This window comes from Dreissena polymorpha, chromosome 4, assembly GCF_020536995.1.
Source record: "Dreissena polymorpha isolate Duluth1 chromosome 4, UMN_Dpol_1.0, whole genome shotgun sequence".
Lineage (NCBI taxonomy): Eukaryota > Metazoa > Mollusca > Bivalvia > Myida > Dreissenidae > Dreissena > Dreissena polymorpha.
Window position 1 is genome coordinate 68,180,493 of NC_068358.1, and position 121,896 is coordinate 68,302,388.

Genomic DNA, 121,896 nt, shown 5'->3' on the forward strand with positions numbered 1-121,896 from the left:
CAAAATCAATAGGGGTCATCTGCAAGTCATGATCAATCTACCTATGAAGTTTCATGATCCTAGGCGTATGTGTTCTTGAGTTATCATCCGAAAACCATTTTACTATTTCGGGTCACCGTGACCTTGACCTTTGACCTAGTGACCTCAAAATCAATAGGGGTCATCTGCAAGTCATGATCAATCTACCCATGAAGTTTCATGATCCTAGGCGTTTGCGTTCTTGAATTATCATTCAAAAACCATTTTACTATTTCTGGTCACCGTGACCTTGACCTTTGACCTAGTGACCTCAAAATCAATAGGGGTCATCTGCGAGTCATGATCAATGTACCTATGAAGTTTCATGATCCTAGGCCCAAGCGTTCATGAGTTATCGTCTGACAACCACCTGGTGGACGGACCGACCGACTGACAGACCGACATGAGCAAAGCAATATACCCCCTCTTCTTCGAAGGGGGGCATAATAAATATCTGCCAATGCTTTTTTTGTATTTTATAAATGAATTATGGAAACATAACTATGTACACTTAGTATTCTTAAAATCTTTTACAGGTTATGAGCCCAGGCCATCTACCTCAAGATCTAGCCCAGCTGTTATAACGGCCAAAAACTTGACAAAGAAGTACAAAAATAGGAGTTCACCAAGCAAGACCAAGGATAAGGCAATAAGGGCAAGGCCCGCACTTTACGAAGTAACAGTAAATAAGGTATCTGTCCGAAAAGCAGCGGAAAAGTTTAAATTGTCAATATGGTTTTGTTCAACAAAGAGTTTCAAGAACTGTAGAAATTGATGCATGTCATGGCACTGGGACTGTGTTTAATGCCAATGAAGAGCGGGCATTTGCAGAATACTGCAAATAAATAAAAGAGTTTGAATTATGTTTTTCTCCCTCTGTATGGTGAATTATAGTGTTAAAACTTGATTTTGTACTGTTACTAGCTAAGCATAGAAATTTCCCCCTTTTCCCCTTTTAAGCGCGAATTTTCCCCCTCTCAGGGGACTTGACTCCCTTCCCCCAAAACTGAAAAAAAACACTGCATAACGGATTGGGCAATATTTCTCGAGCAGCGTTCAGAGGCTTGACTCAACTAAAAGAACTGTGAGTTAAACTAGACGCATGATTTGTACATACATATATATATATATATATATATATAGTATATCTGAGTTAAATATTTAAATCTTATTTAATAGCTGTAATACAATGCAATCCAATACTTATTAAACAACTATCATTTCTTAGAAGTATTTAGGAACAGGCACGATCCTGTTACAACGTCTTTATTAAAATGATAATGCTGGCAATTGATAAAAAACTATATATAAAAAACAAGTATTCGAATACAGTTTGTGCGGTAAATTTAACGCGACCGTTTAACACATACATATGTCAACATCATAGTTTGTATAGCAACATTTTATTTTATGATCTTAAGTTTGAAAACATTATGTGCTCTAAGAAAATTTGAAATTAATCTTCTAATATATTACACACATTACACTTTAATTTTCCTATATGAACGGGAGAGGGTTTGGTTCATCTTCCACTTTCTACAGAAAATGCAGATAACATCATAATTTAGAAAAACATGTACAAACTATTTTAATAGCGCACATATCAAAATAACGCTGAAATTTAAAAGTGGCATAATAGTGCATATACGATATATCTAAATAACGCTGCTTGCCAGCAACGGACAAGTTAAATTTCCTAAATGGTTGTCTGTGGACAGTTTTTTTTTTAGATTTCGCCACCCCTGCTTTTGGGGCCCTTCTTGTGTCCACTCAATTTTCATTTTGATTGAACAATTTATGAAGGAGTTATGACCCTTTGTTACCAGGTGCAGTGTGAAATAGGTGAGCGACTCCAGGACCATCATGGTCCTCTTGTTTACAGTATATGAACTACACTAAAGTATAGTTTGTGATATATACAGTTGTTTTTTTATTTTAAAAAATCTGGTATCGCATGATGATTTATAATTGTATTTCATTGTTTGACACAAAGACTTACATGATTCTATTCTTGTTTCTAACATTTTAAAATCATTTTGTAGAACTAGATTATTAGTTAATAGTTCATTATGCCAAGTTATATTAAGCTTTGATGTTCAAAACAATAACATTCTATGTTCTACAGGTTGCTGATACATTGTGTTCATTAAATTGATCTCAGCACTAAGTACTTGTTCATTTAATACAATGATATTGGTAACTATGCCCTATCTTCATTTAGGTTGATCTCGATACCATTGTTCAATAATTCATTATCATAAGCACTTTGCTTTCGCAATGCCATCATTGTCATTAAATTGACTATGAAAATAGTCTATCACACATAACTTTCTAATTATCTCCCTTTTTAGCTCCACCTTTCGGAGAAAACAAGAGCTATTGTCATAGCCAGGTTGTCGGCGTCCACGTTGGTTAAGTTTTCTGTTAAGGTCCATTTTCTCAAAGACTATCAAAGGTATCTACTTGAAACTTAAAATAGTTACTATCACAAGGGGAGTCCATACTGACAAGGCTTGTAACCATGTGACCTATATTTATGGAGTTATCTGCCCTTGTTTCGACTATGTACATAGACATATTGGCACATTCTCAACTTAAACTGAATTTTCTCAAACACTATCAAAGCTTTCAACTTGAAAGTTAGCACACTTGTAGAATATGATGACATACATCTTCTGACAAGATCACATAAGTTTATCCTTCATTTTGTAATATTTATTACCCTTTTCTGACTTAATTAGATTTTTTCCAAAAATTGTCTTTTCTCAAACACTAAGAGCTTTCAACTTAAAATTCAACACTCTTTGAAAATGATTATGTGATGACCTACTTCTATTGACATCAGGAGACAACTCCCCTTTTCCCCTTTTTGGACTTCAAACTTAGTCTGTGTCAAGCACTTGAAGTCTGTGGGAAGTAGAGGGCATAAATGTTCTTCTGACCTCTTGTTTACTCGTATTGAAACTAGATAGGCATAAGTAGCATGAGCAAAAGATTAGACCTTCAACTTAATAAGGTCAGCATACATGTACACTGTATTTGGCAGTAAAAGCGTGGATCCGTTTACATTGACTAAACTTCTTTCTAAGCACACTCAATCTAGCCCCAGCCCTTCAGCGCCTAAAGCACTTTGATTCAAATTAGCATTGTTATGAAAATGGTGTAAACTATGCTAGATCTAGTCAACAAGAAGAAAATAAAGCAATATAAAATTAAGAGCTTGCTTATTAATCATTGTTACTAACTAAGTCCTGCTGCCATCCTGTAACAAGGGCTGTTTGTAAAACATGCATGCCCCCCATATGGGCTGTTCGTTGTAGTGGCAGCCATTGTGTGAATACGATTTTTGTCACTGTGACCTTGACCTTTGGCCTAGTGACCTGAAAATCAATAGGGGTCATCTGCGGGTCACGATCAATGTACCTATGAAGTGTCATGATCCTAGGCAAAAGCGTTCTTGAGTTATCATCCGAAAATCATTTTACTATTTCGGGTCACCGTGACCTTGACCTTGTGACCTCAAAATCAATAGGGGTCATCTGCAAGTCATGATCAATCTACCTATGAAGTTTCATGATCCTAGGCGTATGTGTTCTTGAGTTATCATCCGAAAACCATTTTACTATTTCGGGTCACCGTGACCTTGACCTTTGACCTAGTGACCTCAAAATCAATAGGGGTCATCTGCAAGTCATGATCAATCTACCCATGAAGTTTCATGATCCTAGGCGTTTGCGTTCTTGAATTATCATTCAAAAACCATTTTACTATTTCTGGTCACCGTGACCTTGACCTTTGACCTAGTGACCTCAAAATCAATAGGGGTCATCTGCGAGTCATGATCAATGTACCTATGAAGTTTCATGATCCTAGGCCCAAGCGTTCATGAGTTATCGTCTGACAACCACCTGGTGGACGGACCGACCGACTGACAGACCGACATGAGCAAAGCAATATACCCCCTCTTCTTCGAAGGGGGGCATAATAAATATCTGCCAATGCTTTTTTTGTATTTTATAAATGAATTATGGAAACATAACTATGTACACTTAGTATTCTTAAAATCTTTTACAGGTTATGAGCCCAGGCCATCTACCTCAAGATCTAGCCCAGCTGTTATAACGGCCAAAAACTTGACAAAGAAGTACAAAAATAGGAGTTCACCAAGCAAGACCAAGGATAAGGCAATAAGGGCAAGGCCCGCACTTTACGAAGTAACAGTAAATAAGGTATCTGTCCGAAAAGCAGCGGAAAAGTTTAAATTGTCAATATGGTTTTGTTCAACAAAGAGTTTCAAGAACTGTAGAAATTGATGCATGTCATGGCACTGGGACTGTGTTTAATGCCAATGAAGAGCGGGCATTTGCAGAATACTTAAGCAAGATGGCAAAAAGGGGTATGGGGCTAAGACCCAGAGAAATTATGGACATGGATCAAGGTATAGTATTGAAAGAAGGAAGGACGACGACCTTTAAAAATGGTAGGCCATTGTACGATTGGTATAGGCGCTTTATAGTAGGGCTGATTCTCTCCCTTTTTGGATTAATTATTTCCATTTTGTTGTTAAAACTATTATATGATGTTGTTTAAGGTGTTTGTGCATTTCGTGGTGTTGGGTGGGTGTATCTTAGACTTACCTTCTAGTTGAGGCTGGGGGTGGGGTTGTTAATGTATTGTTATGTTTGTCATACATACATTGTTTGTACACATTTCTCTGGAAAGTTACCTTCCACTACAGGAATTATTGAGGGTGGGGGTGGGGTTGTTAATGTATTGTTATGTTTGTCATACATACATTGTTTGTACACATTTCTCTGGAAAGTTACCTTCCACTACAGGAATTATTGAGGGTGGGGGTGGGGTTGTTAATGTATTGTTATGTTTGTCATACATACATTGTTTGTACACATTTCTCTGGAAAGTTACCTTCCACTACAGGAATTATTGAGGGTGGGGGTGGGGTTGTTAATGTATTGTTATGTTTGTCATACATACATTGTTTGTACACATTTCTCTGGAAAGTTACCTTCCACTACAGGAATTATTGAGGGTGGGGGTGGGGTTGTTAATGTATTGTTATGTTTGTCATACATACATTGTTTGTACACATTTCTCTGGAAAGTTACCTTCCACTACAGGAATTATTGAGGGTGGGGGTGGGGTTGTTAATGTATTGTTATGTTTGTCATACATACATTGTTTGTACACATTTCTCTGGAAAGTTACCTTCCACTACAGGAATTATTGAGGGTGGGGGTGGGGTTGTTAATGTATTGTTATGTTTGTCATACATACATTGTTTGTACACATTTCTCTGGAAAGTTACCTTCCACTACAGGAATTATTGAGGGTGGGGGTGGGGTTGTTAATGTATTGTTATGTTTGTCATACATACATTGTTTGTACACATTTCTCTGGAAAGTTACCTTCCACTACAGGAATTATTGAGGGTGGGGGTGGGGTTGTTAATGTATTGTTATGTTTGTCATACATACATTGTTTGTACACATTTCTCTGGAAAGTTACCTTCCACTACAGGAATTATTGAGGGTGGGAGTGGGGTTGTTAATGTATTGTTATGTTTGTCATACATACATTGTTTGTACACATTTCTCTGGAAAGTTACCTTCCACTACAGGAATTATTGAGGGTGGGAGTGGGGTTGTTAATGTATTGTTGTATGTTTGTCATACATACATTGTTTGTACACATTTCTCTGGAAAGTTACCTTCCACTACAGGAATTATTGCTCCAATATAAGACGACAGCTTACAAATAAGGTACGATTGGAATCTAGATTTCCACTTTCATTGATATATTTTCAAGTATTGTACAGTGAAAATAAAGGGTTTAATTATTCTATATTTTTCGCGTTCACTGACTCTCAAAAGCCTTTTTAGGTTTTAGGTTCTAGTTAAAAAGAACCCAAGACTATTACAATATACTTTTTCTTTTGATGATTCTTCTTTTTTGTTAATGTATTGAACAAACTATTGATGAGAGCTCATATATGCATACTAGTTATGATAATTAAATCACCAGTGCTTGCACAACTAAGCGAGTTAATAGTAACACATTTATATTATCAATATACCTATCTATTGTTGTATTACTTGTTCTCCAGCTGCAGCATATAATGATCCTGTCAGACCCCACCCTGTTCATGTGCCAGTAAACTATGAACACCAAATATGCATCCTACGAAATCGACAGAGCTGTATCAAGCCAACAGTAGGATATCACACCTTGATTCAAGTTACACTTGGTTGTGGAATTATGTCCAGCAGGTAATTTAATGAGCTAATGTAATCGAGAGCTTTTTAAAAGTTCTAGGCATATTAAATAGCTGTACAATTTTTGTGTAAAACAATCCAGTCATGTCTGTGAAGTTTTGTGTTAAAAACACGGAACTTCATGCAAACAAGTATGTACAGATCAAAATGATTTTTAATACAGACTAAAAGTTTTAATAAAACAAAATTCACCCCAGGAAACCCAATACCTTGTGAGCAATGTAATACCATTGGAGCAGTGCTCGTTATTTTAGCATGAACTCTCATAGGGTCGGTAAATTGGAAAAATTAAAATTTTCAAAGTACAATTTGAAACAATTGTGTATTAAGGCCAACATTTTTTTATAAATTGGTTTACGGGAGCGCCGACCGTATTTTATGTCAAAATGTAATAAAAATAAAAGTATCTTTCTCCAATTTTATTTTCATAACGTCTGCCGACAGTGTTTTAGTCCCGCGTGAAAAATAAAACTTTCGAAGACAACAATCAAAATTTATATTCGCAAGCGTTTTATCAAATCCAATTTGATATAATATGAATATCGGTACATTTCATTGGCTGTTTAAAATAGAATAAACCAATCGTAATAGTGTTTATGTAAAAGCTTCGTTTACGCATGCAAAATGGCGTGCTCTAAAGTGTTCGTTGACGACAATAACAATGACCAGCATCAATGGAATTATTTCAAGATTGATATTATTGAGAATAATACGGTTAAGTCACACATTATGAATATTTCATTATCCATGTCGGTGGCGGATGTTGTGGCTGAGATGCTTGTCAACGGAGATGAGATAGTTCTCGTCAAAAATGCATTTGTAGAAAATCGGACAAAACTGATTGATAAAATCACGTTCGGTGTCTTAAAGGATTTCGGGTTCATCTTTTTTCGTACATTTTTCTCTGGTATTAATAATAAAATGAATGCAGTATGTCTATGGTTTTGTCTTTTTTTGAAAAATATTTCTTTACACCTGTCAATTATTTAGTCTTTAATACTCGGTCAATATTAAAAGAACTGTTTATACAAAGAAAAATATGTGCTTCCAAGGGATCAATTTTTGATATTATGTAATGGATTTGTCTGTCAGTCTTTTAAGTAAACAAGGGCTGTTTGTAAAACATGCATGCCCCCCATATGGGCTCTCCATTGTAGTGACAGCCATTGTGTGAATATGTTTTATGTCACTGTGACCTTGACCTTTGACCTAGTGACCTGAAAATCAATAGGGGTCATCTGCTAGTCATGTGGCCGGTCTTTGTACCTGAGGTGTCACTTGTGCATTTTCCCCAGCTACACCGTTTGGTTACCATATTAAAATGGATAAGTCAGCGATTTGAAAAAGTTAAGTGTATAAAACACTCAAATATTCGCGCCTCGCGTAGGTTTGTTTGTACCGGGATCACGTGACCTTAATATTGGAAAAACCCAAATGCGGATTTCCGGGACTGACGTATTATCAACCCTCTGACGAGCAATGAAATGTAAAAGTGATGTTAGCACTTAAACTACGTCATGATAGTTTAAACTTTTATGATGTCATTGATGACGTTATTTACAACTTGTTTTACTATAATAACGTTTTACTATAATATATTTACTACGCTTCGTTTACAACTGACAGCTTCTCGCATCGATTTTTGCGCGATTATTAAACAACGGTTTAAAGGTAGGTACCACACGTTTGATCGGCTTCAACAATTCGTTTGGCCCCAAAATCCCGCTTGCCTCCGCCGACTCCCCATATTGAGAACTAAAATTACGTCTATAGATTGATTGATAAATTTTATAACTTACCTTTACTATACAGAGGTGAAATTACAAAATTACTAATGATTTTCTTTTGTATGTTCGATTACCTCTTCTATCTTTATCAGGAAATGTGTAAATCGCTAGGCAATATGTCTTGTTCTGAGAAAATTGGGCATAATGCTTGTGCGTAATTGTCATCCAAGATTAGCCTGTGCAGTCCGCACGGGCTAATTAGGGACTACAATTTCCGCGTTTATTGTATTTTTCGTTTAAATGATGTCTATTCTTAGCGAAAATCCAGTTTGGGCGGAAAGTGTCGTCCCGGATAAGCCTGTGCGGACTGCGCAGGCAAATCTGGGACGACACTTTACACACATTCATTTTGCCCAGTTTTCTCAGAACACGACACATATTATTATCAATGATGTATGAAGAATAGAGTCGGGTTTATGCATCATGTGCAGAAAATTAAGCATATTGTCTCTAAAACTTCTAAGTCTTCTAGAAACGGTCACCGGTGTTGTAGTAAGATCCATTAAGTGTAGGGTGTTCAAGCTTCATGTGAGATTGTTTCCTACCATATAGTGTTATGCACCTTCACATTCTTAATTATTTGGAGTTTTTGTATATATTGTTCATAAATCAAATTGTTGAGATCGTCATCAGTTGTTTGTTGTGCATCTCCTTATCTTGGATTGCCCCCCCCCCCCCCCACACACACACACATTGTTAAACTTGACTTGAAGCTATTGCCAGGCATATGATAATTATATTGCACAATGTTTGGTCTGTATAACTCAATATCCCAAATGCATGTAATCTTTAAACTTTAAAATTAAGTTTCTCATCGTGAGTTGTTAGCATCTTCATATATTCAACCCTCTGTCTCCTGACAAATGCAGTTATCACATCTTAACCAATTAAGCCCGTTGAAGCGTTGGGTCATCTTTTGCAAATAAAGTATTGCTTGCTCAGAAAGCTCCTACAGTATACTTGTTTTACTTATGCATTACCAATGGCCCATAAATAAAAGTTGCACGACTTACGTAAAATTATTAATTTTTTTCGTGATTTATTACATCATGTTATCTCTGAAGACATCTTTACTCAGATTTGTCTTATGAATGGTAAGGGCTGAATGAACTAAAAGTTGAAACCCAACACAATCTGTTACATTATTTGCCACACGGAGGAGACATTTGTTTGTTTTTGAGTACACAACAGAAACTTTCAGTTAACGCACCGACTGTATTTATCTTCAGAACTGAACGTGCAATGGAGGAGTTCTGGGCATACGAATTTCTTTCATTGAGGAATGTCCGTCCAGCGGTAGTACAGAGTATGCAAGATGTAAAGGTACTTGGTCCAAAAACTGTTTTTACGACACAGTCCTCTTTCTAAGTCGAGGTGTTCATGATCCATTTTAAGAAAAGACGAAATATAATCAAATACTTGTTATGACCTACTATTTGAACTTTATATCATTTATTCTAATGTAAAAATCAAAAGACAATTGTTAAATTCATTTAATGCATCTATAAGTACATCTTATCTGTTTTACTCATTCATCAAAGACCATCTTGTGTAACGAATTTAGGATAACCTAAATGGTGTCAGGCCTGTAGTCGAATGAATTTGGTTGTTCTTTTGGTTAAGTTGCTATTTTTCTGGACATTTAAATTGATTCACTTGAACTAGGATTTAATCATATTAAGCGGAATCCAAATCAGCAATGCTTTAAACAATTCCCGTTAAAAAAAAAAGCAAAAAAAAATCTACACCATTAAACCACTGAACTCCCATAACTTTTAACCATTATCTCATGTTAAGTTTTTGTTAACACCTGTTGAAGATTTGGTCCCAAAAGCCTTTGGTTAAAAATCGTAGAAAAAATAGCTTCTTTACAAAGTCTCTCCTTATATATGTGTCCGTTATATTTCTATTTTTGAATCATTCAATATGTGTAAACTAGAAGTGCATCGTATCACATTAGTATCTACTCGAGTGAATAGTAAGATGTCTACTTCGATGCCTTAAATGTTAAAACCCACAAGCAAATGATCGAGATTACTTTAATAAACCTTTTCACTACAGATTGATTGTGAAGCGGTGGTGGTCATGACCGATGACCATCTGAAAAGGTACTTGCCGGCATACGGGGACCGAGTAGCTTTGATGGCCTTTGCCGGGGTGACCTCTAGGAACCAAAACCTAAACCCTGGTAACTTTTTATGAGTTAGTAATAAGATTATTTAGCTAAATACATGACGTATTTGCTTCCATATATTGAAAAACACACTCTTTGAATTTATTTATGCTATTTTGAAAAACAATATATATATATATATATATATATATATATATATATATATATATATATCAGGGATCATATTTTCCCACAACATCAATCGGTCCGGATATAAATTGGGAAAAAGTATCCGAAAAATTTATGTCCGAAATCCTGACAAATTACGTTAAAATATATACCATTGATTTTGCCATTCATGAAGGTGGGATAATAAATGTACAAGTAAAATTCCCTCAGGCATTTTTTTAAACGGAACGAGTTTACTCAACTGGTTTTATCATTTGCTATTTCATTGTTGTTTCGTGTGCTGTTTTATCAGACATTTTCATCGATGTCAATATTTAGTCTGTGTTTGTCTATAGCTACCGATGTTTTAAATTGTTGTCGACTCCATAAGAGCTTACAAACATGCACTGAACCAAACAAATGTCTGAACGTAGGTTGGCTGCTGACAATAACAAACCAAATAATAAAGAAATAATTTGTGTACATTATAGTTTGTTGTCAAATAACCCACGGCTGATAGTTTAGATGCGTAGGGATTTAATCGCAATAGCGAAACATTTGAAACCACGCATTGAATTTTCCGGTCGTGAGTTATTCAACAACAAAGTATAAAGTACACGAATTATTATCGATTCTTACAAGGTTTTACTAAAGATAAATACAATGCATAATATTTTTCTTGTGAACTATTTTATGTGAAGTTCCGCCCATAAAAATAACTTTCGGCTGTTCTGTCGATCAGATCCGCGACTTTCATTCATAATTATATGACCGGATTATTACGCTGGTGGAAAATGTATCGGCATGTTTTGTTTAGTTACAGCGCTAGCTTTCAGACGCGTCTTTTCCGATGCGTCTTAAATCTGCTGTTCACAAGTTTTTGATTCTTGTCTCACGTGCAATAAACCAGTCCTGACCGGTTTAGAGACTGCAGCGAATGGTTTATCACAAATAATCGAGATAAGAATGTCATAAGGGTATGTAAGCATGTACACGGTGTAATCGATTTCATGACATGGGAATTTTAGCAAACAGAATCGAACCGACTGTTTGGGATTTTCAATCGGTCTTTCATGACCCCAATCGGTCTAGGACCGACAAAACGGAAAAAAATATGATCCCTGATATATAATATATATATATATATAAGAAGAAATGTATAAATCAAATTGTACTGACATGGCTTAACAAAGTGCTTAGGGTCTGAGTAATGTCGCATACTCCGCTGCTACTCATGGACAGATCATATTGTGAGGCACTTAGGAGACAAGCCCTCCTCTTACACAATGGTTTATATAGTACCATACTACAACACCAGCACCTAATGCACCCAACTTCTCTGACTTTTTGAAACATCATTTTCAAATAAAAGGAAAGTTTCTGATCAGAAAATACCTGATTTGACAAAATCTGACCCACGAATTGTGTTTAAAATTTAATACTGCTTAAGCCAGTGCTAGCAGGTGTAAGTAATATTGCATGTTCCACCGCTTGTCAGGAACAGACCCAATTAAACCGAGTCCGCAAATATCTTTATTGGATTAGTAGTGTTGCATTATTTGGATAAAATTTATGCATAAGATGATTAATGTTATATTTCATTGAGGCTATTCGTAAAAACCGAAGAAGTTTTGTCAGCAAGTTGTCCCAAATTATCGAAGCTTGTTTAGGATTTGTTTGCGTATTTAATTTTTTTATTTGAAGTATTAACTTGTATATAACCTGAGCAGTGTTCTAATATATTTTCTCGCATTTTTCCCTTTCCACAGCGACATCTGCCACGCCGCCCAGAAGAGAGGGTGAGTCACCAAAATGAACAAAATTTTAAGAGACGTAATGTCTAGTCTAAATGTGTTGACTGTGCATGGTCCTGACCTTAACAATTGACCTGTATTTGTTTAAATACCTAATAATATGTAAACTAAAACAACAGGCACTCTTAAAAAGTACCGAGGGCTTATTTCTTTTTGAGTCAAATAACTTGAATGGTCGAATGTCAAATTCAACGTCAGCCTTAAAAAATAACGAAAAAAAAACGAAGCCGGTCCTTAGGTCTAAACTAAATATATGGTTTGTATTATTCAGGAGCAGGGCCACTTCATGGCAGACACATGCTGGGTAATAAACGAGCCGTACGGGTCTCCGGAAGAGTTGAGCTTGGGTGGTTCACAAATATAGAATCACCCAGCTATACAAGCAAGTGCGTCTAGTCAATGGTGGAGGGACACGGCACCTGTCTGTCCCAAAGAGTTTTACCCTCCAAGAGTGTAAAGCGATGGCCTTGTCGTTGTTTTTTCCTGATAATAGGAGCAAGTTTGGGAGGCCAACAGAGTTCAGCATGTCCATACGTGACTTTAAGGGGGACATGCTTGAACAACACCTGACTGTAGAGGATGTGTATCAGCATCAGCACACTAAAACTCTACATCTTTCTCTGTACACGAGCCACAAGGCCTTCACTCCTGAGGTATAACTTTCACATGCAGCACAAAATATATTTTTAATTTCCCTCTAGTGACACCTAAGAAGTTTTTTGACAGCGTTGTCTATCAATTACTAAGACCTATGGTCTTAAAACTTCACAAGAATGTTACCAGTTTGAATTGCAACCCTTGATTAATTGACTAATTGAGTAAAGCCTGGTATGTGTATGCTATCAAGCAGCTATATTGGGCTTTAATTCATTAATGGATATGTTGTCGACGAAGCCAAAACATACATACAAAAATTGGCCAGTGGCAAAGTTAATCTATAATGAGTTTGAAAAGAACTTTTGGGGATATTCGCTTTCAATGTAATTTATCAAAATTTCCTCTGTAAAACAAGAAAAAATTTCAAAGTAAATGAATTAAACAGCAATTGGTTTGATGTATGCAAAATTTGCAGTAAATCATATAAAACATGTCTTTTTACCTAAAACCTATCAGGTGCGTTTTCTGGAGGGTCAATAAAAGATTTGGTTCAAGGGGTCAAAAGTAGGGCCTGTCGTTTACAAGCAACAAAATCGTTATTTGGCTTATATTTACATATTTTTCTTCATTTCAGTCTACCACTTCTGCTGTTCCCTTAACCCCAAGCCACGCCTCGGCAACTTCATCGAGTGTAAGAACATCTTTTAATAAAGTTGATGCAGTATTGTAATGTATGATAAAAAATTTCGAACAAATAGACAAAATGCAAGATGTCTGTAGTATTTTTATGTTAAACAGTTTCCAGGTTACCTTTTATAGGGTATACGCTCCTAGAAATCCATATTATACAACTTGTTAACACGCTGCACGTGCAAGTTTGTACGAGAAAGCGCCTTATCTGTGTTTTATTGTAGAATTAAACACAAAACCGCTCCTTCTTTGTATATATGCGCGCATGCCGGAGTTGTGTTAGAATAAACTTTACTGCATCAAGCATGTATGCCTCATGCTTGTAATTAGGGGAGTGAGAGCGCGTTCGTTTGGACACATGCTCGATGGATAGATCCAGGTTATAAACCGGAATGTGTAGGCTTTGATCTCGATACGAGGAATACGAAAATGGAATTTATAGTAACGTCGATAAAGTGTTCCTCACCTACTCCATTACATTGTATTAACTGTAAACTTAAAAAAAAATGTGTGAGATTTATGCTTTGGCGATGGTTATTACTCCCCTATTGCCAATATCCCTTATTTTTATTGCCATTTTAATAAGGAAAGATTAATGAACAGAAGACTACAGGATACCCAAACAAAGTGAGCAGCTGGAATATTGGGCTATCTTTCTGCAAATAATGTTATAAATAATTCAAGCATATTTAAGAAAAATGCATCTGTAGAGACATGTACTGTGATGCTCTTGGCTATGGGCCGAACATCAGACAGGCACGGAAAAAAGCCTACAGGAAGAATGGTAGGCTGTTGACTGCACAGCATACTACATAGATGGGCTGATCAACACTGCCATTTACTTCAACCAAATGTTGTCCAAAAGAGCCTTTGTTACTCCGGTAGGATTTAAAGGGTGTGAATCAAACCCCAGTAGGATTTAAAGGAAGTGAATACAGGCATATTGAGTGGAGTATTTGCATCAATACGGGAAAAAATGACCTAATGAGCAATCTTTATAACAACCATTGTGATTGAGAAAGTGGAGCGTGCGTACAGGGAAATAACCACTACTTGTAGGGTCATCAGTCTAGTTTTAAAAAAAGATCCTAAAGAAGGATACATTTAAACCATCAAAAAAATAATTTGTATAATACATTGTGAAAAACATTGTCTCATGGCTTGCGGAGAACAATCCACAAAGATTGTTCAATGAAAAGACTTTGATATGTGAAGGACTTGGAGATCCGCTATATGTAAGGATAAACTGCCCTATTATATGGTTCCAGAGCGAAACCAAAGGACAGCATGTAGACTGGATGAGTAAGGACAGTCCACTTGCGTGTCTTCAATCATGGATATGATGAAGGAAGGTCTGAATGTACTACTTAGATAACCAAAGCTACATTAAACCTCTAGGCCTCAAGGTGGTCAGAGGTGCCAAAGTGGCAAAGATTGCGCAACACTACAAGCACATCACTGGCTGTTGAGGCACCTATCCTCCAGTCAACAGTATCATTGTTTGAAATGCTGTTTCTTCTCATACAATTCAGTCCCAAGCAAGATGAAATGGACGGCAACAGATAATACTCATAACACAAGAATATTTTAAATTTAAGATATTCAAATGATTTTAAAATATGGTGAAACAAAGTAGCAACATTCCAGCCATGGGCAGTTTCAAAAATGTGTTAAGCAATGGACAAAACGTGATCACAAAAGCTCAACATTAACATGTTGGGCATATGTTAGGAAAATCACAGAATGAACCTTCACACCCCTGGGATTATTTGTTACAAAAAAGCCCTTAAGATATTGACTCACAAAATTCCTTTAGTATCATTCATAGATCTTCAAATAAGCAAATATGGTTTGTTGATAAAAAATTGTAATATGTGTAACCATCTTCCGATAAAAAACATAAACATTTAGAATTCTGTTTATGCTTATGAACATAACATATTTCTTATGTCTCAACAAATACTTTTAAAACAAAATTAATATATAGGTGACAATGCCAATTTAAAATCTAAATAAATAAATTATCAAAAATATTGTATGACCAATTGATGTATTAAAACATAAGATCAAAATAACAAATAACAATCAAATTTAGATAGTGACTTTAATTTGTATCCATAAAAATATCAACCCTTAACTCAGTGCTGGAAATTGTGAAACAAATCATAAGGATATTTGGTCAACTTGATGATTGTGAAGAAGGCATGGCCTGGTAACTATCCATTTCTGTGACACAGAGACCATTCAATACACTGAGGCACACACTGACACAATATCAAGGAGATGCAGAAACAGCAATCAAACATCAAGTTGCCAGTTTTGTTGGAGTGTTTTTCTTGTACAAAGAGCTTTGTGAAGTAGAACCACCGCAAATATTGTCCATCAATATTGTCTGCATCAGATGAATATGGGTATTTTATGTTTATTACCAGTGCCCCAGATAAGCTGCGTATCTGCGTCTTTCACCCTATTAAAATGTTTAAAAACTCAAAGAAATACAATATCATGCGTATTGAAAACGCAACCAATTTGACTTTTACGCAAATTCGTCAAATTTGATGCGTACAATAGCTTCGATCAAAAATGCTTTGCTCATTTTCGGTATTTTCTCTTTGGAATTATTTTCGAAACGCGGCGACGCTTTTATTCAGAAAGCGCCTGGATGACGGAGCAGGAAATCAGTCAAAGTTATTTAAACGCTCTGTGGACTAGAGTTCATAACTTAATTACAGCGTTTACGACAACATACATGCGTTTTCAATCTGATTTAATCCGTCGCTCATTGTGCATGTATTTGTAAAGTGTCTGTTCTTTCAGTTTCTACTACAATGCGAAATAAAAATGTCTAAGAGAGGTCGAAAGACGTCCGCGATTGTTGCGCCAAAATATCAGTCGATCACAAACTTTTTGAACCAAGAAAGCAAGAGCCAATAAATGCCGAATCGTTCGTGTTAACATTCTTTTTAAGTTTAAAGTTTATATTATGGAATGTTTCAAGGGTTAAAGATGTTATGAAACATCTGTTTATTAAAGTTAATTATAATTGTTTACAGTTTTATTGAATCAATACAAGTATGCAGCTTCAACAGATGAAAAGCAGAAATGATTATAAGGTATGCAATTATATAACTAAGTTTACCCTATTTCAAGAATGAAATCACCCTATTTTTCAAAATCAATGGGTGAAAACCCTATTTCCCAAATAATTATCTGGGGCACTGATTACTTGTATTTATTGATTGCAAACGTGTGGGTAAACAATATGTAAGACTGCATGTATAATTGAGATAACAAATAAGTGCAATAAAGTAAAAATCATGCAAATCCATTCCATATGGCAGTTGTTCCTTCTCTAGAAATCGCCTAGCACATAGGAACTCCACAACCAACCCTCATTGTTTCTGAAGCTTCCCCATTGTCATGATAACTGAGTGGCTCACAGGACAAAACAGCTCCCAGTCTTCACTGGGCACTCACTGTCCAGCCACAAATAGGGGCACATTAATGATACCTAGTGTTAAAAGGGCTTCAAAACACTTCATTTTTAAGTGAATGTAAGGAGGACAGGATTCAAGCAGTGTCCAATCACGCTGGATAATTCATGCCCTCTCATACTCTACTTTAGTCAAAGCAATCTGTGTGCAGGTTTGTCCACAAGCGCCATTTATTGATATTTTTACATAAGACTTGAAACTCATTTAAGGTTTACAATGGAAAATATGACATTATTGGTTAAAAGAAACAATAGCTGTGCTTGTGAAGCACAATGCCCCCTACTGCTTGAAGCCATATATTTGACCTTTCACCACTCAAAATGTGCAGTTCCATGACATACACATGCATGACAAATATCAAGTTGCTATTTTCAATATTGCAAAAGTTATGACCAAAGTTAAAGTTTTGGGACACACACAATGACAGACAGACAGGCCACACACAATATACCCCCAATTATTCGATCCTGGGGCATGTAAATGAATAAAATCAGCAAGGAGAGCAGAAGATAATTTAGACAAGAGGTGTCTCAAGACAGTGCATCAACTATTTGTCCACTTTGATAGTATAATGTATATTTTCTCCAAGTCACATGATATAATAACCACAAAGATATATTAGAGGTTCAATATCTGTGGTAGTTATACAAAAGATGTAAATTTAAAGCTATGATATGCGTGAAGTTTCATTTGGGTATATGTAGAAGTCACAGAGATGTGTACTTGTTGCATGCAAACTTCAACCTGAATTTCAAACTGCATAAACAAAAGGGGCATAATTCTGCTAAATTGCATGCAAGAGCTATGGAACTTGATCATTGTCCTCATGCACACAATTACCCTGACCAACACAGCGATTAAGATTTAATACCTGTATTAGAAACTGTGATATAGAGAATTTGCAAGTATTACTTTACCAAAGCATAACACACAAGCATATGATGAAAAGTCAAGCTATGACAATGTAAAAAGAATGCTTTCTAAACAAATATTCAAAGTTTACTTTTGTATAAACAACACTTAATTGTCTTTATGGAGCTTTTTCACAAAAATATCTTGTGCAAGCAAAACATTCAAGTTTCCATATCATTGAAATACCATTTACAATGAAATATGTTCATATATTAAAATAACAGTTTATTATTGGAATTTTTTCAGTATCAGTGCACAACAAGAGATGTGTTCGTCAGAAACACAATGCCCCCTACTGCGCCGCTTTGAAATATTTTTTTTTTCATTTGACCTTGAAGGATAACCTTTACCTTGAACTTCCACCACTCAAAATGTGCAGCTTCATGAGATACACATGCATGCCAAAAATCAAGTTGCTATCTTCAATATTGCAAAAGTCATGGCCAATGTTAAAGTTTTTTTCGGACGGACAGACTGACATACTGACTGACTGACTGACGGACAGTTCAACTGCTATATGCCACCCTACGGGGGGCATAAAAATTACTATATGCTTTTACTGAGATTAACTACAATGTATGAAAGAAAAGAGAATGTATAATCATATATAAGTTATTTTCTTACAAAAAGTATTCAAAATATTACAAATATCCCATTTCTGAGAGTCACTTTCATATATGCAAACATCATTAACAAAACATTTATTTTTTTTTGTAACAAAATATCTTGAATACAAGTCGCTCACCTGAGACGTGAAGGAACAAACTTTGTCTCAGCAGGTAGGGCTCCCATTAATAATTTTTCGCTGTATTAAAATAAACTACATCATCCCTCAATGAATTTTGCAAGATAAAAAATGTTAATTTCCACCAGTTATTTTAGAAATGGCAATTTTATTCATGCAAATTATTTAATTTTCACTAACATTTCAATTTAAAGAATAGATTAATGATTGCCTGACAGGAATACACATGAAGATATTATTCTAACTTAAAAACTGAGGTGTGATTGAGGTGAAGTCTGAGGGGAGGAAAATTCTGTTGTATGATTTGACTACGTGAATCATGTGCATAACGCAATGACAAACCTTAAAACAGACATTTAAATAAACACTACATTAAACATATAAATAATATCATATTTGAAAACTTGGGTCGGGGATTTCTGGTATGCACTGACCATAGTAGTCAAACGTGGCTTCTAAACTTTAAGGGAGTCACAAGGACAAGCAGCCAGGGGGATTGAGGAGTAAGTACGACATGCAAATCATACACAGGCCTGGCAATGCATGGTAATGCGGACGCTCTGTCGCCACTGGGTGTTGATGTGGATAATCATTACGAGCATGGAGTGCGTTTGGTGGATCTACCTTTAGGGGGAATGTTCAAAGTGTAAGCAGGCTGAGGAAAGGTGGAGTAGGTTCATAGAGGAGGTAGATAATGTGGTCCCACTGGCACAAAAATGTGAACCAAGGGTTCAAGAAGTGACCGTGAGTGAGTCCACAGCCTTTCAGAACACGCCCAAGGTCGTAGGGAAAGGAGTGTGTGAAGGAGTTGCAGGCACAGGAGGTGGATTTCCAGTTCCTGCGGAAATGTTTTTGCCACAGCACCGAGCTGCCTAATTGTGAACTTTTTATTTACCCATGGAGTTAATGACTGATTGGGGGTCAAATTTCGAGGGTGAGCTGTTTTTCCAGGTGTGTAAACTGTTGCATATCCACAAGACTCGTACTACTGCATATCGGCCGAGTACTAATGGTCAAATGGAAAGGTACAACCGCCCACCTATGGATGCTGTTTGGTGCTATGTCGGAACTAGGCTGAACACCTGGGATATTGAGCTCACGCAGATCGCAGCAGCTATGCTGTCGTCAGTGCGTCGGAGTACAGGGTTCACGGCCAATTGCATGATGCTTGGTCGGGAGGTGTATTCCCCCCACAGAGTTAGTGTACCCAAGCTCTCTTTTAGGATTGCCTGTAAGTGATCATGTGCGGGTTTGGAGAGCAGTTTGGTCTCAACCCATGAGACAGCTTATAAGTGCCTGAAGAGGGATCATGATGTGCGGTTAAATCAGGTAGCAAATGAGGTTGGTGAAGTGGTTTACGTTTTGAATGTGGCCGGAAAAAAAGGACAAGAGGGCCTGAAAAGCCCAAAGTCCCTCACCTGAGATAACAATATATTATTGGGACAAATCTTCTGACCAAGTTTCACGAAAATCGGAAAATAAATGTGGCCTTTAGAGTGTTTACAAGGTTTTACTATAGCCATATAAGGAAAAATGCCCCGCCCCCTGGCAGCCATGTTTTTTTAACCAACCGGGATCATTTTTTATCTCGTCCAAGATATTATCGGGATGAATCTTCTGACCAAGTTTCATGAAGATCGGACAGTAAATGTGGCCTCTTAAGAGTGTTAACAAGATTTGACTATAGCCATATAAGGAAAAATGCCCCGCCCCTTGGAAACCATTTTTTTCAAGCAAACATAATTATTTTTGAAATCATCCAAGATACCATTGAGACCAATCTTCTGACCAAATTTCATGAAGATTGGACTATAAATGTGGCCTCTAGAGTGTTAACAAGGTTTTTTATATAGCCATATATAGCCATATAAGGAAAAATGCCCCGCCCCTGGTGGCCATGTTTTTAAAGCAACCAAAACCATTTTTGAAGTTATTCAAGATATCATTTGGACAAATCTTCTCACCAAGTTTCATGATGATCGGAAAATAAATGTGACCTTTAGAGTGTTAACAAGGTTTTACTATAGCCATATAAGGAAAATAGCCCCGCCCCCCGTGGTGGCAATGTTTTTCAACCAACCCGCATCATTTTTGAACTTGTCCAAGATATTATTGGGATGAATCTTCTGACCGAGTTTCGTTAAGATCGCACTATAAATGTGGCCTCTAGTGTTAACAAGATTTTACTATAGCCTTATAGCCATATAAGGAAAAATAACCCGCCCCTTGGCAGCCTTGTTTTTCAAGCAAACGTAACCATTTTCGAACTCATCCAAGATATCATAAAGACAAATCTTCTGACCATATTTCATCAAGATTGGACAATAAATGTGGCCTCTAGTCAGTGTTAACAAGTATTTACTATAGCCATATAAGAGAAAATGCCCCGCCCCCTAGCGGCCATGTTTTTCAACCAACAGGCATCATTCATGAACTCGTCCAAGATATTATTGGGATGAATCTTCTGACCAAGTTTCATAAAGATTGGACAATAAATGTGGCCTCTAGAGTGTTAATAAGATTTTACTATAGCCATATCTAGCAATATAAGGAAAAATGCCCCGCCCCTTGGCAGCAATGTTTTTCAAGCAAAGGTTACCATTTTTGAACTCATCCAAGATATCAGTGGGACAAATCTTCTGAGCAAGTTTCATGAAGATCGGAAAATAAATGTGGCCTCTAGAGTGTTAACAAGGTTTTACTATAGCCATATAAGGAAAAATGCCCCGCCCCCTGGCGGCCATGTTTTTCAACCAACCGGCATCATTTTCGAACTCATCCAAGATATTGGGATGTATCTTCTGACCAAGTTTTATGAAGATCGGACAATAAATGTGGCCTCTAGAGTGTTAACAAGATTTTACTATAGCCATTTATAGCCATATAAGGAAAAATGCCCCGCCCCTTGGCAGCCATGTTTTTCAAGCAAACGTAACCATTTTCTATCTCATCCAAGATATCATTGAGACCAATCTTCTGACCAAATTTCATGAAGATTGGACAATAAATGTGGCCTCTAGAGAGTTAACAAGTCAAATGTTGACACCGCACAACGCACGACGGACAAAAGGCGATCACAAAAGCTCACCATGAGCACGTTGTGCTCAGGTGAGATAAAAAGCAAAGAAATTGCTTTATTCGGCGAACTGAAAAAAAGCTGGATAATTATTGTGTTCTTTTTTTTTTTTTAGTGCATTGAAAAATGAATGCAGATAATGTTTTGATTATGGTCAGTACATGATATATATCGTTTCGGCTGTAAATGATATATTGTGATTTTGATATGGATAGTTAGAAGTAAAGTGGTATGAAGTATTATGTGTGTACTTTTTATGTGTAGTTACATACACATGTAGTTAAAAAGTCGAGACACCTTTTAGATTGTTAGTTTTGTTGCTAATGTTGGAAACTCGGGTTAATTTGCTATTTGATTTAATGTCGGTGTTGACTTGAAACCAAGCGCCATTTTTAAATCTTAGAATATTAATGTAAAACAGGCTGTCAAAATACTATTGATTGTATACACTTTTCACATGGTAACAAGATCATATTGTTACAGCAGTCACTGCACATAACAAGGCGAGAAAAGTTGTAAGGAGTGCGAACGAGTCAAGAGTTCCACATACTCTGTAAGTAATCAACTGTCGTTTTCATGTTCTATATTATTGTAAAAAAGGTATTTTAATATTTTTTATATGTGTTCCTTGACCTTTTTAAAAACCATTCTATTATGCTAAAATAATGGGTTTGGCATACAAGGTCATCTTGATGATTGAGGGTCATTATGATTGTTTTAATATATTGACATATGTGCTCTTCTTGAATATTTATATCAGGGATTTCAATAGATTTTAAAAACCAGGAGTCAATGACCCCTGGACTGAAATTTTGAGGAGTCAAATTGAAAAATGCTGGGGTCAATTTCGAAGCGCGTTTATTGTGTTTTTGTTTGTATTATTCATGTTTTTTGATAAACATATGCTCTAAGAGTAACACAATATCTTAAAAAGTTATACTGCTTTATTAAATAACAATACCATGATACATAACACAACATTTTTAATGGTACACAAAGATAATGACAAAACATAAATAATTTGTGATAAGTGATATTTATATTATTAGTAAAATGTATAATGTTTTGTTATTTTAGGCCGTGAGAAACCTGGAACCAGGAATATATTTTTGTATATGATATTGTGAAGAGCACTGGTTTCATAATGATTAAATAACAAGAGCACCGCATAACGGGTGCCACGCTTGGCTACGGGTGCAGTTTTTAATAAATGAAAGCTTGTCAGAATATTTATTTTTTTTAGAGGTCACAGTGACCTTGACCTTTGACCTAGTGACCCCAAAATGGGTGTGGCATGAAGAACTTATCAAGGTGCATCTACATATGAAGTTTTTAAGTTGTAGGTGGAAGCACTTTGATTTTTGAGCCAATGTTAAGGTTTTAGCACGACACGGACGGCGGACCACAGAACACGACGAGCTAGCTATGACAATACCTCGGGTTTTCTCCGAAAACACCTTGGGTTTTCTCCGAAAACACCTTGGGTTTTCTCCGAAAACACCAAGCTAAAAATGAAAATAGAACTCATGACTTGATTATCAATTATCTTGATAAATTCGGAACACCCCAAGAGTTACACGTTGTTGGCTGGGATATCTTCTCAGAGGTAGAAGAGGCCAACATGAATGGAGTGATGCAGGGTGTCTGGTAGAGATTTGGTGGTGGAGCTAGGGACAATGTGGCCATTAGATCATGGTCACGTCCAGGCTGCGCTGAAGGGCCAGGTTGGGCTTGCCCGTAGGAAGGGTAAGCATAGCTATAAGGCGGCGGTGAGGCAGTATGGTCCACAGATCCTCAGTATAGAGCTCATCGCGAGGTTTTTGAGTGCGCCAAAGACGCAGAGAACTCCTGGAGGGTCACTCTCTGCTTGGTCAAGGCAGGGATAGTGGTGCCCGAGGCAGCCAAAGTGCCGGCTCAGATACCAGGTATGGAGGAGTTTCCGCCCTTGTCGGTCAAGGCTAAGATCAAAGTGGAGGGTAACTCGGCTGGAGAGGCCATTGTCATCTCTGATTCAGAGGTGGAGGCGGAAGTTTTACTAGTCTCGGCAGGCGGAGGGTGCTGATAATGTTCGGCTCTCCTCTGAGATTGAGGACTTCTGTGGAATGGTGGACAGCTCGGAAGGCAAGGAGGTGAAGGTGACATGGGAGTTGGCTCCAACAGGAGAGGACACGAGACTCAGTCTCTCAGAGATTGAGGTGGATATTACGGTTTGAGGAGGCCCTGGTTCATCTTAAGTTGTGGAGGAGACTCGGGTGAGGTATTGAAATGGAGGGGCACTCCAGTTCAGGCCGATTCTAAAATTAGAGCAGGCCCAAGTCAAGAAATAGGCCAAGATGTAGGGAGGTCGAGGGCCAGAGTGAGGGCAATGTTGGCTAGGGGATCGGAGGTTAGAGACCAATCTAGGTCCCAGTTGATGGAGGAGGAGAGGAGGAAGGAGTGTGGCAAGGAATGTCCTGTTCGTCATGAGTGGGTAATATTTCAACGCCAGCATATGGAGAACTGCAATCTTCCGACTGTCTTTTGTAGTCGGGCCTGGGATAAGCTGAATTTGGATGGTGACCGATACTCAGGGGTCATGTCCATCATCAGGAACCTGGGTTTCAGGTCAATTGATGAGGTCATGATTTACCTCCATCCGGTGCCACTAGCCATTCCGGCCGAATCCTGCCCGTATGAACGCAACAGGGAGAAGATGGAGAGGATATGTCAGAGGTTCTTCTGGCATATTCCGGCAGAGTTTCACGTTTCCATGGTAAATTCACGTGCTCTCCTGTTTCATTGGAGAGTGTTAGCCGCCATACTGTGCCTTGGTGGGGCGGAAGTGACCAAGTGGCTGGAACTGGTCTGCCTGAGTCGAGGGTGTAGTCCAAGCTGGGGCTCAGAGAGATGGCCTTAGTCCCAGATTCTGGGAAGGTCAAGTCGGAGGATGTGTTGGATAAGGAGTTGGTCCGAGAGTGGGAGTGCTCTAGAAATGTAGTGTTATCTGCATTTAATAGCCACTTCCAATTAGACCGAAGTAGTTGAGTGCTCCATGTTCATTCAATGGAGAGGTAAGTAGGGCATGCTGTAGGTCCTGACCCAGAAGTGCCGGTGCAAGTGAGTGGTGGAGTTGCTGTGTTTTGCATTCTTGCAACTAACCCAGAGGTATACCCTTGTTTGCCTGGTTTTGAGTCGGCTGTTGGGCTGCATCCAAAGAAACCTCTAGACAGTGTTGAGCAGTGTGGGGGTGGAGTTGAGGAAGAAGGGGGTTGTGGCTTTGGGACAAATAGGTCTGGACTGGACCACACCTGAGCAGGAATAGCCCTTGCAGAAGCGGATGTTTGTTGGGCTGCTGGAGCTGGCTTGTCTTTGCTTATAAAATACGGTCACGGAATCGGTAGTACCCCCATCCCCCACTTTTTTACAAATCTACGCGAATTGTGGAAATGACCCCCAGACAAACCGCTCCGCGAAAATATCACACCCCTGTATGATTTCGTACATATGAGCGATTTTTTCATACAAGAAAAAGAAACAGAAATGTATATAAAATCTTTGCACTCACTTACAACGCTCTACATTTAAATTTAATATCAATTAAAATATGATATGTGTATGTAAAGATAAGAAATATGTATTAAATCATGTTATGATAGCCTTACTTAAATCAATTTGAAGTTTGTTATACTGTCACATAAAGCTTTAACAGTATTTCAGTAAACCTTCTCATAGCTACCCAGGGTAAGCCGAGCACACACAAATGCTAATTATCCACCATGTGTTGCTGATGTTAAAAAAGTCTCAGAGCTATACTTATACTTTTCGTATTTTTTTTATAGATTATTTACTGCACAGTTCCAGACAGAAAAAACTGAGATCCAAAAGGTGGTATGCTTCTGCCCCGAAAAAAACGAGATCTTCAAAGGGGCAGAAATGATGGACAAGCCATTCCAGATTATTCGATCAAAAGTTGAACCAGATGGATAGGGCACAACAACCATCAAATGTTTTAAGGAGGCCACTCTGTTATCTTCAAAAAGAGATCTGGGGTTTAAAAAGATGTACAAGAAGCATTTGGACTTCGAGCCACGCCCAGAAGTCAGCCAATTGGCAAATATCAAGGAAAAAAAAATTGGTGGAGAATATAGTTGCCGCTTTGTGCTTACATCTGTGTCTGTGTCTATCTGCGTACAACTCTTGCCCTGGCTATTTTTCTGCAACTAATGCCTAGAAGTCAATGAACCGTCACGGGAAGCTCCACTACCAAAAAGAGATACAAATAGAAACATCGGATTCTTGGTTGATGAAGTATCAGAATTTTCACAGAGTTTTGGCCCTTTGAAATTTTCATTAATTGTAGATATAGTGCAATTCTTGTGCAGGGCCTCCGCTGTCGGTCTCTTTAATCACCATTGGATTTTTTTTAAGAAATGGCAAAGACAAAATAAATTGGCAAAAAAACTGAGATCTTGGATGTAAACTTGGCTATGTTTTTTTAACTGGGTCCAAACTTGTATAATTGATAATCCGTCCACACGCATTGAAGGTCAATCTATTAAAATTGTTAACACACTCAAATGGGAAATAGTGTTTTATTGCGGTGTCAACACCAATTAAATACATCCCTGCATGTGGTTGATTTGGACAAAATTGTTCAAGTAACATGGTTTGAAGAAAAGAGGGTCCCAATTTATGTTAAACAAAGTTAGACTCCTTGTGTCTTTTATAAAATAGGTTTATCTGTTCAGGTATTATACTTGCCAATAGAAGACGTTACTAAATGATGTTTATTAGACATTTTCAAAACCAATAAGTATTGTAACCGATTAAAACAAACTTAAGTGTCCATACTTGTGCTGTTGATCTGCCTTTTAATGACTCAATTAATTGACTTTTAGCTCTTTAAAGTGATCCACATGTAAAACCTATATGTGGACATACTTGTGTCAGACCAAATACAATTTTGGAAAAAGGGTGTACTTCTGAGGGCTGGTATCATAATACTGCTGAATCAATTGTACAAATGTGATTTTTTTCTGATAAATTATTAAATTAAACTTTCAAAACATCCCTGCATGTAGTTGATTTGGTCAAAAGTGTTCGAGTTATATGGTTTGAAGTAAAGAGGGTCCCAATTTATGATGAACAAAGTTACATTCCTTGTCTCTTTTACACCATATTTGGATTTGTATGCCCCCAAATTTTTTGGGGGGGCATAGTTTTCAATCTGGTCTTCAGTCAGTCCATCCAGTACCTTGTCCGGAGCATAGAACAAAAACTATAAGAGGTATCAACACCAAACTTCATAGGTAGATAGATCTCGAATAGGAGAGTGGCAGTGTACAAAAACCATAACTCCTAATTGAATAATTAAGGAGTTATTGCCCTTTGTTATGCTCCCCCAAATTTGTTTGGAGGGGAGCATATAGTTGCCGCTTCGTGTGTCCATCCCAATTTTTGTCTGAGCTATTTCTTAGCAACTAATGACCAGAATTCAATGAAACTTTATTCTTAAAAGCCATCATGAACCTCTTGGAAAAATTGCTGACTTCTTTTATCGGGTTGAATTCCAACAGAGAGGATCACCTCATATACATATGCTGGTATGGATTGAGCATGCTCCTCAATGCAAGACAAATTCAGTCGAAGATGTGACAACATTTATTGATACATATGTATCTTGTCAAAAAGATGACAATGAAGAACTTGTGAAATTACAGTTCCACAAACATTCTAAATCATGTAGAAAAAAACAAAAAGCTATTTGCAGATTTTGTTTCCCCATTCCAACCATGAAACAAACTACTATTCTCGAGCCTTTGGATGAGTCATCTGACATGAAACGGCTGAATGACATATTTGGTAAAATTCAGAAAGAATTAGATGAAATGAAAGACAATGTTACCTTTGAAGAGTTCTTATCTCTTGTTGGAGTAAATGAAAAAAAATACCTTCAAGCAGTTCGAAGTTCTTTGAAATCTCCCAAGGTTTTTCTTAAGAGGAGTGTACAAGAGGCCAGAGTAAATGCATACATGAAACCTATTTTAAATGCATGGGGAGCAAATCATGACTTGCAATTTCTCTTGGATCCTTATGCAAAGCTCAAAGAGGTATGAGCATACTGATGGATGAAGTGTGTAAAGAAGCCAGGCGGGGAAATATGGAACTCAGACAGCAAATAGGACACATTGGAAATAAATTCCTTAACAGTGTTGAAGTCAGTGCACAGGAAGCTTGTTATTTGCTTTTACAATTGCCTCTTGCAAAAGCAACAAGGGAAGTTGCATTTATAGTTGCATTTATAAATACATCACCACCTACAGATAGGACGTTTTTGTTGAAATCAAAGGAAGCTTTAGAGAACCTACCGGGTAGTTCTGCAGACATTGAGGCAGACAATATCATTAAAAGATATTCCAAAAGACCAAAGTCTCTTGAAAATTGGTGTCTAGCAGATTATGTTTCCCAACTTGAAATTAAACATACAGATATTAAAAGTACTTGTACTGAATATGATGCTGAAAACTATCATCAGACAGGAGTTGATCTAAATGAACATTATGATACACATTTGCAAGACGTAAATGAAGTCAGTAGAGATACTCATGCCAGAATTTCCTTAGTAACTCACTTCCAGGAGGTAGAATTGAACTTAAAGGTGGTTTTACCATAATTCAAAGAAAACGAAAGAAGGTCATTAGGTATGTGCACTTTTCAAAAAAAGTTGACAGTGAAAATTTCTACAGGGAAAGACTTATTTGGTTTACACCATGGAGAAAAGACGAATCAGATTTGATATGTGGCTTTGACTCATTTCAAGCAAAATATATATATATAAAAATACCTAAGACATTTTAATGAACAGTGACGTTAGTACCTAAGACATTTTAATAAACAGTGACGTGTGTGTACGATTTATTTAATTTTATTTAAGAAAAATATATGTCTCTTTAACATTTCATAGAAATGTAGGCAAGACAATATGTAAAAAAAATGCTGAAGCACTAGATTAAGCTTTTGAAATGGCCCAAAATGATGAAAATAATTTTGATAACTTAGCACCTGGAACGGAGCAGATTAATCAAGATGATGTAGAAGCTGGTAATAAAGAAGGTGAATGCTTCATATATTTTAACTTAGATAGGCCAGAAACTCAAAGGCAATCTGATATTGCGCAAGATCTTGAGCTTTCAGTTGCCTCTGTAGACAATAGTACTTGCAAAAAAACTTTGCCTGATTTAAAGTACAGAAAACTTATAAAATCCTTAAATGTCAAACAAAGAGAGTTCTTTACACATGTTCTACAAACTGTTAAAATCAATATGGACAAGCTGCAAGTGTTTTTGTCAGGTGGTGCAGGAGTGGGGAAATCTGTACTAGTAACTGCATTGTTTGAAGCATCACAGCGGTGTTTGACTTCAGACCCTGGCAATGATCCAGAAAACTGTAAAGTTCTCCTGTGTGCTCCAACTGGAAAAGCTGCTTTTCACATAAGGGGAGTAACTCTTCATTCTGCATTCAGAATTCCAGCAAGTCAAGGATATAATTGTACCCCATTGAGTAGTGACATCTTAAACACTCTGAGAACTAAATACAGGCATCTTGCAATTGTCATGATAGATGAGGTTTGAATGGTAGGAAACAATATGCTCAAACTGGTTAATGAAAGACTGAAGCGAATTAAAGGTAGTGCTTTACCATTTCGTTGAGTACACATGATTTACATTGGTGACCTTTTCCAGTTGAAACCTGTCATGGATGGTTGGATTTTTGAGAATGTGAAAGCAAACTTTGGGTCATTAGCAACAAATCTATGGAAGGATGCTGTTGAAATGCATGAACTTGAAGAGATTATGCGACAGAAAAATGATAAACAATTTGCAGGACTACTTAATAGACTTCACGAGGGAAAACACACACAAGGTGACACGGATGTGCTAAAAAGCAGACTGAACAAGGCTATTGTCAAGCAATATGTTCCCCTACCGGCTCCACCATTGTCAGAAATTCCACCATTTTCAGATTATTTTTTTGGGTTGCCATAGCAACCACAATTTTTGACGTAGGAACATAATGAAATGACGTACATAATGTCCATATTGCCATCTATCCATGTTGCAAGTTGCATGAAAAAATATTTAAAACTTTTAAAGTTATCGCAGGATCCAGAAAAGTGTGACGGACTGACTGACAGACAGACTGACAGACAGACAGAGTGCAAACCATAAGTCCCCTCTGTTGAAACCGGTAGGGGACAAAAATACCTCAAATTCTGAATATGATCCAGAGAAAGCTGTGCACTTGTTTAACACAAAAGAACGTGTAAATGCTTTTAATGCAAACCTTTACCAGGGTACAAACAATTCAAAAGTTTCTATCTCTGCCTTTGATCAAGTCATCAGTGAAGATTCTCTAGCAGTTAAAGAGCAACTTGTTTCCAGAATACTGTAAAACCATTAAATTTTGTGTGGTACGAATTTTCGTGGATTTCGTTGGTCCGCTGAACCACAAATTCAAGTACCAAAGATTATTTATACATTTCAATGACCTATAGAATACATATATTCTTTAGGTTTTTGTTAATTTTGAATCCGAAATCGGTCATTTCTGCATGTCATTTCCGACACTATCTTTTGTTTTCGGTTTTCTGAGATATTAGTTTTTTTTGTAATGGTTAGTAGGAGAACGTGTCTGAACTGTTCCTGTTTTCAACCATTTTGAAAGAGACATTGTTTGATTGAGATATGCTAGTTAATACAATATGTTGTTTTCTTGATTGAAAGTGTTTGGGTAATAAGACTTGTTAAATTGAGCACGGTATTTAAACTGTACTTCAACGATTGTTCTCTTTTACGTGACGTCGTCAAATTAACAGTTTGAAGATTTATCACATATGTCATAGGGTGATAAACCTTACTCATGTATTAATGCTGTCCAGAATCAGGCAATGCGGTATCATTTAGGTGTCGGTAAATACACCCCTAATGCGGCAGTTCTTGGAGAAATGGGTTGGAAACCACCAATTGTAAAGCAATGGGGAGCTGTTACTAGACAACATTTTAGAAATGTAAATATGAATGATTCCAGAATAAATAAGAAAATGTACCTCTGGTCTAAATCAAGAAATGTTAAAAATAGCTATTTTAGAATAAAGTCATGTCTGATAGATGTAAACATGTCTTATTTAGTTGATATACCTATTAACAATATTAAATATATTGTAAATGATTTAGAATCTAGGATTATTAAAAAAGAAATTGTCAAATGGAGAAAGGCAGTAAATAGTAATACTGGAACTAGAGGTGTTGGTCATAATAAATTGAGACTGTATAGATTATTTAAAACAGAATTTGGAACAGAAGCTTATGTTAAAGACAACATACCATTTTTGTATAGAAGTGCATTACCTAAGTTTTGATGCGGTGTGGCACCGCTTAGATTAGAAACTGGTCGATATGAAAATATTGAATTGGGTAATCAAACATGTTTCCATTGTAAAAACATAGTGGAGGATGAGATACATGTATTTTTTCATTGTCCTTTATATGTGAATATCAGGAAAAGTCTAATGGACATTTTAATTGAAACTCCAAATTGTCACAACATGTCAGATACTGAGAAACTTAAATACATGTTTACAGATGAGAGGTTGCTTTATATATCAGCCAAACCTGCTTTAGTATTCTCAAAGAAAGAAGGAATATTTTATATTCAAAATGAATTGTATATACTTAATTTTTATGCTGTACATTTAGTAAAATAGTTTATAGACTAGTCTAGGTCTTAAAAAACAACCGCTCGGTAACTTTAAAAGCTTGATAAGTTTGCGGTTATTCAGGTTTAGTAACCTTTTAGGTAACTCAATTGTATAAACACGATATACCGCAAAGTTACCTAACCAAGCAAAGTGGAATTTAACCACTGGTAACTTTAACCCAAACATTCCCAGAATGCATTTTCTAATGACGTATATTTAGCACGAACATTTTGTCATAAAAAAAAATGGCCGCCGTTGACACTAAGAAAAGAGCGAAACAATTTTCGTTTCGAGAAATAGAAATGTTGAAAAGTTGTATGGAACAGCACATTGGCAAGATAAATATGAAATTTTCAACTAATGGCTAATTTCAACACAAAGACAATAAAAAATAAAATATGGGCCGAAATAACGGACGTTCTGGGGTAAATCCAGTATCAATCAAACTCACCTAGATTTAAGTATGGCGTCATGAGGAATGGTCTACATGGATACCCGGAGTAACCCAGCAATACTCCTCGCTGGTAATCTGGATCAGTTAAAAACGTTATCATGCATGTAAAAATAAGGACAACGCTATTACAGACAGCTCTTCTAAGTCACATGAACAATTTTTTTGTGGACTGCACACCCTTGTGCATATGGCCGATGTTTCACAAAAATCTTTGAATGAGGTTGAGAGAAGTTTTTTTGAAAATGATGTTCCTATTTATAATATATGTTTTTCAAAACAAGGTCAGTCCGGTACTGTTGGAACTGTTCTAACAGCATGCAAAGCTTTTGCGCGCAGAGGAGATCAAAAGAATGGCTGTTACCAAGGATTCAAAACTTTTATTAGTGACTTTTTAAAAGAAAATAATATGCTGTCTTTGCCCCTACAACCTTTGCGTGGAAATCGTTTCAATATTTTGTTTACAAATGCTGGCCATGTGTACTTTTTGAAAGATAAAATGATTGAGTATTTAAGCAAAACAAGCTGCCCAAATGGTCTTTTACAAAGTGTTTTACAAGATTTGCAGACACCATTTTTTGTCAGTGGATGTAAAGCTCTAGGATTAATCTCAAAATTCATAACCTGGCGGTGTACATGAAAACCTCAATCAAAATGAAACGTTAAGCGTTGACAAGCATAACAAATTTCCGGAGCGTGTTTTCTCACTTGTTGACCACATTTTGTCGACAAAGCCCAACATATCAACCCTTGCTCTGGAGGCCCAAATAAAAATTTCTTTAAATAAAACAAATGAATGGTTGCATGAACATGAAAATATAAATCAAATCATATTAGAAAGCAGAAAAGAAGCATCGAAAGAAAGACAACGTTTTAAACAAAGGGCTAAATCAATATTAAAACAAGAGCACCGCCTTGCGGGTGCAGATCGCTCATCTATTTTCTTTTTAAAGGTGAAGGGACTCTCAATTTCAATCACAAAGGAGGGAGGGGTGGAGTGAAGAGGGGTGTATAGTGTGGGGGTGTGGACATTTATTACATTATCTTCCAAAAATGCGGGGAAAAAATGCAAAAAAAAACAATTTTTTTCGGGGGTGGGGTGGAGGGGATTCTTGGGTGCGATGGTTGGACGGTATTTAAAAAATAAATAAATAAAAATAAATATTTGTGTTTTTTTAGTTTAAAAAAAAAATTGGGGGGGGGGGTGGGGTGGGGGGGGTATAGTGTGAGGGTGTGAGGGTGTGGTGGTCATTTGTGAGATGATCTTAAAAAAAAAAAACGGGGGATGGTTTGGGTGGAGTCTATTGTGGTATGTCAGGTAAGAGTAGTTTTGTCAAAGTATCAATCAAATCTAATCATAAATAAAAATAATAATAATTTGACCTTGAGAGACAAGGTAATTCAAAGGTCAAGGTAAAATTCAACTTGCCAGGTACAGTAACCTCATGATAGCATGAAAGTATTTGAAGTTTGAAAGCAATAGCCTTGATACTTTAAAAGTAAAGTGGATCGAAACACAAAATTTAACCATATATTCAAAGTTACTAAGTCAAAAAAGGGCCATAATTCCGTAAAAATGACAACCAGAGTTATGCAATTTGTCCTCTTGCTGTACCCTAATGATAGTTTGCGAGTGTTCCAAGTATGAAAGCAATATCTATGATACTTTAGGGGTAAAGTGGACCAAAACACAAAACGTAACCAAATTTTCAATGTTCTAAGTATAAAGGGCCCATAATTCCGTCCAAATGCCAGTCAGAGTTACATAACTTTGCCTGTACAGTCCCCTTATGATAGTTAATAAGTGTTGCAAGTATGAAAGCAATAGCTTTGATACTGTAGGAATAAAATGGAACTTAACACAAAACTTAACCAAATTTTCAATTTTCTATGTATAAAAAGGGCACATAATTCTGTCAAAATGCCAGTCAGAGTTACCTAACTTTGCCTGCACAGTCCCATTATGATAGTTAGTAAGTGTTGCAAGTATGAAAGCAATAGCTTTGATACTTAAGGAATAAAATGGACCTAATCACAAAACATAACCAAAATGTTCAATTTTCTTAGTATAAAAAGGGCACATAATTCTGTCAAAATGCATGCCAGAGTTATTTAACTTTGCATGCCCAGTCCCCTCATGAGAGTAAGTAAGTGTTCCAAGTTTGAATGCAATAGCATTGATACTTTCTGAGAAAAGTGGACCTAAACGCAAAAATTAACCGGACGCCGACGCCGACGCCAAGGCCAACGCCGACGCAGACGCCGAAGCCGACGCCAAGGTGATGACAATAGCTCTTTTTTTTTTCAAAAAATAGATGAGCTAAAAAAGAATTGAAAAGCAAGAAGATTTTTGTAAAAACAGAAACTCAAGAAAGGAATAGGGTACAAAAACTTGAAAAGAACACAAATGAAATGTTGTTCTTTGGGCTGTGGCAATCTCCAGGTCAAGTTGAAAAAGAACTAAGTAAAATTATAAGCATAAAAGAAAATGAAAATGCATTGAAATCACAACTTAGATTTGGAAGAGATGTTTTCAAACAGAAATGTGACAAAAAAGATGTTTATGCCTTTTCCAAAATGGTTGACGGAAAACAACAGCAACTGACGGTTGAATTATTAAAAGAAAATGTTGCTACATTATTTGGCCAAAGCTTTAAAACACCACAAAAAAGCAAACACTTTTTAGTTGGCCAAAATATTGAGCACAAATGGATTGAGGATGAGCAGGCGAAATGGTACCAAGGGAAAGTTATGTCACAGGTATATGACAAATGTGTATGGGTATTGAATTTAATATCTCAATTGATTAATTGAAAAAAAAAATGTGTGAAAATTCAACGCCAAACATGGAAGATGAACCATTCATGTTAGTTTTTAACCAATTTCTTTCAGCTTGATTGCATCAAAATCCTTACGTATAAAGTCTTGAGTCAGTTTCCTGGGAACAACCAGTACTTGGATTCATTAAAAAGATCTTCAGAATGACCTCTCGTTCGCATGGTGGACCTCGTTCGCATGGTGGACACCATACCCACTTTACCATTGCGACCTTAATAAATATAAATGAACATTATACAACATATTTTATACAATATTATACAAATAACATTAATTAATACAGCTTTCATGAACATACTTTATATTGACATAAAACATACTTAAAACATGTTATGATAATTTTCAGGTTCCTGCCTGGTTTAATGTTATTTATGCAGATAATCTGGCCGTCTATTCAGTTTAGCTTGGTGAAGATTATAGAGAGGGAGTCGTACTAATCAAGGCGTGATCCAACTATAACTAATCAGTATGTGATCAAAGTACAAATAAGCTGTTAAGTGTTTTAAGTTCATGTTGTTTTTGTTTATTGAATTGTTGGCGAAGTAAATTAGTTATAAATGCTGACCGTAAAGCTTCAGATGCAGATTGTTTTCTCTTCATTGTTGGTAAAGGAAACTAGATTTTAGTTTTCTTGTAGATTTTTTTCATAAGTGCATTAATTTAATAATTAATATATCTAAGCAAGCTGTATAATAATATGTTTGCAAATAAACTGCACTTGATGTATAACTGTGCGAGTATGTTGTGTCGTTTTTACTACAATAAAACACAATTCATGCAAAGAATTAAATTGTCTTAAATAGCAACAACTATATATATAGTGTTTATGCATTAAAATTACATTAATCATTGTATTATTTTCATTGAGATCTTTACAATGGTGTAAGACTGTATATTTGCTTGGAAAAATAATTTGAAATGTATGCGCCATAATCTGGCAGACAAAATCAATTTACACAAATTTTCAAAGGACCATAACTCCCTTCAGGTTTAGTCTAATTTAATACCAATGGCACCAATGCGTTTGTCTCAATGAGATTTTTCCAATGATATATAACACTTGTATATATGGTAAAAATTAAAAAATGACATTCTGATGCTAACTAATGCTAATGAATTCAATATTCATCTACTTAAGACATCTATTTGTAATCTTCACGCCATTTCGGGAGAAATGTCCTTGTTTTTTTTCCCTAATACTTTCACTTACTTTCCTCCTACCCTTTTCTTTTCTTATCCGAGGAACCCCCATCCCCACCCGTAAAGCCAAATTTAAACAACGACATGAAACGTTAAAACTTTTTTTACATAGATTGCCGCAGCTGCCGTCTGACAACAAACGGTAATTGAATCTTAGGTGTCGCAAAATAACGTGTTACGGTAGTCGTAACAATTGTACAGGGTTAACTCTCTACTAAAAGCCGGGATCGACCATTAGTTTTGCTAATTGAATTGCGTAAAAAAGATTGTCAAAACACTTCTAATCGATCAAACAAATTAAAATGATTTAAAATTGAACAAGATGCGTTTGTGAAACACAATGTCCCCCTATATGACGTTTGACCTTGTAGGATTACCTTGACCTTGTAGGATGACCTTGACCTTGATCCTTCACCACTCAAAATGTGCAGCTCCATGAGATACACATGCATTTCAAATATAAAATTGCTAGCTTCAATATTACAGAAGTGACATTGCATGAGCAATTTTGACCCATATATTTGACCTTGAAGGATGACCTTGACCTTGACCTTTCACCACTAAAAATGTGCAGCTCCATGAGATACACATGCATGCCAAATATCAAGTTGCTATCTTCAATATTGCAAAAGTATTCAGAAAATTAGCGATTTGGGCCACATATATTTGACCTCTGACCTTGAAGGATGACCTTGACCTTTCACCACTCTAAATGTGCAGCTCCATGAGATACACATGCATGCCAAATATCAAGTTGCTATCTTCAATATTGCAAAAGTACTCATAAAATGAGCGATTTTGGCCACATATATTTGACATCTGACCTTGAAGGATGACCTTGACCTTGACCTTTCACCACTCAAAATGTGCAGCTCCATGAGATACACATGCATGCCAAATATCAAGTTGCTATCTTGAATATTGAAATACTGCAAAAGTGTACATTAAATGAGCGATTTTGACCCATATATTTGACCTTTGACCTTGAAGGATGACCTTTACCTTGACCTTTCACCACTCAAAATGTGCAGCTCCATGAGATACATATGCATGCCAAATATCAAGTTGCTATCTTCAATATTGCAAAAGTTATTGCAAATGTTAAAGTTGGCGCAAACCAACCAACAGACCAACCAACCAACAGACCAACAGACAGGGCAAAAACAATATGTCCCCCACTACTATAGTGGGGGACATAAAAATAACTAATAATTTTACAGTAACTTTGTGTTAATGTTGAGTTTTATACCTTCATCGATCCCGGACGATCACGGCAATCCTGGCATTTAGTTTAAAACATATTTTTAGCAAGAAAACATGTCACTTCGAGGAAACCAATCAAAAACCGTATCTAGCAGAATTCCGTTTAAAAATAGGTACTGACGTGTTTAACATGGAAAACTGCCGGGGATTTTCTCAATTGTCGGCCTCTTTTTGATTGCAATCTGGGGGTTCTAAATCTATTTTAAGTTACAATCCGTTTGTTGTCTCCGACTTGACTCTGGGATTTAATTGTCATCTGATCATACTGTATTAAGATTTTTGCATCTTTGAAAAGCTGATTTAAAACGCAGTTTATTGAAATAGAACACATAATCCCGCCCAAAATACACACTACCGGTCGGGCATGTTTCTGGGAAATTGGCTAGCCTGGACCTAGGTACAGACAGTGAATGTCGTTCGGACGTGCCTTAGTGTTAAGCCCTGACAATAAACAATTTCTTCACCATGTTAACAATCCTGCTACATTCACTAATGCCTCAAGAATGAAGTAAAGTTCAGGTGATCTACGTCATTATGTATTTTGCATACGTCATGAACTATATAAGTAACAGAAACTTTGAAACCTACAAACACTTTTTGGAATTTTGGAAAAAGATTCATAATTGAATGAAGGCACTTTCATTAATCTTGTTGAACATGCGTAGATATGATATTCAGCATCTCAAAATATGTGAAATAGAAAGAACAACAATATTTTTTGGAGAGATAAATGTACCTACGTTATAAGCAAAGGACCTGAGCAACAATTCCTGGGCTTTTTTAAGTCTGGCGTGCATCATCCTCTTATCCATATATATACGGGTAGTCTGTTTAGTTAACATCGTAGTAACGTTTTCCATATATAAAAATGCTCACCCTTCCAACTTTAAGCGCCCAGTGGGACGAGGGATAGATAGAGAAAGTCACATGCTTGAGTAAATTTCAACCCATGCGCATTGCATGATTTTTCGCATAAAAAACAGTGGAGCCATACAGGGCCATCATGGCCCTCTAGTTTATTGTTAAGCCATGATAATTTGTTATAAGAAAATGACACTGATATTATGCATGTTTTTAAGTATATATTATATCTTAAACACAATAGATATACATTTAACAAGAGCACCGCATAACAGGTGCCACGCTCGGCTGCGAAAGCTCGTCAGATTTTTAAATTTTTTTTTTAGAGGTCAGTGACCTTGACCTTTGACCTAGTGACCCAAAATTAGTGTGGCGTGTAGAACTCATCTAGGTGCATCTACATATGAAGTTTCAAAGTTGTAGGTGGAAGCACTTTGATTTTAGAGCTAAAGGTTTTAGCACAGGAAAAGGTGGTAACATCAGCATATTTCCGTACATTGAGCAAGATCCTGCTGGACCAGAAAGACAGCATGAAGATGTTCTCCGTGATGCTGAACAGGTTAACAATGAACTAAAAAAGCATTTAAATGGCATAAAGGGGCCATCAGTTTTGATGTTTTGTCTCAATTTTGATTCTGTAAAAAGTGTGGCAAAATACTATTATGCACATGATTCATTTGGGTCTTAGCAGGATGTTAATGAAGTTGTGGTTTAATTCTGAACATTCAAAAGAGAGATATTCTTTGCACAAAGAGGTTAAAGTTATTGACGACCGACTGACAAAATTAAAGTGCCTCATTTCATAACCAGGACACCTAGATCTATCATAGAGCATTTGAAATTCTGGAAGGCCTCAAAACACAGATCTTGGTTTTTTACTATTCTATACCATGTTTACAACGAATTATGGCAATTCAGTATTTATACCACTATTACGCACTGGTACAAGGGATATCTTTCCTAAATCAGTCCAGTATTTCCTTCACAGATATTGATAATGCAGAACGTTTGTTATACAATTTTGTTTTGATGTTGCCAACTTTGTATTGTGAAAAATGTCTGACATTAAATGCACTCACTGCTTCATTTGCCCCGAATTGTCAAAGAATTGGGTACATTATGGAGCAACTCCTGTTTTGCCTTTGAGGGAGCTAATGGAGAACTATTGAAGATGTTTCATGGAACTCAGTTCATAGACTTACAAATTGTAAATGCTGTATATATATCAGTTATTGCCAACTATTGGACGTGATATTAGTTCTGCAGGTGTTGCTTATAAGTTTGTCAAGTCTTTCACCAAAAATATGAGGTTTCAGCCGGAAGAACAAAAAGTGACAATGGGTAAACCTTTTAAAAAACAATTGGACTTGTTTACTCGTATTCAAATACAAGGATTTATCAGATGTGAATATACAGATACTAATCACAGGGGGAAAGTTGCGCAATTTTTTTTTATTTTATATTTTTTTTTTATATATATATATATATATATATATAGACAAGGGACTCAACTTGCTGACCGATTTTTCGACCCGGTCAACTACATCACCCCGTAACTCTGTCAATAATACACCGAAAAGCACCAACTCGGTTTCATTTGATGCCAGCGACATTTCTCTAATTGACCATTAACGTTGTATCACAATCGAGTTTCACAAAATGAAAATGCGAACGTCGCATTGCCACAAATTCCTTACTAGGACACAGGTTGATTCCGAACCAAACTGTGAAATTGCTCCTCCGTAAAGAACAAATTTCGGCATGCGCTACGCTACAACCTCAAACTACTAAATGAATCAATAAATAAACCAACATCAAACAATTACTCGCGAGCAATTCGTGCATTACACTCAACAGATGATAGAAAAACGAGAAGTTTGTCGAGGACTCGGACGAAATGTACAAAAGTCGGCCATACTTTCATTTCATTCATCAAGTAGGTGAATACTATCGATTTTCCCATTGGTAAGTAACAATAATGGAAATGGTTCCCGTTTTTTGGGAAACCCCTTTTGCGCCTAGCAAACTGTTGCGTTACAGACGAAAACCAGCTTTTTTGGTAAACAATAGACTTTCATTTCCGGAGCTTTAGAACTCTGAATTTTCATCCAATTTTTCAAACAACATGTGAATGTTATGACCATTTTAAATGACAAACAAGGGGAGGCCTACAGGCTTATGTCTGAAGGCCACAACGTAGTTCTTCTCGGAGCGGCTGGGACTGGAAAATCGTTCATTTTGAAAGAGTTTGTCGAAGAACAGAGGAAATGTGGAAAAAATATCGGGCTGACGTGCACGACTGGGATTGCGTGCAGCGTTTATTCTGAAGTTGTGGGTGGTGCTATGAGAATTAACAAGTGGTCGGGGATCGAGGATGGACGTTACGACCCCAGTGAGATAGTGGACGTTGTGTGTAACAATAGAAAGTATTGCGATGTAGTTCAACGAATCTAAGAATGTGACATTTTAATAATTGATGAGGTGAGCATGCTCAGCTGGAGGAATTTTGAGTGTATTGCTGAAGTGTGTGGAATTAAACAACCTAATATTATGTTTGGTGGCATACAAGTGATTTTGTGTGGGGACTTCAGACAGTTACCTCCTGTGCCTTACAGTTTATTAAATGACCAAGGAGAGTCTTGTTTTAACAGCCATCACTTTTAAAGAATTCATTTTATATGCGATAAAGTATGAGACATATATTATTGATTCTAACCAAGATGATACAGCACTCTTGTTCATCTTTCAGAAGATCAAGACATAGTAGAATTGAGAATCATTTGAGTACAATGAATCGTTAATGAATGGTTTTGATTAAAATATATGTTTGTAATGAATCGTATTGAAATCAGTGTACAATAATGTGAAGTATAATGAATCGGCAATAAATGGTACTGATGAGAATTTGTATTTCATATCAATTGTAAATAAATAGTGTTTATATAATGAATTGGTAATAAATCGTGGGCGGGACTTTCTTTATGGTGCACGATTTGTTAACGAATGATTTAATCAATCGTATTGAAATCATACTAATAAATCGGAAAAGTACGATTTGTTCGCGATTTCAATACGATTTATTTTTGATTTTTTTGGTTTGGGTAGTTACGACTACTTAGATATTTTCTATATATTCTTACTGATGATAGCTACCAGTTCAGGCTTTTATTGCTATCTATTTATGCCTCAGTTCAGTTCAACCGGATATTTATGTTATAATAGTTATATTTAATTTAGCTATCAGTTCAGGCCGGGCTAGCATATTTTCAATATTTTGCCTGATTTCATTTATCATTTCAGGCTGATATTGATATTGTAGTTCTCTACACAGGAACTAATATTGATATTGTAGTTCTCTACACAGGAACTAATAGCTCTATGCTCGTTATAAGTTATCAGTTCAGACCAGACTTATGTTTCAATATTATGTCTGATGTTACTAAGCGGTTCAGGCTGATATTGATTTTTATGGTCCTCTTCGCAGGATCTATTTTGCCTGGTCTGAAACGGATATTATAGTTCTCTACGCAGGAACTAATTTGCCTAATTTTAGTCATTAGCTCAGCCAGGCTTATTTATTTTCAATATTATTGCCTGCTATTCTACGCGGTTCAGGTTTATATTGATGTTATAGTTCTCTACGCAGGAACTATTTTGCCGGAGCTAAGTTTAAAGTCAGTTTATGGTTACATTTTGTCAATACTATAGCTGATATAGTTCAGGCTGGCATGTGGTTTCTTCAGGTTCATTAGGTTTTCCAGATAAATCGTGGGGCAAAACGTAGCAGGACGGCTACATCGACAGCTTGTTCTTGCTGCCAGGGGTCTGCACCCACCGCCAAGCCTTCTAAAAGGTCAAAACCTTTAGCACCTAATGAGGAGCCGGCCTTTGCCACAGCTGAAGAGCTCGCCATTCCTGGTATACTGAGCAGACAGCGGGCTACTGCTTCCCCGTCCATGGTTCCTTCCTCCACAGCTCCAATGCAATCAACACTGCTCCGATGTTCTGCAGGACACGTCAACTGTCAATCAGCAACTTCCTATTCCACTCCCATTGGGATGTCCAGGCTTAATTACTGAACCGGCCATGCCTCTCCTAGACGAAAACAGTGACTCCTCGGGATCATCGAATGAGGACCATGACCTGACTTTTAATCAGGCTGTTTGTTCCCATGGGGCTGACCTTCTTCAAAGTACGGGTATGATGTACGCTGAACCCATCAGTACCCCAATTATAAGTCAATTAAAAATGTCTGTGTGCAAAGACATTTGGAAAAACAATTGTGGACATGGCCCTTCTCCTACCATCGGCAATGTCTGGCCAGGCCACCCAATACACACTACAAATGGATAGGAACTCGCAAATATGCATTATGCCAAAATCAAGCTCTAATCACCAACATTGAACTCCGGACAACAGCTTTCCTCTGCTTTATAGCGGTTTACACATTAAAGTTTCCAGCTGAGACTCACTCAATCTCTGCTGAAATAAGCAGAGATAGTTTAGAGACCTTGCCACACGTCGTCCGGGCTTAGCATTTTCATACTATGACAATCATTTCCATATCCTGTGGGAAACTATTCCTCTCCCATGGGTACGACTTCATACTGAGTTTTCGCTCATGGCTAGCACGTTGGTTCCCTCCATCCCCTCTTTTCGTCCTCAAAGAACCTTCAACCACCCAAAGACCATCGTTACCCTTCAAAAAATGTTTACTTAAATAAAAAAAATTATTATTAATGCTTTACAATTTAATATTAAATTAATAAATGTAGAACCATTACTCATGTTCAAATTTTAAAAATGTTGGACAATGTTATTAAAGTATTAACTAAATGCACATTTGATTATTGTAAAATTGTATTATTATTGATTATTACTGTAAAATTAATCATTTTTTCGTACAACCATGTTTATATATATGTTTGTATGATAATCATATTCGTGGTTTATATGACACTTTCTATTCTGACATAGTGTATCGGGACAGTTTGGTATATTTTATTATTTATTCGTACTTGCCAGACACGTGACGCCACTGAAATGATTTCTGATGTGGAAGAGTTCGTGATATCCTGGCAGTTAATACTTCATTCCAAGAACCATAAGAAGAACTAGAAGAGATATTAGGAAAATACTGTGTATGCCTTTTTTACCGGCAGAACACATTCCTGAGGTTTTTGACTCCATGGTCGCCATTGCGCCTTGCCGTTTCGATGGACTTCTGAGTTACATACGCTCAACCTGGTTCATGTCTGCGACTTGGCCTGTGCCATGCTGGTCGGTGTTCGGAATGCGAATATTTTTATTATGATCTTGCATTTGTTCATATAGATTTCTAAGTAAAGACGAAAGACTTCTCAATGGGAGAGCGGGGACTGCCCCTCCCATGTATCTTCTCAAACGTCTACTGTCTGACGAGGCAAACATTGCACCACGGAATGTTCAGCTGGTTATTGAGCTTCAACTGACTGGCTACAAGCGACGCCAGCAGACAACAATGCAAGGCCAGATTGCCAGGTTGTGGTCCTTGTACAGGCGAGGTGAAGTATCAGCAGACAACAATGCAAGGCCAGATTGCCAGGTTGTGGTCCTTGTACAGGCGAGGTGAAGTATCAGCAACATCACTACTTAAACAGATGAGCACAGAGTAAAAGCCCTGTGCTTGAAAACATGTATAAACAGATGAGCACAGAGTACAAGCCCTGTGCTTGAAAGCATACCGATACGTTACAAGCTTGCAAAAAAAAAATAACACTTCAAATTCAGAAAGATTGTGTGAAAGTAGTTAAGAAAATGAAGACTGCCTTAAGTACCCTCGTGTGAACTGTATAAGCTTGTTTAAAACAAGGGCTGTTTGTCAAACATGCATGCCCCCCATATGAGCTCTCCGTTGTAGTGACAGCCATTGTGTGAATATGTTTTTTGTCACTGTGACCTTGACCTTTGACCTAGTGACCTGATAATCAATAGGGGTCATCTGGGAGTCATAATCGATGTACCTATGAAGTTTCATGATCCTAGCCATAAGTTTTCTTGAGTTATCATCCGGAAACCATTTTACTACTTCGGGTCACTGTGACCTAGACCTTTGACCTAGTGACCTCAAAATCAATAGGGGTCATCTGCGAGTCATGATCAATGTACCTATGAAGTTTCATGATCGTAGCCATAAGCGTTCTTGAGTTATCATCTGGAAACCATTTTACTATTTCGGGTCACCGTGACCTTGACCTTTGATATAGTGAACTAAAAATCAATAGGGGTCAACTGCGAGTCATGATCAATCTACCTATCAAGTTTCATGATCCTAGGAATAAGCGTTCTTGAGGTATCATCCGAAATCCATTTTACTATTTCGGGACACCGTGACCTTGACCTTTGACCTAGTGACCTGAAAATCAATAGAGGTCATCTGCTAGTCATGATCAATGTACGTATGAAGTTTCATGATCCTAGGCATAAGCGTTCTTGAGTTATCATTCGGAAACCATTTTACTATTTCGGGTCACCGTGACCTTGACCTTTGACCTAGTGACCTGAAAATCCATGGGGGGCATCTGCCAGTCATTATCAATCTACCTATGAAGTTTCATGATCCTAGGCATAAGCGTTCTTGAGTAATCATCCGGAAACCATTTTACTTTTTCGGGTCACCGTGACCTTGACTTTTGACCTAGTGACCTGAAAATCAATAGGGGTCATCTGCAAGTTATGATCAATCTACCTATCAAGTCTCATGATCCTAGGCATAAGCGTTCTTGAGTTATCATCCGGAAACCATTTTACTATTTCAAGTCACCTTGACCTTTGACCTAGTGACCTCAAAATCAATAGGGGTTATCTGTGAGTCATGATCAATGTACCTATGAAGTTTCATGATCCTAGGCCTAAGCGTTCTTGAGTTATCATCCGGAAACCACCTAGTGGACGGACTGACCGACATGCGCAAAGCAATATACCTCCTCTTCTTCGAAGAGGGGCATAAAAACTAGGTTGCATGATGCAGACATTCTTTTTGAAACTAAGTAGAAGGAAGACAATATAAAAATGTTAATTGAAGAGCATAAAGTTCATTTTACAACACAAGAATGGAGAAAAGTTTGTTGGTTTGAAAACCATTTTTCAAAATCCATTGCTACAGTATATAGAAACCCCAGGTAATCACTGATAATCCCACATTTTATCTGGAAAACTGTGAAAAGTCTTCAGCGCCTGTGGCATTTTTGGGATTAAAATTACATTTGTATATATTTTTATAATTAGTCCCATTTAAATGCTAATACAATTCTCTACAATATGCATGTTTTATTTTTGTATTTAACCCATTATTACCCAGTTTTATCTTTTAATAAACAATAAGATAATAAACAATAAGTATTATGGATTTTTGCTGTTTCGAGTGCTGAGCAACGTTCATGCACTCGGCGCGTGGCACATGTACTCTTTGTTCTCATTCACAGGTGACTTAAAATTTATGAATATTAATGAGATGGACGAATCCATTTAGAAAAGTTTACGCCTTCCATATTCATTTCTAGAAAAAAATGGAGAAAATTCAACTGTTTAGTTCAATGTACTGAGTCATCTTAACAATGCATTCAAAGCATCAACAGCAAAGTATGTCAAAACCAAAGTTTCAAGAGCATGTGACCAGAAAAAAAAACTTGTCAATAAAAAAAAAGTGCTCGGTGTAAAAATGTGAAAGACTTGCAGAATGCAGAATTTAAAGCCCCTGTACTGCAATCTGCTTCGAAAAGTGACATAAACTTGGAAAATACTAGATCACAATAAGAAAGTATCAGTGTTAGCGATGATTTGAATAATTCACAGAATTTTTTTAATTATGAAGTCCAGAAATTCTAGTAGCACAGCAAGAAACTTGAGAGCCAAATTGTTGGAAATGTGTAAATTGTAATGAATATGTTGCAATTGCATACCAGGATGATTGGTATCCTGGTATGGTTGTTGAGAATAAAGATAAAGAAAACTTTTGTGTTTAAATTCATGACTCCCACCAGAAAACTTGGCCGGTACAAATGGCCTCAACAAGAAGACATTCAGACGATTGAGACAATTCCTAATCTCTGCTGGATTCCTGCCCGACTGTTTGAATTCTGGACGATTATGGAATGTGTAAGAGGCACCAAGGATAGACAACATATATAAGAAATATTCATTGATTTATTTCAAGAATTAGAAAGTTATACAATGAGTGCATGTCCCCGTCCCCATACTATGAAAAGACATTCCCCCAAACACCTGTGAAAATTTGATTCAAGAGTTTAGACTGTGATAATTATTTTCAATGTATCATAAATAAGTTAAATTTGCTTTTAAAACGTAAACATCCATTTTAAGTTATTCCAATATTGCTTTTGAGTAAATAAATGTGTTAATTGTAGATATTTTAGCTCTATTCCTTTCAGGAAAAAAAGATAATATATATATGTATATACTACCTAAATGTGTTGTTCATTACCTTATGTGTATGAATAACTAAAAGTGTTTATAATACTTAAATGAAAAGAGTATTCAATGATCTACACAATTTCAAAATTTCATGAAGATATCTCTAAAAATAAAAAAGTTTCCGCACTTTTACTTCGTAAAAATGTATGAAATTGAATTTCCGGTGCCGCGAATGTCGCGCTTCCTTGTTCACTTTATATAGGGAGAAAATTCAGAATTTGAGCGTATTTAAACAATATTCAAATTTTCGTAACTTTTTCGTTTTTTAAGATATTTTAAAATGAAAAACTGTTCTGAAAAGCTCCTTAAGAGCTCTTTTAAAATATGCAATTGCCTTTTAGAATGATGAAAACTTAACTGGGGTTGCTACGGTATATCATGACTTGTCTTTTGAAGATATTTTACGTCTGAAGTATGCAAATTTCCAGTCAATCTTGTCTTTTAAGGGGTGTAGCCAGAACTGGCATTAGCAATCATTGGAGCTGATCAAGGAAAAAAAGGAGATATGATACAGCTCAGAAATTGAGTGGAGTGCAAATAGTAGCTGAGAAAGTACATTTTCCATCTGTTATTGACAATGTAGTTGCATTATTTCTCCAAATACGCTGTGATACTCAATCAAATTATGTGATAAGTTTTGATGTGACAAACTCAGCCATTGATAATAGCATTGAAATTGTCATAGGAATACAGTCTGGTGAGCAAGCTACAGATACAGAAATGTTTTGCAAGAATATCTTCTACCGGGTATTTTGTAGCCAAGAAACATCATCTGAAGGTTAAAAAAATTCATTGCGTAGGTTACTAATGAGTAATCAGTCATTTTTACTTGTATCAGCAGATCTTCACAAATCAAAATTGCACATCCCGTTGCAACTTGAGCTTACCAAGTTTACATCTTAATGTCTGTTAGGACTGTGTGGGGATGATAATATGTACAATATTTTGTGTTCATATTGTGCTGTGACATAAAACACGTTTGTGGAATGAATATTATTGTCATTGGCAATTTTTTTCCAGTTAAAACCGATACATGGTCAGTTTGCATTTAGATATACTATATTTTGGGGAATTTATTTGGCAATTATTGCATATAGTTCTCTTTGTTTCAAGTAAAGTGAGACATGGGGAAACCACAAGAAGTGACATTGAAATGCTAATGAGACGCATTATATCAAAAGACCATGAGGACTTTGTAGGTGCTTTATGAGTCTCTAACTGTCCAAGAAGTACTGAAATTTAATGAATGCATGCAAAGTCAATTAAAGGGGCCTTTTCACAGATTTTGGCATGTATTGAAGCTTGTCACTAAATGCTTCATATTAATAAATTTAAACATTGAGATACACATGCATGCCAAATATGAAGTTGCTATCTTCAATATAGCAAAAGTTATTGCAAAATGTTAAAGTTGGCGCAAACAGACAGACCAACAGACCAACAGACAGACCAACAGACCAACAGACAGACCAACAGACAGGGCAAAAACAATATGTCCCCCACTACTATAGTGGGGGACATAAAAACAAGAGATGTGTTTGTCGGAAAAACAAAGCCCCCTATTGCGCCGCTTTGAATTTTTTTATTTTTTTTTAACCTTTGACCTTGAAGGATGACCTTGAAGGATGACCTTGACCTTGAACTTCCACCACTCAAAATGTGCAGCTTTATGGTAACGCCGCTTTGAAATTATTTTTTTTTTTACCTTTAACCTTGAAGGATGACCTTGACCTTGAAGAATGACCTTGACCTTGAACTTCCACCACTCAAAATGTGCAGCTTCATGAGAACGCCGCTTTGAATTTTTATACATTTTTTTTACCTTTGACCTTGAAGGATGACCTTGACCTTGAAGGATGACCTTGACCTAGAATTTCCACCACTCAAAATGTGCAGCTTCATGAGAACGCCGCTTTCAATTTTTTAAGTTTTTTTTTTGACCTTTGACCTTGAAGGATGACCTTGACCTTGAAGGATGACCTTGACCTTGAACCTACACCACTCAAAATGTGCAGCTTCATGATAACGCCGCTTTGATTTATTTGGACCTTTGACCTTGAAGGATGACCTTGACCTTAAAGAATGACCTTGACCTTGAACTTCCACCACTCAAAATATGCAGCTTCATGATAATGCTGCTTTGAAATTTTTTATTTGTTTTTTGACCTTTGACCTTGAAGGATGACCTTGACCTTGAAGGATGACCTTGAACTTCCACCACTCAAAATGTGCAGCATGAGAAAATTCATCATGAGAATGCCGCTTTGAATTATTTTTATTTTTGACCTTCAAGGATGACCTTAACCTTGAACTTCCACTACTCAAAATGTGCAGCTTCATGAGATACACGTGCATGCCAAAAATCAAGTTGCTATCTTCAATATTAAAAAAGTTATGACCAATGTTAAAGTTTTCGGACTGACAGACGCCATATATTTAACATTTGACCTTGAAGGATGACCTTCACCTTTAATCACTCAAAATGTTCAGCTCCATGAGATACACATGCATGCCAAATATCAAGTTGCTTTCTTCAATATTGAAAAAGTTATGACCAATGTTAAAGTTTTCGGACGGACAGACACCATAAATTTGACATTTGACCTTGAAGACTGACCTTGACCTTTCACCACTCAAAATGTGCAGCTCCATGAGATACACATGCATGCCAAATATGAAGTTGCTATCTTCAATATTGCAAAATTAACAAACGCCACTCGCCGCTGCGGTGTTCATCTCACTGTGTTCGCTTACCAATATGAACCCCGCGAAGAGTGTTCAGATCAAATGTCGCGGGGCCGTTTACCATAAGGCGAACACCGCGAATCACTGCAGACCCATAATATATACCGCCGTGTTCGTTTTAAATAAAATAATTCAATATTAACGTATTGTATTGATCCCTTTCATTTAAAAGTGATAATGAATAATGTATTTCACACCCATGCCCATGCCAGTGTTTTTTGTCTTATAAAACGCTGCAAATAAAAGAAAACAGTGTTCACAACTAGCTGTAGGATACCGCACCTGGAGGAGTTTTAATTGAGTGTTTGATTATTCAATTAACGGTTTGAAGCCAAGGAGAATTCATAACTGATTGTAGTAATCGTATTATCCCGAGTCTCCAGATTCCCCGATACATATGTTTCAACTGTCTCAATCACAAACATGCAACTTCTCCCATCTTTATCCATTACTCAATAATCCCATATATGCCTGATTTCCATTTTTAAAATCCAATTATGGGTGGGTAATAAAGACGATTAGAGTCATAAACACAAACGTTTGCAATTTTCGAAAGTATCAAATGAATTTCCTCATACGATTCTATTTAAAGATTTGGTGAAATAAGCGCCCAATCAGGACAGTTGTATTGCAACATGTGTAAATCATCTGACACAGTTTGCACGCATCGTGTACAGCTATTTTAGGTTACAACTTCTACATGAAATAAATGAATTTCTTTGTTCTGATAAAAAGCGCCCAAAAATTGGCGTGGGTCAGATAGGAAGAGCGATCAATACCATCGGATCGATATGACGTGAAATTATCTGAAAGCTTGGAAATAATGAATCTTTTTATAACATTTTTAATTGTTGTTATTTCATTTTCAAGCACTTTTCCAGCCAAATTCAAGCACTTTCTAAGCACTTTTCAAGGATATGGTTTAAAATAAGCACTCTTAAGCACTCCAGCTGGTTTTTAAGCACTTTTCAAGATAAACCTTGATTTTCAAGCACTTTTCAATGTCTGTGCAAACCCTGTAATTTTTGACCCCAGATGACCTATATATGATCCAAAATCAGATATTATCAAGATAAACATTCTGACCATATTCCATTAGGATCAGATGAAAACTATGACCTCTATTATCTACACAAGGTTTTTCTATGATTTGACCTAGTGACCTAGTTTTTGACCACAGATGACCCAAATACCAAATTTAATTAAGTTTGGATGAAAACTGTGACCTCTACTGTCTACAAAAGTTGTTTTTTTTATTTGACCTAGTGACCTAGTTTTTGACCCTAGATGACCCAAATTCAATCCCAACACAGATTTTAACAAGACAAACATTCTGACAATATTTAATTAAGATCTGATGAAAACTGTGAACTCTATTGTCTACACAAGGGTTTTCTATGATTTGACCTAGTGACCTAGTTTCTGACCCCAGATGACCAAAATACAACCCCAATCCAGATGTTATCAAGATAAACATTCTGACCAAATTTCATAAAGATTGGATGAAAACTGTGACCTCAATTGTCTACATTTTAACACCAGATGACCCAAATACAATCCCAACCCAGATTTCATCAAGATAAACATTCTGACCAAATTCATAAAGATTGGATGAAAACTGTGACTCTATTGTCTACACAAGATTTTTCTAATATTTGACCTATTGACCTAGTTTTTGACCCCCGGTGACCCAAATACAATCAAGCTAATATTGTATATTGTGCAGGTTGCTAATGACATGGGCAATGGTCTCTGTGAAAGGTTCAACCAAACTCTGTTGAAAATGCTGGGAACATTACCAGAAACAAAGAAATCTGATTGGAAATCTTACGTGGCACCAATGACCCACGCATACAATGTCACCATACATGACAGTACCTCGTTTACTTGTATCAGCAGATCTTCACAAATCAAAATTGCACATTGGGGTGCAACCTGAGCTTACCAAGTTTACATCTTAATGTCTGTTAGGACTGTGTGTGGATGATAATATGGACAATATATTGTGTTCTTATTGTCTTGTGACATAAAACACTTAGGTGGAATGAATATTATTGTCATTGGCAATTTTCTTCCAGTTAAAACTGATACATGGTCAGTTTGCAATTACCAATATATTTTTGGGAATGTATTTGGCAATTATACTCTTCTTTTTGGCAATTATACTCTTCTTATGAACATGAGACAGTCATTAGACATTGCATATAGAACTCTTTTAAGTAGAGTGAGACATGCGGTAACAGCAAAAAGTGAAATTGAACTTCTTATGACAAACACAATATCAGACGATCTTGAGGACTATGTAGTATAATACGAAAATATGAAATTATTATGAGTATTTCATATAGGTTTGTCAACTATATCATCAGTTTTGGTGGATACATACATCTTTAATGGAACACTTTTTTATATAAATCTTTCATACATGTATTTTTCAAGAAATTTTATCGAAAAAAAGCTTTTGTGTTTCTCACATTTGAAAATATTTAAGTTTTATATCCAATGTTTACTGTTTTGATGAGAACAATTTACTGTACACTTTAACTTGTGGAAATTGCTCACAATACTGAAGAAAGACATGAGATTAAAAATTGATTGTATTAAAGTTTGTTTGAATTTGTATGTTTATATGATTAGTGTTTTCTTTCTATGCGGTGGCTTATAGTTAACATTGTATTAGTTTTTCCAAGCAAAGTGAGACATGGGGAAACCACAAGGAGTGACAATGAACTGCTAATGAGACGCATAATATCAGAAGACCATGAGGACTTTGTAGGTGCTTTATGAGTGTCTCTTAACTGTCCAAGAAGTACTGAAATATAATGAATGCATGCAAAGTCAATTAAATCAACACTGCATTGAGTAAACAGCTGGCATCAGTTTCAGTTTGCAGACAGTGGCAATGATAATGTAAGGGATGAATTTATTCCATCTACTGTGATGATAGAGATGCTAGCTCTTTCCCACCTAGGCTGTTATTGTCAGTTGGAAAGAGTGATGGTAACATGAAATATAGCGTGTTAAAGCCAGCTTGCACATCATCTGTTGTGGACATCCAAGTCAGGGCCTGCTTGTGCGAAAATGATAAAAAGTTTGTGGAAGTTCTGTGTGGGATGTGACATTCGTAAAGGAATTTAAATCGCATAAAAACAGATAAAAATGAGACATTCAGATAGCGGAAAATTGTCAACACCTAGTTTCGACTGTAAGCAAGTTATTGTTTATGAAGATATTACTTTTATTTAAAGCATATGTTAACATATTTACTGTCTTGTACATATACATGTATATGTAACTGTTAAATTGCATTGGTCGTTTGCTTATACTATTCAACAGGTAAATAAAGACTTTAATTGGAATTAAGAGTGTTGCTTTCTTACTGCAACATTTAGCATTTGTTATTGATAAATTACATTTGTTACATTTGATGCATATTAAATTATATTTATGCGTTCGATCAAAGGTCGGTCCGCTCACTTCTCCCTAAAATTTTAGGCTTGGATGATCCCTGTTTAGAGAAACAGCATTTTTTTTCTCAAATTCAAGGGGAGATAATTCTGGACTTTTAACTCCGATATTGCTCATTTTCAATAGGGTTTGACTCATCATTCAGATAAAGACACTGTGCAAGTTGGGAAATGATTGGATGAAAACTCTGGACTTTATTGTGTAAACTAGCCTTATTTCACAATTTTCTCAAATTCAAGGGGAGATAATTCTGGACTTTTTACTCTAATGTAACCCATTTTCAATAGGGTTCGAGTCCTTATTAATATAAAGACACTGAACAAGTTTGAAAAGAATCGGATGAAAACTGTAGACTTAATTGCGTAAACAAGCCTTATTTCACAATTTTCTCAAATTCAAGGGGAGATAATTCTGGACTTTTTAATCTGATGTAACCCATTTTCAATAGGGTTCGAGTCCTCATTAATATAAAGACACTGAACAAGTTTGAAAAGAATCGAATGAAAACTGTGGACTTTATCGCGTAAACAAGAAAAAGTCTAACACACGCACAAACACACGCACGCATGCACGGACGGATGACGAAAACCACGCCATGACATAAGCTCTTCAGGCCTTCAGCCAGTAGAGCTAACAATCAGAAGTAGTCAACAAAATCATGAAATTGTTCTTGTTGCAGTTTATCCAGTGCTGGGTCTACTGACTTAACAGATGAGGATATGAAAGCAATCTACATGCATATTTGTTCTAAAGGCCACATTGAAGACTCCTTTCTACACTTGGGGTCTTCACAATCTGCCAGTAGTGAGAACATTTTCAAGTCATAGATGCAGACCCTGCAGACTCTAAATGTAGTAAAGACTGTGAAACACAGTCGGTTTGTGCAGATGGTGCATCTCATGTGCAAAGTGGTACTAAACTATGATAAAGTAACATGTTCTAATTTGTAATGCATATTTAATAAATGAAGCTTAAAATTGCATTTTGGTTTACAAGTTTAATGCTCAAAATCAAATTCGATTTTTTTTATCACAGGTCAGTGTGTTAGTGCCGCCGCGTGAGACTTCATTGATATCGTGAGATGACAACGATATTGTGGTAGTTTGTAAGTCGTAACTGTCGATTTGTAGCATTCGCTACCTTGGCGGTGGGAACCAGGCTGTATAACGTCCTTGTGGGTAGTTATTTTCTCTGCGCCCCCAATGGCTCTTGTTATTTTCCCTTTTTCTGCAAGCTCGTTTTGGCGACGTACGTAAGCCAGGCATTGCAGACGTTTATTAGCCCTGTAGAGCCCCAAAAGAGGTATATATTCGCTGTTTATCACGTTGTTTATAAGTAATTGCCTTTGCTCTTTAAAGCGTCGTATTGTAAATGTCTAATTTTTTGGTTCATAAGGCGTTCAACTTCAAAGTTGTTGTATTTTATCAGTTTTCGCGAGTTGAAATCTACCATGGCTTCCCAGAATTAACGACATTAAAATTACCAATTATTCTTTATATATGTATTTGCCAGAATAAATCATTATTTAGATGTGTCATTAAATGTATTATTTTCTTTAAATTTGTAGTATAAAGTAGACGATTTTCATTGTTCAATAAAATCGATGTCAAACAAAATTGTCTTCAGTCAACTTCCCGGGCTAAACTTAGTCGAACTCTGGTTCATTTAACATCAACATTCAGCTGTTTAACAATTAGCGGACAATGATGGTCTTCAGACATCTTCCATTGGATTAGGCGACAATATTATAAACAACTCCATTCTTTTGCTTTGAATGGTGGTTGTAACGCATTTCCCTTAACATATCTCAACATTGAAGAAACCCAAACTTTGTGTTTTACGGGTAATTGGTCGTGTAACATCGCATTTGATAGAACAAATCATTTTGAAGGACACAGACGTATGCATCAAAGTGAACACTCTTAGATCTGTCATCTCTAGATGCGAGAAGTAACTCTTTCTGCTTTCTATCGATGAAAGGAGCGTCGTGCGACAGTGTGAAGGTGACGACGGAGTGTCTATAGTGTGCAAGATTGTCTCGGAGAAGAAACAACACTTGATAAGGAACCCTTTTACAGTAACATTCAGTGACAGTGTTCTTGGTGATTTTTGAATAAATGTCACTCTTAGATTATGTTATTCATGACTTTTGATTGGAAACCTTTTTGATTGTATATTGTTGAAACATATATATGACATTCTTGTGAAATTCCTCTTGTGACTTCATTTTTGTGATTTTTTTTATTTACTTCTATACTATTTAGTATACTGTACCAAATTTAATGTAGACAGGGAAAGCTCAAGCAGCTCCATCAAGTAATTTGTTTAAATTTTTGCTCAATTACTTATAGATTACCAATTTGGAATTTTTACGTCTGAACTTAACTTGGTCCAATTTAAGCTACATTGTTCGAACATTTAAGTGATTGTTTAAAAAAACAACTATTTTAGTAAAAGTAAAAGTGTGAATTTTAAAGTAAGAGGATCAAATATTTGAAATTTACAATTTGTAGTTTGAACTTGCATTGTGAGAGGTTTGAATGATTTGTATTTCACTTGGTTTTTGCAAGTTTGTGCTGTTAGCGAGATTTCAGCACTTAGTGGTCACGTTTTGTCTGAGTACTTTTTTATATCGTCACCCTGTACTCCTAACGTATTGGTTCTTGTAAGGTAGTCTAAAATGGCAGACAACCCTGCTGCATATATAGGGGAAGAGTCTAGTGAAGTATTAAAAAAGCGTAATAGATTTCCAACCGAAAAGGGTCTAGCTTGGCTAATAGATATTCATGTTAGTGGCACAAGGTCGCTTATACTGCGTTGGCATCGTCGCGCATCGCAGTTGAATTCTCTTGTGTCAGACTCTGAAGATTCAAAAATAACAAGGCCTGTTTGTAAAACATGCATGCCCCTCATATAGGCTGTCAGCTGTAGTGGTGGCCATTGTGTGAATACATATTTGTCACTGTGACCTTGACCTTTGACCTAGTGACCTGAAAGTCAATAGGGGTCATCTGCCAGTAATGATCAATGTACCTATGAAGTTTCATGATCCTAGGCCTAATTATTCTTGAGTAATCATCAGGCAACCATTTAACTGTTTTAAGTCACTGTGACCTTGACCTTTGACCTAGTGACCTGAAAATTAATAGGGGTCATCTGCCAGTCATGATCCATGTACCTATGACGTTTCATGATCCAAGGCCTTCATGATCCTAGGCCTAAGTATTCTTGAGTTATCATCCGAAAACCATTTTACTATTTCGAGTCACTGTGACCTTGACCTTTGACCTAGTGACCTGAAAATCAATAGGGGTCATCTGCCAGTCATGATCAATGTACCTATTTAGTTTCATGATCCTAGGCGTAAGCATTCTTGAGTTATGTACCTATGAAGTTTCATGATCCTAGGCCTAAGCTTTCTTGAGTTAGCATCTGGAAACCATCTGGTGGACGGACGGACCGACCGACCGACCGACCGACGTGCAAAACAATATACCCCCTCTTCTTCAAAGGGGGGCATAATAACGAAGGAATGGGACAACTTGATTAGTATCAGGAATGAGTTGAGTAATAAGCATGACAATTTGAGTCAGTTGCAATATGACGACACAGTCGAGGTAAGTTCCATTCGTCAGAGATACAAGTCCGTTGAGGTAGAACATCACAAACTTAAAGCGAATGTTACAGATGTTCTTCGTGGCATGAGGACAGATGATGTAGAATTTAGGTCTTGTTCTGATACCTCACACACAAGTTAGGCCTCACACTCTTCACATGTTTCTCGTTCCTCTAGTAAATCTGATCTTCCTACAAAAACGGCTGCACTCAAAGTTAAGCTTAAATATCTTGATGTGGAATCCAAAGCTAAATTGAAATTTGATGGGGTTAAAGCGCTGAGGCGGCAAGAAATGGTCCAAGCAAATCTTGACGCAATGGATGAGCCACATTTGACTTTAACAAGCAATCAAGATCTAGACCAGACACGAATCTGCTGCCAATTGATAGTGACCGTTTCACTAGAGAATATTTTTTAGCCCATTCCATTGATAGTGACCAAGATTTGGTGAGATCCCCCCTCTGATCTAGACTTTAGCCTGCTTCATAGTGTTGCTTATGCTTTTGCTCCTAGTGGTTTCTCAAAATATGAATCCTATGGTTAGAGAGTTCTATCCAGACTCGAAATATTCATTTCCTGCAGGACCAGCATTGGCGACGTCTAGCACTATGGCTCTTTGTAGAGGTCCTCTATTTTCTAATAGTGCCACTGTCCCTCCTAAAGCCTTAGTAGACTTCCTCCCCCTGAGCCCACGGTTTTCAGTGGCGACACTCTGAAATATCCAGGTTGGAAGGCAGCATTTCAGACACTGATAGAGCGTCGGAATATTCCATCAAATGAAAGAATTCATTACCTTAAAAGGTACCTTTCCAGTGATGCTAGGGATGCTGTTGAAAACTTTCTTTTGTCCTCCGATGAAACTTATGATGACGCCAAAAGACTACTTGATGAACGCTTCGATGACCCCTTTGTCAGTGGCAACTCCTTTAGAGAGCTTTAGAAAAATGGCCAAAGATTACGAACAGAGATGGTACCTATTATTCTTTATATATGTCTTTTATTTTGTAATTCGACGTAGACAATTGTCATTGTTCAATGAAATTGATGTCTAACGAAATTGTCTTCAGTCAACTCCCCGGGTTAAGCTTATACAGTGACTATGGCAATGATCAAATTTTATGTTACATTTTTTTGTCAGACATTAAGTGTTTATGCGGCTAATCTTTATTTGTATTTGCTTCCCCAACACAAAAATTGTAACAAATGTTATAGACTGTAACTTAAATTTAGGCTAATTTATTTGAGCGAGTGAAATTTACAAGCCAACTAGGCTATTGCCTAAAAACAATTAATGCAAAGACTTAAGGAACTATTTTTATTTGATTTAAACCTGATTTTCACTGTCTTACACACAACTCAAAGGCAAAATTACATGTATATAATTACAGTTGTAATACCTAAAGCTTTATGTATCAATCAGCATTTGTAGAGCTTATCATATACAAACTGACGGACACACTAACCTAGATGATATTGCACATGATCACCCACGATCTCATGTACTTGTTGGCATAAAGCAAGTTTATCAAGCATTTAATGTAGCAGCTTACATTCAGTATTTCTAGGAAAGGCCAATTACTGACTCATTAACACAATTGTTTTTTGAGCTGTGACCACTAACATACCATCAACACTGTACTACTGCACTTACCTTGCTCTGCTTTGCATCTGCAAAGCACTGCATTGCTTTGATATGTTGACCTCGTGGTTGTGGCAGTTGTGAACATACCTTTGATCTTGTAGTGCAGTCATGATAAATACCAATGCCAGTATGACCTTGTTATAGAAAAGCGCCAAGGAACAGTAGACTTCATGGCCCGAAATCATGTCTGAAATTAGCACAGAATTGTGAAAATTATTATCAGTTTATTTGACCTTCCATCCATTCTCAATGAGTTGTGTTCTAAACAATGTGTTAGGGTTGAGTTTGTATTAGATCTTTAATTGTGAACATGATATTTGTCTGGGGCCTGGTTCTTGCAAAAAACCTCCATTCTAATCATTCTCATCATGTCTGCCAAACTATTTGAAAATCCATCCAATAACACCAATGACATCTATAGCTGATCTGTTAGCCTCCCTGTCTGACCACTGTTGGGTCCAAGAAAATGCAAACATGTCCCTGGGCGGTCTATCTGGCATACTTAGAACTTTAGAGAAAATGCATGGCAGCTTTTTAGTTTGAAAATGTAAATGGTGGAAATCTAAAAGACTGAAGTAAAATATGAATTATTTTGTGAAGCTTTCATAAGTGTGTAAATGAAAATAACTATATTTTATATTAAATTATTATATTTTGTCACATCAATGCTCAGTAACCTTGTGATATATTTTTTTATTTATGTGATTTACTTCCTTGAAACAGAAAATTGTGTATTTCGTGAAATCAATCTAGAGCTATGTAACACATAAGACAAAGACCAACACACCTTGATTACAGGCATGGATAGTTTGAGCCATAATAATTCAGGAATAAATTGATAGCTGTGAGGGTAAATTAGGTGTTGCAAATGTACACTTCATGGTAATGAGATATTTAAATATTCCAGTTAATCAGTAAAGAATTGTGGAAGTTGTTTGCTCTACAATTGTTCAACACTTTATAAAGGAGCATGACAATGACTAAGTGCATGGGAACTTCTCTCACAAATAAGTTTATCCTGTGCAAGAAAATCTACTCTACTAAGTAATTAGCTCCACAAACTTACCTTTAATATTTCATGCAGAAAGAAAGACCCGTTACCTTACAGACTTACTCAAATATACCCTATCTCAAATGTTGTTAGGCATTTCTTTACGAACTAGAGTTTAACAAACTGCAATAAAAACATGTTCCCCAGTGTTGCTTTGTCAGACATATTCACGGGCACAGAACTCTGGAATAACTAAAATACAGTTACTTAAGCTCTCATATTGTACTCCGGAACTCAAATGTTGGCATTTCATAGCAATTCTGCAGGTTATCAGGAACGGCTTACATTGAAAAACACTTTTTTTCCACAAGAAAAGGTAACAAAAAATACTCAGTTTACCTAAACACCAACAGCAAAAGCAGGAAGTGCCAGCGACTATCCTGCAGACATCGCAAAGAAGTTCTCTTAACAGACTGCTAACAACAAACAGGCCGTCATGTGTCACTATTGTCTGTTGTATTTTTTGAGACCTGAAAAAAGCATTGTCACAAATGTATAATACACATGTACAGCATTATATGTCAGCTAGGTTCAAGGCCAAATAACAATGGAATATGACAGTCACTGTGGATTACTGTATTGCACATCCAAACTCAGGGTTTTTTTCCTTCTTTGAAAGGCGATGAATATCAGCCCTTTGCCCTAGAAGTATTTTTACCCTCTTACAGAAATTTCCCCCCAAAACAATATCTAAAAAATTTTAACCTTTATTTATCTAGTGTAGAAAACATAGAAATAGTCAAAACATTTAAAATACACTAGTGACCTGAAAATCATTAGGGGCCATCTACAAGTCATGATCAATGTAACTATGAAGTTTCATGATCCTAGGGTAAGCGTTCTTGAGTTATCATCCGAAAACTGGTTCGAGTCACCGTGACCTTGACATTCGACCTAGTGACCTGAAAATCAATAGGGGTCATCTGCGAGTCATGATCAATGTACCTATGAAGTTTCATGATCCTTGGCATAAGCTTTCTTGAGTTTTCATCCGGAAACCATTTTACTGTGTCAAGTCACCGTGACCTTGACCTAGTGACCTGAAAATCAATAGGGGTCATCTGCGAGTCATGATCAATGTATATATATACCTCCTCTTCTTCGAAGGGGGGCATAAATATAAAAAAATATTGCATAATTAAATTATCTGTTGCCTTGATTTTATTTTCCCCCAAAATCCGGCGTTTCACGCGATTTTTTCCCCTAAAAAAAGACCAGGCCCTTTCCCCAAAATCAGATAAAAACCCTTGAAACTTCATGGTGATGACCAACCTCCACGCAGTGATTTGACAGGAACCAGCATAGCTGGATCAATTCCTGCTTTCATAACCAACCACGTGATGATACAATAATTTTACCTTTGTTATTTTTGGTAATTAATTTTTTTATTATGAACCTAAAATTATACACTATTTTCAAATTGTAAAAATGATACTTCTTTTCATAATATAATACTAAAACCAATAAATTAAAATTCTACCAAATCTGGTAGGATATTCTTGTGAAGGCAGAGATTGTATGTGAGAGCGAGGAACGACAGCTCTGCGTGGAGATTGGGTGATGAGTATGATGACATATTTTGAGCTTCTATGAAATTCACAAGATAAATGAGAAAGAAGTTTTTACCTTAAACTTATGCAGAGAAACAGACCAACCGACAGAACGATCAACTGACTAAAGGACACCCTTCAATACTCCTTCAGCTGGCAGAAATGAGGGGGGGGGGGGATAATTGCCATCAGTACCAAGGTTTCCACAGCACAGCACGAGTCCATATCAGAATTAAACTTGACCCATTCAATTAATGTGTTGCCTCGTTAACATTAAAGTGAAAAATTCTGAGCTCCAACAGGGGATTTAGACATAACCAGACACTCTTGGTTATTTCACCATTTTGTGAATGGTCCCTTTGGATTGGGATAAATCCTGTGTTTTGACTAAAATTGGGTAATTAGTATGAAATTGAGCATAAAAGTGTTTTCAAAATTATATTTATTAAGGTACAACTTACTTAAAGAGTTGGGAGATGAACCAAATTTGATATCATTTTTGCATTCACGGTTCTTATTCGTCTCGACCCTCCGATTTTCAAATTCACTCTCTAAATTCTTGTTTTCAGGCCTAATAAATCGCAAGAAACATCCTGTGTGAATACGACATACTTCAAAAGAGCACTCGGTACCTATCCCCATGTAATCACCATAAACGCTCTATGGCGTAATAGATAATCCATTGATAAGAGATTACATGACATGGGTATCAAATATTAAAGCTACATTACACAGTCATGTATGCTGACACAGATGCATCACTAGAAATTCTCTGGTAACTTTCCAGTTTACAAGAACGCTTATGAGGGCGAGGTTAATCTGTCACAATTATTTTTTATTGATGTTGGTAACTGTGTATTCATAGCTCCACCCATTTTTACGTTTCATTCAACAACGTCATTTCATGTGTAAGTGAGCTCAATTTTGATTGGGTAAACAACTGGAGTCAAAAAATAGTACACTTGAACAAGTATGGTGGGCCAGAAATGATAATTTACACACAAGAAAATAAAAGATACAGAAATATTGAAAACATTTTAATAAAATCCAGGGTTCGACACTAAGGCACGTCCGACAGACATTGTCTAGTAAGATCGGTGGTCGGGCTAGTAAACTGCGGGCTAGCTTGTCCGACTGGTCGTACATAAATAATAAAAAAAATCTATACTTATTCATATAACTATAAATAACTGCTGTGAAAACTTTACTTTTAATTTGTAAACTTACTATCGTATCCATTATTTACATTTAAAAAAAACACAAGTATATTTAAATAAACGCGGAGCATTCACATGATTCATCGCTATTTTTAGACGCAAAGGAGAGCTTCCTGCAGAAATTGCTTGTTTCAATTGGTCAAGTTGTCATGAGTATTAATGATTTTCTGCAGTGTCGTAAAACTGTAGAGCATGATTTTACGACTTCTATCGAAAATCGGTATCGTCAATGTAAACATTTTTCGTAACAGACAAGATAATGTAATTTAAAGAATGGCTTTGTTCAAGTTCGGATTTTTGTCCGACAAATCAGTTTATAAAAAAGAATCCGACGCTTAACTGACACGAAACGTAAAAATGAAGAAACACGAAAACGTCAATTTTATCCTAGATGGAAAATGGAGTCAGTTCCCATGGCTTGAATTTGACGAAGAAAAACAAAAAAAGGGTTATTTTATTGTTTTACTCTATGCATAAAAAAATCTGGTGTTCACTGATTATTTACTGATAAATCCTGATTAAACAGTTACATGACACAATTGTGTTCATTTGCTATGTCATTTATGGTCTAGTAGACATCAGATTCGGGCTAGTACATTTTAAGAGGAACTGGTCCGACGGTCTTGCTGTAAAAAAAGTTAATGTCGAACCCTGAAATCTCTTTAATTTTACAGCGTATATTAATTACATATGAATAATGATATATGAATGTGTTTGTTAAAGTGATGTTTTACACATTTTCAAAAGTTTTCAATAAAATGTATATTTATCATTTCTGGTCAACCATACTTTTTTCTTTCTATTTTTGGACTTCAGTTGTTAACATTTTTTCTTACAAAAAAGGATGCTTTTTTCAATGTTTCTAGTGTGTTATATTTAATAATACTCTAACATTTTGTTCTACAGTGGTGTATGTTCCAGCTGGTAACAGTGGATTTATGAAAAAAAATTAGAAAATATGGACTTTGGTCGCCCAGGAAGAAAGTGGTTTTTGAGGGGAAAATATGTGATTATTTACATTTTTTGAAAGATTTTATTAGAACTGGTTCATGTTTCACTGAAGTATATGCTATTTTTATTGTGCATATTGTTTCAAACTTAATATAGAATGCTCATATAAGGAAATATTTGTTTACATTATCCCACCCACTTCTGACCATTTCAGAAAGTGATATGTCCTTTAGAACATGACCTAACTTGCAAGTTTGTCAATGTGTGAAGAAGTTACTTACAACTAGCAAGTTCCAACATCATTAAAACTTCAACGCTTGTCAATTTATCTTAAAAAGTATCTTAAAGCACGTGCTTCCTGTTCAACGACTTACCGAAACTAAGTTGTTGGCAAATCCCGACAAATCCTAGATTTGTTACCTCCCCTTATCTATCGTTACTCTCTATAATATCTCTAACGTAACCCAAATTCGACGACACCTAAATTCGACAATGTTCTATTTTTATCGGTTTAATTTTAAATGGATGATTATTGTCTTGGAATCATTTCAAAGAATTACAGCCGAGTTAAAAATTATTATTTTTTGCTATATAAGTTTTTTCATTATTTGCTAAATATTGCTTTATGTAACCGTTATATCGTCGAATTTGGGTCACACCGGGATATTATATATATTATAGTCAACGGGATTTACAGACGTTTCGCGCCCAAGTCTTTTCGCACCCTAGTTATTTCGCCCCCAAGACGTTTCCGCCCTGGTCGTTTCGCACCTGGTCGTTTCGCCCCCATACTAGCAGACATTAGTTGTTGAGTAGTTTAATTGATGACCATCGCTTATGTCGAATCCCATTTCCCAATTTGCAGCAAAGTCATCGACATCAATATCGGCCTCTGATCTATGTGTCTGTTCTTTTTTAGAACAAGGACTGCAGACGAAGTCAAGCTCGCATCCTGACGTCACAGCGGCTTTGTATTCCTCAAGAGAAATACCTGTGAAACGAAGGAATTATTGTTTAATTACTGCCTAGCGTCTCTTAAAATAAATACATCTAAAACAAAGGCTTCGATCTAAGAAAAAAGTAATCGCCATACAAATTACAACTTCTACCTTTGCGGAGAATTATTAGAAATAGTGACATCCTTTTAATACTTAGGTATAACAGCCCAAACACTAGCAGAACGCGAAAATAGAGCTCTACATAGACTTTTCACTATTATAAATTAATACGAAAAAATGCATACAAAACTACTGCCATGTAATTTAATGTTACAATTTAAGATATAATTTTATTGATTAAGTACTGATGAATTACTGTCTTTTTGTCAACTACATACAAAACTACTTAGACTATAGCCATGTTATTTAATTAATTACATAAAATATATCGATGGATTATATAATAACTTTTTTATTATAAGTAAATGTATATCGTTTTATTAGTAAATCAAGTACATAGATGAACAAGTTGATTTATCATTTCATTATAAATAAATAATAATAATAACCCTAAAAAAACGACATTTTTTAAAATCCTTTTTACTGTGAAGCGAATACACGACGATCTTTATCTGATAGTTAAAATAACATTACGCAACAACATCGGATTAGTGGCAATGTTAAAATAAGCTGTCCGCATTGAATGGCATGTTTATAACACCTGTTCATACTGTTAATCAAATATCCATTTAAAAGAAAACTGATTTGTTTATTTATTGACAATCGAAGGCGGGTGTCAGTAATTGATTGTTGCCTAAGCACCACTTTGTGCGTAAGCTGTCAAGTTAATCAATGGAACTTATCGCAATTAAGATGTTTAATTATGTCTTACGACTTAAACATAGAGTTTCAAGGTTTATTGTCTCGTCCATGACATGTACAATATAATAATACATAAAATAACACAATTTACAAACATGCATGGCCAATCTTACAGATTTGCCCCTGTTAACCTTATGTTAAACACCTGTTATAAAATATTGAAGTTGATACAACACTGGTGTTTGTAAAACTGGGTACTAATGCGCATAGTGAAAAATGATGTAAAAGAGCGACGACCTAAGTGAACTGGTTATAATAGATTATATACACAAAATATATTCAATATACCATCAACTTATGACTAGAATTTCTTACTATACACAAGTACATTATATAACAGAGATAATACATATACTATCGCTGCTATTTAGATAAAATAAGAAACACTACTACTTATTTACACATGTCATCACTTTCTTATTATTATTTCCATTTGCAAAGTCATTTTTAATTGAATTTAATAAATAGTAATACTAATAGAATATCACGCATACAAGAAACCAACTGTTTTATTTCCATACATTGTATTGTATTAAATATGAAATTGCACTACATGAATATTTTTTGGAAACACACATAGCACACAATAATAAATTACAGCAAAGCACATTTATAAACTGAAAGAGTCGTAATTATTTACATTACAATATATAGCAGCACTGTTATTCTTTTAATACAGATCTCCAAATGTTTTCACATTTCGTTTTCTACAAATGGTAAGCGCTATAGCTACCATAACTAACACCTGTTTTATCACAATTACATAATGAGGGAATGAAATACATTGTTAATTTAAGACTCATGCTATTTAAATTTACGGTCAATTGCCTCTTATATATATATATATATCTATATAACCCGCTTATAAAAGATACTCATATCAAATTGATTGGATTGTGATTATCAAGTCAATTAAAAAAAATATTTGCATTCATTTTACATTAATATATATACTTATGGTGGCTAATTGCTTTTATCACCTACCCTTTGTCGGATAAATGCGTGATATACTTACATTATTGAATATAATGGTCACCAATTTAACTACTCAACACCTACTGTAGTGTTCCACTAATATACTTACATTATTGATTCAGGGTACTTTCTTTGATGATTATATAATGGTCACCAATTAAACTACTCAACACCCCTGGTCGTTTCGCACCTAATATGGGGGCGAAACGACCAGGTGCGAAACGACCAGGGCGGAAACGTCTTGGGGGCGAAACATCCGAGTATATTCAACGGGGCACCAGTTAAGACAAATCCCAGCATAGCTTTTTGTACAAGGACCAATGAAAAGTCTTTTTACAAAAGAGCAACCTCGCTGATTGTGCAACAACAAGAAACACTTTCGTTTTGAACCTGAAAAAATTAAATCTTAGTTTAAGGTAAGATTAATAGATACATCTGCAAAATAATTGAATACATTAATAAATACAATAGTATTCTGGTAAAAATCTTTCGTCTAGCCTCCTTTCCTTTCGTCCCATTAAATGTGTAATTGACGGACATTTTAAATGAAATGTAACTTTATCAAACTGACTTGCTGTACTGAGAAAGCAATTTTCCACACACGAGAGGTTAACTGAAATGTTACTTCTTTACAACAAAATAAAGGACACACAATTTACATGTATCAAATATTCCCCGTGCACCCGATAGTTTTTAAGAAATCTGTATCAACCCTGTGTTGTTTATGTATTTACTATCAATCCGTTCAGTCACTTATTGTTATTGTACTATTGTGATAGAAAACGCTAAACTATTGTGTTAATTTTAATATAGACCAGTTGACAAGTGACATCACGCGTACCTGCAAAGTTTAGACTCTGCCCACTATTTGGCAAAGCGCGTTGTATTCATTTCAGCGAAAGAAAAGAAAAAGTTTACTCATAGCTTTTATTCACTATAATTCAATACATTTGTATTATTTTAAACATTGGTATCTGCATAAAACATCAGCGTAAAAGAAAATGCATTTTTAAATCATTATACTGCTGTTTTTAATTGTTTTAAGGTAGAATGATATACTGAACACACTGTTGGTTGGTATTATGTAGTTATAAAAAAAGGCAGTGGCTAGTCGTACGGCCCGTACGTATAACCTTTCCTATAGGGAGTGTCTAGCCGTATGGCTGTTATACCAAATAAATAAATTGATTTTTTATTGATCTACATGCATATTTCTTTGCCATGTGTCATGAGAAAACGTGCTCATACTTGTAATGATGTACTTACAATTGTGTGCTACCATGCAAGCTGATTAGATGATAATTGTTTTTCGCTACATGAACGTCCCGCAAGATGATCAGTGCATTTGTTTTGGCTACTTAGATAGTGATATTCCAAAATTTCTACCCTTAAGACTAGCTCGTGTAGTCTTCTTCACGGAATTTGCAGTCTGGTTTATGTTTCATCGTGGTTGGAAATCAGATTCGTGCATAGTATATCAAGGGTGTAATAAAAAAGGGAGATATAGAAATGTAAATTTATTTCGCCAAACAACAAAAACAGCAATTAATATAAAACTGATAGATTGCTTGTATGAAACCATCTATTTATCAATTGTCTAAAAGATAATTAAATTATTTGTGTAACTTAATTTCTGAGACCTACGTTGACGACTGCCGTCATTAAATTTCATAATATCTATGCCGCACCTCATTAAAAAGTGTTTCACACCTTACTTAGGAACGTCTACTAATTAAAGAATCAAATTAGTAACCATATTACATGAAAGGAAGCCGAACCAGATGAAGAATGTGTGTACTTTTATGAGCTTAAATAAACTTATTGCTGATTAACAGCTTTTAATGACAATTCTATACTTTATTAAGCCGTACGGCTTATACATACAGGAAAGGCTATATTGGCTAGTCGTACAGGGCCGTACAGCTAGCCACTGCCTAAAAAAAATCCACACATCTTCTCAACCACACATCCATACATATAAGGGATCATTTTCCTATAAGAAAAACCCTTAAAAATCAAACTTAATTTTCTTAAACAAATAAGGATGGAAAAATATTGATTCCATGCACACAACATAATAATAACTGACTGAAATGGTATTTGTCTTGGAAAACTAACACTGTAACACATTAAATACATTTTTGTGAGTAATTTAATTGTTTTGATTTGATAGTTTGCATGTCTTAAACTCATTTGAGCATTTGTATTCTGATGTATACTTGTCTCTTTGTTCAGCACAAAGCAATTATCTTGTTCGGATCTATGTGACATAATTCACAAAATAGTGATGATAACTTATATTTAATAAAAATATGTCATTCTAAATACATTCAAAAGATGATGGTGGCTGAATCTATACTTTGATCTATCAGAAAACCAGAGCTGATATATAATTTTTTATATTATCCCCGCCGAAAAAAAATTCGGAGGGAATATAGTAATTGATCCTGTCCGTCCATCCGTCTGTGCGTCCGTCCGAAACTTTGTCCAGAGCATAACTCCAAATCTATTCAATGGATTTACTTTAAACAGATGGCAACTAGGAGAAGTGCAGTGACCAAGAACCATAACTCTATCTACCTTAGTTTTTTAATTATCTCCCCTTTTATATAATTTTAAAGTAAATTTTTGTTGGAAGCATTACTCTAAATCTACTGAAGGGATTTACTTGAAACTTAAAATATAAACAGATGGCAAGTTTGAGAAGTGCAGTGACTAAGAACCATAACTCTATCTACCATAGTTTTTGAATTATCTTCCCTTTTATATAATTTTAAAGTAAATTTTTGTCCGGAGCATAACTCAAAATCTACTGAAGGGATTTACATGAAACTTGAAATATAAACAGATGACAAGTAGGAGAAGTGCAGTGACTAAGAACCATAACTCTATCTACCATAGTTTTTGAATTATCTCCCCTTTTATATAATTTAAAAGTAAATTTTTGTCCGGAGCATAACTCAAAATCTACTAAAGGGATTTACTTGAAACTTGAAATATAAACAGATGACAAGTAGAAGAAGTGCGGTGACTAAGAACCATAACTCTATCTACCTTAGTTTTTGAATTATCGCCCTTTATTTAATTTCAAAGTAAATGTTTGTCCGAAGCATAACTCTAAATCTACTGAAGGGATTTACTTGAAACTTAAAATATAAACAGATGGCAAGTAGGAAAAGTGCAGTGACTAAGAACCATAACAATGTCTACCTTAGTTTTTTAATTATCTCCCTTTTTTTAATTACAAATTAAATTTTTGTCCGGAGCATAACTCTAAATCTACTGAAGGGATTTACTTTACACTAAAAATATAAACAGATGGCAACTAGGAGAGTTGCAGTGGACATGAACCATAACTCTTTCAGCCATAGTTTTTGAATTATCTCCCTTTATTTGTTTTAAAATATTATTCTACTCTCTGAAACAAATGTTGTCATACAAGCAAACACATTTCGGCGGGGATTTTGGCACTACTTTGACAAGCTCTTGTTAATATGTGTATTTATTTCAAATAGAATAATTTAAAAATAAACATATATGTATTTAAACATTTAAATCTAAATTCAATAAATGATTTTAGCCTTATAAAATAGTTAACAAACACATTCTTTGAATTGATATCCCCCGCCAATTTCAAAATTGTGACAGAAGGATGGACTGACGGACAACACCAATTCTATATCCCTCCGCCTTAAGCGGCGGGGGAGATTTATTAGTCTAAATGTACAAGAAACTAAGAATGGCTGGTGAACATGCGCCCAACATGTGTGTATCATTAGTATTTGGGAAAGTCAAAAACTTAAACATGACATTTTATGCATATATTTTTTTATAAATGAAATGCATTTATGTACAAACAAGTTTCATTGAAATGCACGAAAGCAGTTTTTACAATATGCTTCTGGACACAAAAGTTTTCTCATCCAGATAAAAGGACAGATGGACAACGCCAAAACAATATCCTCCTCCAGATAAAAATTATGAGAGAAGGAAGGACAGACAAGTCAGCGACTATATGCTCTCCCTTGTTGGAGCACAAAATCTCTAACCTGTAATTTTTAAGTACAAAGATGTATACACAATTCTGGAAGAAAAATGCTGGTCAGCTTAGGGGTTAAGCGTACGACCTTACATGAAGCATTTGTGTAACCTTGACCTTTGATGTGAATTGCATGACCTTACATGAAGTATATTGTGTGATGTTGACCTTAACCTTAGGCATGAACCTTGACCCTAACCCTCGCCATGAATCTTATATATGACACACAGCAAGAAAGAAGATGGAGAAGAATTATGGAAGGTTATTACAGAATCCACTGATGCTTAGTAAAATAATGGATAAATAATATTAAATAAATATTTTTTCAAATGTGTGACCTTGACTTTGGTCAAAAACACATAGGTCTTGCACTGCATGATAATTGAGAACAATTACATCAGCACATTTTGAGAATCCATTTTAGTATGGTAGAATCCTTACAAAATAAGGCATATTTAATCAAAATGTGTGCTTTTGACCCTTGTGTGTGACTTTGAACATGACCCTAGCAAGCTGGATCTTATATTTGACACTCAGCTAGATAATGGAGAACAATTGTGGACAGTTATTACAGAATCCTTTGATGCATAGTATAGGAATAACTAAATAATGAATAATTCATCAAATTTGTGACCTTTGACCTCAATGTGTGACCTTGACCTTAGCCCCTTGGATTATGGGTGTTGAATGTGAAGCACCCCCAGATGATGGAGAACAACTATGGCAAGTTTCATGGCTCTGTCTCAATCATGTGTTAATGGAGATTATAAGCCCTAAAGCTTATATTAAAAAGCATTTTTTTTAGATACAAAAGGCCATAACTCTGTTATTAACAGATGTTGTGCAATTCCATTTGGTGTGCATCATCCTCTTATTCATACATATATGTACTCATACCAAGTTTCAATGAAATCGGCCAAAGCACTTCCAAGATATGGCTCCAGACACAAAACTGCAGGACGGACAACGCCAAAACAATATCCCTCCGCCTATGGCGGGGGATAATTTACATCCTCTACTTATGTTCGTTGATGCATCAAGTGGAAAATTATGAACAGCTTACATGGAAGATGTTTGCCTTTTTGCATTTTGATTCATGAATATTCAGCACAGAAATAAATAAGTCACTGGATGGAAGTTTATAATACAAACCTATTTTGAGTTTTGGATTTACATGTATGTTTTGTTATTTGTTTCAATTTAACAAATTAATTGTTTCAACTTTTATGTTGTAAATCAATTTTATAGAATACAGTCCAGTGCTACCCAACATTCTGAGAAAACTCTAATTGAGTGCCAGTGGAGTTGCATCACAGCCAGTGGTGATCAGTAACCATTACTAAGTAATGAGGATTTTTGCATACTTTTTTATGCAGATACATAGAGATAAGTCTATAGAACAAATTTCCGTTTTACTTACTTCAATATTTTTGTATTTCAATTTCAGAACATTTCTGTCTGGATTTTGTGTGAACTATGCCAAGACAACCAAGAACCTCTGCAAACAAAGTGAAAAATGTATCAAAAAAGGAAAACACATCTTTTCAAGGGAACAAAGGTAATGATGATCAGCATATCCCATGGGCTGAGGGTTTCAAACTGCCGTCGGAAAAACAATGCGTAGACGCAATTGGATTTCCTGGAGAAATTCCAAAGGAGTTTTCTCCAGAAAAAGACGTGTTTCATCCTATTCCCAAACCAAGCAATATTGATGATTGGCTTGCGCAGTACAATGAAGGAGGACAGACATATAAACAATTCATGTCGGAGTGCCCATGGTTGTCCACAAGGAAAAGGAAATATATGTCAAACACGTTCATTTCAGGTGGGAGAACCATGCGTGATAAATATCCTGGTGGCAAAATATATGTTGTTCCAGTTGGTGATTTTAGTGATAACAGCCTTTTTCACAATTTGTTGAAATACACGGAAGACTTCCTTGGGCTTCCAGTTTTGCCTTTAGCTAAGATAGAGATCGAACTGGAAGGAGACGCAGTTTTTTGGGTTGAGGAACCATTGGCTGGGTCTTCGGGTAGGCGTATAAGTGAGAGAAAGAAACGCCATCAGCTAAGTAGCCGCCATACCTCTAAACATCTACAAGTTTGTGTGGACAGCAACCTGATGCAGCTACGGAAGCTGCTGCCTTCAGATGCCATTTGTTTGATTGGTCTCACAGAGTTCGACTTGTTTGGTGAGGAATCTGACCTGTTTGTTGCAGGCATGGCAGCAGGAAATCATCGGGTAGCCATCTTTAGTCTGTATCGGTATGATCCCTGTCTCAACTTCTCCATTGAGCATTGGTTTGACGTTACAAAAAGTAAAAGCATGCCAGAAGTTGACAGAAAGAGGGTCATTCTTCAGCGTGGATGTAAGCTTTTAGTTCACGAGATATGCCACTTGCTTGGCCTAGATCATTGTATATTCTTTGATTGTTGTATGAATGGGTCTGGACATCTTACAGAAGATTTCCGCCAATCCATGCATCTCTGTCCAGTGGATCTACACAAACTGCAAACTCTTGTTGGTTTCAATATTATTGAACGATACAAGAATTTACATCAGTTTTACGCCCTGCATGGCTTTAAAGAAGAGGTAAACTGGACTCAGCGCCGAATTAACAAGTTGTGTGGTTGATTAACTTGATTTATGCATGTATACTTCTGTATTGAATCCGTTATGCATAATACGGATTCACAGAAAGTTCAGTTGTGCCAAATTGCATGTCTTTAATAAATATACTAAAGTTTATCATGTTATGTCTTATGGTTGTAGGTTTACCAGGATTGACTCCAGAAGGATACCTTCAATATGTCAAAGTTGTCTACTTAACTTTGCTAAAACAAATTCTCGCATTGTGATAATCAGGTTTTTGTATACCGGTACATATTTATGTTCAGCTCTTGTGTCACATATATTTATTATTCTTGATATGTATTTAGCTATTTATACCATGTTTATATTTGTTTGTTGGTCTATAATGATTATGTTATAATTATGGATATATTTACAGCGTTAAAATTGGTCTGTGATTGATTGATACCAAATAAATTATATTCCTGTTTTATAAGGAGACTTTGCTTTAAACGTTGAGCTTTTGTTCTCACTGTCCAAAATAATGTCATCTCAGTTGTTTTTAACATTATTTAACCAGGGCCTGTATTCACAAACGGCTTCTTAAACATAAGAATAAAGAATAGACTTAGAACAAGAAAATTATTATCAGTGTTTGAGTCTTTACAGTCTACCACTGGTGGTTTTGCCATAAACAAAGCATTCTTCATGAAGAATGATGTAGATAGAGGTGATTAATGCCAAGTTTGATTCGGAAATAAAGCAGCTCTTGAATATCTAATTTAAAGAATATTCTTTATTCTTAGACTGAAGTCAAAAAATTTGTTGGTGAATACGGGCCCCGGTTTGCAACGCAGTTGAAAATCGCGGTGATTACATTATCAGGCGGGAAAGCAGCATCAAACAGGTGGTTTATAATCAATTACTTAAAGTGATATTATAGGCATTTTTCACTGTTGAATTGAGCTGAAAAGAATTAACAGGTCAAAAGAATTAGTTAAAATGTGGTAACTGACCAGTTATCTACAATCATCTTGCTACCAATTGTTTATAAAAAAATATATATTATTTTAGATTTTTTACATGACTGACCCAGTCCTGTAAGCCGAAATGATCCGTAAAACGAAATTGTGTCGTATGAACGAATCTGCCTGAAAACTACATTTAGACTCGCATCGTACATCGAATCATTTCTGTCGTCAGTTGTCAAAACGAAAGTACGGTTAATATTCAAATGGATTATTTTGCTCTTTCCGGGATGTTGTTTTAGTATTTTGATGCTGCATTAACAAATATAAGTGTTTATGAAGTGAAAACACATAAAATATACAACGGTTGTGATAGACACCTATATACATGTACTGTAAGATGCCCATAATATCACTAAGTTAAGTTAAATTATTTCCACGAAACTTCAGGATAAAGCAAACTTGCATGGAGACGTAGCTTGAGAATGTATTTGAGTTGTGTTGTGTCAAGGTCACTGATACTTAAAATATAAAAAAGCAGATTCTGTTTGATAACTTAAGTTTGGGTAAAAATGTTGCACTGAAGTTTTATGTATTGGTAGCTAACATGAAGATCTAACTGGGAGTGCATTTTAGGCCAGCCAGGCCAAGGTTAATTTTTCTTAAATTAGAAAAACGTAAAACATAGAAAATCTTAATTACACTTGGCATATAGCAAGCTTTCATGGTGACCTAGGGACGTGTAGCATGAAGATCATTTTCACTCTAACTGAACAAAGAAAAATATCAAACTTTCAGAAGCTTAGAGTTTATAAGGAGGTACTGAAATTGTGAGTGCAGGTGTATGTAAATTAAACATAGACATTGCTTGGGATTGCATTTAGGGCCAGTTAGGTCAAGGTCAATCTTACTTAAAATAGAATAAGCGCGCAATTCTTGCCATTGAAGTGCTCTCCTGATATAATTGACACCAATTCTAGAGAATTTAACCTGGGGATCAATTTTTTTAGCCCACTTAACCCAGCTTCAAACATGGCTTCCATATCGTAAAGAAAAACATTTTGACCGAGTTTCATCAAGTCTGATTCATAAATGTGGCCTTTAGAATGGAAAAAAAATATTTTACTTGGTGACCAAGCTTCTTGATACAGTTGAACAAGATTAGAACTTAACTTAGATGTCATGAAGTTAAACACTCGAGATTGAGTCAAAAATAAGGCCCCAGAGTGGTAATCACTTTCCAAGATTTAAATGGATGACCTGGTTTTTGGAAGCACAATACCTACATTATATATATAATATATAAACAATCTTAAAGTTTTATCAAGATTGAGTCATAAATGTTAACTCTAAAGATTTATAACAATTTGTCTGCCCCCAACAGGCGGCATATAGTTCTCGCACTGTCGGTCGGTCAGTCTGTCTGTCTGTCCTTCCAACTTTTCGTGTCCCCTCTCTAATTAAGTAGTACTCATCAGATCTTCACTTAACTTGGTCAGAAGTTGTATCTAGATATTGTGTAGGCCAAGTTTGAACATTGGTCATGCCGGGCAAAAGGTCACGGGGTCACTTAGTGCCTTTCAAACGTTCAGCATGGTCTGTATTTCTTTGCAGTTTTCATCTGATCTTCCCAAACTTGGTCAGATGTATCAAGACAATATCTACGCAGGTTCAAAAATGGGCCATGCCAAGCCAAAAACTAGGTCACGGGGTCACTTAGTGAGTTTTAATCATTCAGCATGGTGTCCACTCTCTAATTCAAGTAGTTTTGTCCAATCTTCACCAAATTTGGTCACAAGTTTTATCTAGATAATGTCTAGGCCAAGTTCGAACATGGGCCATGCCGGGTCAAAAACTAGGTCAGGGGGTCACTTAGAGTGTTTTAAACATTCAGCATGGTGTCCGCTCTCTATTTCAAGTAGTTTTCATCAGATCGTCACCAAACTTGGTTAAAAGTTTTATCTAGATGAACATTAGGCCAAGTTCAAACATGGGCCATGCCGTGCCAAAACCTAGGTCACGAAATCACTTAGTGCGTTTTAAACATTCAGCATGGTGTCAGCTCTCTATTTCAAGTAGTTTTCATTTGATCTTTACCAAATCTCACAAATATTTACAAAGTTATGCTTTTATGTAGTGACTAAGTTACAGTTGGGGGCATCCATGTCATGTGGACACATTTCTCGTTTTTATAAGATTTTACCTGGTGACCTAGTTTTTTATGCACATGCCCCAGTCTTGCAATTGCCAAGATTCTAACCATGTTGTATCAAGATTGGGTCCTGAATAATTTTTTGTGTAGTGGTATCGAGGTTTTTATCTCATATTGACCTGTAGACCTTATTTTTACACGCATGTAACCCGGATTTGAACATGGTACTGATATTGTCAAGACAAACATTCTGGCCAAGTTTCATTAATCCGGCCTCTATAGTGGTAACAAGGTTGATTAGGCGTTGTCCTGTTGACCTACTCTTTGGATGCACATTACCCAGATTAGAACACTGATATTGTCAAAATGAACATTCTGATTAAGTTTCATCAATAATGTTGCAAATTGTGTCTTCTAGAGTGGAAATTAAGTTTACAAAGCACACCTCACGAGACCAGACCACGGACATAGGGTGAACACGATAGCAAATCTTGAGCACTGTACCAAGTGAGGTAAATATGTTTTTGGTAAATACTTTACCAAAGATGGAGACATTGCATAGATTTTTTTAATTTGTAGGTTGCTTACATGCCACTATTACTTAAAATACAAACTGCTTGTCCTCTCAAACAGTTTGAAGGGAATTATTGAAATTGTGTTTCTGTAGGTAACTTACATGCAGACCTAACTAAGAATTGCAAAACCATGTAAATAAATATCTTTGAAAACCTGGTTTTGCGATGTTGCCATGTTTCTTTTCTCAGTCTTATTAAGTGAACTAAGCTGTCAAAATTCAGAAAAGATGTCAAATGTTTTCATTTCAAACAAGTACAAACTTAAATTTATTCAAACATATGCTTTCTATACAAATATATTGATACGCCTTTTATTTTCAAAATAAGTGTCTCAATCATTTTAAAAGAAGTAAGCACAACATCAGTGAAAACGCATTTCTTGTGTTAGTAAAAGTAAACAAAATAAAATAGATGATTTTTCAGGGGTCAAACTAAACATAATCATGAAGTTTACGAATACAATACTTAAGTATTTATACAGGCACTATAATATGACCTTTCTCATTTCCAGCGCAAAACTACAGCGCCTATAAGAAATCTCTTAAAAAAATTAATGATATGCTAAAGAAATTAACAAATGGTTCCCCAAATACCAGATCAAATTTAAATAGTTTCTTTTGCATGTCATATCAATGCTTGGACAGAAAATACATAACATCAGAGATACCAGAATCAAACAGTTTTGACCCTTACAATATATATATACAACTTATTAACGTTCTAAATATATTTGCAAGCACACAAATTGATGATTAATTTGCTCTCCTGCATTAGTGGTTTCCGTATTTGAGCTATTATAGGTATAAAGTGGACAGAAAACTTGTCTGTTTTTTTCCTTTTTGCACATCATTTTTTTAGTAATCATTATCAAGGATAACTCTGCCATTTGCAAACTTAGCAAATTGCTACAAATTGACCAATTTGGCTAAATAAAATACATTTTTTGCCTCAACTTTTCCTTCATAAATACCCATAAAATAACCAAAGTAAGAAGAAATTATCAGTTCATAAGCTCACGTTTTTAATGGTTAAACTTAACTAATCAAGGGAGTTCACCAAAAGTGCACAAGCCAGTATTGGGACTGATTCCAGTACCAGACAATGCCGATCAGTCAGACTCAGTGTTAAGGTGACAATGGCAATAAAAAGTTTTTCATGTCCAAAGAAGTCAAGCTAATGGCAGGATTGGGATTCTTAATGCCATCCCTGTATTGACAACACAGCGCTACGACTATGCACTAGCAGCCATCCCTGTATTGACAACACAGCGCTAAGACTATGCACTAGCAGCCATCCCTGTATTGACAACACAGCGCTACGACTATGCACTAGCAGGATATGATCTTCAACAACAAGTCTTCAATATCAGAATATGAAGAAAACATAAGATGGTCCCTAAACCACCAAATGTTGGTTTTCAATAACAATCTTTCAAATTGAATTTTACTTGTTTAACACAAGGCATCTCCTGCAATATTTTTAGCCTGAACATAAACATCATATATGACAATTATATTGTCAAACAATTTACCAACAACACACCCCAAATGAACTTATTTGTTTTCTTTCTTCATTCTATGTTCCCTCTGTTTTTCCTTCATAGCCATTTTATGCCACGCAGCATCCTTGATGTCCTGTTTGACTCGCTCTGCCGCAGCAGACTGGTTGCTCCTCTGTAGGTACCCTTCCATTGCCGCCCGCATGTCAACCTCATCTGGGATGTGCACATAGCGCACTGTCCGACCGTTCACAAAGAACCGCTCAAAACTACGAGAGCACTCCCTCGTCTTCAGTGTCACATTGGCCATTGTGATGTTCATGTAGCCATCAACTTTAATGATTTTACCAGAAACCTCTTTTTCGTCTCTCAGTTCTACTGTTGTACTTTGTCCCTCGATGGCTTTCAGCAAACACAGCATAGTATTTGCAAAATAGAACCTTTCCCTTGCACTTTCCATGTTTACTCTGAAAAATATGCATCCTTACAAAAGTTTGCAACGCAATGGTTTTCAATTTATGTTGTATTAAAATGATTTTTTACGTTATTTAGGATTCTTTTTTGCTTTGTTGCATGTCCAGACATGAAGTATAACCATGCTGATAACTAAATAAAAACATTTTCACTAGCACATGAAATATTAGTGCATAAAGTAATCTATCCAACCTTTTTGATTTAATTCAACAATTTTACCCCGGGCCAGGCCAGCAAGAACAGTAAAAAGCTTACTTGTCTGACCTTTGACAAATGCTGTCATTTGTCTGCAAGTTAACTCTTTCAGTGCGGGAACCGAATTTTGAAGGCCTGTGCAAACAGTTTGGATCCAGATGAGACGCCACAGAACGTGGCGTCTCATCAGGATCCAAACTGTTTGCTATTCTGATAGTATTCTTTGAAAAAAATCGAAGAAAATGCTAATTTTAGAAATTTAGCAGACAACATTTTAGCAGACGACAAATTTCCCAGCATGCAAAGGGTTAATATGAATTGCACTTGTCTTCACATGTATTAGGACAAGACGGTGATAGACCCCTCACCCGCTGTTGAATCTTACTGATAAACCAATCAGGTAGCACTTTATTGACACCAACAGGTTTTTCAAATAAATAAACAAAGTGGTAGTGATGGAATAAGTGTTATAAGTAAATAACCAAATATGGAGATTATTTTGATACTGCTCAATTAAATTTGTCATCACGGGGGTGGTTTTGAAACCAATGTATTTATTCCAACTTCTAAACTGTTGGGTCATGTCATTGCAGAGATACATTTTTAAAACCTTTTTGGGCCCCCATGACCTAATAAATCAACAAACGAGAAACATTTGAACAATTATCATCCACCACCTAAAGAACAGTCATGTGAAGGCACAGTTTCATCATTTTCTGCCCAGAAGTTCAAAAAGAGATGTGGTTTGCAGAAAAAAAATATGGATCAACCCACATCACACACAGAGAGAAAGTTAATATTACAGTATACCAAGAGCTTACCATGTGCATACAAGTGAGCTTAAAATACAGAAATCGTCTGAAAAAAGTATAACAAAGATAAGCATGTAGTGATGATTTTCAGTGGGGGCAATCATGCGATCAACAAGATGGCAATGTTCATGCCAAGACAGGTATTTTTTGCCATATGATAACTCATTTGGCTTGAAAGTGAGCAGCATTTAATCAAAACGGTGAAAAATACCTGTCTCTGTATTGACGTTGCCATCTGGATTATCATGTAATTACCCCCTCTGAAAATCATCACTACAAGCTTATCTTCATTATACTTTTTTCTGGATTTCTGTATTTTAAAAATGTTAAATCATTAAAAATTAAAACAAGATAAATTAAAAGTTAACATACGCTATAGCATTTTAGTTTCTCTTAAGAACCCACTAATGGTGTTTGTCTGCAAATGACATTTTTTTGTGTTATGTCTGTAACGAAGCTCAACACTTGCTTAATCATAAATATTGATTGTTATTAAAATGTAAAAAAAACACCATCACCTATTTAAGTTCTTGCTTCAATTTCTGCAATATTTCCTCAACTATGCCTACTGACACTGTTACCACCTTGTCCCGAGACTTCTGTCCCTTTGTGAAGAAAACACAAAATATATTTTATAATATACAGGGATCATAATATTGTATTATCATTGATATGGGTTGCATTACAAAGTTGTAGTTGAGAACATAAAACACAATGTGAGGTACTGCACTATGAACTAGAGAAAATTATTAAAACCAATTCCCTTAATTTTGCAAAAATATTTGAACCTGAACAAAACTGAAACTTTATCTGTAAGTCATGTATGTGGAGCCACACACACAAAATGAGGTCAGTATCTGAAAGCTTTTCAGATTTTATTTTCTTGAAAAGTGTTATTTTAAAGTAAATTCCTGAGTCCAAGACTCCTTACTTTTCCTAACAAAATCAATGGACCAGAACAAAACTCAGAGTTTATTTATGAGTCATGATTTAGATTGACTAACTTACATCAGGTAAAGATATGGAGGTGTTTTGGAAAAAAAGTCTAAAAAACTGTTATACTGGACAACATTTCCAAGTGCAAGGCATTTAACTTCCCCAAAAAACAATTAACTAGAATGAACCAGAGCAAAACTTGAATTTGATCTGTAAGGCATGCAGGTAGACTTACACACCAAACATCAAGTAAATATCTCAAATATTTGAAGAAAAAACTCCGAAAAGGGAATGCAAGAGGGATTGAAAGATGGTAAGTTCAACTGCTATATGGCACCTTACCGGGGGCATAAAAACTGAACAGTCCACATTGGATATAAATATGACCTTACATTTTGAGCTATGTGACAGGTTGAACAAACAACAAACAATTTGCACATGGTGAACATCTTTGGTAAAATATTATAGCGTTACATAATGAGTGATAAGGTTGGACAAGCTGTATAATGCTAAAATTTTACCTGGAACCAGTTTTACTTTGACATAGGAACTTTGAACATGGACTTACACACAACATTGTCTTCACCTGGTAAAATATAATTTGTAAGTTTGGTTTTTTTGCCTGGTGAGTGATGAAGTAACAGTTTTTAGCTCATCTTTCACCTTTTTCGAGTGTGACTTTGACCTGTGGGGTACAGAACTTTTGGCTGCACAATGCACAATGTCTCCTCAAGGTGCATATTTGTGGTAACTAATGTCAATATTGCATGCTAAGGTGTACTCAAAGAGCATAAATAATTCAGACAAAATAATTTGAGGAAAAAAAAGAGGAAAAGATGTTAATCACAAATGAACATGTCAAACCTATAAGAACCTCCATATAAAGTTTCATAAATTCATAAATGTATTACTTATGCCAAAACAAAGTAAACAATGGATAGAAGAATAGTCGTTGAATATGATAAATAAAATTATCACGGATGGACAAAATGGAGACAATATGCTAGTCCCACTTTTGAGGAGCATAAAAGAGCTAATTTTCATTATATACTGGAAATGTAGAATAGGAATCATAAAGACAATTAGTTATAAACACAAATTAAAATTTAAAATACTTTATCATAATCACATCCGTTCCAATCTACCAAAAAGCTTTGCTCTCACCTTGGTCAATGACACTTGCGACTTTTTTACCCCCAGCACATCTGCAAGGTAGCGCAGGAGTTCTGTGTTAGCCTTGCCATCCACCGGAGGACTTGCAATGGACACTCGCACCTCCTCACCTATTTCTGTACAATTATATGCATAGTATTCTGAACACAATGTATTCACACTGGTTGTTTGATTTTCCTAAACAGTGCATTGATGTTTCAACATTCTGAATCACTTTGATAATTAATGGTTGTTCCAATTTTGCCAATCTGTTTTACTTCATGGTTGTGCTATTTTGCAAACCAGCATGGTACATGTAGATTGCATAACCCTACTTTTTTCAACAGACAAAACATGTTAACATACATCATTAAGTATTAAAATTGTACTAATTATATGATTATGATGTTTTACATCTTCTTCTACAGACTGCAAGTAAAATGGGTGCTTGAGAATTCTTCTGTTTTTAGAAACATAACATGTATGGTCACATAATCCATCAATCATCCTGACAATATGTGATGAATGCCTGAGACGCTGTCTGCAAATACTAGTAAGTACCGGTATTACCTAAGATACTATTATGTTTAGCGCCAGGTGTAGCAGTGAGCTTTATGTCCACTGAGCCATCCTTGCCAGCACTCACTGGGCTTGGGCAACACCCTGCAATAGTAGCACTGGACTGAAAGTGAATAATGTTAACCAGTAAAATATTTCTGAACCAATGTAAAGGTTGTAATATCTTAATCTACAATAAAAACTAGAGCTGTGTCGAAGAAACAGATGTCCCCTACCAGTTTAATGGTGGCAGAGTAAGCTTAATTACTTGCAAGTTGTTACCAAATCCATATACTAGTTTTCCTTAATAACTGTTACTATAGCAGCAAACAAAAATTAAAATAACAATCACATTCCCTCATATACCGGGGTACATAAACCTAGCTTGAGCACTTTTAGATGTCACAGGATCCACATTTTAGTTTTACTTATTTCTTTAACTAAAGCATCCACAATTTTATCAGCAAAAACCTTGAAACATTTTTGCCATACTGTCTACTATGCACATACTCAGTTTCATCAACCTTGAGTAAGTATTTTTTCAGTTATTTCATGCTCCCAATTAAGCCGACACTTTTCACTTAATACTATAACCATAGCAACCACAATTATTGTCAGAATTTCTTTTTAATGATATATATATTACCCATAAGGCCCTGAATCTACATATCAAATTTCATCAACATAGCATAAAAAATGCATATTCTTTATTGTTTGATATCTCTCATTTCAAATGATAACTAGAGCTTTGTCACAGACGTGACGCATACCCCCATATGCCGCATTGACACATAATATTTTGCATGTCGTCTTCAAAAAAAACAGCGGACACCATGCTCAATTTTTAAAACGCACTAAGTGAACCCTTGACCTAGTTTTTGACCCAGAAAGGCCCATGTTCTAACTTGGCCGTAAGATCATCTCCATAAAACTTCTGACCAAGTTTGGTGAAGATCGGATGTAAACTACTTGAATTAGAGAGTGGACACCATGCTGGATGTTAAAAAACGCACTAAGTGACCCCGTGACCTAGTTTAAGGCCCGGAATGGCCCATGTTCAAACTTGTCCAAGAGATCATTTAGATCAAACTTGTTACCAAGTTTGGTGAGGATTGCATGAAAACTACTTGAATTAGAGAGCGGACAACATGGTGAGGTTTAAAACGCACTAAGATACCCCGTGACCTAGTTTTTGACCCGGCATGACCCATATTCAAACATGACCTAGACATCATCTAGATACAACTTCTGACCAAGTTTGGTGAAGATTGGATGAAAACTACTTGAATTAGAGAGCGGACAACATTGTGATGTTTAAAACGCACTAAGTGACCCCGTGACCTTGTTTTTGACCCAGCATGACCCATATTCAAACTTGCCCTAGACATTATCAAAATACAACTTCTGACCAATTTTGGTGAAGATTAGATAAAAACTTCTTGAATTAGAGAGCGGACACCATGGTGAATGTTAAAAACGCACTAAGTGACCCAATGACCTAGTTTTTGACCTAGCAGGGCCCATGTTTGAACTTGGCCTAGACATCATCTAGATACAACTTGTGAAAATGTTTGGTGAAGATCGGATGAAAACTACTTGAAATAGAGAGCGGACACCATGCTGAATGTTAAAAACGCACTAAGTGACACATTGACCTAGTTTTTGACCCGGAAGGGCCCATGTTCGAACCTGGCCTAGACATCATCTAGATACAACTTGTGAACAAGTTTGGTGAAGATCGGATGAAAACTACTTGAAATAGAGAGCGGACAATTAATATGGACCGACCGACAGACAGACAAGCTCACTCCTATATACCCCCCTAAACTGCGTTTGTGGGGGTATAATTATGATCTTAGAACAGGGCCCTTGCTACACTTTGGAGGATTGGGGCTGGGGCCCTTAAAGGGGAGAATTTTGCGTCGTTTTGGGCAAAAAGGGGAATTTAAGAAGATCTTTTCACCAACCATTCAACAATTAAAATTGCTATATTTTAATGTAAGATACTTAAATAAACATGAAATCAAAGGTTAATAGCACGATACCAGCTGGCAACATAGGTACAAAAGTAATCTGGAGGGAAAAATGCCCCGCCCCCGTTGTGGGCAGGTTTTTCAACCAACTGGCATCATTTTTGAACTCGTAAATATATAGCCAAAGGCTCGCTTACTAACAAAATTCCTGAACTCGTTTAATAAAATATGGTATGATATGACAACTCGTGCCAGATCCTATATATTTATGATCCTGAAACCGGTAAAGTAATTTTACCATAATGGAAATTGGCTGAAATTGGTGAAATTTACGTCACATCCCAATGCTTATTGTACGAATAAATATATTGTGATCAGTATTCAGTATTCACATATTTTTGCTGGTCAGTTGGACCGATTTCAATGACAGCAGCTGATTGCTCCCTACTTCTTTTGAATCAAATTTATCATATAGCTTGTATTATTAGAACATATTGGTTCTTTATTTGGGCTATTTACCGTATGGATTAGAGTGTTACAAAGAAAATGTGTTTGCAAAGTATATTTCAGAAACATTCTGCAACCAAATAACCTTATGTTTAGCAGTTGGCTAGTTTGGTAAATAGAAGAGTAATCCCAAGCATTGTTCCTATAATGTATTTTTCTAATATGCAAACATTTCTTCAAATTGTATAGGAAAAAAATGTGGATAACACTGATATGAAAAAATGTAACGTGCTTTACACAAAATTAGAAAGTTAAAACATAAAATACATCACGTATATTGAAATAGCTGAAGAAGAAAGCTTGAAATCATTGGCTATTTAACTTTTGAACAAATCGGACGGGTATGACTAAATGACTCATATCCGAGGATATGACTGAAAAGTGTGGATATGAACATATAGCAGCTTTTTAAATGTATTATTTTCCTTTATTTTTATATGAAAATTGTTTTATGAAATAAATACACTCCGTTCATGAGTTATATTACGATCGAATGAATTTTAATGTTTTTCATTGGCATTTTAATTTCAGTAACTCCAAATTCATATCCACGAATACGAACGAGCAGTCGGAGCACCGCTTTTAGGTTGCTCTCTATTTTGAGGCAATGTTAACATATTTATCACATATTCATGATATTGTGAATTTTTCATTCAACAGCGATTTATTTATTTAAAAATGCAAAAACCGCATAAATATTGCCTATATTCGTTCATATTCGCACTTTTCGTTCATATCCGCGGATATGAGTCATATACGCATTTTAGACGGACCGAATCGGAAGAATGATCCATTGCATCCGAACTATTGAATCCGAATACTATTACAACGTACAGTTTCACCGTTTTCTTACATATTTAGTTGTCTTCTTAGACATTAACCGCCAGCATATATATAATTGACGAAAATGAGTTGGTGTTTGCATGAAACGTGTTTGCAGTTTATGAATATGAATAAAACGTTTCTTTAATAAAATTTATTGGACCGCCAGTGTTGTTGTTATTGTTGTAAAAACTTAAAAAATCGTTGTCGCCTATTGTGCCTTGACGACTCGTGTTGTAATTTTCATCCTGGTGCTGGACATTCTCGTGCAGAATTATTATTGTTTCTGGTAAAAATTGTGTTAATACTTTATTCATATTCATTTCAGTCTGTGTTTTTATAAGAACAAGCATATGTATTCTATCAGACCTTTATTCGCATTGAAAGTAATAACAATCATTTCTCCCACTAATGCGACTAGAATCTATATATATATATTTGTTCAGTCAATTCTGTGCCGATCAAGAATTTGTTTTGTAATATTTTGTAGTTTTTTGTTTTGGTAATAAAACCGTTTGCAGTAAAGTATATAATGTTCTACTACCTCTCTGTTTCTTTCCATTCAATATTCATATATCACCGCCCCTTATATGTAACCAACTAACCATTGACCTGACCGTTAACCCCCTCCCCTCATACAAAGACTTGTATGCACGTTTCTTTTAAATATCCAATCTTTTTTTGTCTTCAGTGTATATATATACGTTCTACTTGCGTCTGTATTTACAATAAATATTATACACATATAGTATATCTTGACGAATAATATCGGATACAAGCATTTAGTCTTATTGTCTTGCACAAATGTTACCTCCCGTCTAGAATCTATGTGTCTGTAACAGTATAGGCTTTAAATTGAATGCATGAGTAAAACCCAGTGCCACTCTGTCAGTATATACATACATGCCTCCTCAGTTTACTCAGTCAATTGCTAGCGCTCACCGCTTGCACGCGCACTATCAAGTTGCCTGATAATATATTTATTATGGATGTATAATAAACTTATAAACCTTACGTGTAGTTTATTAAGTACACCATAAACATGGTGTCAGAAGATAGCTGATAATTGGATTAATCCGTTCGGACAGTTCCAGAAAAAAAACATTTTGTTATCATGGGCTTCCGCACATAGGAGCAAATGGGGTCAGCTGATTCCCCCCCCCCCTCCCTGGAAAATTGGTGAGCGAAACATATAGTTGAATATGTAAAAATCTATACGTACAATTATGATTCCTGAATTGAATAATTTGGGTCAGAATGACTCCTAGTTAGTTTCACACGAACATCAACTCCCATTTACATGTAAACAAGTCATGGATGCGGTTATTGCACAATTTATTAACTCTCAAAACATTGTTTTAAACATAATTCATTCGTGCGAAATCAAGGGGAGAAGTCAACCAATTAACATTTATTCAGTCCCTAAATAGGAATCGAAGGTGACGTGGGTCTCTGCCGAATTTCTCGATGATTTTTTGAATAAACATATTCTTGTCGGTGTTGATTTGATCCCTGTGAACGCTCATCATGCATAATCCTGAGAGCCTGTCGTCGGACAATGTGGATCTTAGCCATGTCTTGACTCGTCTCAGCGTGCTAAATGATCGTTCCACCGTACAAGTGGTGGCGGACAGGGTTAATAATATGATCATCGCCCCACGCACGGCCGGAAACGAATCCGTTTTTTGACCAAGTAAACACAATCTTACTACCGGTAATTCTGTTCGATAAATTCCTTCTTGTTCATGTCGTACCATGACATTGCGTCTTGTTCAAAACTATCAATATGATAAAATTCGTCGATTGTTAGGACTGTATCTTTATAGTCTGATTGATCGAAATTATTGATGTGGTTCGGATGGAGTTGATATAAAATGAACGCAGGCATATTATATTATGAAAATCGGCTTCCTAGAGACTGAATCAGTGAGTCCATGTACGGAATATAAATCGTGTGTCGATAGTATTCTTCACTGGTTCCACCAACATTTGCTCGGTGTGCTTGACGGCCACATTATCGTGGAATTGTCATTGTAACACCAATATCTTCGGCTGTTTTTTAATGCCAGACAGAATTTATCCTCCGCAAAAATCGAATCCGCATTTTCTATATGATCGGTGAACATCGATGTCAGATTATCCAGGGACCTATATAAACATATATTGTATAGGTCCCTGGATTATCGACGTGTTTTTGACACCGATGATGTCTAATTGAACAGCCTGAAGTGCTTGCGTGATGGGCTCTAAATGGACAAATATTTGGCTATTATGTGGAGCGTTATCAAAAATGTCGCCGTTCCACTTGCCGTCCATAGCTGATGTGCGGTCTGTCGTCCTTTTGTATTCTGTTCGTTTTGCGCTAAATATTATAACTGACGGCGTATTTCGATGAAATGGTTAGCGAAGATTTGTATGCTTTTTTACTTTGCAGTCCACCTTGTTTCGCCTTGTGTTCGGACTTAGCCGTCTTCTCTTAGGTCTCTCTCTGAAATACTTACAAATGATTGCTTTCACAGTTCCTATGGTATTACATACGACAAATTTAGAATATGATATGAATTTCAAAGAAACATTATTTTAAAAGACCGAAGAATATTTTTTCTGATTTCCAGTAAAATCATTTATTTCATTATTTTCTTACCCATGGCTTATATCTTGCGGAACTATTTAAAAACAGCTTATATATTGTCAGTTTTTAAATTTCAGTCGTATATTAAGATTGTCGTACGACCTTTGATGAAACGGCCCCCTGAGGACCCTATTAAGTTGAAATCAGTCGCAGCCCCAATTTTATTGCAACCGTATACCTATTTTAATTCGTGACCTTCCTAAGTATATAACGAAGGCGTTTACATGTTTAAAATTGTTTATTGCACTCTTTATAACATCGGTCTCTTATTAAATAAATAAAATAAAACAGGTGTTGAAAGTTCACTTAGGCAATTTCTGAATATTCTAGTGTTATTGTTATCTGCAATAAACTCGATAATTTTTATTACGAATATATGTACTATGATCCTCGTGGGCTGTATATTCCTATTTGTGTAAATAACTCTCCTACATCGATCTAAGAATATTGAAGTATACTTAATTTTGTCATGAAAACGTTCGCGCATTGCATTCATAATACGGATTTTGCATAGAGGAGACGTAGAGGATATTGGTTGACTTCGATGTATGATCTAATTTTACTTCACGAGTAGTTATTGAAAAATGTTTTAACTAGCGGCGTAGCCACGTGTGAAAATATACTATTTATAACCACGAGTGAATATATATTTAATTATACATCGAAAACAAAGACATTTACCGTATGTGTTAAACAAAGTGTCATAAGTGAGTAAATTTAAGAAAAATTGTCATATGATGTGCGTCGTTGTACCTAAATATGTTGTTTGGTTTGAGAATAGTGAATAGTACAGCGGTAGGCTCCGCTTTGCTGATTTTTCAGAGGGCGTCAAGCTCCATATACCGGTCATCACGGGTGACTTGACGGTCACTACAAGTGCACTTTTATGATAAGCATTCATTTATTATATACACCAGTTTATACTCATCTTGTTTCATCAAGGTGATTTGAGTGCTTTCTTCGGGATCGTGTTTTTCGGTTTTCGGCATGGCTGTTTTTTGCCTGATTTCTTGTTGTACTTATATACAACAAAAACATTGGAACACGTACACTGTCAAAAATACTTCATTCTTTGTAAAGCATTTGTACGGCCTGATGGCATCTTGCGTTATTGTTACTTCTATCCAACCGTAGTATATAAATTTATTATATTCTTGGTTTCTTTTGCTTCGGTTTAGAATGTACGTATTTTCAAACCGCAGTGTGCTCACTATCTATAACAACATACCCATAACATACCCTGATCAATTAGGAATCTGATTTCCTTAAAATATACAATAATGCCAGATGAATTCAAATAAAGTATTGTTCAGTTATAAAATTTAGTATTTTGCTGGATTATTTTTTAACAAGTGTCATTTGGAAGATAAAAATAATTTTACAATATGTTTCCAGTGTCGTTTATTTTCCAAATTAACCAAGCATTCAAGCTGAAATGAACTCCACACACACAAAATGAACACTTATTACTTGTACCTTTATTACAGCTTACTTGTTCTATTTAAGTAGTTAACTATTCCATATAGTTGTATTTTTAATAAATCAGTCCAGTCATACATTTTTACCCCAATCACAATAAGCAGGGTTTATTGCGTACTACGAAACTTGGCATTACTTCGACATCAACATTGGACACATTATATTTTAACTTTCAAACAGCAATGATTACTTTACAAAAAAACCTGTATTCTTAACTTAAACTATACATTGAGAATATAATATTGCATCCAGAAGTCGTCATTTCATTCTGGAAAGTCGATAATGTGAGACGATGTCCCTCCCTACTGTGCAATAAAAGCATAAGTTGGTAGGCCTGACCACGTGTCTTCACATTTGAATATCAGATTATCAAGATAAGATGACACGCTTCTTCTGATCATAAAAAAGTACTTGAAACGAAAACAAGAGCCAATTTATGCTGAGTTTTATTACGTTAAAACCGATGATTTTTTATATTTCCAAACGACCGATAACAGTTATGGATATCAAACACGAATTGCTATCTGATTTTTACAAGCAAGTTATTTTGAGCTAATGTTTATAAATTGTGCGTTTTTGCATGTCAATCAACGACCGCTCCGAAGAAAAACGCCGATATTCACCATCGCTGTTGATAAAACGACGACTTCACATTTCGGTGCCACGAGAATTGACTGGAACTCGCAATAACTTGAGTCTTTGTTTTATTGATAGATCTTAGACTGAAATATCAACCGTTAACGCACACAAACGCCTTGTACAGAACTACTTTGATATTTTGCTGAAATTATCTATAACGTAAACATTCAATAATGTAGTCGCATCTTTAGCGGTCATCTATTATTGATAGCTCACCACCGTGAATACTTAAGCAAATTCAATCGCTATTAATATTGTTATAAATGAACTGGCGCGTTTAGCTGGAGGCCAAAACGCGACATACACAGCTTATTCGACAATTTGCTGTATCAGTAATAGTGAAAACACCAAAGAATGTTGTAACACATTGAGTTGACAACATTGATCAAGTATCGATAGTGCATTTTGAATGCTTATACAAACTTAGTCGCCAATAATAATGTTATCACTGGACGGACGTGTGTAGCTGGGGCGTCGTACCATTGCCGTTATGGATAGAGGTCACTCATACAGATAACAGTGTCACACCAAGCGTTGATATCCCTGGTTAAAGCGGCTTGAATATTAGACTCGATAGCAAAAATAAACTTTTGAAATACACCACAAACGTAAGATTTGTTAATTTACTATATGAATATGTGATGGACTAGCAGGATCCACGTACATCATATGTGGTAAGAGAACAAATACCGCTAAGTTTCATACATATAATTCATCACATTAATTGTTCAAATCAAAAGATGCTAAAGCGTTAAACTTTTTGCACTTGCATTGATGTTAGTTAGAAACAAATGTTGTGTATGTCAGTTTATATACGATTTCTTATTTGCATTGTTTTAGTTCGTTGAAGCAAATTGCATGTGTTCTATCATTCGTATTAACTATGCATCTGAATCATTTTCATCATAATCAATGAAGCATATTGTATGAACATTATCCCAGTTGCTATATTACACGCTGGTAACGCGGATACTTCGATAACCGATGGCACATCGATAACAAATAAAAGCAAAAGCCACGCGCGAGAGATAAGTTCCTCGTTTTTTATCCACACTCTCTGATTTGGAGTGGAGAGATTATGTGGTTATCTCCGCCGTCCATCCGTCCTGGCCACTATCTCCTCCTACACTATTCGCAATAGAACCGTGACACTTAAAAACATAATAGCTATGAGCATATGTGTGACAGTGCACTGTTTGGATTTTGATCTGACCCTGGGTCAAAAGCTGCAGCGTGGGGATGTATACGCGTCGGCCGCGGCCGCGCCATTTCTAGTTTTAAGTTGCATCTTAAAGATTCGTTCTTTTAGACAAGGAACATGGTCGAATTGATAAATGGTGTATCCTTTTCTATTGGGAAGGAATTAAATCACGACAGAATGGTAGTTTTGCCCCTAAAATAGAAAATTCGGTCGGAAAACAGCATGAACTGGGTGAACAGTAAACATTAAAAAAATACTTAGAATTATTGCAAGCATTTTTTTTATATTCCAGCATGTAGAGTTATCACTGTGCTTCAAATACTGAAAGTTTGACAGTATTCAACGAAATATAAACGAAGATAGTGCATGTTTTAATAGGTTTTATCCATGTAGTTGCAGACACTGATTCCTGATAAGGGACACTTCGATATATTGGGCACTAACATAGCTTTATCTTCTACCTAACATGCATTTATGTATATTATGGCTAAAATAACGGGAGCGAAAGGGTCTTTAAGAGGCAAATACACATTTGTTCTTCATAAAGTCATATGTCGTATGTGCTCTTTATAATCGCATCATCAAGATGATACTGATGCGTAGCCACAAAATTAATAAGATAATTATAGAAAACTCCCTTTATCTTGAGCTCTCCTTATAGGGAGCATTTACTTTTAGGCGATGATAACGTTAGCTCGAAACGCGATTCACCTTACCCTAAATCACTTTATTGGTTGAGTTAAGAGAATTTCTTACCTGCATCGCTGCAGATATTATCTCTAAGTAGCGCTCAATTGGTAATTGTCGGCTCGGGTACTACTTTAATATGTACCCCGGGTACTCTTAATCGGCTATGTTTTTAAATTAATTATGTTCATATTTATGTCAATTTTCTGTTAAATGGCCTCTACTGTATATTATCGAAACTCCTACTCAAAAGCATGTTGATGGGTTTTTTTAAGAGAAGTTTGTTTAAGATAAACAATATCGTTTTACGGTAATCGGTAGCGCGTTTTACGAATCGGATTTTGGGCGGGAATACAACTCGGGTACAGTCTAATATCGACCGGGTACATTTAAGTATATTTACCGTACCCGGGGTACATGTAAGTATACTTAAGAGTACCCGGGGTACATGTGAGTAGTACCCGAGCCGACAATGACCAATCGAGCCTAAGTAGCAGTTGTAGCATAGTGATGGTTCATGGCATGCTATCATATATATATAAATAAATGATCTTAGTACCTTCATTAGGGCATAATTATATATGCTTTATATCAAACGTTTCGCTACAAAGCTTGTAAGTTAAAATTGTTTAAGCTCGTATTCTATGCGAAGATTCGGCGGTTGGGTAACTCGAAAACTGGAAAATATATGTTCATATTGACTGTATTTATCAGGTATATCGAATTAGTTTCACATTAATCTTTCACATTTCTACAAAATCATAATCATAATTCAAAGGGATCAGCAAATGTTTCGGTTATTCGTTTTTAATTCACGTCAGTTCACATTTTTTATGTCTTGCCTGCTTACTATAACGGTATTCCACAGCGATTTCTGCATTTCTGATTCACTAAAAAGAGTGTGTTATATCTGGTAAAAAGTGTCGATTAATCGAGAAAAGAAAAGCTATTGTCATTGAGATGATTGGTTAAAGAAGTGTCCATAAAAATTTGGCATGCGACTCGAATTCGAAGTGCTATACCATTAATCGACCAAACAATGTTCCGTGGATGTCTGAAAAACCAAATAACAAAACATAAATGCAAAAAGCTGAATAACGCGCGGCTTTTGTTGTCCTCAGTTATCGAAGTGCAATCGTTTATCAAAGTATTCGCATACCCGGCGTGTATATTAGCTAATACGGTTTTATTTGTTTTCGTTAACATGAAATTTCGCGCATTCGTAAAATTGGATATATCCAATTGATCTGTAAATCGTGGAGTTTTGCCATTTGTAAAAGTTTGCTGACAATAAAACAATCTCTTCCTTTCGGGTATTCTGAGAGTGTAATCGGTTCATTCCAGACGAAAACAATTTACGATGAAAACAATAATTAAATTCGAAAGCACACGCACTAACATTGCGTTTTTATAACTCCAAAGCGTACTGTTATTGTAACGTAAACTCACACATTACATATGTACGTAATATATTTAAAAGGGATCTTTTCACGGTTTGGTAAATTGAAAAAATTGAAAGAAGTTGTTTCAGATTCGCAAATTTTCGTTTTATTTATGATATTTGTGAGGAAACAGTATTACTGAACATTTACCATAGTCCAAGATAGCCATTATAATGTATCTTTTGACGATTTGAAAACCTTAAAATTATAAAGCGTTGCAACGCGAAACGATTGAATAATTTGGAGAGTTCTGTTGTTGTCGTTTAAATTAACGAAACTACGAAGATTGCTTTTATAAGGTATAAAATACTCAAACTGTGTAAACCCGGCGGAAAAGCCTAGAGGGCTTATGCGTTTTTACTTCAGACTAACTCCAGGTCTCCGGGGGTCACTGGTTCGAGCCCTGGTACCGGCTACTTTTTTTACCTTTTTTAAATTTTATTCTTGATTTTTTACTGGAGCTTTTAAGATCCAATGTTTACTTTAATCGATATAAAGCATTTAATGACAAACTTCAAAATATGCCAAAATCTGTGAAAAGGCCCCTTTAAATGCACCTAATCCATCAGTCAGGCTCATCCGGTTTATTTATTAAACGTTCGGAATTCCCATCATGCCTATAAAATGAAGTTTCTCATTTAGAGATGGATTACGGCGCTTATGTCTATCATTAATGTTACACTTAGATGATATTGGTTTCTAAATTTCTATACCGTTTATCTGAAATTACAGCGCACGTCTACATGGCTTGGCATGGTTCAACATTTTATATAGATTTTTTTTATCATTGTAAAGCTTAATTTGAGAAACTGTAGCGTAGATGAATGCAAACTTACTGCGTTGTTAAAATTTTCCAATCGCTGTACAAGTAAAAAACCACAAGAGAGCAAGTTTTATTAGGGTTATTGGTATAACACGCCTCATAACTTATCACAATCAGATACTAGATCAGATGATCCATGGGGCGTTACATGTTTTGATCACAGGGGCATGATTTAAAATCTCTCTGTCGGGGATCACTATAAAATGTTGTACATAAAATATTAATTTTCTGTATTTTGCGCATTCAGGGAAGAAAAGCTCTAGCGATCGAAATATGCCGCGAACAGGAGCGGTTTAAACAAATTTGAAATAATGTTACCCAGCTATAATTTTTATGTTTCATGAAAATCCAATTACGGCATCTACCACAATAGCGCTTCAATAATGTTCATGGTTAAGGGAATGCACACCTTCATCAGTGGTTTAATGTATATCAGTAACCCGATTATTTTTTTTATTTAAATTGTGTATGTAACCCTTTGAAACAAAGTATGTAACCCTTTGACACACAATTGACAAATATATGGTTAAGAAACGAACATATGTATTCATGATTTTACTGATTGTTAGAGAAGATAACAATCTATTATTCTTGCACAGAAGGAAATTACTATTATATTTATCAAACGCGACACGCGTTATGTATAACGATTTCAACGTTGCAATTCACGGGAAGAGGGATATTTCGTACCAATATTCTATGCACGCAAAACGACATTTTAAAAAGAATAAATGTTACAGATTTTAAGAGTGATAGAATTATGTTCAATAATCAAAGGAACACTACCTACTTAGAAAAATTATATAACTTTTTTTCTGATAATCTATGATCGAAAACGGATAAAAAGTCAATCGTGTGTAATGCCTTTCATCGATAATTTAGAAAAAACACGAGTATTCTTGACATGTTGTTTAAACTACCATGCACGTGTACATTAGTGGGGGCGCTTTTCCTTGTCATGGTCCCGGGTCCGAACCCCGGAGAAGGCACACTATTTTTTGCCCTTGTTGTTTCTCGTTTATTTTTACTACCTGTATTCCAAAAATGTATTCCAAAAATGACAGTATTGTTAGTAAGATAAGTTAATGACATTTTTGGCACGTGGGTTTGTAGGTTGTCAACACGACATGACGACAAAATGTCGTAATTGTCGTTCTTGCGGTTAAAGTTGCCGTTCTGGTGAACACGACGATCGACGTATAATTATGCCGTTCATTCGTGTTTTAGATTTGGCGACAAAGTATTTAGCCTAATTCTTAGAGGAAATGATATAAATCAGCCTTCGTTGTTTATTGTGGTACGATTAAATTCGACGTAATTCACCGTTATCGCAACTTACCAAGTACATGTTATTCTGTCTGTAAATCACAATTTATTAGTAAAATGTGCTGACAGAAGTGTTCTTTTCATTCGAAATGTTTAATGTGACTCATTGCAACTAACACGAATACAATATTTTCAATGCGAATGATACCATACGATTTGTAAATTGTTCACTGATCTTTATCAATGTATAAGATCATTGCCGTAACGCACGCTATTTCTGGTTTTTGATTGGCTGTTTTGAACTCTGTCTTCGGTAGTAAACATCACCAAATTTTAACATTTCTATGTTCAAATGACGTACATATGCCGACAAATTTCATGAAGATTCCTTTATTGTCCGACTGTTGTCGAAATCTATATTTACGACAAAAAACAAGGCATTTTAAAAGACACGTCTTATTTTACGATTTTTTTTGTTATGGTAGGTAGGGGCGCTTGATCTGCTAATCATTTTTACTTCGCTTACTATAAGTTATAATAAAATTATCTTTTTGAGCCGCGCTCTGTGAAAAGGGGGTTCAATGAAAGTACGTAAAGTGTCGTCCCAGATTAGCCTGTACAGTCCTTACAGACTAATCAGGGACAACACTTTCCGCCTAACTTGGATTTTTGCGATGAAGAGATTTTCTTTAAAAGAAAAATATAATAAAAGCGGAATGTGTCGTCCCTGATTAGCTTGTACGGACTGCACTGGCTAATTCGGGACGTCACTTTACGCACATGCATTCACTTACCTTTCCCTTCACAGAGCACGGCACATTTATTTATATCATGTTTACATTCTGTATTCTGTATTTTATTTGGATCTACACATTTAGTACGCGATAATGATGTTAATACCTTCACGTATATGTACATACTGTCTAATACAGTCTAACTGCGTATGATGTATGTCATTGGCAGACTTTTCAATACTTCTTAGGGCGTCCATCAGTCAAGACGACACGCAATAGGTCCCCAATGGGCAGGGTCTCAGCGCTATGGTGCTCCAGAGATTTGAGCCCTACCCAGAAATCAATACTCAATCCACTTAGTGAAACAAACGACATTCCGCATTCTAAGTCCTCCGTCAAACAGGGTTGGGTTTACGTATACAACACGGTAAACATGCACATATTTTGGATTATAAATCGCGTGCGATGACCGCATGTTTTCAAAGTAATGTTTGGCTGTGCAATAGCTGGCGATCAAACTGGCACGATCCATCACGAAATGCTTCGGGACGCGTGTGATATTTTGACGTGAATCGTAGTGTGTTGTACATTCTCAACGGTTTCACTTGAAATGAAAGTACTTGTTCTATTTATCTTTTGCGTGTAGTACTGTGAGCGACCGAAACGTTCTATTTCATTACTGATAATATCTGGATATAATACTGCGAATTATACGGTATGAGTTTAAATGACATATGATTAAAGGTTATTAAGTATAAAGTATCAGTATGAATCATAGATACATGTATACGCAACATTTCCTGGTCTTTGGAGACAGTAACCATGTCCACAAGGATAAACATGTATAGACGATTTAAAGTGTGATTTCTTTATATTAATTATATAGTTATTTTTGTGTATATTTGTAAAGCGGTTTCAAAACAACATATTAAATAAAGGATTTATAACAGTAACTTTAATAAATATATTGCTTTAATGGGTGTCTTTTTATAAATCAACTTCTTTATCGAAATGAACCTTTTGTCACGCATAAGACCCACCTTGGGTCTACATAAGTAGTATCCCGCATATGAACAAAATGGTTATCGCAAATACAGTCAACTAGATCCCATTTTGTCCATACATGACCCATAAATTAGTTGATATTGGACCCATATGTATCATATAAGTATATATTAATGCTGACTAGAATAACTAGCTCGTTAAAGATCTGTAACGACATTCATAAAAGCTTTGTAAATAAATAAAAACATATTTTCCTTCACCAGGAGTCGAACCTTAGACCCCTAGAAGCAAATGCCACTGCGCTTCTATTAAACCGCGGAGGCTCTTTTTACTAATATTATAACTTCTATCAGACAATCTCTTCTGTGATAGCTTCTCTATGAGCACTTTAATATGTTGAGTGTTTTTTTTTCCTAAAAAATACGGATTTTTTTAAAACATATGCTTGTCAAAAAATGATTTGCGAAAAGTAGGGCTCTAAAATGGACATGTATATTAGGCTTTTTAAGGGGCCTTTTCACAGATTTTGGCATATTTTAAAGTTTGTCATTAAATGCTTTATACTGATAAATGTAAACATTGGATCTTAAAAGCTCCAGTAAAAAATCAAGAATAGACTTAAACAAAGGAAAAAAAAGTAGCCGGTATCAGGGCTTGAACCAGTGACCCCCGGAGTCCTGGTATTAGTCTGAAGTAAAAACGCGTAAGCCCTATCGGCTATTCCGCCGAGTATCCACAGTTTAAGTATTTTATACCTTATATAAGCAATCTTCGTAGTTTCGTAAATTTAAACGACAACAACAGAACTCTCCAAATTATTCAATCGTTTCGCGGTGCAACGCTTTATAATTTTTAGGTTTTCAAATCGTCAAAAGATACATTATAATGGCTATATTGGACTATGGTAAATGTTCAGTGATAGTTTTTCCTCACAAATATCATAACTAAAACGAAAATTTGCGAATCTGAAACAACTTTTTTCAATTTTGTCAATTTTCCAAACCGTGAAAAGATCCCTTTAAGTGTATTTAATAGAATGGCACGCATAACTGATCTGTCGTGCGGATATGATTTATATTGTTGCTTAATCAACCAGTTCAGTATTTGTAGAAGGACTTACAATTGGCAATTATACGTTTGTAATATGGATAAACATGTCCTCCGACCCGACCAATGTGCTCAGACGTTTTTATAGACAGAGTTGACAGAAATATGGTTATTTAATTAGGTATATTGTATTATGTTATGACAATAACTAACAACGCTCTCTTACGTCGTTACGGTCATAGTTAACGACTTTTAAGTGCAAGAAGTTTAATTGTCCAAACGGTAATAATTTCAATTGGCAAGATAGGCCTTTCTATTTATTCCTTATTACACGAATGATAAATTAAATGTCTATCCCTCCCTCTCCCCCTCCCTCCCCCTCCCTGCCTCCATTCCTTCCTGCCTCTCTCCCTGCCTCCCTCAATCCCTCCATCCCTGCCTGCCTGCCTACATGCCTACCTGCCTCTTTCCCTGCCTCCCTCTCTGCCGCCTTCCCTTCCTGCCTGCCTCTCTCCCTCTCCCCTGCCTGCCTGCCTCCCTCCCTGTCTGCCTTCCTGCCTCCCTCCCTGCCTGCCTTCATGCCTCCCTGCCTCTCTCCCTGCCTGCCTGGATCAACAGTTTGTTATACAAATAATAATGTTTTCAGTATCTGTAAACCGCACCGTCATACTTTGTCCACTCAAATCATCGAGGCTCTTTAAGAATTGCTTTAGCCTGTAGTATTATTATTATATTCCACCATGTGAGATATGAACACAAAACAGTTAATGCAATTTATTTTGTACATAGAGTGGGACCCTGTGCTCAGCTGCTTTGCCATAAAGTGGTGAAATTTGATTCATTGTTATGAGAGACAACATCAGCTGTTGTCAATTATGTATACTCGTTTAGGTCAAACAACAGTGGTGACAGTTCTGTCGTTAATTTTGCAACTATGAATGCGCCTGGTAGACGAATATTGAGAAAACAAATACTATCAGTGAAGCACTGCAAGTAGAATAGATTTAAATATACTTATGAGCTGAACAATCAAATATTAAATTGAAATACAACTAAGTACATATACTTACGGGACCTCTTAAAAACTGGTGATTTTAAGTAGAAATCGTTAGTAAATACACTTTTCTGGGAGCACCTAACTATAATAGTGAAGAATAAATGTAGCAACTGTGATACATTTTATAAGTTTAATTATTATTTTTAAAGGTTATTGTTCATTGTATATTTTTTAAGTTTGTATTACTTCATTCGGTGAATAACGAATGCACCAGTACAATAGAATCAATGCAGTTTTTAGCTCACCTGAACACAACGTGCTCATGGTGAGCTTTTGTGATCGCCTTTTGTCCGTCGTGCGTCGTCCGTCGTCAACATTTGCATTGTTAACTCTCTAGAGTCCACATTTATTGTCCAATCTTCATGAAATATGGTCAGAAGATTGGTATTAATGATATCTTGGATGAGTTCGAAGATGATTACGTTTGCTTGAAAAACACGGCTGCCAAGGGGCGGGGCATTTTTCCTTGTATGGCTATATATGGCTATAGTAAAATATTGTTAACACTCTAGAGGCCACATTTATTGTCTGATCGTCATGAAACATGGTCAGAAGATTCATCCCAATAATATCTTGGACGAGTTCGAAAATGATGCCGGTTGGTTGAAAAACATATCCGCCAGGGGGCGGGGCGTTTTACCTTGCTAACACTCTAGAGGCCACATATATTTTCCGATCTTCATAAAACTTGCTCAGAAGATTTGTCCCAATTATATCTTGGATGAGTTTAAAAACGGTAACCTTTGCTTGAAAAACATGGCTGCCTGGGGGCGGGGCATTTTTCCTAATATGACTATAGTAAAACCTTGTTAACACTCTAGAGGCCACATTTATTTTGCGATCTTCATGAAACTTGGTCAGAAGATTTTTCCCAATCATATCTTGTTATCTCGGGTGAGCGACTCTAGGCCTTTCAGGCCCTCTTGATTTATTTAGTTGGGGTTTTCGCCGTTTTCAACAATAATGTTCGACTTGTGTATGATCACTGGATAAAAGTGTGAATTCACAATGGAATGTTAGACGTCCGTTTTGTGATAACGTTTTTTTCCATATACATTGTATAGTTATGCTATGTCACGTTCTTTTAAGCGATAACTAATATCATTTTGGGGCTTATACTCATCAATGACATTTGTTTACTGTTCTGTCTTCACAGCGCTTATTATTATTATTGTAATTATGACAATGAGGATGATGGATATTATAATCATAATTATAGTGATCATCATCATCATCATCATCATCATCATCATCATCATCATCATCATCATCATCATCATCATCATCATCATCATCATCATCACCACCACCACCACCATCATCATCATCATCATGATTATCACCATCATCATCAGCAGCAGCATCATCATCACCATTATCACTATCATCACCACCACCACCATCATAATTATCATCATCATCATCATCATCATCATCATCATCATCATCATCATCATCATCATCATCATCATCATCACAATCAGCATCAGCAGCAGCATCAGCATCATTATTATTATTATTTTTATTATTATTATTATTATTATTATTATTATTATTATTATTATTATTATTATTATCATTATTATTATTATTATTTTATTATTATTATTATTATTATTATTATTATTATTATTATTATTATTATTATTATGTTATTATTAGGTACATTACTTCAATTATTCATCGCTATTTATTCTAACAGGTTAGCGTTGCAATAACTGTCAGAATGTCGGACACAAACGATCTTCAGGACAATGTGGACATCACAAACCTGCTCTGGTTGCTGCGGTAAGTACCAGTCACCATCGCCGCAGTATAATTCTACTGTACAGTCACTGTCTTCACAGTGTAATTCTACTGTTCGTTTATGTACAAAAAGTTCACAGAGACCCAGTTCTACTAGAAAACAGTAATGTTAATAGAATACTCGTAAGCAAGACAACTGTAATGTTCTAAGAATACTTGTAACAGTCATGTACGTAAACTTCATCTAGAATTTGTAATTATACAGTATGGAGTATGTAGGCAGCCTTACACATAGATGCGTACTCATTCCAATGGTCTTTCATGTAGAGTGCACATAAAACGTCACATCATACAGTATTCATTCATACATTAATTATTTTGTGTGTTTCAAATATATAAAAAAACATACTTTAAAAGTAAACGCATTTTTAATCAGTAATATAGAATTTAGTTTAATTATCTTTGCCTTTTTTCGTGACGCAGTTATTATCTTTTCAACTTTGTTGTCACATGCGATTGCATTTTCAAAAAATCGCAGCAGGAGGCACGACTTTTGGAAAGAAAGCTACAAAATATCAGCGATTACATCCCTTTTAATATGTGTTTAACGAAAGGAAGCTCATGCTAAAGTAAAATCATAAAAACAAGACACTATTATTATGACAAGATAGAGCAAAAGTACCGAAACAGACATACATATGTTTATTTAAAAAAATATTAAGTGTATAGTTGTTTTTGAAAAAAAAATTCAACCATATATATTTTCTGTGAGCTCGAAAGCCTATTGCGCAATTAATTAACGATACATCACGGCCGTTAATCACGGGCTCCACCTCTTTTTTGCGATGCATAAATAAATGAGCCAATGCTACTTGCGAGGTGGCCAGATGTTTTGATATTTAACGGATACTTATCAGGATGAGTAACGGAGGGGGTAATCACGAGATAGTCAAGGTGGCGTCGTTCATGCAGACGCAGGTATTTTTCGCAGTTTTATACCCTTTGTTACTTTATTATTGTTTAAATGCCGCTCACTTTCCTGCAATATCAGCAAGAAAGTTACTTGCGTTTATTTTGTGTTGCTATTTGCTCTTTATCTCGACATTACTCTCGGCAAAATTTCTTAGCGGGCTGACCTAATTAAAGCTCTAATAAGAAAATTTGCGGGGAGTAAAGTCGAGATATAAAGCGAATTTTAATACGAAATAAACGCTTATCACATATGGCTGGAAAGTGAGCGTCATTAAAAATTAAACAAAAGTAATAAAGCGTATAAAGCAGCGAAAAATAACTGCCTCGGCAGGGATGTCGCGATCATGACTATCGCGTGATTACCCCGTCTGAGTAAGTTGTACCTTCTTTTTCAACAAAATTCGAATCATTAAAAAAATCGGATAATGTAGTGCGATTCAGCGGAGATTAATTAATCCACAAATGTACAGAAACATATAATAATAATCCATTTTGAAACGTGTTGACCCCCATAAGTTGTGGTATGGTGAAGCTTTTAAAAGAAAATCGATAAATTTTGTCTGTGTGGCGAGCAAATGTCCAACCAATGAAATCCCTTACGACAAACCATTGCGTTGAACATGTTGTTGCATGCACAAAAATGCCTCTTGTCGATCTAATAGATTATTTTTCGTTCTTCCACAAGAGATGGAGCCAATGCATATAAGGTGGCGCTAATGACAGGAGGTCGCGCCAATAAACATTTGCTTCTGTTTTAATTGTCTTTGCCGACCATTCACTTTTGGTATGGTATTCCAAGTTATAATAATTGTATTTGTGCACAAAACATATCAATACAATCAACAGTCACACTTATTAACCATTCAGATATATCACATATTTAGTTTAAACATATTTTATTGTATATACACATTCATTTACAAACAATAACATATAATAGACAGTTTGAGGTACATGTATACAAATGGATTGGGCCTAGAGTTATACCAACATTATCGAAGAATATATCACAGATAGTTTCCATCAGAGATCATAATACATATGGTTCATACTCTATCACAATTTATCACACTTATTGGTCAATATTACATTATATTTAATCATAGAAATATTCGTGCACTGGATTACCCGTTAAGTTTTGACGACAAATCGTACACAACTTATTTCCAACGGGGTCGAAAGCCGTCGCATGTAGATTTAAGTGACGCAAAAGTATACCATACATTCGTTATATCTGATGGAATAAAGTGACAACGGTCTTACAATGTCATATTATAGTATCAATAAAATAACTCGTATTGTTGGGAAATCGACAGGATAGCACAAACACAGTTTAACAATGTATTACAATATGGTTTACAGTTTAAAAATGTATTACAGTATGGTTTACAGATCTAAAAAAATGATAAAAAGCTAATAATACAGATACTATAGTTTCTCAACTATTTCCATTTCTTCTAATAAATGCTTCTTAACAAGTTTTTTTAACGTATTCTTAGACTTTGTGCATCGTACATTTTGTGGCAAGTTATTCCAGTCGTTATTGCATTATGGTTAAAAGATTTGGAAGTAAAAGTATCAACTGATGTACGTGATAATCAGCCTTATCATTAGATCTAGTCCCGTACAAGTGGATATCACTTCATTTAGTAAAAATTTCGTGCATATAACTGGGAGCTATATTGTTAAAAATCTTATATACCGGTACATGATAAAGTTGCAATTGTTTACATCTATATTCAATATTCAAAAATTGAAGATCCTTAAAATATGCAACACGAAGTGATGTTCTACAATGAATTAAAGGTACAATTTTATTTTGAGCCACCTGCAGTTTCTTTTTCAAAGTTTGTGTAAGACCACATAACCAGAAAGATGATGCGTAGTTTAGATGACATTGTATTTACGAACTACAAAGAGTCTTCCTAAGAGACGTATTTAAAAAACTTTGTTGACGATATAAAAATTTAATTTTTGAATTAACTTTACTTAAAATACTATCTACAATAGATGCACAGATCTGCATCTAGAAATGAACCGAGATATTTAACTATACGTGTAGATTTTATTTCCTGGCCATTACATGAAGTAGTGAAATTTTGAATTTTGCTGAACTTTCTCTTGGATCAAAAAAGAATACATTCAGTTTTCCCAAGATGCAAAGAAAGTTTGTTATCAATTAGCCACTTACTACAATTTTCGTTGCCTAGAACATGACTGATATAATACGGATCTTTGTGAAAAAAAAAATGGCACTATCGTATGCATAAAGAATATGTTTGCAAAACAAACTAATGCTTGTGCTAATATCATTTACATATGCTAGGAATAATAGAGGCTGAATGTTTGTTCTTATTTTCTTGATTCGATGATAATGAAATATCCAAAACGTAAAGTCTATAAAATTATGAATAAATTAATAATCATTATGAATAAACAAGTGTTGCAAAAGATATCGAACATTTATGTCATTGATTAAACTATAAAACTGGAAATTAACAAGAGTGTAATAAAACAAAATTAAAGATTAAAGACCGATATATCGTATTTTTTTGGAGATGTTAGTGGAACAAACGACATATTTTTGCCTTATAAAGATTCGTTCACCTTTGTCTTTTAGTGAATTAAGCTTTTTCGATTAGGGGACAAATCTCATCGTTTCAGAAGTAACAGATTTTCATTATTTCGTGAATTATCTTACTGTATAAACACATTTGTTGTAGACGAAATATTTTCAGAATCTGAGAATTTTTTTATTGGATTGAGTATTACATAGTTTGAGTTTATATCATAAAATATCTTTATTCCGATTAATGACTTGTTAATTGTGTTGGTTTTTATAAAATGTGTATATGTTCTATATAGAGTGGGGTTTACGTATAGACATTGAAAAATAAAAAGACATATATAAAAGAAACATTATCTATATGGTGTAAGTAATTTGATGATTCATATATCGTGCATTGGCACAACATCCTGTCCTTGGCGCCACCTCATTGGCATTGGCTCCATCTCTTTTGGATTTTTATAAAATTATCTTTTAGATCAGCAAGAAGCAAAGGTGTTTGTGCATGCAGCAACTATTTTGTGTTGAACGCAATCGGTTGATGTCATTGTAGCAATTTAATGGACAATGTCTCGTCACGCAGGTAAGAAACATCGATTTGCTTTCAAAACCTCTACCATGGCACAACTTATAAAGGTCCCCATATTTTCAAATGGGTTGTGATTGAATGAATGTTTCTTTACGATGAAATAATCATAGATGAATCGCACTACATTGCCCGATTTTTATTTGTGAGCGTTATAACGCTCACAAATAACGCATACGCAATTTTGCAAATCAGTATGCCTTAGCTACGGTAGGAACCGTAACCCGTGACTGCCTGTGTGGATAACTCGATTAAATCTAAGCAGACGACGAATCTGCCTGTTCTCACTGGTACACTACATCGTGTGTACTTAACAGCTTGTAAGACAACGTTGGCCAGTCTAGAGTTTATCATTGAAATCTGTACATATTGGCTGCTTTCAGGGAAAACGGGGATTAATGCATGTCAAATAAGATTAGCATGTGCACACTGATTAGCTGTATCAATGATTTGAAAAAAACACACACATCTCGACCTGTGTTTTAAGACACACTCTTTATTAATTTGAATGGGTTGTGGTCATTTCAAACTTGCGATATAAAAAAACATAATATATATAACATAATTTCGAAAACTGAGTTGCGTCTAAGATTATACAACAGCGAACAAATTCGGTGCCTTCAGCGCTTTGATTAAAATAATGGAAAAAAAACACATATAAAATCTACTTAACCTGAAAAGTTATCATTAAAATATCAAAACATCCGGTCCTTAGCGCCATCTCGTAAGTAGCATTTGCTCATGTATTTATGCATTTAAAAAAAAAGGTGGCGCCCGTGATTAACGGTCGTGTGCATGTGTCTGTTGAAAATAAATTTCTTAAACGCGAAGCATTTGTATTTTCACTTAAAAGGCACTAAGCGACATCTATCAAAAGCATTAACTGAATCGAAATAAAATATCTAAACAGGGTCTTGGTCCAAACTATGATCGAATTTGTATACGCATAATGTAAGTTTTCCGGTTTAAAGAATGAACAACGAGGCCAGCGACGGCATATATTGGTGTCAAACATATGTGTTTTATTATTTATAATAATCGACAGTAATATTTAGTTCTAAATGTGCATTATGACTGAACAACTTAGTTAACTGTTCTCATTGTAAATGTTGGTTGGTCCCGTGTAATACGCTTAGTAAGTAATGGGTGTGGAATGAGAGGCGCGTGGATATTAAAGGAAACTGTTCACAAAATGTCAATCATGACATAGTGATAGATTCACGTTAGAAAGTATAGATTATATTTATACAAATAAAATACATCCCAAACACACATACAGTAAAACTTAAGCTGAAACCAACAGGAGATAAAACCCTTATTATACAATGCGGTCCATTATTTGTGACAATAAACCTATTGACAAACATTTAGCCTTAAAAAATGATCTAGACAAGACACACACATACATTACACACTCATAATCTTTTACAAAACTGGGGTCACCGTCTGTGAATGGTCACCGTCTTTGAATGGTCAATGCAAAAGCACTCGTGGTTTAAACCGGTTTTAAGCAGCTCCAAACCTTACACTTGGCTTAGAATTATTCATAAAAAAACCTGTAAGTGTAAATAAAAATTAACCTTACAGAATCAAAATTAAAATTAAATAGCAATAAAATAGGATACATTTTAATTGTATTACTATTAAACTGATAAAACATTATACACAGACCAGAGCACCAGAACCGTATCTTTCTGAGGCGCGATGACATGCAATATGTTCACGTTAAGTAAACAATGAAAAACATAAATCGAGATGGATAAAGTTATACTACGCGTCGTTAACGGTTTCTCTCGGAAATGTTGAAAATAAGTGCATTACTATTTAACAGGTGCGTGCATCGGAAAGTTTATCTCTGTAAAATGAAACCATCTGTGAATGAGTCCGTTGAACCTACATTTGCACTTCAAATAAGTTTTCAGAATAATTTCTGTCCGCAAAACAAAATCACCATCCCGACGAAAAAATTGTGTGCCTCTATTGCCTTCCATTTGCTATCGAACGATTTTTGACAGTCCAGAGAGGTACAGTACACGTATACGCTTAATAGATTCTATTGAACTCAAAGATATCCAATTAATTGTAAGCTACGAAACGAACCGTGCACATCTCTTCACAGACAAAACGTGTCTAACATTTCTACACTGTTTTCATGACTACGATGTGAATCCGTATTTCTTTGTTAAAATGTCACTCACATGTCTGTTTATTCAGACGGTAATTTCCTTTTAAGAAATGGAAAATTATAATGTTCTTAGTGTTAAGATATGCGGTGAATGCCTCTTTACATTAAGAAGGCACCAGTCAGTCTGAGAGAGAAATACATGTGCATTCTAATATGTGTTTTCTTCATACAAGTTCAAAGCTGACGAAACCCAAAAGGTAAACTTTGTCATAGATTGTATCCATAGTGCCATGTTAACTGGGTATAAACTTATAGTAGCTTTTATTCATTTAGATTTTTTGACCGGTTATCTTGGTGACAGACTCTATTTGGCGTATTTAGATTTGTCGGCAAATAAAAGGCATTGTTAAAATATTACAGTCCAAGCTTACTACTAACAACAACACCATTTAAGCAATGATTTATGTGTAATTGTCTCGATACAATGCCAATATTACATGGTATATGTTGTGTCAGACACGCAATTGGTCCGTCTGTCAACAGGAAATTATAATCTCGAATCAAGATTGTTGTTATTGTGTTGTTGTGGCTGTGTGTTTTGTGTGTGTTCGTTTAACTTTCGTTAAAACGATTCCGGTTGATATTAAGAATAATATGACAACTAATGTAGGGAATTACACTGCAACCCAGTGTCAATGACGACAATACAATCTTAAGGTTAAACGTAAATTCAGTGTAACGGTTTCGCTATACTGGCAACAAAATGAACTCCTTTGTTGTTGTTTTTTTCACTTATATCACTTTTCCACCTACCTTTATTTCGGATGTGTATGCTACTGAAACAAAGGCGACCCATGTTTCGCTTGCGGTCGTGTCGCCTGGTTTGGACTCATGGCTAAAGTGAGCCGTTCACAACACTGTTACAACAAGCACACCGTCCTACACCCGTTCACAACACCGTCACAATATATGCAGCTATTGATCTCTCAGGCCGCCATTAGACACGCTACTGAGCTTTGGCCAGCGTAATTCTCCGGAAATGATCTTCCACCAAAGCCAAATATCGAGAACAACATGTGCCACGGAGAAAACATTGCCCAAGTACTTTGTGTACTCTCGTCAAATCAACAGACACTGTTACGATGGAAGAAACATTTTCATATAACGTCTGTAAACCATCCTTTAGGATTCGTCGACTGACACTTCATTACGAAATGTCAGTAACGTTTTGGGACTATGTAGAACTAATCAATTGTTTTTCGTACACATAAACGAACGAAATAAGCTGGATAATTCTTCTTTGTGTGCACTTGATGTAATTTTATGTTAGTATGGATTTATTTTATTAATAAATTAATTTAATCAAAATCTAGCTTGTTAATTAAACTGATGTTTTAAATGACATAATATTTAATCCATCGAACACTCTTTGTTTTAGGATGTGGCAGGGCGGGATTGATGGTTTGATGTCCACTCTTCTTTTTGAGGTTACATGTTTCTGTTTTGAAATGTGAGATCGCAGAACAACACGAAATTTTGAAATGCGAGAACTAAAAAAACATACGAAATTTAATACGAAAATACGAAATGTCCAGTTTCTCATTTCTACCAGCTAGAATATAAGTATATACTTTTCCATTCACTTAAAGGGGCCTTTTCACAGATTTTGGCGTGTATTGAAGTTTGTCATTAAATGTTTTATATTGATAAATGTAAATATTGGATCTAAAAAGCCCCAGTAAAAAAATCAAGAATGAAATTTAAAAAATAAAAGAGTAACCCTCAACTGGGCTCGAACCACTGACCTCTGGAGTAAAAGGTTTCCCACTTAGACCACTCGGCTTTCCGTGCTCATACAATGAAGGATGCATTTTATACTTTATATAAGCAATCCTCGTAGTTTCACAAAATTAACGACAACAACAGAGCTTTCCAAATTATTCAATCGTTTCGCGTTGCAACGCTTTATATTTTTCAGGTTTTTTAATCGTTTAAAGATGCATATAACGGCTATTTTAGAGCATGGTAAATGTTCAGTATTACCGTTTCCTCTCAAATGTCATAACTAAAACGAAAATTTGCGAATCTGAAACAATTTTTTTAATGTTGTCAATTTACCAAAACGTGAAAGGCCCCTTTAAAAACCCAAACAGCTTATGTAGTGCAGATACTGCAGAATATGTACAATTTAATCATTTTATTATAGAAAACATGCAAAAAGTTGTTATAAACATGCATAAAATACGACTAAGTAAACGGATTTAAATAGACGTTCATTTTTTATCATTATTATGTATACTTAATATTTTTAAGAAATGACACGTCTTTTGGTATATGATTACACTCAACATCAACTCTGTTGTTAAAGGATGCTGTGCCCGAAGCCAGCCAATTCTTTATTTTTATGCCCCCGGATCGAAAGGTCGGGGGCATATTGTTTTTGGCCTGTCTGTCTGTCATTCATTCATTCATTTTGTGTGTCCCAAAACTTTAACCTTGGTTAAAGTTGTGCAATAACTTTTGTATTATTGAAGATAGCAACTTGATATTTGGCATACATGTGTATCTCATGGAGCTGCACATTTTGAGTGGTGAAAGGTCAAGGTCAATGTCATCCTTCAAGGTCAAAGGTCAAATATATGGCTTCGAAGCGGCGCAATAGGGGGCATTGTGTTTCTGACAAACACATCTCTTGTTCGAATTGTGCTGTGTAAATCCGCAACTAAACGAAAGGCTTTGTCTGTGTAGGAACTGTATTGTCAGCGCAGAGACAGCGATGAATATGCGCACTTGCGCCGCATAAACATTACAAGTACATACAATTCACGGAATCTGTGTTACCATATCACTGTACGATTAGAACAAAAGCTCTCCGGGACATGCTCACCGTAAAATTTATGAGGACGGACAACATATATTGAGCTATTGATCGTCTCTTTAAAATTTCAAGGGTGAGCTTATGGTTGGGCTGGTACAAAATGGAAGAGATATAGCCCGGCAGCTAATTGAATAAATATAATTTTAGCCAATCCAAAAGATGACCTATTTTCGCATAAAGTTAACCGAAGTCAAATACAGTATCCTCCTCCTCCTCAATCCCTTGACCGCTTTGGCCGTTGGTGGGGGAGGAATCCAGGTCTTGCAGCCGTAGAGTAGAATGAAGGCTACGAGGGACTTGTACAGCCTGTACTTGGTTTGTAAGCTGATGGAACTGCTCGTCAACAACCTGCCTAGTCTGACCATCACTGCGAACTCCATGGCAATTCTTATTCGGACCTCAACGGTACTGGTACCATCATTGGACAAGTATTGAAGCTGGTAACTTCTTTTAGCTTTGTGCCGTTAATTGTGATGTCTGCGCTGGTGTCGGTCGTTCACCATAATCATCGACTTCTCCATGCTCTGACCTCCATCCCGTATGTTCTTGCTCTTTTATAGAGTCTGTTGGTGAGATCATAGCTGGTGCCACACATGAGGCCAATGTCATCAGCGAATCTCAAGTTGGAGATGGGTCTTCCACCGATGGAGATAGAGGTGTGGTGGTCATGGGGAGTCTCAAGTCCAATGATGTCCTAAAGAGGTCCCACTGCTGTTCGTTGAGACGTACTGCACTGCTGGCGTTTCCGTAGAGTTCTTGAATGATTTGCTACAGCCCTTTGCCAATTTTGAATCCTCACATAACATGCCAAAGGCCATCATTCCATACGCTGTCGAAAGCTTTCTAAAAGTCAATTAAGTTATGGAAGAGCTCACGTTGGTGTTGCATGTGTTTCTCAATGATGATTCTGCAGTTGAAGATCTGTTCCACTTTGCTCAACCCAGCTCTGAATCCAGCCTGCTCTTCGACAATTCATTTCTTGGCCTTTCTTTTCCATCTATAAGGGATGATGCTTAGCATGACTTTGCTGGAATGACTGATCAGACTGATGGTGCGGTAATTCTCGCACAACTTGAGGTTGCCCTTGTTCGGTAATGGCATAACCAGTTACTGGCCCCACTCGTTGGGCCACTTCTCCTCCCAGAGCTTTTGGCATAGTGCCGTCATAGCTGCAGTCGTTGCCTCTCCTCAATGCTTAATCAGCTCAAAAGGGACGTTGTCCACTCTTCGAGATTTTCCTGCCTTAAGGCTACGCACTGCCTCCTCCACCTCTGCCTTTAGTATGGGTGGACTTTTGTCGTCCGCTTCTGGTCTGCGATCGTTCTGAAGGAGACGTGAGTCCGGTTGAAGCAGATATTTGTAGAGATCACTACAGTATTCACTCCTCTGTTTAGGACTGCGGCACTCTCGGTAAGGAGCTTCCCGTAAGCGTCTGATATAACACTGGCCTTTGGCTGACTGGTCTTCGTGAGGGTCTTGAGGGTGCTGTAGGCCTTCTTGCTGCTGCATGTGATGATCTTTTTGTCGATGATAATAATTGTTCCTCAATCCATTCCTCCTTGGCATCTTTCATCTTCTTTCTTACCTACCTGTTCGGCTATTTGCCCTAGAGCCCAGGCTGCTTCTCACGACTAAGCGCTCTTTTTTGTCACATAGGTCCATGATTTTGGTCATCATCCATGGCTTGTTCTTCCTTCTCTCTCTCCCAAGCACTTATGCGGCCAATGACAGTAGGAGATACTTGATGTTGTTGCTCATGATGTCGATGCCATTGTCTAAGATGTTCAGGGCTGCAAGCTTTCCACCTATCTGATCTTGCAATACATCTGCTATCACTGATCTTTCAATTTCTCCAGGTCAAATCTAAAAAGAGGGTTCGTTGTAATGCGCTTGCTCTTTAACTTTAGCTTGATGGTGGTGAGCACTAAGTCATGTTCACTGCCGATGTCTGCGACAGGAAATGTTCTCATGTGCGCCTTGTTGATGCTGAACTTGAACCGCTGCGTCGCCAGAATAAACTCGATCTTCTTTGATGTCGCCCCATTGGCGCAAAAAGGTATCATGTGACATTGAAATTAGAAGACACATGGTACCTTTTCGCGCGATATATTTGTCCGTTAAGAGCATGCCAGGTCGCTGTTCTGGACGGTTTGTGTGGTTGCAGCTTGTTGCTCAGAGTGAGTTGATGGCTTCTGGCAAACGCAAGCAGTCTCAAACCTCTGTCGTTGGTCTCTCCTTAGCCAAATCCACCTACTGTCCCTGGCCAGTTTTGGTTTACTTTTGGTTCAACCTTGGCGTTCCAGTCGCCTTGGTCAATGAGGATGCTTTTCATGGGGACCTTGACTATGATGCGCTTTAATTCTTCATAGAACTGTTCAATCTCGACGTCTTTGTTTTCAGCTGTTTGTGTGTATACCTGGATGATTTTGATGTTGTGAAGTTTGTCACCAACTTGATCGATGGATTAGCACCAGTAGCTTACATGTCGCATTCGCCCTGGAATCTGACGGTGGAGTGCGCGGTCGTTGTTATTCAGGGCCCCGACCGATCCGGTTTTTTCTGTGTTTTTGTCCTTGTCATTTCCTTTCATTGGGCTTAAAGCAATTTTGTAAGCACCCGTCTCCTCTCCCATTTTCAACCGCTCGTACGAAACGTGCCAGTCCCCTCACTTCGTTTTACCCGCCAACAGTAGCGGGTACCAGGTGAGGATGTGGTTGGATAAAATGTCTCGAACCAGAAGTAAGAGTTGAGTGTCAGTTGTGCCTGACTTCCCGAGGAAACTGCTGCCAAGCGACGAAGTTCTAACTCTTCGCTAACAACTCCAAATCACTGGTATTAAAAAGAATTTAAATATAATATATATTTCAACCTCAAATTTAAAAATAAACAATTTAATAAAACATAAAGAAAAAATATACGTGAGCACATGCCTATTAATGTGAGCGCACATGCCTACGTATGTGAGGGCACGCCTATGTATGTCAGGGCACGCCTATGTATGTGAGCACCTGCATCTATATTGAGGTCACGCCTATATATTTTAGGAAACAGCTATACACGCTTAGTAACACTGGTGACAAAACGTTCGTCATAACGGTAAATTGCACACAAAAAAGAAAGAAAGTATAAAACTCGTTCAAATTGTTAAAACCCAAGGTTTTCGTATAAAGTTTTCAATCATGTTTTTCTATTTACACAATCTATATTCAATATTATATTATAACGCGAAACTCATCTAAATGGACGATTTCTCAAAAGTTGTTAAGTCTGGTTTAAGTATAATTGGGTTGAGACACTTTTTCACGAGTAATACTATTTAAAAGTTTATTTTATCGTACAAAATAAAAGTTATGTTTTTGATTTCACGTGTAATTTTCATGTAAATATTGGAACTTCGGCATATTTCTTTCGATATGAAAACGTGAGCTTAAACTAATTTTCTTTAAACGCACAAGTTTAAGATTTATCAAAAAAATCTTGGAACCGGTTCAATCCCAGCACCTGGCGCATTAGAGCTTGGTTTGATACCAACATACCGGACGATTTGGAGGGGGAGGGGGCCTCCGGGTAATCTGATCTCCTTACAATCTCCCTCCTCCCTCCAACACAGCACAAGATCACACCAAATTTGAAGTTCTTTTCAGCAAATATAATTTACTGGAAATTTCAGCTATGATTCAAAATTCGTCCTAATTTAATTGTTTAGGAGTATCGGGACACTATCCGAACCTCACAGCATGCAGCCTCTCGCGCGGAGGGACTTCATAAACTCGAAATAGACATACATTAAGTTTTCGAAATAACCACTGTACGGGGTATATAAGTAAAAAACAGCAATTTTCGCGGTCGTTGTCAAATTCCTATTCATGTATGGTCCTTATTAGAGCACGCATTATCTATGATAGAAACAAATTATTGCTTAATGTTTCTACTCAATTTGTCTACACTGATAAATAACAATGTTGCTTTATTATACGATCATACGTATTTCATATTCATATAGTTTTGTATAATAAACTGGTGCTTATTTGATGTGTACCATCATGTGGTCATGTTTTATTATTGTCCAGCTAGTGTAGTGATTATTTATTACAGGTATGTCGTTCATAAAATTTTCTTAAACAAATTTCGACAAATAGTTAAACGCAATACGGCGTTTATTCTATTTGTTGATGCTGTTATTGTATCAGATGTTTTTCTGTGTTCAACACACCTTGCATTGCGAAGGGGAACCTGGTTTTTACATTCCTGGCTGTTTAAAGATTCTTTAGCTTTGTATTTGTTTAGGAGATTGCGTTCGATACAAAAAAGGTTGATTCGCTTCCACCATGTTAAGGGATTATTGTTTCATTCCATTTTCACTTTCAACGAGTCCATTTGTAACTTTTTAACGTATGATTAATTTCTTAAAGGGGCCTTTTCACAGATTTTGGCATATTTTGAAGTTTTTCATTAAATGCTTTATATTGATAAATGTAAACATTGGATCTTAAAAGCTCCAGTAAAAAATCAAGAATAAAATTAAAAAAGGAAAAAAAAAGTAGCCGGTACCAGGGTACACAGTGACCCCCGGAGTCCTGGAGTTAGTCTGAAGTAAAAACGCATTAGCCATCTCGGCTATTCCGCCAGGTATACACAAATAAAGTATTTTATACATTATATAAGCAATCTTGGTAGTTTCGTAAATTTAAACGACAACAACAGAACTCTCCATATTATTAAATCGTTTCGCGTTGCAACGCTTTATAATTTTTAGGTTTTCAAATCGTCAAAAGATACATATAATGGCTATATTGGACTATGGTAAATGTTCAGTAATACTGTTTCCTCAAAAATATTATAACTAAAACGAAAATTTGCGAATCTGAAACAACTTTTTTCAATTTTGTCAATTTACCAAACCGTGAAAAGATCCTTTTAAGGTATTTTTAAACGGAAATGTCCCCACAGCGACCGTGTCCTTGTTTGTTCTAACATCAACGGCAGACACAGCTTTTCATGTTCTGAAAAAACGGTCGTGACATTTTGCCGCCAAACTGAAACAATAGACAACACTTGTTTGTGTTTCATTCGATGGCAAGATTCCTCCACTTTAGGTCTCTGTATTGGCGTGTTCGCGACCATAGCTTTCACATCGATCACGGTGTTGCACTCCTCGCTTTTGGACGCTGAATGCAGTCTCCTGTTAAGTTTGGTTCGGATCGGAATAACTTTCTCACATATGGCTGGATGATGTTTGACTCTTTGTCGGCTATTTCTTGTTAAATTACAGGTATGTGCATGACAGATCCAAGTACGTCGACATTAAAAACGGCTGCAGTTTATTTCTGCATACTAATTATTGAGCATGTAAGTCTATATTTATGTGGAAGTGATATTTCACATTTCTTTCACCACTGATAGTGTAATGCAACAGCATTACAATCATTTTACTAAGTTTAAATATTTAAATTAATTCTTCAAGTAGGCGACATTTTATTAAATGTGTCATATTAAGAAACGGATCATTCCTCAATGTGTATCCTTGTTGTATTTCGTTAAGTGAAACCAAAGCTCAATTCAGAGCAATTCTAAAAAGCACATGAAAATTTAGTGTGACATTTAAATGCTGTTTAAATGTATACGTCTATTGCAAACAAAGCACGATTTATAGCAATTTTGAAACAACAAATGTCAATTGAATGTGACATTTAACTACTTATTAATTTATACATCAACATTATAAAATGTACTATCCTTTATCATAAATCAAGTTATTCTTAGACAGAAAAATATTATTCATTTATTAATTTTAATAAGTTGTTACTTCAATTATCAGTGTACGAATATTCCATGGAAATTGGGTTAATCAAGTTAATGGGCATTTGGACCTCGAAATAGACGCGTATCGTTTTTTAACGGTTATTATATTTGTATTTAATAGAAATTGAACTGAATTGATAATATATCTTTGGTAAAGAAAATAGCATTTTCGGTAAAATTATACATTTTTTAGACTTGCATAATGAGCAAGTGCGCATGTAAGGAATTTAATGTATGTTATTTTTACTTTTTTTCCTTGATTTTCACCAACCGATTCACACATTGTGTTTTGTTAACAACATTGAAAACGAAAGGATGTGCGATGTTGCCGTTCCCTTTTGTGTTTGCGAGACCTGAACCATGATACAACTTCGCGGCAGTTATTCACGCGCGCCACCTCTATTTTGAGATGCATTAATAAATGAGCCAAGGCTACTTCCGAGTTGGCGCTCAGATCCGGATGTTTTGAAATTTACGGATAATTTTACAGGATGATAAGGTTGTATATATTTTTTTTAAATATATATCGCATTACTTTAAAAAATCGACCAATTTAGTGCGTTTCAGCGATAATAAATCGTACTGACACATGCAATCAAAACCCATTTGGAAACGTGAGTCGTGGCATGGTAGGATTCGTAAAAACCCAATATATGTCTTTGTCTGTGTGACGAGCGAATTCCCAGCCAATTATATCGCTCATTACATAAAACAATTGATTTCAACCTGTACAAGTTAATGCGTGCACAAAACATCGGCTTCTAGCCGATCTAATAAATAAATTTGCATTTTTCAAACAGAGATGGGGCCAATTCCAAGGAGGTGGCGCTCAGATTAGGAGGTGGCGCAAATGCACATTAATAGCTATTTTAAGTGATATATTTTATGTTATGGTTTCTATAATTTTTACATTACATGACTTGCATTATTTTTTGTAGATCTAAGTTGACTACTTCAGAACATTTGAGTCGCGTGCGTTTCTAATTAGAAAAGTAGTTTTCTTATAATGTCTTGATGGATTTAAACGTTCGTCTTTATAATTAAGAACATTTAACATGTATTATACAAAAAGGTAATGGAAATAGACCGTGCTATCTTAGTTTTTTATGGAGTCGATAGTGGGAAAATCCATAATATCAGCCTAATTAAGATTCGTTGATATTGGCCTTTTAGTAAATTAAGCATTTGAATTAAGGGACACAAATCATCGTTTCAAGAAGAAGTATTATCTTTTTATTTATTTCGTGAATTATCAAACTGTTTACAAATATTAATGTCGATGAATTATTTTGATAATGTTGAACATTAAGTTATTGTTTTTATTGAGTATTACAAATGTTAAGTATATTTCGTAAAATATGTTTTATTCGTGTTGGTGACTTCTGAATTTAGTTGAATATATATTTAAAAACTTATTTATTATAGAATGTGTTTATGTTCTGTAAAGATTTGGGCCTTCGTATGTGCGTTAAAAACTAAAAATTAAATATAACAAATAACAATATCTATTAAATGTACATCATGCGATAATGTCATTGAGATACGACTGTTCATTGATACATCCTGCATTGGCGCCATCTCCTATCATTAGCGCCATCTCCTAAGCATTGGCTCCATCTCTTTATGAAAATGCAAAATCATATACAACGTCGGCAAGAAGCTTATATTTTTTGTGCATGCAACATCTTGTATATGTTGTACATAAATCGTTTGTTGCCGTTAGCGATTTAATTGGGTGGACATTTTCTCGTCACTCATGAAACACTCATCAAAATGCTTTTAAAAACTCCACCATGCCACAACTTATAATGATTCTCACGTTATAAATGGGTTCAGAATGTATGTTTCTGTACATTTTTGGATGAATTAATCTTCGCTGAATAGCGCTTAATTGTCCGATTTTAAAATTAATGCGAAATATGTTTAAAAAACATAAAATCTAATCACACTGTAAACATTATCAACGTAATTTCAAAACATTCGGGCCTGAGCGCCATCTCGGAAGTTGCTTTGGCTCATTTATTAATGCATCTCAAAAAGAAGTGCCGCGCGTGATGAACGGCCGTGAGCTTAGGACGTGTGGATGTAACATCACTTCAACAATGCAAACACAATAAAAAACTAAAAACTGAACATAGGTTTTATCCCACAGTGAACACTGTCAACTTATGTTCATGTTTAGTACGTTATTTTGTTTATGGGTTTTATTTATTTAATAATTATCTATAGCTCACAGATTATTTTACACTGCGTTATTTTTATGTTCTCTTCGTGTATGCTTTTTTCGCTTACAAGATGTATTTGTGACTAACGTAACTAAATTTAATTATCGTTAACCATAGGCAGTTCCAATGGGGGGCGGACGGGGCGTACGTCCCCCATTAATAAAATCCCCAAAGTAAAGTCAATTCATTTGATGTTTCCCACTTAACTAGATCTAAATCACATATTTAAACTCATTTTTTCTTCTTTTTCGTAAACAACATTTCACTTAAATCGAGAAGCTTCTGGACCCCCCCCCCCAACAGGGCTATCCCCTGCACCCACCAAGGGCCATAGCGGCCCTGGACCCCAGCCAATCTTTCAATGTCCCGCCCCTCCCCCCTAACCAGAAATCTTGGGTCCGCCCCTATTAACTGTAAACCTTAATTGACACATGTTAATGCAATTCGAAATTGTGCTATGTTAATGTTTTCTGATTTCAACACGAGTTAAGGTGGTCCATTTAAAAAACGAATCTCAATTTCAATCTACTGCATCTCCATGTCGATTTTGAGATTGTACGACGATAATCAAATGTGTCTTGTTCTGTGAAAATTTGACATAATGCACGTGCGTAAAGTGTCGTCCCAAATAAGCCTGTGCATTCCGCACAGGCTAATCAGGGACGACACTTTACGCTTTAACGGTATTTTTCGTTTAAAGGAAGTCCCTTTTTACCGAAAATCTAGTTTTAGCGGAAAGTGTCGTCTCTGATTAGCCTGTGCGGACTGCACATGCTAATCTGGGACGATACTTTTCGCCCATGCATTATGCCCAGTTTTATCAGAACAGGACACAAATGAAACTCAGAGTCATCCCCAATGAGGGATGTCAAAATACCACACTGTACATTTAAATATTTTGTCCTTATCGACTTAAGCGAAATTACGAATATACAGACAACTACATATTCATATTTTTTCAAACTTAATTGTTCATTGAATACGAAATGGCGTTGGTATTTCTGTTACAAATGTATTACTAAAATGGAAAAAAAAACACAAACAATTATCTATTTATTTTTGTTATTTGAAATTCGCTAAAAGGAATGATAATTATTTTGACTGGCAAATACTTTCACTCAATATGGTTTTGGTATTCTTTTTTGTAAAAAAAAAACGTCAATACGACTGAACATGAGTGTAAGGCCGTGAAATCCGTCCGGGTTGTCTCGGAAAACGTGTCTAGTCCAATTTTACTCATTGTTTTGTCCGCACCGAGATGCTGCAAATAAAACGTCTTACGTGGTTTAAGAGTTCTTTCATCTTGTCGGTTGCCTCCCAATTTGTTTCCTCCATGTTAACATCTCATTTATTACATCGAGCAATATAAAGCGTTATTGAGCATGTTGTTTATCGTTCGGTATCGGCGACGTAAATAGCCAGTAATGCGGTGAAACGATGTAATCTAAATTTATCTCTAACAAGCTTTTGTGACAACTCGTATACAAGTTCAATGCTGTTATCCTCTCAGATGTACATCTGCAGTGACACAGCAATCAGCAATCAAAGATACGCACTACACTTCAAGTCAAACGAAATTGTTCATTGTTTCCCCTAGCTATCGACTGCACTATTCTCCTAATAATAACCATGCTAAACTGCTGCTGTTATTAAGTTAGCATATGGCGTAGGGTAATAGTTTTCCATCAATGAATGGCAGATACATTTTTATAATAACAACAGACACACTAACATGCCAACAATTCCTAATTTATAAAAAAGCAGATTTGTTAAGTTCTTTACATGGCAAAACGCTTATTAATATTACGTAGAATAAAATAACATCTTATTCCAACTAAAAAAAGACAGTTCATGAAAATAATACTATCTTAGCGTCTCTCCTTTGTCATGACCGTAGTCAGTGGGGGTGCGTTGGGTGCGTTCGCACCAAACATTTTTTATCAGTCACTGAGTATGGTCAATGAAAGTGAAATTTCATATAAAATGCTCTATAAATTCAGTCTCTAAATACAGAAAAGTCGCCAGAATGCAGGATTTTAAGTTTCATGTTCAAAATTTTCTAGGGGGAGGACCTCCAAACCACCCGATTGCAGTCGGAAAATTCGCACCCCGCCTTTTCAAAACTCTGGCTACGGGCCTGTTTGTAATATACATGTAGGCGAATGACTAATTGTGGTTTGTTTTTACTTGCAGCAAAATGCCCATGGAGAACATCTCCGGTATTCTCAACACGAGCTTCCCGACGCCAAGGGACGTAACTCCACATTCAACTGCGCATGCGCTGAACATTGCCGCGCCCATAGCTATGACAATCGACAGGATCGTCACCCCAGTGTGGTACGCGATCTCCGCCATAGGCAACCCGATAACGATGAAGATATGGCTCTCCAAGCGAATGCGAGAGACGAACTCCTCGGCCATCTACATAGGGGCAATCGCAGTGGTCCATTATGTTTTCATTTGGTTGCACCTCTTACTAGAACTGCACCTGGCCTGGGACATTAAAACAGTGAACTACCCCTACGTATGCGAGGTGTTTAACGTTCTGTACATTACACCGCAATACTTAGCGCCGTTATTAATTTTGGGTTTCACCACAGAGCGGTACATCGCTGTGTGCCTCCCCTTCAAGAAGGAGACGTACTGTACCGTGCGCCGTGCGTGCATCCTCGTGCTAATGCTGACCGTGCTGTCCCTGGTCTTAGGCTCGGTGCAGGCGTACATCTGGACGTATAATTTTGAACGTGATCTGTGTTTCTTCCGGTCCGGAGCCCGCCCGTTCTATGTTGTGTGGACATGGATATCAGAAATGTTGATATTTGCTGTTGTTCCCCTCGTAGTTTTGATGTTCAATATCCTAGTAATTCGAGAGATTAGGCTGCTCACACGGCGGGCGTCACTGAGGATGCACAGTGACAGCTGCATGCTGGGTGCATCCAACAAAACCTCAACGGTAACGTTGCTCGCGGTCTCATTCTACCTGATCTGCACGCTGCTCCCTGCCACCATCGTGTACACGATGCAGTCGGTGATCCGAGCAGGTGATCCATCAATCCGTGTCGAGGACTGGACGTCTGATCCACAGTGGCAATTGTATTTGTCATACTTTACAGTGAGAAAGATCGTCGAAGAGATCTGTTTCTCTAACTACGCGTGTTATATTTTCATATATTACATTACGGGTTCCTATTTCCGAAAAGAGGTGCACAAGCTACTACGCTGCCGAAAGGAGCCGTCGAGACAGAGTGGCGCCTCGCGGTCCTCGCGCGGCCAAGAGCAGTACACGCTTGTCACTACGAACGGCAAGCACGAGCTCACTGAGCCCTTATGACTGACCCGCGTGAGGTGCCCGTGCCAGTGCTCGCTGGACAATGGCAGCGTGCTGGCACTCAACACATGGCTCTCGACGTCGGTATTCGCGGAGTATGACCACGAAACTACGGTGAGCACCTTTTTCTAGATGTCGGTGCTCGCGTGGGTTTTCCTTCGCATCGACGATGAACTTTTGGCTCTAGATGTCTGTGTTCTTGGGGTATGATCCCACGCCGATGCTGAACACTTGGTCTGGATGTCGGTTCTCGCGGGGTATGTCCGAGAACCGGTACCTAGTACATAGTTATAGACATCAGTGCTCGCGGGATAAGACCGTGCGCCACTAAAAGCACTTATTTCTAGACGTTGGTGCAAACGGCATGGGTTTATATCGATCTGTATGTCCCTCAAATTTTTTTATTATGTTAAAAGAATTAACTGCATGTTGTATGTGAATGACATGTCGTTGTTTTTGTGATGTTTACGTTGCGTTTATTGTTTAAATGCTTAAACTGTTTTATTCTCTTGTTCCATATTGTAATTTAAAAGTCTTGGAAATAAAACACATGTACTTGTGAAATTATTGTTTTTGTTATAACCAACTGATATGTATGAGGCGCTATAAATTTGTTAGGGTGAAATGCAATTTCAATTTTACTAACTTATTTCCTATTTAACACATTATTTTAAAACTATTTGTAAAGCTTAACGTCAAATGTAAAGTGTAACTGATTTTGCCGAAACTTACGAAAATAATACAAGCTCGAATTAAAACGATTAATTGCTTGTATTAATGGTCTCATTGCTAAATTGCATAGATTCATTTTAGGTTTGCAGAATATCGCTAAATCCGACTTTTTCATTTCTTGTTTTATAC

At 36.1% G+C, this 121,896-nt stretch overlaps 3 protein-coding genes and 1 long non-coding RNA gene across 7 annotated transcripts; 2 read left to right on the top strand and 2 right to left on the bottom strand.

The window, feature by feature from the left end:
* Nucleotides 1-55,151: 55,151 nt before the first annotated feature.
* Nucleotides 55,152-63,135, bottom strand: LOC127878191 (uncharacterized). The gene is made up of 3 exons (XR_008048764.1): nucleotides 63,050-63,135; nucleotides 59,390-59,520; nucleotides 55,152-58,186 (listed from the first exon to the last, which is right to left on the bottom strand). It is a non-coding gene; the product is annotated as an uncharacterized LOC127878191 (long non-coding RNA).
* A 2,704-nt stretch (nucleotides 63,136-65,839) lies between these two features.
* LOC127878181 (archaemetzincin-2-like) lies at nucleotides 65,840-72,686 on the top strand. 2 transcript variants are annotated; one of them, XM_052424668.1, is made up of 2 exons: nucleotides 65,840-65,979; nucleotides 71,050-72,686. In XM_052424668.1, the coding sequence occupies exon 2, from the start codon at nucleotides 71,079-71,081 to the stop codon at nucleotides 72,234-72,236; it is 1,158 nt and encodes a 385-aa protein (XP_052280628.1). In that variant the 5' UTR covers nucleotides 65,840-65,979; nucleotides 71,050-71,078; the 3' UTR covers nucleotides 72,237-72,686. The 2 variants fall into 2 exon arrangements, with proteins under 2 accessions (XP_052280628.1, XP_052280629.1); XM_052424669.1 differs by lacking the exon at nucleotides 65,840-65,979 and adding an exon at nucleotides 70,838-70,924.
* Nucleotides 72,687-77,572: 4,886 nt separating this feature from the next.
* LOC127878184 (UPF0235 protein HY04AAS1_1378-like) lies at nucleotides 77,573-84,990 on the bottom strand. 2 transcript variants are annotated; one of them, XM_052424674.1, is made up of 5 exons: nucleotides 84,827-84,990; nucleotides 81,506-81,617; nucleotides 80,948-81,072; nucleotides 79,366-79,452; nucleotides 77,689-77,833 (listed from the first exon to the last, which is right to left on the bottom strand). In XM_052424674.1, exons 1-4 carry the CDS (start codon nucleotides 84,896-84,898, stop codon nucleotides 79,366-79,368), a joined length of 396 nt encoding a protein of 131 aa, XP_052280634.1. In that variant the 5' UTR covers nucleotides 84,899-84,990; the 3' UTR covers nucleotides 77,689-77,833. The 2 variants fall into 2 exon arrangements, with proteins under 2 accessions (XP_052280633.1, XP_052280634.1); XM_052424673.1 differs by lacking the exon at nucleotides 79,366-79,452 and having other exon boundaries at nucleotides 77,573-77,833.
* A 5,087-nt stretch (nucleotides 84,991-90,077) lies between these two features.
* On the top strand, nucleotides 90,078-121,588 carry LOC127878179 (growth hormone secretagogue receptor type 1-like). 2 transcript variants are annotated; one of them, XM_052424666.1, is made up of 3 exons: nucleotides 90,078-90,219; nucleotides 100,510-100,595; nucleotides 119,901-121,588. In XM_052424666.1, exons 2-3 carry the CDS (start codon nucleotides 100,534-100,536, stop codon nucleotides 121,036-121,038), a joined length of 1,200 nt encoding a protein of 399 aa, XP_052280626.1. In that variant the 5' UTR covers nucleotides 90,078-90,219; nucleotides 100,510-100,533; the 3' UTR covers nucleotides 121,039-121,588. The 2 variants fall into 2 exon arrangements, with proteins under 2 accessions (XP_052280626.1, XP_052280627.1); XM_052424667.1 differs by lacking the exons at nucleotides 90,078-90,219; nucleotides 100,510-100,595 and adding an exon at nucleotides 114,831-114,952.
* Nucleotides 121,589-121,896: the final 308 nt, after the last annotated feature.

Bases quoted from the DNA above. Each gene is read 5' to 3' on its own strand.
- LOC127878184 (XM_052424673.1), bottom strand. From the start codon at position 84,898: ATGCAAACACCAACTCATTTTCGTCAATTATATATATGCTGGCGGTTA. The intron at 81,618-84,826 runs GTAAGAAAACGG...ATTCACTTTCAG, and splicing joins CTAAGAAGACAACTAAATAT to TCCAGTGCTACTATTGCAGG. The intron at 77,834-80,947 runs GTGAGAGCAAAG...CATATTTTTCAG, and splicing joins CGCAAGTGTCATTGACCAAG to AGTAAACATGGAAAGTGCAA.
- LOC127878181 (XM_052424668.1), top strand. From the start codon at position 71,079: ATGCCAAGACAACCAAGAACCTCTGCAAACAAAGTGAAAAATGTATCA.
- LOC127878179 (XM_052424666.1), top strand. From the start codon at position 100,534: ATGTCGGACACAAACGATCTTCAGGACAATGTGGACATCACAAACCTG. The intron at 100,596-119,900 runs GTAAGTACCAGT...TTTTACTTGCAG, and splicing joins AACCTGCTCTGGTTGCTGCG to CAAAATGCCCATGGAGAACA.